At 48.2% G+C, this 124,004-nt stretch overlaps 5 protein-coding genes across 11 annotated transcripts; 3 read left to right on the top strand and 2 right to left on the bottom strand.

Annotated features, from left to right (window-relative positions):
- The first annotated feature begins 11,913 nt into the window (after positions 1-11,913).
- On the top strand, positions 11,914-37,263 carry GNL2 (G protein nucleolar 2). The gene is made up of 16 exons (XM_042951632.1): positions 11,914-12,107; positions 13,966-14,050; positions 15,038-15,132; positions 16,872-17,011; positions 19,368-19,552; positions 23,305-23,371; positions 24,233-24,391; positions 25,166-25,279; positions 29,200-29,328; positions 30,076-30,180; positions 30,967-31,125; positions 31,338-31,451; positions 34,588-35,036; positions 35,364-35,440; positions 36,259-36,344; positions 37,019-37,263. Exons 1-16 carry the CDS (start codon positions 12,044-12,046, stop codon positions 37,169-37,171), a joined length of 2,181 nt encoding a protein of 726 aa, XP_042807566.1. The 5' UTR covers positions 11,914-12,043; the 3' UTR covers positions 37,172-37,263.
- Positions 37,169-46,019, bottom strand: DNALI1 (dynein axonemal light intermediate chain 1). 2 transcript variants are annotated; one of them, XM_042951635.1, is made up of 7 exons: positions 45,840-46,019; positions 45,144-45,289; positions 42,667-42,836; positions 41,313-41,491; positions 40,813-40,977; positions 38,849-38,924; positions 37,169-37,941 (listed from the first exon to the last, which is right to left on the bottom strand). In XM_042951635.1, exons 1-6 carry the CDS (start codon positions 45,918-45,920, stop codon positions 38,889-38,891), a joined length of 777 nt encoding a protein of 258 aa, XP_042807569.1. In that variant the 5' UTR covers positions 45,921-46,019; the 3' UTR covers positions 37,169-37,941; positions 38,849-38,888. The 2 variants fall into 2 exon arrangements, with proteins under 2 accessions (XP_042807569.1, XP_042807568.1); XM_042951634.1 differs by lacking the exon at positions 37,169-37,941 and having other exon boundaries at positions 38,810-38,924.
- Positions 46,020-47,332: 1,313 nt separating this feature from the next.
- SNIP1 (Smad nuclear interacting protein 1) lies at positions 47,333-57,220 on the top strand. Its single transcript, XM_042952081.1, has 4 exons — positions 47,333-47,623; positions 48,885-48,987; positions 55,364-55,962; positions 56,885-57,220. Exons 1-4 carry the CDS (start codon positions 47,394-47,396, stop codon positions 57,147-57,149), a joined length of 1,197 nt encoding a protein of 398 aa, XP_042808015.1. The 5' UTR covers positions 47,333-47,393; the 3' UTR covers positions 57,150-57,220.
- Positions 57,221-64,375: 7,155 nt separating this feature from the next.
- MEAF6 (MYST/Esa1 associated factor 6) lies at positions 64,376-98,048 on the top strand. Of its 6 annotated transcripts, XR_006205913.1 has the most exons (8): positions 64,376-64,511; positions 65,721-65,836; positions 68,643-68,730; positions 68,880-68,925; positions 83,812-84,004; positions 88,737-88,794; positions 89,419-89,452; positions 90,035-90,734. XR_006205913.1 is itself a non-coding variant. In XM_042951473.1 (7 exons), the coding sequence occupies exons 1-7, from the start codon at positions 64,422-64,424 to the stop codon at positions 90,041-90,043; spliced, it is 576 nt and encodes a 191-aa protein (XP_042807407.1). In that variant the 5' UTR covers positions 64,376-64,421; the 3' UTR covers positions 90,044-90,920. The 6 variants fall into 6 exon arrangements, 5 of the variants coding, with proteins under 5 accessions (XP_042807407.1, XP_042807410.1, XP_042807406.1 ...); XM_042951473.1 differs by lacking the exon at positions 88,737-88,794 and having other exon boundaries at positions 90,035-90,920; XM_042951476.1 differs by lacking the exons at positions 88,737-88,794; positions 89,419-89,452; positions 90,035-90,734 and adding an exon at positions 97,722-98,048.
- Positions 98,049-99,071: 1,023 nt separating this feature from the next.
- ZC3H12A (zinc finger CCCH-type containing 12A) lies at positions 99,072-108,092 on the bottom strand. The gene is made up of 6 exons (XM_042951887.1): positions 107,960-108,092; positions 106,642-107,113; positions 102,088-102,227; positions 101,370-101,604; positions 100,819-100,925; positions 99,072-100,640 (listed from the first exon to the last, which is right to left on the bottom strand). The coding sequence occupies exons 2-6, from the start codon at positions 107,031-107,033 to the stop codon at positions 99,766-99,768; spliced, it is 1,749 nt and encodes a 582-aa protein (XP_042807821.1). The 5' UTR covers positions 107,034-107,113; positions 107,960-108,092; the 3' UTR covers positions 99,072-99,765.
- Positions 108,093-124,004: the final 15,912 nt, after the last annotated feature.

Here is a 124,004-nt window from a genome sequence, read left to right as displayed (position 1 = left end):
GGGTTTGGAAGAGGTCGAATAGAAAGAGAGCCGGGGGAGGAGCGCGCTCAGGACTCAGCTGTGTGGCCCTCACAAAGATCAGACAGTGGGGAATCAATCTTAGAGGACGCACAGCAGAAGCAGATGAGAAGGACCCAGGGAGCCAGCGAGCAGGAGAGAGATCACGGGGACCTAAAGTGCTCAGGGACCACGTAAAGGAGGACTGGAAATCAACCGTTGGACTTACAACACGTGTGCCAATAGTCACCTCAGCGAGAGCCATTTGGAGGGGTCATGGGGGCAGAAATCGGTAGAGACGGTTCCTCCAGGAAGTTTAGCCCAGAAAAGGGGAGAAGCAGGACAGGGGCTGGAAGGAGAGATGGGGATGGAGAGAGTCCTTTTTTTTTTTTTTTTTTTTTTTTTTTTTTTTTTTAAAGGTGGGAAAGACTTGAACATGTTTAAAACCCACTGGGAAGTGTCCAGTTGAGAAAGAGGTCGAATCCACAGGAGAGCAAAGGGGAAACGAGTAGTGGGAGACCCCTGGCGGAGAGCCAGCTCAACAGCCAGGAGAGGTGTGTGCAGGGGAGGGAAAGCTAGAGGTCTGGAAGGTGGGGGAATCTCAGGTGCGTGCACCTGACACCCTGCGGGATGGTCTCTCTGCCTCTGCCCCGCCCCTCCCTGTTTCTCTGACAGTCCTCCTCTCTCCCTCTTTTTGTCCCCCTATCTTTCTCTGTTCCCACCTCAGCCCCTGATTCTAGTTGTGCACGCCGTTGTTTCTCTCTGTTCTTCTGTCTCTCTTCTGGGCACCAACCCTCAGCCCCGCCACGTCTTGGCTGCCTCTGGCTCTGATTGGTCCTGATCTCCCAGATCCCCTGGGTCCCCAATATGCAAAGCGTAGCCATGGATCAGCAGCCTCGGAGCTTGTTAGAAACGCGGAATCTCACGCCCCTCCCACACCTAGAGACCCTGAATCTGCCTTAGAGCCCCGAGTAATTCACGTGCATGTTAACTCACGGGCGTGCGCGTTGCCTTCAGCGCACCTCTAAACACCCAAGCAAAAAATCAGAATCTTAGCAAGATGGAACGATCTGAATCCTCCTGCATCTCCTGTGTCACCTTGGTGTTACTCTGAGACCTTCAGCTTCTCCGCATCCACTCCTTAGGCTGCTCCTGAAGCTCTAGGCCAACGAGGAAAGGACCGTGACGCGGGCTCCAGTGGGGTCTGAGTTTCCACACCTGCAGAATTACGGGTGGGAGGGAATTCTCCTGATACGAATATGCCCGGTGCTTCTAGATATGACCTCTTCTTGAAAAGTTAGCCCTGCCTGGACCTACCCCTGTCTGTCTCACTCTATCCTTTAAAGACTAAGAATGTGGTTTTGAGCTGGTGGCGGGGTGTGGGTTCCACACGGTTGGGGAGGGGGCAGTGAGCTATGCATGGCCCTAGATGGAGCCCACCTGAGGCTGTGGACCATAAGGCTTGACCAAAAGGCACACCTGGTGATTTTCAGGCACACCGGAAAGAGGGAGTGTGGTTGAGATTCCTAACCCTACCCCCACCCCCACCCCCACCCCCGTTTAGGCAAACACAGCACATGATTTTTATGTGGCCATTATGTGCCCACATTGTCATTTGGGAAAGGTTAGTTTTTTCCTCCACAAGGTCGCAGATCTGCCCAGACTAATACATCTCTGTCACCTTACCCAGTGCCAGCGTGGGTATGTTTCAGACCAGGTCTCTAGAGAATGGATTTGTTTTCCACTTCAGGATGTTGAGTGATGGAGTTGTTTTCTGGATTTTTTAAAGTGGTTTTTCCCCCTCTCTGGTTGGTTTTGTTTGGTTTAGAAGGGCAGTGAGGGAATTTAGGAAAAGGGTCAATTTCCTGGGCCTTGATTCAAGCCCTTGACCCGGGCCCAGGCCTTTAGGTGCTTGATCTTGTTCTCTGGCTTCCCATAGCTGTAGTCCAGACCAGACTTAAATGGACGACAGGTGGAAACCCCAGCGAAAGGTGTCAAAGGAAGGAGAAAACAGCCAGCAAGGACAGCTTCCATTTTGGAGGATTAAAGAGATTCGTTGCGAGGGGGGTTGGAGTACAGTCTGGCTGGTGAAAGCCAGAACAAAAGCCTCGTTATAGGGGAGTAGGGAAGATCTGAAGGTGAGATGCCTCCAGGGTTGCTGAGGCCGAGCATACCAGAGCTGGGTGCACCTGCTTTGGTGTGGTGTGCCTCCTGGCTCTCCCAAGGGAAAGAACCGACACAGGGTGAAGAATAAACAGGTTTTGGCTGGAGGCTTGCTTGAGGCTCCTTCAGCATCGCATAGACCCCGGGTGAGCAGCCACTGAAGGGGATGGGGGCAGAGCTACAAAACTCTGGTGCCCCTGTTTCTCTGGCACCTCGAGCCTGCCAGGTTGGTGGTGAGGATAAGAGACCCAGGCCTGTGGCTAGAGAAGGTGGCTTGGGTCCTACCCTAGAGCCCTTCCAGAACTTAAGTAGGAAATTGCGAAACAGAGCTACATTTTGAAAGAGAAAGTATGTGAAATATGGTTCCTCCCTCGCCTGTTCGCTCTCCCGGAGCTTGGTGCAGGGAGGTGGGTGAAATGGATTCCTGGCTAGACGCAGCCGGCTGCGGGAAAGAGGGCACAGCCAAGCCCCCAAGGGCCCCTCAGGCCAGGCCACCCCAGCTGCCAGCCTTTGATTATTGATTATTGTGATTGGGATGTACTTTTGCCATCTGTTGAGCATCAGCCTGGCCCGTGGAGAAGGCCGGCTCCTTGCTCTGGCCGAAAAGGCTGGCTTCTGAGGGCTCCCTCTGCAACCCAATACGTACCATGGGCTGCTGATTAAATACTTGGAATGTCTTCAGGTTGAGCGAGGCCTATCCATAAAATGGGAGGCATTTTGGCAGTTCCAAGGCCCCTGGCACCCAGTCTTGGCACTAGCCCGGCTGTCTTCTTCAAGGAGCTGGGGTGGGCTTCCCGCCAGCATGCTTCCCTGGGAAACATCGAAGTGAGTTAAAGTCAACAATGAGTTCATCTCCAAAAGGAATAAGCCGGCAGCCTTCAGGGCAGGGGAGCAGGAGGAGGGGGGGGGACAGGGATTTGGGGGCAGCGGAGGGGGTTCCGTGATGCTGGAACAGCCAGACCAGATCCAAGCCTGTCAAACAAGCTGGCAGCTCAAGGAACAAAGAAAAGTGCTTTCCCAGGCCAGCCCTGGAAAGCTCACTTGGCAAAAGGTGGTCACAATAAGGGTGTCACGATCCCGGGGGCCAGGGGAAGCGTCCTCTCAAGGATTGGGAGCTGGAGCAAGACACTGGCGTGGAAAGAGGCTGGTGGCGGTGGGGTGAGCGGATCCGTGAGCTCTGGCTCTGCTGGCCCCGGGCCTGCCCTGTGGCCACATGAGGATGGACGCTTGAGCAGTTGAACTCCACTGTCTCGCCTTGCAGGATCCAAGCAGGAAGATGTAGGTGTCAAGGCCAAGCAAAGAGCAGGCTCAGATCGCAGAAGCCGGCCGCTTCATCTGGGCATCTCAATCACTACATTGATCTCTGAGGGCTTTGCATCGGGCCGGTGGTGCCTGATTTGAGCCAGTGTCTCCTTCTTACCTCCTTACCGCCGGGGGGCATGCTGAAACCGCACCCTCAATCCGGCTGCCCTGGACTCACTTGATCCAATGCGCTGTGGGACTGGGGAGCCAGCGGCAGAGTAAAGCCCGAAGTGAGCCGCACTCTGGGACTGGGCTGAGGCCGGAGCCACCTCCCTTTGGGCACTGAGTGGAGTTGCGGCCTCCCTGGCCACCTCAAGGGCTGGGCTCCCAAAAGCCTGATGACGGCCCAGCAGCTGCTTGCTGAGATACATAGAACCCATCTGGTTCAGACTCCAAATCCGCCCTGGGGGCTGGGAGACCAGCAACACCTGCCTCGAATATATACTTGGTCTTTCTCCCGGGGGCAGGACCATCGCCAACGATAGGCTGTGTTCGACATCTGCCCTCACATTTGTTCTACAAGGTACTTTATTGTACGAGGCATTTGCCTATCACGCATATTTATAATTCTTTTCCTGCCACCAAACCAACAGAATGTCCACAGACACTGCATCTCGATTTCTCACAAACACATTCTCATCAACATTCCCGTGGCTTGCCCTTCTCCTATTTCCTTCTTAAAAAACCCCAAAACCAAAAACCAACCTGTTTCATCCTTCTGGTCCTACTGATTCCTTTCCACGTTGGCCGATTTGGATATTTTGACTCTCCCAAGAGCTTTTTGGGCCCTTCCTACCTTTTCTTTCTTTCTTTCTTTCTTTTCTTTTTTTTTTTTTTTTTTTTTTTTGATATGCAGCCACAGTTTCTTCCCAGCCGTGGCTCGCCCGGTCTATATTTCCCCTGTATATTTGACCACTTGCATTTGTGTTTTGTTATGACAGCCTAGACGTTTGTTGAACGAATCCAAAAAAAGTGAATGAATGCGAAGGTCCCGCTTGAATGGGTTTGTTCTCACATTATTCCTGGAGATCATAATTATTGATAGTGACTACGCTCTTTTTTCCATCTGGGATGAAAAATGAGACCAGCATCAAAGTTCGTCAGGACACTGAACCAAAAGCAACCTGACCTTGATCTTTTTGTCATGTGGCCACGACTGGTTGGGACAACCCAGCTTTCCAGTCATCTCTGACCACTCCCATGCCCCCCTCCTGTCTACTCATCTACTCAGTGATGCCTGATAGAAACTATCTTTCCAGTTGGGGTGCCTTTGTGTGCCCGTTCTTTCCCCCTAAAATGCACTTCCCCCATGCTCTCATCTGTGGATCTTCTACTTACATTTCATGGTGAGACCAGATTATTGTGTGAAGAAGCTCCCCTTACTGCGAGTTATTCCCCTCTCCGTATGTCTACGCCTGTGCGCCTTTACCACACTGGTGTCTATGCCCCCAGCCATACACCAGCCCCTGAGAGCAGGGGGCTGCGGGATTCATTGTTGCAATTCCCTGTCCCCACCCACCTCCCACTAAGGTGTGGATGCTGCAGGAAGCATACTCATAATCACCGTGGCAAACATTTATGGAGTCCTGACACTACTCTCAGGCCTTTACTTGCATTGCCTCCCTTAATCCTCAACGCAGTCCTGGGAGGTGGACACTGTTATAATGCCCATCCTGCAGATGACGACACCGAGAGACAGGAATTGGGGAAGGTGTGTGACCCAAGGCACGCAGTTAATAAATGGTGGAGCCAGGATTGGAACTCAGGAAGTTTGGCTGCACTGCGGCCCCGCTGTGTGAAAACTCACATTTTTGCACGTGCTCTTCCTCACCTGTGGGCCAGGACTCCCAGCCTGTCCAGGTCTCATCTGTTTAGTAGGAAGAGGGATGGGATCCAGGGGCTAGATCACATGAGCTCCCACATAATGCCAGAGGGTCCTCACGGGCTCTCCACTCCAGCCCCTCACTGGTGTCTGTTGCTCATGAAGCTGCTCACAACTGCCTTATGACCGCATGGCTGCCACCAAGCGTGCCAGCGTCGGGTGCGGGGACTGCCTTGGGATGCTCTGCTCCTACAGCTGTGCACCCCGAGATCAGCTCCTGAAGATTCCAATGCACCAGGACCACTTTGGGCAAAGCTGAGAGTCACTTCTCTACCTGTGCTGTGCTTTGTCTCAAGGTCATCGAAGGTAGTCTCATAAAGACCCTGGGCAGAGGGGCTCTTTGGATTTCTGCCGGAAGCTTCATTCTCTTCAGGGCCCAGAAAAAACAAAAACAAAAACAAAAAATCCCAGGACTCTGCCAGGGGACTGACAGACCGGTGCTGCTCCCCTCAGATCTCCTTTCTCCTATCCAAGGCTCCCTCTGCTCCCTCGCCAGGAAGGTTAAACCTCTATAGAAGCTCCCTCCTAGTCCACTAAAGCATCAGCTATACTCAGGTGTGCATCTGACCCCCTCATTTGAATCCCCCAGGCAGAAAAAAACCAAATGTACCTCCATATTGGGACAGGCAACGTTCACTCTCAGAGGACAATGGCAACTGACAGCCAGTTGTAGTCAGTTACATGCTTATTCAACGCACAGAACACGCACCAGAACCCTAGGACGGGGTGTGGGCGAGCTCTCTCTATAAAGAACCATATAGCTACTCATCTCTGCCATTGCAGTGCAAAAGCAGACGTAGGGGCACCTGGGTGGCTCCGTCGGTGCGTCTGACTTCAGCTCAGGTCACGATCTCGCACCTCGTGAGTTCAAGCTCCGCATCGGGCTCGCTGCCATCAGCCTGTCAGCGCAGAGCCTGCTTCAGATCCTCTGTCCTCCTCTCTCTCTGCTCCTCCCCCACTTACACTCTCAAATAAATAAATAAATAAATAAATAAATAAATAAATAAATGCAGTTGTAGATCATGTGTAAGCCAAGGCCGGAGCTGAAATTTACATTTCATGTATTCCTCAGATGTCACAAAACATTATTCTTACTTTGATTTTTTCCCACCATTTAAAAATGCAAATTCCTAGCTCACGGGCCATAGAAAAACAGGCGGCTGGCAGGATTTGGTGGACAGGCTATAACAGTTTGCCTACCCCTGCCCTTGGAGATGAGCTGTTTGGGTTTGTTGCTGTTGTTTGTTTTATTTTATTTCATTCAAGAGAGAGAGAGGGCAGGAGCGGGGAGAGGGGCAGAGGGAGAGAGAGAGAGACTCTTAAGCAGGCTCCATGCTCAGCACGGAGCCCCACAGGAGGTTCCATCTCATGACCCGTGGGATCCCTTGACTGGGATCATGACCTGAGCCAAAATCAAGAGTGGGACACTCAACCGGCTGAACCACCCAGGTGTCCAGGGCGACTTGGTTTATGCCCGGTGCGCCAATGAGGTGGGACAGGATAGGGAGGGCACAGCAGAAACCTGAATCCCCAGGTCCTGGGCACAGGGTCCAGGCATCCTGGGGACTTGCCCAGCTCTGGCTGGAAGCCAAACACAACTCTAAAGTCTCTCAATGAGAGGAATTTAGAAGATTCCTCCAACCTGGTCGCACACTGAGTAGTCACAAGGATTGCTTTTCCCCTGAGATGAGGGGGTGGTAGACTTGTCATTTTTTCATCCAGACCCCTAAGTGACCCAAATCAAGATTTTGATCTGTTCTTCCTCTGCTACTTGAAACGGTATTCATCCTAACTTTCTTTTTTTTTTTTTTTAATTTTTTTTTTTAACGTTTATTTATTTTTGAGACAGAGAGAGACAGAGCATGAGCAGGGGAGGGTCAGAGAGAGAGGGAGACACAGAATCTGAAACAGGCTCCAGGCTCTGAGCTGTCAGCACAGAGCCCGACGCGGGGCTCAAATTCACGGACCGTGAGATCATGACCTGAGCCGAAGTCGGCCGCTTAACCGACTGAGCCACCCAGACGTCCCCATCCTAACTTTCTTCTACACCTCAGCCTGAGTCTCCATGTTGGGGGTCAGATTTTGTTTCCAGTCTAGACTAGACCAGACAAGGGGACAAGAGGGATGCAGGAGACCAAGGGAAACCTTAGTGTCTTGCTGGGCAGACGCTTGCCTCTGGGCAAGACTGACCTTCTGACAGAGAGAGGCCCGCCCCCCCCCCCCCCACACTGGTTTCAGGAGTTGACTTTTCGGATTCTTTAACGTGACATTGTTCTTCTGCAAACAATCCAAGGGACCCGGTTAACATTTCTAAAAACTGTTTTCCTAAGGAAAAGGGGGGAGGCCGGCAGGAGGAGAGGAGGTAAAGAATTACACAAAGATTTAGTCTAACGGCTTAAAAATCAAAAGGATCACTGGACAGATAAGACATCAAGTGTAATAGGAAACACACTGATCCTGGGGAGATGACTTAATACGGGCCCTTCAGTCTCTCTGGAGCTTAAACAATTATCTACGATTTGGAATTATGCTTTAAATTCCCACATCGGTGTGTGTTCTGGATGCATTTTTCGGGACGCAGCCAGCAATCTTGAGTTATCTAAACCAGGCTGAAAATTACAAGTCATTAATAGCCTTTCACGAAATTGCGTCTCAGATTTTTCCTAAGTGGGATACGCTGAGGGCCACAAGGATTCCGTGATAGGAAGGAGCAAACTGCTGCTAGTTATTTTTCTGAAGCCTAATCGAGGGATCTTTTTGAAGAGCTCCTTGTCTGGCAATAAGATGAATGCCAAGACCAATATAGACCATGTTTTTCCCACTTAGACGTGGTGATGAGATACATCATTCACGTGGAGAAATTTCTTGAGTTTCTCAGCCACTTTTCATAGCCATTCAGCCCACCGGCTTGCTATACCCTGGTCTCCAAACTTCCCACGCATCTTCGACTGAAAACCGAGGGCAATTTGGCCCATCAAACTCCCAGTTAATACACCTTAGTTTTCCACTATTCCCTTATAAACGGTTGAGCTTAGGTGACCAAGGACTCTCTCCTGTTGTTTCGTACAAAAGAAACAATACAACCAAAGTCTGAGCCTCTCTTCCGGGTGCTTCTCTGTTCTTCCAGGGTCCCAGAGCCTCTGCCTGGGGGTTAGTTAACTGTCTCACATCCGGCAGCCCCCACCCAGGGGCCCAACCCTTGGCCTCAGCGGGCGGGGGGGTCAATTCATCACCGCCTTGCCGGAGGAGAGACACAGGAGACTGAACGGAGAAGCCTCCTCTCTCAGTTCAACTGGGAAGGATAAACCAACAAGCTGGCACTAATTAAGAGCTAATGGCCTTACAGTGGAGCGTTGCCAAAGGATAACGACCCTCAGGCTACAGCATAAATATCAAGGCATTTGGGACAGAGCCAAGACATATATTTTCAGAGTACATTAGACACCGCTGCAGCCTTCCTTGCCCTGGCTCTGCAAGGAAAAAAAAAAAAGGGGGGGATTTAAGGTAGGTGGGAAAGGAGTGGGGTTGAACTGGAGCTGCCTTCTGGTCAGCTGGTCAGAAAGCTGGGGGGGGGGGAGCTTTTAGGAAAGAATTTGCTTTTTTGATCTCTAACTTTTGTGTGTACCACAATTACCAGCGGAGCTCGTTAAAATGTATATCCTGGGGGGGGGGGGGGGGGGGGTATCCCCACCCCCAGGGGGTTTGGTTGCCGTAGCTCCCAGGTGAAGCCCGGGAGGGAGGGGAGGGAGTCGGCATTTGTAATCAGTTTCCCCCATGGTGATCCTCCGACCACACTCTGAAAAATGCTACTTTAGAAGCTGCCGCTACTGGCTCATTAGATCCCAGAGAGAAGGTTTTCACAGAATGAAGAAAGGACGTGAGGTCGAGCAAGATTCTCGGCCTCCTGTGAAAACACCAAGCCAATCTTTCCTATCAGAACGTGGCACAAGATTGCTTCAGAGAGCTGGCGTGTCTCCAGCAGGTTCCTATGTAGGGATCTTCTTATTCAGACCAACCTGTGGTCACTGGGAGCAAGATTCCAGGGAGTGAGGATCTAACCATGGGTCTGGAGGAAAAGAGAAAGCACCCATCTGCATCTTCTGTACGATGTCTGCAATGCTTTCATACACTGTAATTCATATGCTCGTACTGTAACCTTTCAGAGTCGTTAAATAAATACATCTGCTTAAAAGCTGAGGAATGATAGGCCTGGAGGTGCATCTTGCCTCCTTTGGTCACCACGACACGAGGAAGGGGGGGTGAAAAATAGTCACTGTACTACAATTTGCAGTGAGCAGGGCGGGCAAACCAGACCAATAACTTTGGCTTGACCTTCCTAGATCAAACGTCTTATCAGCTGGTCGAACTGAGGTTGGTTGTTGGGACCGGCAAATACTTGTGAAAGGATTGATGGATCAGATTATAAAAATAGATGGAAAGTTCCGACGATAAACGCAGCTGACTATGGGAACAGGAGAGAAACAACCCACCATATCATCTGGGAAAATGAAACTCCTTGGCAAGACTTCACAACAGCCTGATTCAAAATTTCATAATGAAATTATGTCTCTGATCAAAGCCTGAATGAGCTCATGGGCTGATTTTTGCCATTCGTGTTTATTCTGGTTTGAACCAAATTGAGGCATCAGAAACACATTATGCTAGTCTGTACTCCAGGAGTGGGCTACTGCACCGGCGTTTGGGGGAACAAAGGGACAGTGTGAGGAGGAAGGGGACATCTTTGGGTCCTCACTGGGCGTGAAGTTGTTTCTGACTGGCTCTCAGAGACTCCTCCGGGACGCCATGTCCGGGTCAGGGTCTTTGTAGCAAAATTGTGTTTAATCTCATGATACATGTCCTTGGGGCAATAAAAGTGAATGTCAAGGAAGAGAAGGTATTTCCCCGCTGTAGTCCAGGACATACGCTGTTTTTGCTCTAGAACGAATGTTTTTTGTGGCTTGTTTGTTTCAGACTCAGAGAAATAAAGACTCAATCATCCTACCCAAAGACTATTCACTTAGTACCAAGTTGTTTTTACCAAGTAAGCTACACCGCAGGTGGGAATCCACCTTCCTCCTGCCTGGCCACCTCTTCTCTGGCTTCTCCTCAAGGCACAGTGAAAGATGGGCACTTCCTGACAACTTGAGGTGCCAAAAACAGAGGGAGGGCTTCTTGATTGAAACAAGGGCATCTACAGACGTTTCCATATTTTGGCGGTAGAAACAGCAACTGCTGGGTTTTCCTTACTCACCCTCAGGGCAAGAGGCATTCCCATCTGCTATTAACTAAATGTTTGTGTCCCCCTAAAATTCATCCATCATAGCTGTAATTTCCAACGTGATGGTGTTTGGAGGTGGGGCCCATGGGAGGTAATTAGCTGTCTGCAGGCTGGGGAGAGAGTTCTAGGAATATGACTCTGCTGACACTCTGACTTTGGACTTCCCAGCCTCCAGAACTGTGAGAAATGTTTGCTGTTTAAGGCACCCAGTCCATAGGTTTTTAGTTTTTGTTTTTGTTTTTGTTTTTGTTTTTGTTTTTGTTTTACAACAGGCTGAGCTAAAATACCATCTATCTATTCCCTCACTCAGTGAATACTTATTGACCCCTTACTGTGTATCAAGTGCTATTCAAAGTCTTGGAATTACAGTAGTGAACAAACCTACAAAGTCCCTGCTCTCAAGAAAATTACATTCTAGTTTTAGGGAAGCTCTGATAAACCTGTAAATATCATAATGTCAGCTAGTGATAAATGTCATGAAACAAGTAACACAGAATAACTGCAGAAGGGAGGGAGGCAGCTGATTTGGAAAGATCAGACAGGAAAGTTTTCTCTTAGTAGAAAGGATTGCCAGATAAAATCCCAGATGCCCAGTTAAATTAGAATTTCAGATAGACAATGAATTTTTTTTTTTTTTAGTAAAAGCATGTACCAAATATTGCATGGCACATACACTAGGAATTATTGTTTATCTGAAATCCTAATTTAACTGGGTATCCTGTATTTTTATGTGCGGAAATCTTGCAAGCTTACCAGTAGGTGACATCTGAGCTAAGAACGGAATGACCTGAAGGAACTAGCTGTTCAAAGTTTCAAGGAAAGAGTGATTCAGGCGGAGGGATCCAGAGTGAATGTCAGAATAACCACTGGGAGGGAGGTACAAGTGAGGCTAGATAAATAGGCGGGGGCCAGATCGTGCAGAATTCTGTAGGGATGGCAAGGAGTCTTGAATTTCTTTCTCTCTTTAAGTGTGATGCGCTATTGGAATTTTAAGAAGGGTGACAAGGTCTGACTGCTATTTGGCTGCTGTTTGGTCAGCCACCTTTGGAAGGGTTAGAGGGCAACCTCAGAAGATAATTGAACTTAAGCTTGTGCCATTGGCCTGGGAAGTGAGGGTACCTAGGAGGCCGCCAGGGAGAAGCAGCTTGGCGGTTGCTAGGGAGCGAGAGGGGCGGGGCTCTACGCACCGCGAAGGCTAAGCGGCCGGGACGGGGGCGGAGCCAGGAGAGCGGCGGCGCGCGCCGTGCGTTCGCAGGAAGTCGTGCCGGGAAAGCGAAGGGCGCGAGCGGAAGTGACGTCGCCCGCGCCCACGTGGTCCAGCGTGGTTCCCGCGGGTCGTTTCGGCCGGACCTGGAAAGTTACGAGCTCGTTTACTCGACAGAGGCCGGACCTAGCGCTCCGGTGCCCGTCCCGTCGGCAAGATGGTGAAGCCCAAGTACAAAGGACGGAGCACCATCAACCCCTCCAAGGCCAGCACAAACCCTGGTACGGGCGGCGAGGCTCGCGGAGGGTGGAGCTTGGAGGAAGCTTGGTAGGGAGGGCTCCGAGGGGATCGAGGGGGAGGAGGGATACCCGGGTGGCAAATAACTTGGAGTGGCCTCGAGCCGAGTGGCTATTGGGGACGAGAAGGCAGAAGGTGGTTTTTTCATTCGCAGGCACTGAGGAGGGCTGACATCTTGCACGCCTCTCAGGGCCAGGTGCCACGCACCAGTTCTAAAGTCGGGGAAAGTGAACCCTTGGGCCTGGCAGCCATGGGGCACCTCCAGTTGTGAAATGCAGAGACCGGGAAGCTCTGAGTTGGAAAGGGCAGTTATCTCGACCTCCTCTTGTGTTCCTAGGTGGATCAGCCTCTCTCCCAATATGTTTCAGACTTGTATGATTAGGAGTTAATTGGATAGTCAGATTAAAAGTGGTGTAGGCCGACCCAGCTGGCATTTTACACTTGACCACACTTGCCTGCCACTCTAGCTTTGACCATTTAAATGAGAAAGGGATTGTACATTTGGCTGTTGGAGTCATCCTACCTGGTAAAGCGCACGGAAACACTGCAGGTGGACGGATAATGATCATTTCAATAAAGATGTTTTTGGAGATGTTTGTGCGCTTTGCTGAGCTTCCACTTGCGGGATGAACAAGATAGTCTTTGGGGGAGTCCCTTCCATTGGAGAGAGACAGAGCATGAGCAGAGGAGAGGTAGAGAGAGAGAGGGAGACACAGAATCCAAGGCAGGCTCCAGGCTCCAGGCTCCAGGCTCCAGGCTCCAGGCTCCGAGCTGTCAACACAGAGCCAAACACGGGGCTCGAACTCACCAGCTGTGAGATCATGACCTGAGCCGAAGTCGGACACCCAACCGACTGAGCCACCCACGTGCCCGTAATAATCCTTTTTTTAAAATGTGGCTTAAAGTTTTTGATGACTTTAGTTGATGTTGAATGCTTTCCCTGGATTGCTGATAAATTATGCAATTTCTGTACCCTGGGATCTCAGAATGTCGGACCCAAAAGGCCCTTAGGGGTTACAATGTTGTAGGTGAGGAGCCAGGGCCAAAATTGGGGAAGTGGCTCATCACAGTTGGCAAAGTTGGTGAGTAGAGCCGTCAGCACTGGGATTTCAGCCTGTTTTCTACTGCATCGCTTCAGGAGTAGGCAGGTGACTTGAAGACATCCCCAACGGGAAGAGCTAGGCCAGTATTAACATGTTTATTTGTCCTTCTCTCTCTGAGATGTAAGGCAAGATTTGCCACCTATGTTGCTGTTGATGAAACTAAACTCAAACATTAGGAAATTAAGAAACTGGTACATAAGGAATACTTAGGTATCAAAATATGTAGTCTCCGTGGTGCCTTGCATACAGCAGGCACTCCGTATTGGTTCCACAGAGGTAGGTGTCTTAGTAAGAGCACAGACAGTGGTCTAATGCTTTTGTTTAAATTCTGGCTCTGCCGTTTAGTAGCTGTGTGATCTTCGGCAAGGCGTCTGGCCACCTGTGCCTCAGTTTCTCAGCTTGCAGAATGAGGATAACGTGTCTCTCCTGATAGGGTTATTGCATGGATTACATGAGATGATGCCTGTACTGTGGATCATACAGTGCCACGATTAATGCTCACAATTATTAACTCTTATCAAACACAGTCATATTGAGGGTCAGAGGTTAGGTCAGCTTTGTCATACCATGTAGCTTCCGGTGATCATAATTTTGTCGGGACGACGTAGGGGAGAGTAAATATTTTGCAGTGAGGCAGGGCAGCAGCTTGCCTACTTTGAGCTAGTTGGTATGTTTGAGGCAATGAGCATATTTAAACTTGGTTATCAAATAGCTTGCGGTCGACTTCTGTCTTCCCTAGATCGAGTACAGGGAGCAGGAGGCCAGAACATGAGGGACCGGGCCACAATCCGGCGCCTGAATATGTACAGGCAGAAGGAACGCAGGTGAGCATTGCACACTGCCATGCCCCCTCTCCCTTCGTGCCCCGGACTTGTAGCTGAGACCTCATAACCTATGACCTTCCCACACCCGCTTTTCCCAAATACCAGTAGTGTATTTTCAGATGTCATCTTATATGGGTGTTGTTATGATAAATTGTAAGGTTCCGGTTAAAGGCGTGGGTAGTGGGTGGTGAAACAGTGATTGTGTCACAAGACTGTAGGACAAATCGAGGTTTTATTCCTCACAGCCTCGCCCTCCACGAATGGCACATGAAATCTCAAGTTACATATCCCTCAGCTAGAAATCTGGTTTTCTTTCACAAAGCATATAGGACTGTAGTTATGAAAGCAGCCAGAAAACTTGTTTTTTAATGCGAAACTTTAGATCACAACATTGTGGCACTTGGAAACTCATCACAACTGGGAGTTCTGCTGAGGCAGCCTCTACCACAGGGACTTGCTGACCATGGCATTTTGCTAGCTGGTCTTAATTTGTTTGGTAATTAGATTCTTCATCCATTCTGAAAGATGTGTTTAAAGCACAAATGTCAATGAACTTAATCTTCCTTAGTCACCTACTCTGCTGTTTGTTTTAAAATTTTGAGTTCCAGCATAAATCACCCTCCACTTAAAACTCGTTTAAACCGGCCTTCAAATAATTACCGCAGAAACTCAAGTATGTGGCGTTTTTTTTTTTTTCCTTTTTAAAAAAAGCAAACAAACAGTAAACAGATTTTCAGACATCAGCGTTATTTGTTATTCATCCAGCAGAAATCATTACGTGCTCTGTTGCAAGAGGTTTAAATGGCTTTTGGACAATCTGTTTCAAATGTAGAAGTACTTTTTGTTTACTGAAATCTGTATTTCATGATCATTTAAAACCAGAAAAAGAAAAAAAGGTCCTTTTGATGGAAAGGGTATTCTGTAAACCAAGCTTTTCTGTTGCCTTTCTTCTGTCATCGACCAAAATCTGTTATTTCCTCAATTTAGGAACAGTCGTGGTAAAGTGATTAAGCCTCTGCAATATCAGTCAACCGTGGCTTCTGGCACGGTGGCAAGAGTGGAGCCAAATATTAAATGGTTTGGTGAGTACTGTCACTGTCCCCTGTCACTTTGTTCTACCGAATGTGCACTGTATGGAGAAAGGTAGGCCTAAAAGGGGTCTAAAAGGCAGAAGCTTTTGGGCGAGTAGTACTGTCAGGGGTTATAGGAGAAAGGGATGAGAAGTACCCGTAGTGGCAAAAGTGCTAAGAAAAGTAGTGGTGGCAGATTCCAGAAACAAGTTCTTCTTCTTTTTTTTCCTCTTTTTTTTTTTTTTTTTTTTTTGAGAGAGAGAAAGCGCCAGTGGGGGAGGGCCAGAGAGGGAGAGAGAATCCCAAGCAGGCTCCGCCCTGCTAGCACAGAGCCCACTGTGGGGCTTGAACCCACCAACCACGAGATCATGACCTGAGCTGAAGTCAGACGCTTCACCGGCCTAGCCACCCAGGCGGCCCCTCAACAAGTTCTTTGTGTAAAGAGCTCATTGTTCATTGTAAGTGAACCCTCTTAAACAGATAAGTCCGTCCTTGGTGACCTGCTTTCACAGAACCTGAGAGCTGTCATCTCGTCCTTTCCGGTGGCCTGGAGGGTGCCTTGCAGGTAACGCCTGTGCCTTTAACTCGAAGCACAAGTGCATTGGCTGGAAGCTCCTTTGAAACAGTTCTTCATGGGCACCTACACTGGCCGTGAAAGGGTCTCTTGTTGGCCTTTCCCAGGAGCGAAGAGAGCGGAGTCAGGGCTTCTTGCTTTGGAAAGTCGGCCTCCAGTTGAGGCCAGGCTTTCTCTCAGTCCCTGCTAGGTGCGTGGGCACGTCAGGTCACACCCCATGGTTTGCTTGGTGTTTGACCTCTGCGCGTGGAGGCACATGACAACTACCTTTGAGTGTCTCTCACATCTTTTGAGGGGATACCCTCTAGGAAGCGGCAACACGGGAAGGTGTGTGAGAAAACGTTTTAGAGAGGTGTTTTAGCCTCTCTGGAGACTGTGACTCTAGGTCCAGACCATCTGGGTATGAATCCTAATTCTGCCATTTCTGTGACCGTGGGCAAGTTATTAGGCTTCTCTGTTGGTTGACTTCCTTGTCTCTAAAACGGGGATAAAAATAGTCCCTATTTTCCTAGGGCTGCGGTGGGGATTAGGTGGGGGAAGACGTGGGCAGTGTAGCAGCCAGCGGCCCCTTAGCCCTCACCATCTTGAGTTCTGTATTTGTGCTGCCCATGCTGTTTCGTTGAATATGCGTTTCAGACTCCCTCACTTACAAGGAGTTCCCCAGCTAGTGTTATGTAGCTTTATTTTGTTCCCTTGCATGGATTTATTGGTGAACTCAATAGTCCCTTCAAACCCTCATAACCCTGAAGGCAGTAATTGTGACTCAGGTTCTGTGCTTCAAGATTCCCTTTGTATATGAGTACATCAGCTCTGATTGGCTCCAGATTGCTTTGCCAGATCTCGCAGGAAGTATAGGATAGTTGTCAAATCTCAGTTCCATTCAGTGATGTTGATTTTTCAGTTTCATCCAGTCAGGAAACTGGGCTTGGAAAACTCTTGAAACCCTTTGTGTGTGTGGTTGGTGGATTAGTTCATAGTGTATGAGTGCAGGAGAGGCAGTTTTTTTGTTTTATTCCCCCCCACCTTTTAAATTTGAAAATGGCTACATGGGACAGATGTATCGGATGTTTGGGCAAGCCAGGGTAACAGAGTCTTGCCTTTCCCTGTGTCTTTGGGAAGAAGGATGCAGAATCAAAAAGGAGTTGTTTATAAATGACAACATTCTTCCATAAAACAGGAAACACACGTGTGATTAAACAGTCGTCGTTACAAAAATTTCAAGAGGAAATGGGCACAGTTATGAAGGATCCGTACAAAGTTGTCATGAAGCAAAGCAAGCTACCCATGTCTCTTCTCCACGATCGGATCCAGCCTCACGTAAGTTAGAGGATGTCCCTGGCAGTGGAATTTCGTGGGCACACTCCACACCGATCCAGCTCTAACATGTTTGTCTTTTGTGTTTTTCCATAGGGAAGAGTGGCTTTAATGCAGTACTGATGAACTTTCTGAGACTTCTCCTTTCATCTGTGTTAGGGCCTTACCTAGTATGAATGGCGTTGTGTCAGGAGGGCGCATTACCTAGTGGATCAGAGCGCAGGCTTGGGAGTCAGGTCCCACTTAGCCTTTGCTCTCCCCCTTCCTAGAGCCTTAGGTATCTCCATGGGCTTTCACTTCCCGGCTATAAAGTCAAGAAAACCGACCTCCTTGGGTGACCAGATGACGCATTTGGCATACAGTGAGGTCATAGCCCACTGCCGTTAATTAGAGCTGACTAGATCATGGCTATTACTAATACTAGTTGTATTTTGGGTTTTTTTGGGTAGGCAAACTGGTTTAAGTGGTAACTGCTTCACACTTCGGGGAAATGTAGAGTTAGGACTGGGTTGGTAGGAGGGAGGCCTTTGGTGCTATGTACTTTGGGCTTCTGTGAGACCCTTGGAATTCTTTCTAGTGAAGGAAAGGGTGCTGGGCAGATTGGTTCTTAACCACTGTGGTTGAAGGACAGTGAGGACTGAATCCTGCTTGAGTGGAATGAGTTTCACACAGAACCAAAGAAATGGCCTCATGTTTGCACGCTTTTACTTGCATCGAATATTAATTCTCAGAAATGTAGCCAGTACATAAGCCTCAGTTCAAATGTACGGAGGGGAAGGAAACATTGACATGCATGCATGGATTAAACAGTTCAAAGCAAATTGTTTACTCGCAGAACAAAATAAAAACCAAGGCCTGGTTATTGCCTCAGGTTTTGTCAATTATGCTTTGTTTTATGACGGACTAGAAGAATGGCACCTATTAGTGGAATGACTGTTTTCTTTCAGGGAAACACATGAGTGTAATTCACGAACCACAGACAAGTTGCTCATTTCCCTTGTTCTCTTGGTCTGTTCTCCCTAAAGCCATCTTTTAACAAACTATTGAATCTTGTTTACGAGGAGAACAGAGAGGGCTTATTATGGATTTATTGCTTTGTTGCTCATTCCGGTTGTTCAGTGCTTCTAAAACTCAGTGCCAAGTATCTGATCTATAGAGTGAAGGATGGACAGCTGCACCAGTCAGCTGGTATTTTGATGCAGATAATACTCAAGAGTACGGGATGCCTTTACTGCTTTGGCCTTGAAAAACCTTCCCTGTTTTATTTTAGTGTGGTATCTACCGCTCCTTATAAAGTTTAATCCTAGGTCCCTGCACAGGGGAGTCCAATCAGATATGCTTTAACTTTTATACTGTCAGCTACATGTGCGTTATAATTACTATAATTCTGTAGCAGTCCAGCAAAAATACTGTCACTTATTTGTGTGCTTTGTTAAATACTGCTATAGCTGCATGATGCTCGTTAACGTACGGGCTCACACACACACACACACACACACACACACACACACATCTGTGTGTGTACTGTACTTGATAGGTTATTTATGAGCTTTTTTTTTTTTTTTTTGAGGCTATACTCTGCCGTCTGTTAACGTTCTGTTACGTGTTAGATCCTAACTCAAACTTTGACTTTTATCCTACTTCAAAAATTCCTATGCCCGTAACTCCTTTACAGGCACATCAAGTTCTAGTTAGTATCAGGTTCCTTTTATCACATCTAAACTATTACTTTGGACTTCTGCTAGATGTTTTTCATCTGAAGGCTTTCCATGTGCATTTAATAAAAACGTTACCTAAATTAGGAAAAATGTTATCTGAAACTAAAATGCATCTTACAAAACAAGCAATTCCTTTTGGCCACGAAAGAAGTGAACTTCCAAGAAAAAGTTGGCATTTACAGTTGGTTTAAAAAAGAACACAAATTTGAGTATAATTGTCCTTGACAAAATCTGTGAATTTGGCGAATTTTATGCACTTGTTTGAAAACTCAAAAAAGAAAAGAAAAGATAAGTTAATTTTAATCATTGTGGCCGTAATTACATATGACTCAAGTTTATGATAAATGAAATAAAGCAGAGTTTTTGGCAAGTCTTACACAACTATTCATATTTGCTTTGACTCTGTGTATTACTTTTGTATTTCTCTAAGGAGGCTTATAGAACTTTAGGATTGGGGAACAAGTGCTTTTGCTATTTAAGCATTTCAAATTTGAAACCAGGCTGCATCCCTGTTGTAGTTTTCGGTATGGGTTGAGCTTTGAAAAAACAAAAGCGGAAAGCCTTTCCTGGGTAGGTTTTAAACTTTCTGTTTTTGCTCAGTGCTTTCCTTAGCTTTACACGAAACTCTGTTTTCTCTTTAGAACTCCAAAGTGCACATTCTTGACACTGAAAGCTTTGAAACTACATTCGGCCCTAAGTCACAGAGGAAGCGACCAAACTTATTTGCGAGTGATATGCAGTCTCTTCTAGAAAATGCAGAAATGTCCAGCGAGAGCTATGACCAGGGCAAGGATCGTGACCTGGTCACCGAAGACCCTGGGGTGAGGTACGGTTTGGGTGTCATCTGCTCTCATCATTTGCTCTTCTGCAGCAAAACTTTTTTTTTGAGTTTATTTGGAGACAGAAGATGCGCCAGGGGAGGGGCAGAGAGAGAGAGGGAGGGAGAGAATCCCTAGCAGGCTCTGCATTGTCAGTGCAGAGGCGGACTGGGGTTCCAACTCACAAACTGAGATCTGGCCTGAGCCAAAATCAAGAGTTGGACACTCAACAGACCACTCAGGTGCCCTGCAACAAAATATTTTTGTACCTTTATTTTACCTATATGAAGCTTGGTGCTTACCTCCTAGATAGTGATTTTCTTCCCTTACACTAGAAAAATTTGTGACGTTGGGGCCAGATGGAAAATAATTTCTGAGGTGGCTTGTTTTCTCTGGGTCTCTTTTTTTCATGATTGTTTTTTTCTTCATAATAATAGCAGTAGATTCTGTCGTAGACAATTTAGAATATACAGTTAAATTAGAAATGCAACAAAAACTAAGAACTCCTAGTCCCACTGACCATGTTATTAAATTGTTAAAATCATCAATGTCAGGGCTTCCTTAATCAGAGACTCTGGACCACTGGGGGTTCATGGATGGCCTTTGAATTTCCTGTGACCTTCTGAAGATGATGTGGAAAATGTATGCACATGCATAGAGGTGGCAGTGTTTTGTCATTTTTATGTTTGCGGAGGGGGAGGAGAAGGATTGATACCTTTTGTCATATCATATTCTCATAGAGTTCATACCCAAAAAGTACCAAGAATTAGTCACTGTTAGATGTATCATTCTGGATCTTTTTTACACTCAGTTTTCATTTATAATACCTTAAGAGTGTTGTTGGGTTTTTTTAATTTTTAATGTTTATTTTTGGGGGGGAGACAGAGTGTGAGTGGGGGAGGGGCAGAGAGAGAGAGGAAGACACAGATCTGAAGCAGGCTCCAGGCTCAGAGCTGTCAACACAGAGCCCAACTTGGGGCTCGAACGCATGGACCGTGAGATCATGACCTGAGCTGACGTTGGACACTTAACCGACTGAGCCACCCAGGCACCCCCTTAAGAGTGTATTTTAACTTGCCCCCCCCCCCTTTTTTCCTTAATGTTTAAATGTTTTTTTTACTTCTGAGAGAGAGACAGAGTGCAAGCAGGGAGGGGCAGAGAGAGAGGGAGACACAGAATCTGAAGCAGGCTCCAGGCTCTGAGCTGTCAGCACAGGGCCCGACACGAGGCTTGAACTCACAAACGGTGGGATCATGATCCAAGCCAAAGTCAGATACTCAACTGACTGAGCCACCCAGGTGCCCTGAACTTACTTTTTATTTTAATATATTTTTATAAATTATTAAGAATAAATTTCCATTAAAAAAATAGATTTCCATGGTAGTACTCATCGACAGTTCCGCTGTGGAACATTTATGCTGTTTGTAGTTTTGCCCTGTGGTAAATAAGGCTAGGGTAAAGCATCCATGTGACTAAATCTTTCTCCTTAATTATTCCTCTAAGATACATTCTTATGGGGGAAATGGCTGTGTCAGAGAGCATGGGTGTTTTTGACAGGCAGCTGCCCGGTGCCCTCCAGAAAGCGTTGCCGTGTCCCCTCTTCACCGCGCGTGAGTGTCCCAGATGCCTCAGCAAAGAGGTGCTGTCGCTCACCTGCACCAGGGCTGCCCCAGTGCTGTCGGCGGCCTGTTTTCTAACTGTGCGTCTCCTGGAGAGCAAGTCAGGCCATCTGAGGCCAAGCAAAAGAGGTAGCGAGTTCATTTCTTCTTAGACGTATTTGGAGGGCGCCTAGGTGGCTCCTTAGGTTAAGCATCCAACTTCGGCTCAGGTCGTGATCTCACGGTTCGTGAGTTTGAGCCCCGCGTCGGGCTCTGTGCTGACAGCTCAGAGCCTGGAGCCTGCTTCAGATTCTTTGTCTCCCCCCTCTCCCTGCCCTCCCCCACTGGTGCTGTCTCTCTCTCAAAAATAAACAAACATTAAAATAAAAATAAGTATTTGGACTTTGTGTGCCTCTGCTGATGTGAATTTTTCCCCCTCCCAAAGGTGCAGTATATAATGGGGGGGGGGGGGAGAAAACTGGTTTTGTTTCCAAGACACTGGGTAAATATCTGTGAGGCTAGTGGATAAACAGATTCTCAGCCTTATCAGAAAAATTTCACTTCATATGAGAGTGTAGATTATGGTTCAGGTCTTGCCAAATCCTTTTCATAATCTTCTATGACATGTTGGCTAATTACAGTTGCTTTTTAAAATATTTGTTTTAATTTTTCCATATTTTTTATGTGTGATGTATGGTTTAAAATTTTTTAATTTTGTTTTTAATTGATATACCATTCTCTTTAAAAAATTTTTTTTAATGTTTATTTTTGAGAGAGCATGAGAGGGAGAGGGGCAGAGAGACAGGGAGACACAAAATCTGAAGCAGGCTCCAGGCTCGGAGCTGTCAGCACAGAGCGCCTGACGCGGGGCTCGAACTCATGAGTGGTGAGATCATGACCTGAGCTGAAATCAGATGCTCAACTGACTGAGCCCCATAAATTTTTAAATGTTTTAAATTTATTTATCATGGTAAGTGTACTCTTTAATCCCCTTCACCTATTTTTCCCATCCCCCGCCCCCCACCTCCCCTTTGGGTAACCATCGGTTCTCTTTAGTTAAAAGTCTGTTTCTTGGTTTGTTTCTCTCTTTTTTTTTTCTTTGTTAGTTTGTTTTGTTTCTTAAATTCCACATATGGGTGAGATCACATGGTATTTGTCTTTCTCTGACCGACTTATTTCACTTAGCGTTACACTCTCTAGCTCCATTTTTAATTTTTTGAAGAAACTCCATACTGTTTTTTTGGTTTTAGGTTTGAGAGCAAAGAGAGCGCAGTTATGGAAGGGCAGAGAGAGAGGGAAAGCGAGAGAATCCCAAGCAGACTCTGCACTGTTGGTACGGAGACCGACCAGGGCTCAGACTCACGAACCATGAGAACGTGACCTGGGCTGAAATCAGGAGTCAGATGTTTAACCGACTGAGCCACCCGGGCGCCCCCTCCATAGTGTTTTCCAAAGTGGCTGCACCAGTTTGCATTCCCTCCAGCAGTACGTGAAGGTTCCTTTTTATCCGCATCCCTGCCAACACCTGTTATTTCTTGAGTCACTTTATTTTAAATTTTACATTTTTTACTGTGGCAAACTGGACATACAATTTTATCTTTTCAGGCATTTTTAAGCCTGCAAGTCAGTGGCATTAAGTACGTTCACGTGGTTATGCAGCCGTCCCTGCTCCGGGTCTACTGCCAGAATCCTTTACATCATCCCAAACTGAAAGCCTTTACCCATTAAACAGTAACGTCCCCTCCCCTGCTGTCCCCGGTGCTTGGTGGCCACCATTCTACCTCTGTCTCTTAGGAGTCTGACTACCCTTGTGAGAGGTACTTGATAGTAAGTGCAGTCCTGCAGTGTGTGCCCTTTCGTGTCTGGCTTGGTTCATTACCAGAATGTCTCCAGGGTCATTCATGTTGTAGCCTGTGTTAGTACTTTATTCTTTTTCGTTCCTGAATAATACTCCATTATGTTTGCAACACATTTTTAAGTGCATTCATCCATCGATGGACATTTGGATTGGATATAATCACTTTTTAAATTAAATTTACTCTTGGTCCGTCTCCAAGTAGTTTTAGTGCCCTTTTCCCGTGGCACATGGCCGGCTCTTCCCTAAACATCCTCTTACCCTTTGTAGGGCTTCACTTGCTCACTTTGAGTGTTTTCTCATTTAGAAACGAAGCCCAAGAAGAGATCTATAAAAAGGGACAGTCCAAGAGAATATGGGGTGAGCTCTATAAGGTAAGACTTGCAGTTCTTTCTCGTTGAGCGTTCCCCCTTGGCTTTCGTGATTTTCTATGAGAGAACTAATCTTGATGTATCGAAGATCTGTCAAATAAAGCACAAACTCCGCTGCCCATTCTGTCCTCATTCCCTCACAAAAACGGGATAGGTGTGCCCACGTATGTACTGCCATTGTTCTCGATAACTGCATTCGATTTCTTTTTATTACTCACGTAATAGTAACAGCTGCCATACACAGACCTTACATTTATCGTATGTGGTGGAGCCGTGTGGGGATTTTTAAGTTTCGTAGTCCAGCCGGTCTCGTTTACAGGCAAGAACACAGGTCTAGAAAGATTGAATTCCTCACCCGGCTCACTCAGCTGGTTAGTGGGAGATTCTGTGTCCTGAGTCCTGGTCCAGCACTCTTCAGCTGGCTGAGTTTTATGTCCACATGCTAGAGATCAACCTTGGTGACAGAGGCTTTCAAGCACACTCCCATAATCCAACAGTAACATAACCGGAAAGCAGCACCCTGAAGGCAAACTAAATTTTTTAGGTTTTTGTACAATACACAAAAGCTGTGGCAGCAGAAACTTTTAGAAATCTAAGAAGTGAATGGTTCCATTCAATAATCGATAGTAATCACGAAGTAAGGTGGGTTTCACCTAAGTCAGTTTTCCTGTTTGAAATTCAGCAAGTTTCTTACACTCACAGGATGGAGAAAGTTTTGAATTCTGATCACTGGGCATCAGGTTTGGCTACTCCTGTTTTGAAGTCCTCACTATTGCTTTCTTTTCCCTGGGTTCCCTTAGATGTCATCCCTCTCCCATTTCTCATTTCACTAAAGCAAATCACTTTTGCGTCTTTGAATTGCAGGTGATAGATTCCTCAGATGTTGTAGTTCAAGTTCTTGATGCTAGAGATCCGATGGGTACCCGTTCCCCTCACATTGAGACTTACTTGAAGAAGGAAAAACCCTGGAAGCACCTTATTTTTGTTCTTAACAAATGTGACCTTGTTCCAACCTGGGCAACAGTAAGTACGGCTGCTTATCCACTGCCAGACTGCCAGGCCGCTCAGCTCCTCGTAGGCTGAGTTCTCTGTAAATGAGTCAGTTTCACGGTTTTTAGGATTTGAGACAGTAAAGTATCACACTTCTCGCATAGTAGCCACGGAAGTGTTTTCACTGAAAACAGAAGCAAAATGTGCTTCACTGACAGGGGGCAGAGTTATCTCTTATCCCCTGATGGTTGGTGAAGGCACAGTGGCCAGTATCCCCTGGACGGATGATGAGGCCCCTTTGCATGGAGACAGCTGCCACAGCTGCTGGCCTGTCCCATATTATGTCACATCAATTGCATTTAGTCGCAACGAAGGCATTTTTGTAATTGTTCTGTCCGTGTTCGTAGACAAAAGACAAAGTGTTAACTTTCATTTAAAAAAAACCCAAAAAACATTTGAGGCACCTGGGTGGCTCTGTCGGTTAAGCCTTCGATTTCGGCTCAGGTCATGATCTGGTGGTTCGTGAGTTCCAGCCCCGCATCGGGCTCTGTGCTGACAGCTCAGAGCCTGGAACCTGCTTCTGATTCCGTGTCTCCCTCTCTCGCTCAGCCCCTCCTCTGCTCACACTCTGTCTGTCTCTAATATAAACATTAAAAAAACACACACACACACATTTTAAAGAATTACAGCTACCATTTCCTGGGACAGCTGTGTATTTGAAATGCAGTCTGTTACTCAAGCTCCGACTCTTCCTGTATTGTGAATAAACAGGTTACAACTCACCAGCATCTTCTCTCCCCACTTTAGAAACGTTGGGTTGCTGTCCTCTCCCAGGATTATCCGACACTTGCCTTCCATGCAAGTCTTACCAACCCCTTCGGCAAAGGAGCATTCATTCAGCTTCTCCGGCAGTTTGGAAAGGTACTGGGACCTGACCCATCTCCAGGAACATGTAGCTGCGGGGCTGTTAAAGCATTTGTCTTGCCAGCATGTGGCAGAGGGGTACCCACCTCACCTCCCCCATCATGCCCATGAGAAGTGTGTGTTCCTAGACGTATGTGTTCCTAACGTGTGTGTTCCAACGTAAAAATTCCTAGAGCCTCGGGGTTATAAGGGATTTTGGAAAATGTTTTCTGGCTCAACCATCGCCCCTATCTTTGACCGGCATTGCCTCCCTTTCTGCCGTGTCCCTGGCACCTGACGGTCCGTCTTCTGCTTGAGAACAGACCCCCTCCCCATGCTGTGTTCCCCATCCTGGGTTTGTGAGCCTACCATGCCACTTCTGCCCTCAGGCCTGTGCAGTTTCTGTCCCCTCTGCCTGCGGGGCATCCTGCCCGTCCCTGCTCCCGTGTCGTTCTCTGGGAAGCCCCGCAGCCAGGTCGCCCTTGTAGGTATTCTCAAAGCTTCACGTTCTGTACCTTCAATTTGGTGTTCGTGTGTTTAGTTCATTCTACCTTGGGTTCTGACAAAGTACATGTGTCCTTTGTCCCACCCTTCCCCGCTTCCCAGGAATGAACATGTCCGACCCGTGGCTGTTAGTTACCTTTAGTATTTTCTTCCGTATTTTTTATACATGCTTATTGTGATTCTATTTCTCGTCTCCTCCTGCCCTTCCACCTGCCGTTTTAGATATTTATATGTTAAGTCTCTGCTGTGGAAAATGAGGACTAAGTTTCTTATGGCTGTTCTGTCCCCACACGTACTCCCCTCTCTCCATTCTCCCTGCATCGCTCTACATCATCTGGCCAGATTGTTCTTTCCTTCAGCGTTTACGTGGTCATGACTGTACGATATCAGTCGCCACTGATGCACACAGCACTCTGAATGTAATTCTTCTCTGATGGAACCTTCTGTTTTCTCTGGCGTTAATTAGTTCTGTGTCATTTGTCACTAATGTGTCACCAGATCCTCTGCTAGAGTGGGAACTTGGAGAGTGTTCGGCCCCTCCCTTCCCATCGGGACCGGCTACAGAGCCTTCTTCCTGGGGTTCCCTTTCACTGCCACCCTGAGCATTTCATTGGGATCAAGGGATCCCACACAGGATCTTCTTTCTTGGTTTTTCGTCTTTCCTGGTTTACTCTTTCCTTTAAATAGAACATATTTTCCAAAAGCTTCTGGAGAAGGAGTGCTTAGAAGGAACATTTTTTGAGACCTTGCATTTCAGAAATACCTTTATTCTGTCCTCACACTGTTTCTCCTCAGAATGCCGAGGGCACCAGCGCATCGTCTTCTGGTGGCTTCTGTTGTGCTGTTGAGTAATGGGACCATTCCAACTCTTGGTCCTTTGTGGCTGGGAGCTCTTAAAAAAGAAACTCCTGTTTTAAAATTGCACATTGATGTGTTTTAAGGTGGGTCTTTTACTGTTCAGTAAGTTAGGTGTTGGATGGGACTTTGCCTGATGTTGTCCGGTATTATTTCTTGGAAATTCTCCCGCCCTCTACCCCATCAGCTCTTCTCTGGTTCAGGAATTGGGTGTGCTCTCTTGGTTTAATTCTTGAATCTTCTTTTCTTTATTTCAGTGCCTGTGTGATGTTTTGCTCTATTTTATGGGAAGTTTCTTTGACTTGATGATCTAGCTGTTCTGTCGCAAAATTTATTTTGCCTCTCACTTTTAAGAATTGCCCTGCCCCATTTTTGTTTCACAGATGAACTATTTTCTGTTTCTGAGAATGGTAACGATGGTGGTATTTTGAAATTTTCCTCTCTCCCTATATTAACTCTGTTTCCTGCCAGTTTGTGTTTTTCTGTCTGTAGTACTAGAGTCACACTTCACATGTCTGGTTATTTTCGCCTGTCTTCATATCTAAGGGTGAACCACTGAAGAAAAGTCTCGTAGGGGTTCCTGGATGGTTCAGTTAGTTAGTATCTGACTCTTGATCTCGGCTCAAAGTCATGATCTCACGGTTCGTGCAGTCTAGCCCTGTGTTGGACTCTGTGCTGACAGCGCAGAGCCTGCTTGGGATTCTCTTCCTTTGCCTCTGCCCCTCCCCTGCTTGCTCGCCTGCTCTCTCTCTCAAAAAAAAACAAAACAAAAAAAAAACCAACCAACCAATAGAAGTTTTATGCGGGGGGTAGACTATTGAATACTGGACTTCCCTGTCAGGTGACTAGGTAAAAAGCCAGTATTTTGTCGGAGGGCACTCTAGATGTCAGTGTAAGTTTCCCCGTAAAGGAATCTTCCAGTCTCCAGCTCGGGGATGTATATAATCCCTTGGCTGCAGGGTTCGGGAGCTCAGTGGGAGTAGGGACCTGGGGGTCTCGTCAATATTTAGACTTTCATGGGGTGCCTTGGTGACTCAGTCAGTTGAGTGTTGACTTCAGCTCAATTTGTGATCTCTCAGTTTGTGGGTTTGAGCCCCAAGTTTGTGCTGTCAGCACAGAGCCTGCTTCAGTGCCTCTGTTTCCCCCTCTCTCTGTGCCCCTCCCTCGCTCGTGTTGTCTCTCCCAAAAATAAACATTAAAAACATATATGTATTTATTTAGACTTTCATTTAATCACATTGGGAACACTTGCCTTCAGCTACTGTTATCCACAAGTCAAGGTTCCCTTTTAGGTCTAAGAATGCAACATTTTCAGAGATGTAGGGTTTCCAAAAAATCAGTATCTGGTAAGGTTCTGGGGCAGAGAACCTAGGTGCCCCTGGCGGGGAAGGCCGGGATGGGGTGGTGTCACTGCTCTGCAGACTTCTCGCTAGTCTTGATTTCAGACCCCCTCAGTGGTAGCTGTCCTGCCCATTCCCCATTTTGTGATTCTTTGGCAATATTTTTGCTGGGTTGTAAATTTTCCTAACTTTGTCACTTAGCTTTCATCTTTGTAGTGAGTCAGGTTGGGTACTACTTAGCTGGTAGTGATTTATTAACATTGTAGGTTTTTATTTATTTACTTAGTTATTTTTTTATTTTTTTAACGTTTATTCATTTTTGAGAGATAGAGACAGAACATGAGTGGGGAAGGGGCAGAGAGAGGGAGACAGAATCTGAAGCAGGCTCCAGGCTCTGAGCTGTCAGCACAGAGCCTGATGAGGGGCTTGAACTCACGAACTGCGAGATCACGACCTGAGCCGAAGTCGGACGCTCAACTAACTGAGCCACCCGGGTGCCCCTGTAGGTTTGTTTTTATTGTCTCATCTCCAGCTCATTCTTTTGTTTTATATGCCTGGTTCTGTACGTTCGTATATGTGCTCATTCCCACTGCTGTCATCCTAGTGGAGGTTGTGGCAGGAGCAAGGCCAGTGTGGATGTTGGGTCCGCCATCTTGAATTAGAAGTCCTCAACTAGCCTTAGGCAGTTGTTGAGTTCTGTCTCCTTGAGACTTTCACCCAGTGGTCTAACTTCTGAGGTTGGTTTTTTTTTTTTTTTTTTTTAACTTCTGTCATTTATTTTTGGCAATGCAGATGCAAAATGTGCAGAGCAGAGGAGGGGTGGGTCATGGGATTGCCAGTTGGTGCCATCTGCCGAGGTTCTCTTCCCTTAAGACATTTTATCCGTGGATGATGTTCTAAATTGATGACTAACAAGTTCTTTCTTCCTTTGCTTCTCGACCTACATACTTTTAACCTTAAAACATTCAAGAACAATTGCACATGGACAACTTGAGGAAATGAGTCATGTCTGATTTATTAATAAGTGTATGTGTGCAGCCCACTCAGGCAATGTAGGTGGCGTGTGCCTAGGTTTTAGATCAAGTTCTAGTAACCCTTCTGCCTTATTTTCTTTATATTAGCAAAGTAACACAACCTGTTTTTCTCAAGGGATGTTCATGACCGTGTGTGTGTGTGTGTGTGTGTGTGTGTGTGTGTGTGTGTGTGTGTGTGTGTGGTGTGTATTCTCTTTTTGAACAGTTGCACACTGACAAGAAGCAGATCAGTGTCGGGTTCATTGGCTACCCAAATGTTGGCAAGAGCTCCGTGATAAACACATTGCGCTCCAAGAAAGTCTGCAGTGTGGCCCCCATTGCAGGCGAAACAAAGGTACGTCCGGCTTTAAGTGCCTTATTTACTTCTCCATATTGTATTTCCCTAGAAGGTGATTGTTTAGAGCATGGAGATTTCTACCTACTTCTCTTGAGTGAAGGCTACCATTGGGAGTTTGGTCTCCATATAATAGTTTGGAGTGTTACCAGAGTTGTCTCTGCCCATTTTGGTAAGACTGAGAGTAGTTTCTGGTTCGTATGGCACTGTGTGCCTTTGGCACGATGTGGGAAGTGCCGTTCACATTTAAGTCTCCTTTAAATGTTCACTCCAGCCTTTTTCTTTGATAAACAAAACTAACCCAAGAATATTTGGTGCAAGCTTTATGAAAGAAAACTCAGATGTTATGGTAGATTCTGGCAGTTTGGGGGACATACCCTGAGATGCAGAGTGAGGAGCAACGTGGTTCTCCCGAAAGGAGGAGGGGCCGGACAGTATTAGACTCCCAAGAGTACCTTGAAAAACCAGAGAAGGTTTACTGGATTATTATCACGCGATACCACACGGAGCTCCTGCCTCTGCCTTCATTTTAGACTCTTGGCTGGTGGAAGCTGTAGTCTGTACTTAGAGGAAGCACCTTGTGCGTGGCCCAAGTAGAGGAGACGCTTTATTGCTTCATCACTCAGCAGGTTGCTTCTCTTTGAGCCCTGACCCCACCCCTTTCTAGCTTGGTGAGCATCAGAGATTTGTGAAATCGGGCTCTTAAGTTTTGACCCAGGGAAGTCTCTGGCTTTTTACTGACTTCAGGTCTGGCAGTATATCACCTTGATGCGTCGGATATTCCTTATCGACTGTCCGGGTGTGGTTTATCCCTCCGAAGACTCAGAGACAGACATTGTGCTAAAAGGAGTGGTGAGTATTTTGGTCCTGACGGGCTCTTTGTTTGCCTTTTGGGGGAAGCATTCTGTGGGGAACACTGGATACCTTCGCGTTTCACTCGTTTGGAAGGCGGTTTGGGGTCAGCCTGTCTGACCAAACTTGAGGAACGTGATGCTCTGCAGGGCGGCCTCTCCGTTCCGCTAAAGCCTGTTTGAGGAGTCAGTGGAGCCACGGGCATATCTGGTCAATGTCATCCCACAAAAGAGTTTGTAGTTTACACACAGGATCCAAAGGGAAGCAGGGCCTGTTTATGTTTAGTGATAATTCATCTTCGAGGGTTTATGGGTTGAGTCATTTTGGAACTCGGGCAGGCATTTCCTCACTTGTTTCTGAATATGACCAAAAACTTTAAATGGTTCCACTTGACCTTAACCAGTGCTGCTGGCTATACGTCCTGCGCGCATTCCTCCCCTCTTTGCTTAAACTATCGAATTCTCTTTGTGTCCTGGGATTGGCAGGCTTTTAACCATTTCTGTACGCGACTAGCATGAAACAGTCCAACTTTGAGCTGCTTGCAGAAGGAACCACACAGTTAGTTTGTGGTGAGCTGGGATTACAGCTGAGTGCCGGGCTCCCTGGCTGGACGCTGTGTGGTGGTGTTCCTTTCCCCTGACCACTTCTGGCCACCTCGGAGACCGGCCCCTGCCAGGCTCCCCTTGCATCGTGGTGTTGAAATCTATTTTCAGATACTGTTACAGATGTGAACTTCACTGCTTCCATATAAAGCTCGTAAGCCAGAAATTTCCTCTGAACATCTAGGTTCAAGTTGAAAAAATTAAGACTCCCGAAGACCACATTGGTGCTGTACTTGAACGGGCAAAGCCAGAATATATCAGCAAGACATACAAGATTGATTCTTGGGAGAATGCTGAGGACTTTCTCGAGAAGCTAGCTTTCCGGACTGGGAAGTTACTGAAGGTGAGCGAGGGTTTGTGAGACTTGAGACCAGGGCAGGTCACACGGCAGACGTGTGTATGTGGCGAGGACCTTTTTTGTGGGTATGTGTGGTGGGAGCGGTCCGAAACTTGGCAGGCCGGTGGTGACGAGCACCTGGGGCGGCTGACGTGCCCCCACACTAGCAGGTGCTTTGGCCTGTGAATTTAATGGGGAGTCTTTCTGTGGCATTTCAGGGTGGAGAGCCAGACTTGCAGACTGTGGGTAAGATGGTTCTCAATGACTGGCAGAGGGGCCGGATTCCTTTCTTTGTCAAGCCGCCCAACGCAGAGCCCCCTGAAGCCTCCCAGGTAAGAACGGGGCAGACCTGCCTTTTGGAGAGCACGCTTCCTGCCCTAGGCATGGTGCCTTGATTGCCTCCCTTTGTGGAGCGCCTTTTTCCTGTGTGGTCTGTCCGTGCCAGTGTCTCCCCTTCCATAGAGCCGTGGCTATGACCTTGTAGGGGGTGGCGGTGGGGGTGAGGGTGGCATTTGGAGACCAGGAAGCAGATGTGTGGTGGAAGTCCGAGGTTAAATACCAGCCTTTGGGGCCTCGAACAAAGAGGGCTGTAACTATAAGTGCTTTTCCAATACTGGGTCTGTCCTTATGCTTGAGGAACAGGAACATTTCCAAGATTGACTCAACATTTGTGAGGCCCAACAATATGCCAGGCCCAGGGAATATAGGAATAAATAACTTTTTTGTCCTCAAGAAGCTGGTAATTAGGGGGAAAAGGAGAGTGGTACAGTTTATAGTCCGGGAAAGAAGTCTTAGATTTGGGGCCTCTGGGCTGAATTGAGAAGCTTCCTTCCTGTTGGATTTCCCTCCCCCTGGCAGTGGACCACCACAAGGCTCCAACCGTGGCCCTTTGCTTTTCTGTTTCTAGGCTCTTTTTCAGAGCTCTGCCAAGTCTTTTGAAGAGGGGGCTTTAAGTTTCACTTCCATGCTGATCTTTCGGGTTTGTGTAGCTTTGGTTCATTCCCTCTTACCTGAAATCCGTTCCGCGTTTCAGTTATTAGCTAGAAACTTCCAGTTGAATACTTTCTCCAGCATTTCAGCATCACCATACCTGAAACTGGTGTTAACTTTCTTCCTCTCCCCCTAAAGCCACCAAACAGCCAAAAATACCCAGTTCCTGGTTCACTCATTGATTGGTTCATTCAGCAAAAGCGTCCTGAGGATCTCCCGTGTGCTGGGCACTCTGCTGGGCACTGGCGGTATTGCAGTGAAACTAGAGGAGTCCCTGCCTATCGCACTTCTGTGTATACGGATGCCGGCAGAGGAGCTTGTGGTTTTTTCTGATACCAGATGCATTTCCTTTGTCCGCACCAATTCTGCAGTGCTCTGACACCCGCTGGGTGTCCAGTAATTCAGTTCTGGCACTATCTCCAAGAGTTAGCACAGGCCCACAGGTCTAGGGTCCGGCCCCACAGGATGGTCCCCGCTTCAGAGGTCAGCTGCGGATGGGCTTCCCCAGCCACCCACACTTCTGTCCAGCCAGCTACAAATTCAGGGGTTCTCAGGTTTGGTAATGTGCTGAAACAACTCACAGAACTCAGAAAAGGGTTTGCTTACGATAGCCAGTTTATTGTAGAGGACACAGCTCAGGAACAGGCAAATGGAGATGTATAGGGCCAGGAGTGGGGTTGTGGGTGGCCTGGAGTTCCCGTGGCCTTTCTGGGCATGGTGCCCTCCCAGCATATCAATCCATTCAGCCCAGAAGCTCCCCAGACCCCATCCTTCAGGGTGTTTTGTGGAGGTTCTATTACGTAGGTCTGATTTTTTTTTTCTTTTAAATGTTTTATTTTTGAGACAGAGCATGAGCAGGAGAGGGGCAGAGAGAGAGGGAGACACAGTATCCGAAGCAGGCTCCAGGCTCCGAGCTCTCAGCACAGAGCCCGACGTGGGGCTCGAACTCACAAGCCGTGAGATCGTGACCTGAGCCGATGTCGGACGCTCAACCGACCGAACCACCCTGGCACCCCTACGTAGGCCTGATTAACTAAAGTATTGGCCATCAGTGATCAAACTCCATCTCTAGTCCTTTCATCAAGTGCTTGGTCCGTCTGGTGACCAGCCCCCATTCTGAAGCAAGGCCCCACCATGAGCATCTCATCAGATAAACTCTGGGGTGGTGGAGAGGGACTCGTTATGAATAACAAAAGACACCCTTCTGTACCCAGGAGATGCAGAGGGTTTTACAGTTCTGGTGCAAAGACCAAACATACGTTATGCTACAGGGACGGATAGTAAAGAGGTAAATCCATTCCGTCGGGAGGTACTGGTGACTGTGATGAGGACAGGACCAGGGAAGTGGGTTTGGGAGATGGGAGAGTGTTCTTGTACGTGGGGTGGCTGGGGGTGGCCTCTGAGGAAGTGGCCTTTTGGTGGAGCCCTTAACGGTAGGAGGCAGGAGCCTTGCGGGTATCTTGAGGGGAGAGGGGTGCGGGCAGAGGCTGCCCCCCACCCGGAGCACCTGAGTGGGAGCAAATGTGCTGCGGTCGCGGAGTGGAGAGGTCGTGGGGCTGGACCCGGACCCGGACCCACGTGGGCGAGGGCAGGGCGACGTGGTGGGAAGCCGCTGGACGGTCGTGAGTTCACCAGCTGCTGGACGTGAGGGAGGAAGACGTCGGCAGGGTCTGCTCTGACCCTGTGTGCACACGGTGGGGCGATCTTGGACTCTTAGTGTCTGGTCGTTGAGTGTGTCAGATCATTAGTTCCCCCAGTCTGCAATTTTCTTCTTTTATTCTTCTTGGTAGTGGCTGACACTCCTTCAGAACGCAAACACTATACCCTTAGCTGAGGAAAAAGGTATAAAAACGTACCTGCGAATTTTGTATGCAACTTCCTGAATTTTCTGAATTCCTGACTTATTTAGCGCTTTGTGTAGCCACCCTTGCCTTCGGAAAAATCACTAAAGTTCCAGGAGTCTCCGTTGCAAGGTTAAAACGATACTACAAGCACGTAGCGCCGGGATAAAGCCTGGCACGAGCTTCTCCTTCACCTTTAATTACCTCAGACCTTTCCTCCCGGGGCCTGTCCCTGCACCCCGAGCAGCGCTCTGCTTTCGCTCTCGGGCGGTTGTGCGCCCCCCTCTTGTGCGTGCTTACCTCAGCACCCCCGTCCCTTGCCCTCCTCAGGTGGGGCGGAGGGAGTCGCACACTGTGGGGAATGGCTGATAGTGTGACTGGTTAAACACCCACAGTTGGCTCTTCCTTGGGCCCCGCAGCCGAGTCCCTCTGATCCTTTAGTGCCGGCTTCTGGGCTTGACGCACCGTGGCTCCCGGGGGATGAACGACACGACTCCAGTGTGGGGTTTTCAGTACTTTCCTTAGTCCCGGGGAGAGGACTCCCTCGTTTGAGAGCCAGGTGTGAGGCCAGAAACGGTTTGCATTTTCTGATCCCGTCTCTCTCCCCCACCTGCACCCCGTTGTTTGGCCTCAACAGCTCCCATCCTCCTCATCGTTGGAAGTCCCCACAGAAACAAGCCAGAAGAACCCAGAAGAGGAAATCACGGCAGCTGTAGGCGAAGCATCGGAGCCCGTCACTGAGAAGGAAAAAGAGAACAGTCGCTGTGACGCTGACTCGGAAATGCAGCAGATCCTGGCACGAGTTCGGCAGAACTTTGGCAAAATCAATGTCGTGCCTCAGTTTTCGGGGGATGACCTGGTCCCTTTGGAGATGTCGGATATTGACGAAGAGCTTGAGAGCTTTTCCGAAGGGGAGGAGGAGGCACAGGAGCTACCAGGAGACGAAGAGGAGGAGTCTTGCCCGGAGTCCCAGGAAGAACACACGGAGAATGACACCAAGGCGGTTATTAAAGCCTTGGATGAGAAGATCGCTAAATATCAGAGATTTTTAAACAAAGCCAAAGCTAAGAAGTTTTCAGCAGTCAGGTAGCAGCCTCATCTCACCAGTCGCGGTTTGCTCGTTCTTTTCTCAAACACTTGCCAGGCATACTGGAGCCACGACTCTATGGGGCGTGAAAGGGAGTTATTGCCATTTTTAAAAAGTGATCTGCAGGTTTTTAAGGTGCAGCTCCGTGAAGTGTGAGAAGCTTTAGTTCAGTCTTCGGCAGAGGCCCAGCGGCTTTGGGCGGGCTGGGGGTGGCAACCGTGCGCAGAAGGTGGTCCGCAAGGTGGTCACAGCCCCCGGGTGGGCACGTGATTTGGGCAGTCGAGGGGGCTGGCGGGCAGCTTTGTTACCTGGCTTTTCTGTTTCAGAATATCCAAGGGACTAAGTGAGAAGGTTTTTGCAAAATCTGAAGAGCAAGGAGCAGCTGAAGAAGTGGAAGATACAGGTAAAATAGTTCAACCACTGGCATGTGATTTGCGTCTTCAGAACTACGGGGAATCGAACTTTAATCTCTCTGTCCTCTCTCGTGCCGTCATCCACATAGATATTTATCGTAACTGGCACCATGTACTGTTTATGATACAGGTTGGATTATTCACATTTTATTCTGCACGTTTCTTGGGATTAATTCAGGAAGCTTCTTGTAAGAAGAGTATTTTAGTAACCTTATAATCTAGGGGTGGGTCAGCAGATTTTCTGGGGGGAAGGGGGGTGGATCAGGTATTTATTCTTTACTCCGTTGGGAGTCAGAGCTTCTTACATCAGGAGTGCGTTTCTATGACATAAATGCCCATCCTGCCATGGCCCACCAGGACCCTCCTAGCCTGGCACCCTCCCGGCCTCACCCCACTTTGTTCTTTTTGTGTTTTTTTCCAGAATAGTTTTTTTTTTTTTTTTTTTTTTTTTAATATTTATTTATTTTTGAGAGAGACAGAGACAGAATGCGAGTGGGTTAGGGGCAGAGAGAGAGAGAGGGAGAGATACAGAATCCAAAGCAGGCTCCAGGCTCTGAGCCGTCAGCACAGAGCCCAATGCGGGGCTCGAACTCATGGGCCTCGAGATCATGACCTGAGCAGAAGTCGGACGCTCAACTGACTGAACCACGCAGGCGCCCTGTCTCACCCCGCTTTGTGCTGTGCCCACCCACGCTCCATGCACACTGGTCTTCCAGCACGTCAAGCTCATTCCCACCCTAGGATTCATAGACACATTTTGAACAGAGAATTCCTGTTTGTTTTCTTTGTGCTCATGTATTGTTTCCAGTACCTACCAAAAAGGGAAGGAAGCGGAAGGCACAGAGGGAAGAGGACCGTTCAAATAAAACTCGCAGGATGCTTACATCTAAGGAAGTACGTGGTTTTGGTCTTGGTTTTGGTCTTAAACTTCACCCAGGTCTAGAAAGTAGAGAGGAGAAATCCATTTCCTAAGAGACGACGCTCTCTAAAAGTGATGGTCTGGAGCTGAATTCTAGGAACCCCAGTCCTAAGTGACCTAGTTGAGGTTAGACAGGATCAAGAGTTGGCCCACTGGATGAAGGTCCTTGAGTTCATGTCTTACGCTTTAGGAGTTCTCATCGCTGCCCTCAAACATGTAGACTGTCCTCTAGAAAGTCCTCTGGTTTTATGTGGCCCCTTGGTTTTCTGTGATGAGCAGAGCTGTTCAGGCCGACAGATCCCTGCCCTCTGTGAAGTTCAGTGTAGTAACTGGCTCTTCAGAGCTGGAGTGGGCCTTCTTGGGAAGGGAAGAGCTTGTTCCTGGAAGTGTTTACCCTTAGACCAGAGGGCCACTGGTCGGGAGCTCAGTAGGAAAGATTCCAGCATGGACGACCCGACGACAGTCTGTAGAGCTGTCGCGGGTTGCAGTGGGAGGGCACACTTGGGTCTGGGAGGGGAGCCCTCCCTTGTGAGCGCTGCTTCCACTGGTTGGGAGAGCAGCATAGGAATGGGGCACAGAGGAACAGAGGGGCCTGTTCTGTGACTTCCGCGATTGATCGGTTTGTCTTCTTTGCCTTTTTTTTTTACAGCGGAGGCGAGCAGCGCGGCAGCAGCAACCCAGGAAAGTTGGCGTCCGCTACTATGAGACACACAACGTGAAAAACAGGAACAGGAACAAAAAGAAGACCAATGACTCAGAGGGACAGAAACACAGACACAAAAAATTCAAACATAAGCAGTAACATTTTAAAAGTTTATTAAATTATACAGAAATAGGCAATTAGAAACTGTGTTCATTTTCTTCATGCCCGGTTGGCATTTCTAAGGCCATGATGCTTTTGTTCTGAGGTTTGACAGTTGAAACCATTCACCAGTGCTGGTGAAAACAGTCTGTCCACCCCCAGGGCTTTCCATGATGGGGTCCCCTGGCACTTCTTGGTTCCTCCAGAGCGTAGCCATGTCCCGCGCGTCTGACGGAAACAGATGAGGTCTACAGAATGGAGAGCGGCATTTCTCTTACACTGGCAATTAGCAGTTTGAAACAGAAGCGTAAAAACGAGAAAGTCTCAAGGATGTAATGTACACGGCCTAAGCTTTAAAATACGAACAAGTGACAGCATCTTCAGTTGTCTGTCGGCTGTGTCTGTTAGCTGGCCACAGGACGTAGGTGCTTGACGTCCAAGGAGTCCTGGAACCAGCACACCTCAGCAGAGTTCTGTCTCGCGACGGTGACAGCCCAGCCAGGCTCTTATGGTGGGGTCTTAGAGTCCCCTCAGGGCACCTGGAGGAGGGTGAAAGCTGTGACTTCAGATCTGAGATTAGAGCTGCGTGGGGCATGTTTGGGAACACAGCTCTTCCGGTAGGAATGCGATTCTTCCAGGGAGCCTTGGAGCCTTCACTGGGATGATGTCGGGTCAAAGCTCCACTAAGGAGAGTCCTTCTTGGCTCCTTGGGAATGCAGCTTGAGGCATTCCAACCGAGTGGACACGTCAGTGCCTCCTTAGGTGTGTTCCTTGTGAAATTTAAATGAATGATGGAGTCATCTTGCTGCACTGGCCCACCCGGATTGCCCTAAATTAAAGCTTTGTTTCGCTAACTTCCTCTTCTGGGTTTACGGGCCTCCAAACTTTGGATTTAACTTACAAGGAATAATACTAAAGTGCAGTCTACACGCCATAGCCTGACCATTAGTAATTAGAGCTGTATGTGAGGTCTGGGTACCTCTCCAGTTGTTAAACCCCAGCCAGTTAGGGGTGTAGGGTCAGGGGTTGGTTTTCTGCAGAATAAGATGAACAAACCAAATCGGCGGGCAGGGGCCGAGGTGCGGGCAGCTCACTGGGGACCTTGTGACTTGTATTTCTTCCCAGCAAACATTTACTTTCTCAGGGCAGGTTTGACTCCGCCTTTGGCACCTCCTCAACTGGGCAAACTGGGGAAGTGGGCGTGGCGGGCTAGGTGGGCAGGGATAAAACAACATCATATAAACCCAAATCTCCAAAACGAGCCACTAGAACTGCACTGGGGTAGGGATGGTGAAAGACGCCAAGTAAGGGAAAGACAGGCCCCAGAAGCCCAAAGTTCGGGTCTAAGATGAATCGTGGACCAGGACCAGGGCAGGGAGGCAGCTTCATTTGGCTAGATATAAGTGCCAGCGTGGAGCAGTGGCAGGAGGGCCGTTGCCTCGCCTGCGAGGGACGGGGCAGAAAGCCTGACTGCTCGGGTTGGCGAATCCCAAGGTTGGCCACGTACAGAGACTGTGCCACCTTCTGCTGCCCGGCCGAGAGCCTGGCTGCCAGACCTAGGTGTTCATGACACTGGGGCCACGTGTGACTTCTGACAAACGTGTGGGTGGTGATCAGGGGAGGGTATGGCTTGTTCACTCAGGAGACTAGCTTTTTTTTTTATTACAACGGGCTTACGATGGGGTAGCAGTGCTTGCTGAGGCCCATATGGAAATTATCACTTCTTTGGTGCAATAATGCCTTCCAGTTGGGCCTGAAAAACAAAAGCAAACTCCGTTAATTATTTGAAGTTTGCAGCCTAACAAATAGCTGAGAGGTGATAAAAGGCTCTGGGAAGAAGAATCCGACACGGCCCCTCCAAGTGTTTTTCCCTTCATTCCCAATTCCATGTTTTCTAGATTAGCTGGTGTCTGGCTTGGCACACGGTCTTGCTACATTAGGAGAAACCGGAGCTGTCCTGGTTTCCATACAATAATGGCTCAGTGTAGAACATAAAGCATTGAAAAGGAAATTGAATAAAAGTTGTTGAAATAGTGGTTTCTCGTGGCTCAGATTTCAGGCCTGAGATGCTAAGTTAAACATTTGGCTCTCAGTTTTGGGATCCTGGGAGCTCTTGTGCTGGGACAAGAGGTTTGGGAAACAGCAATTTTTCAGCCACCGAGACAACTTGACACCCAATTAGAGAGAATTGCTACCAGTAAGTAGGGAGCTGTCCATCTTGTATGTAAAGCTCAAGGCGCTTGGGAGTTATATACTCTGCTCCTCCAGCAGCCGGTAACATAATTTACTATCATGGTGTGTGGACAGATCTTTAAGTAGGTCTATCCTGGGGACTGCAAACACTGCTTTATTTGCAGTGCAGCTTGGAGCCAATAAAAATAACTCACTTCTAAAGAGTCCTTCACCCAGGGGATGACAAGGTTGCTTGTAAATGTTAGAAAGATGCCAAGATATTCTGCTCTGCTCTGCTCTGGCTGCGGGTACTGTAGGGGGAACTGAAGAACTCGGGCTGGTGATCAAGGAACGTGGCAGATAAGGCACGCGGCTTCAGAGGCTGCTAAGTCAACAGATTCGTGGCCGGCTGTGAAGTGTCTAGCTTTTCTTGGTGAAACTCAGCAACGAGAGAATCTGTCATCCTGCACTAGCGGTTAATACAAGCCCTCTTTATCTCAAATGCCTGTCCTTGGTGTAGCCCCAAGAGGCCTGCCAATCGCAAGAATGTAAGCTTTCCATGAGACTAGGGAGGGGAGGGAGATCCACCCAGGGGCCCCTGCGGCCAGGGCCGTGGGAGACGGCCACTCAACAACAGGTCCCCTATCTAGAACAGTGGTGCGCAAACTTAGGCAAGCACCAGAATCACCTGCAGACCTGGCTAGGTTGTTGGGCCCGAACCCCCAAGTTTCTCGTTCAGTAGATCCGGAAGGGGCCCAATAATTGGTATTTCTCCAAGTTGCCGGGTGATGCTGCCGCTGCTCTGGGGGCACAGCCTTTGAGAACCTTTAGATCCCATGGAGAGCCCGGAGTTTGGGAGGCCTGGCCCCCATCTCAGCTCAGCTGGATAAAAGTAAACCACCGGCAAAGGGGCTTGGAGGAAAAATACCTACAGTTGAGTTCCTCTGACCACACACCCGGGCAGGGTTTCTGACTTCAAATGGTTCTTCTCCTTCCCTGCCGGCCCCAAATGCTGTGCCTCAGAGGGGGCTGCAGGCGGGATGGCACCCCCACGAAAGCCTGCTGAAGACATCCCGCCCACTCTAGGAAGGCTCCAGAATGCCAGCCGTAAAAGGAGACAAGTTCCACTCTGCCATATCCACCTCTCCTGGACGCTGGGCAACTTTTCCAAGGGCAACAAAACCATCCACTTGGAGGGACTGAGGAGCCAGGCTGAGGGGTCGTGGAAATTCAGAGCCCCCCTCCAGAGACAGAAGGGTGGAGAATCTGTGTAATGACTCCTCACCCTGCATCCCCCCGCCCCCCCCCCCCCCCCCGGCCTCCTTTAGTCCTTGGCAGTACATGTGGACAAGTATTCGGAGTCCCCTGCAGGAAACGGAGCCGTGGGGCCGGGGTGGGGGGGGGGGTAGGGGGAGTTTGGGGGAGGGGGCGGGCAGGAGCCCCTCCACCCAGGCCTGCACGGGGCTCACCTTCAGCTGCTGATTCGTCCGCTTGAGGAACTGAATCTCCTCATTGTGCTTCTTCTCCTCCACCTGTCTCCTCTCGCTCTCCCGCTTCTCGGTGGCCTCGCATTTAGCCTTCTGCTCGTTCACTTGCCTCTCCAGATCTTTCTTTTCCGTTTCCAATTCTGCAATCTGAGGACAGAACCTCCCGTCATCCTGGGACGTTGCCAAGAGGATGGGGCGGTGTGAATGCCTGGGCCTCAAGAGGGGACCTGGGACACAGCTGTCCAACCTGAGACGTGGCCCGGGTCTGTACTGCCACCCAGTGGGAGGTCAGTGACTGGCACGGCACAGCCAAGAGGAGCCAGCTCTGCCAGGACCAGGCTGAACCCCGGGGGGCGGGGGGGTGTCCTCTGAGGGGATGGCACCCTCGGTTGTCAGAATGTCGTCTGGAACAACAAGCATGTGACCCTGAGGTTGACAGAAGAGTCACAGAGGGCTGAAGCTCCAGGGTCAACCCCACTCACTTTCCTCTCCATGTCTGACTTCCCCTGTTCGGCCTGTAGCGCCTTCCTCATGCCAAAGGCCACGCTGCTCTCGTACAAGGTCTGGTAGGCGGCGATGGTCATGCGGATCTCGTCCCGGACTCGTAGCAACAGCAGTCCCCTCTCCGCACAGTTGATGGTCACCTCCCGGATCAGCTCATCTTCCAAAGCACACACACACCGAGGTCAGGAGGGCAGGCAGGAGGAAGTGCACCACGTCTCCGGCTAACCACCCACCCTCCTGGGGAGGGTGCTAGCATGTGTCCTCCTCACCTGGAGACAGAGGCCCCAGGAGCCCTGCCATACAGCCACTGCTCTGAACTTGGCACTTGGGGGCCCGGGACAGAGGAGACAGGCGCCCCCAGGTTTGTTTGCGGCCGTGAGGCCCCTCTCTTCCACCCTCAGGCAAAACCTCCAGGGTACTAGTCATGGAAATTGGACTTTTCAGTTTGAAGGTGATGACTGCTTTATTTTTATTTTTTTTAATGTTTATTTTGGGAGAGGGACAGAGAGAGGCAGAGAGGATCCCACACTGACCGTGCGGAGCCTGCCATGGGGCTTGATCCCACGACCTGTGAGATCATGACCTCATGAGTTGGACCTCAAGACTCGGCACTCAAATGACTGAATGACCCAGGCGCCCCGTGACGTCTGCTTTAAAGCAGCAGGGAAATCCTGTGTGCCCTCTAGCTGGACGGGCTTGGGGCTGGAAACAGTAGGATTTAGAGCCTGCCCACCCATCTCTTCCATAAATGCCGACCTGGAGAGCAGACCCTAATCATACACTGAAGGGAGCCTGCCAGCCCCTGCAGCTGCCTCAGGGTTTGAAGGCAGTCTGAACGTCAGAGTCCACAGGGGCCAGTGAGTTTGGTTGGGGGACAGCCATTTGACACGATCACTTAAATCGTTCGTGACTGTCAGTTAACAGTAAGTTACCCTGAAATATTTCCCCGGCCCAAGGGCTGGAATATTGGTCGATGGATATGAATCTAGCACGTTAGTTGTTCCGATTTTAAAAAGTCAGCATATGCTTATTATAAAAATCTTTGAAAAGAAAAAGACTCAGAACGGAAGTTCTCATCTTACCTCCGAACATTTGCCGAGAGGTTAGGAACCGGGTTGTCAGGTCGGCGGGCAAAGAGCGGGAAGGAGGCGCGTTTGGCAGTTCCTGGGTGTGGGGCAGGTAGGGGGACACAAGACGACTCCGGGATGGGGTGGGCTTGCAGCTCAGGGACGCTCAGGGCTGGGGATTGTGCTCGAAGGGAGGGGAGGGGGCGGCAGATGTGAGTCGGATCCCCCCCACCCCGGCCTCCACCGCGCACGCCGCGCCACTCACCGAAGCACTGCGAGTACAGCTCCCTGCGCACGGGGCAGATGCCCGTCTCCCTGGCCTGTCGCTGCTGCAGCTTCCGGTCCAGCTGCTCCTGCAGGTGCACTACATCCATCCTGGTGCTGGGAGCGCTGGACACCTGCTGGATCCATAGCTGCGTGTCTTCCACCCACTCCCTGTGGCACAGACACGGCGAGGCTGAGCAGGCCCATCGACCACAGGGTCTTCGGGACACGAGCAGAGGTGGCCCTTTGAGCTCTCTGGCTGAGCGGGAGCGAGGGGGCAGCTCGGTCCCCAGCCCGCCGCAACCCTCTACCCCCCTCTCTTCCTTGAGGAGCGTATGGCTCCAGAGCCACACCCACTAAGCCACCTCCACGGGGCCCCTAGCTGTGGGCCAACTCTACCTTCCTACGTCTCCCCGTGAAAACATCACCTGTGTTCCAGATCTTAATCTAGCGGGTTGAGGACAGATTCATGGGCATTGTTGCTTGGTTGGAACAGAAGGCCCAGTGAGAATTCCCCCACTGACTTGTGGGGTGGGAGGCACAGGGCACCATGAACCTTGCCAGCCAGAATGGGGCAGATGTGTGCAGTGGGGAGGTGTGTGCCTGAAGGTGTGTGCCTATGTGGCCCCCGCCCCCAGCCCCCACTATAGTAGACCTCGTGTCAGAGGCATGGCCAGGTTCCAGAACCACGAGGAGGGAGCCTGAGGGTAGAATCACTGTGGGGGGAGGATTTCCATTTACTTATTTATTTAAAAAATGTTTTTAAATGTTTATTTTTGAGAGAGAGAGAGAGAGAGAGAGAGAGAGAGAGAGAGAGCGCGTGCGCACGGGGGAGGGGCAGAGAGAGAGAGAGACACAGAATCCAAAGCAGGCTCCAGGCTCTAAGCTGGCGGCACAGAGCCCGACGTGGGGCTCGAACTCATGAACCGTGAGACCATGACCCGGGCCGAAGTCGGACACTTAACCGACTGAGCCACCCAGGCACCCCGAGGATTTCCATTTTATTGATGGGAAAGAACCACCTGAAAAATCACCCCTCCCTTCTTTGACTTCCATCTCAGACGAGACTGCAGTCTCTCTTTACATCACAACCTTCAAAACCGAACTGTCAACTGATTCCATAAGAATCATCAACAAAGCATGTCAGATAGTGATCAATGCGGCTGCGGGAGGAAGAAGCAGGTTAAGGGGATGGTGAAGAAGGCAGAAGGTGGTCTTTTACAAGGATCCGCAAGGAAGGCCCCCTTGAGGAAATCACAATTGAGCAAGACCCGAGGAAAGAGACAAAGGGAATGAGGTGGACGTCAGGGGAAGAGTATCCTTAGCAGTAAGAACAGCAACCGTCAAGGCCCTGAGGGACGGTGTTTCAGAAGCAGTGAGCAGACACCCCTATGGCATTCGTACACTGAACAAGGAGAATAACAGGGGACGAGATCATGCCAGGGCTTCCGGGTCATTCTCAAGACTTTGGATTTTAGCCTGAGTCACATCGGAAACCAGTAAAGAGTTCCTGGTAGAAGACTGGCATGATCTGGCTTGTGATTTCGGGGCTGTTCAGAGGATACATCGTAGGGGCAAAGAGCGGAAGCAAGGTTTTCAGACAGGAGGCCACTGTAGGTGACAAACAGTGACTAGGAACAAGATGGTGGAAGCAGAGGCAGTGGGAAGTGGTTGGATTGGGGATGTCCGGTTTTTATTTATTTATTTATTTTTTTGTTTTTTTTTGTTTGTTTGTTTTTGATTCAGAGAGAGACAGAGCATGAACGGGGGAGGGTCAGAGAGAGAGGGAGACAGAATTGGAAGCAGGCTCCAGGCTCTGAGCTGTCAGCACAGAGCCCGACATGGGGCTCGAACTCATGGACCATGAGATCGTGACCTGAGCTGAAGTCAGACGCTCAACCGAGGGAGCCACCCAGGCGCCCCTGGGGGGGGGGGGGGAGGGGGATGTCCGTTTGAAGGTGGAGCCAAAACAAGTTGATGAAGGATAGGACGTGTGATGTGAGAGACCAAAAGGAATGCAAGGTGGCCTGAGCTACTAGTAGAAAGGAGAAGACTGGGGACGAGTAGGTGGGGAGAGGGACGCCTTGTGATTTCGTTTGGACATGCTGAAGGGTGAGATGTCTATGAGGCACCTTCATGAAGATAATGAGAAAGCAGTAGAACATATGGGTCTGGAGTTTCGAGGAAAGGACAGGGCTGGGGACAACACATTTGGGAGCCATCAGCATATAGATGGTATTTAAAGCCGCAGGCTTGGGTTAGAGCACTTGGGAAATGAGGATGGCAGAGAAGAGGTCCCCCCATCCTCCCAGGATCCAGCCATCTGCAAGCTCTAGGAGTTCTGGGATGCTGGGAGGAAATCCTGGCCAGGAACAGAGACAGGGTGCCTCTTCCTAAGTTGCGGAGCACTGGAATGCAAAACCTGGGCTTTCTGTCAGCCACCGCTCCCACTTTTTTTTTTTTTTTTTTTTTTTTTACCTTGGGGGCAGAATGGCATTCAAGATTTCTTCTGCCTGCTTCGTAGGATCTGGGACACAGGATGCTGAGGGAACCTTGGTCTTTGGTGGCTGTGGGACCGGACCCGAGGGTCCAGGCTGCTGGGGGCTGACTTTCAGCGGCCGTGCCTGAGAAGAGACAAGATAGGGCAGGAGGTCATTCAGGCACTGGAATCCACACATCCAAGCCCTCGGGGTTGCTCCAGGTCTACTCAACACCCCTCCCCTCTTCCCAGCTCACTTCCCCCATCTCTCCTCTGGTCAGAAGTTGTGTCTTAGCGGAAGGAAGCCATGAAGAGTCTTTGGTCCCACCCTGACCCAAGGCTTGTATCTCCTGGAACGACGTTTCTGGCAAGGGTGCTCAGCCCTCTGCTTTCACGCCTCTAGTGATGGAGCAGTCACCACCAGATCCGTTCTTGGACCAGGCTACTTATGAAAAAGGGTGAGCCCCATCCATCTCTTTGACTTCCTTTCTCATCCTAAATCTGCCCTCTGGGGTCCCCCATCTGGGTTTCTTGTTCCGCTCTCCCATCCTCCTTCCCCCATCCCAATTCCCTTCTCTTCCAGTTGCTGCAAACCTTATCCCTCGGGAGTCCCCCTCCTCAACGCCGGGACCTTTCTGTACCCGAGCTTCCAGGCTCCCCCGCCCCCTGAGACGCCCCCTGAAACCCCTCCTTACTTTGGGGCTCCGCTTCTCCGTGTTTCGGCTCACCAACACCGGGGTGTCATACTTGAGCAGAGAGTCCGCAGGGGGGATCATGGCGGCGACGGGGGTAGTAGTCCAGCGGCAGCCCCTCAAATATGCGCCTTGTTTGCCGTCTCCATGGAAACCTCCTCTCCCGGCCTCATGGCCTGGGCGGGGCCTCGGAGTGGGGCGGGGCCAGCAGCGCGCGAGTTTCCGAGCAGCCTTCCGGAAGAATTCTCCTTGTGCTTAGTTTGTCAGGCCTCCTGTTCAGCGAGTCGCCTTGATACTCTTGGAAGCAGGCAAAACAGGAGTTCAAGTTCCTGCGCTTCATCTTGCTCGCAAGTTGAATGAGGTGGCAGGTCACCCTCTCAGCCCCCCAATTTTGTCACCTGCAAAATGGGAGTCATGTGACTCCTGAGTGAAGGGTTCAGGAGATTTCCAGAGGAAGCCACCTAGTGGGCCCAAGTTTTATTTATTTATTTATTTATTTTTAAATATTTATTTCTGAGACAGAGAGAGAGCATGAGTGGGGAAGGGGCAGAGAGAGAGGGAGACACAGAATCAGAAGCAGGCTCCAGGCTCTGAGCTGTCAGCACAGAGCCCCACGCAGGGCTCGAACTCACAAACCGTGAGATCATGACCTGAGCCACCCAGGCGCCCCTAGTGGGGCCAAGTTTAAGAGACTCTTAAAAACAGAACAAACTGAGGGTTGATGGGGGTGGGTGATGAGTATTGAGGAGGGCATCTTTTGGGATGAGCTCTGGGTGTTGTATGGAAACCAATTTGACAATAAATTTCATATTAAAAAAACTAAAAAATAAAAATAAAAAAAATAAATAAATAAGTATTTCTTTTGCGGGGACCCCTGGATGGCTCAGTGAGTGGGGTGGAGCGTGTGACTTTTGATCGCGGGGTTGAGTTCGAGCCGCACCATTGGGTGTAGAGATTACTTGAAAAAAAATTTTTTTTTAAGTATTTGTTTTTAACGAAATGGAGAAATGACAACATAACAGAAAGTTCAAGAACAGAGGGGTAAATACTAATGATTTGCCCACTGGCTGCCAGCTGCGACTGCATTTCCGTCTCTTTTTAAGTTCGTGTTTCCAAAGATAAACGTAATCACAGTTTGCGCACTATTTTTTATCCCGTTTCATTCGTTGAACAAGTCAGGGATTCCTCTGTCACAGTGTGTAAATAGCATTAAGAATGGCGACAGACCACCGATCGGCTGGCTAAACAGTTTCCTCCTGGTGGGCATTCAGATTGCCTCTGTGTTTAGTAATTACTAATAATGCCGCCACAAACAGCTTCGAGAGTAGTTTTTCTCCAGAAGTTTGCTTTTGACACCTTAAAACTCCCGCCAACGGGACCGGGCCCGTACAGCCCCGCCCTCCGCCGAAGAGTCGCGATCACGTGCTTAGCTCTCCGCCGCGAGGGTTTCTGGGAGAACACGGACCCGGAAGCGGAAGTCCAGGGGTCACCCGTCATTTCCTTTAGTGAGAGGAGCGCAACGGCTCTCTTTTTCCTTTGCTCGGCTGATATCTCAGCATGAAGGAGGTAAAGAACGAGCGGGAGCGAGGGAGCCGACGGAGGCACCGCGACGGGGACATGGTGGCGGCGGCGGCGGTGGTGGTGAAGGTGAAGCAGGAGCGCCTCAGCCCGGAAGCCGTGCCTCCCGCCCACCGCCGCCCAGATTCCTCTGGCGGTAGCGCGTCCCCGCCGGCCGGCGAGCCGGGCCGCCCTGGTCACCGAGGGAACCGAGCCCGAGGAGGTAGCCGGTAAGTGGGAAGGCGCCCGGGACGGACTTGGGTCGGGCTCATTGAGAAAGGACAGGGCTAGCGTGAGAAACACACCTTGAATGCTGAGCGCAGCAGCTTGGATTTAATCCTAAGGTGGTGGAAGTGACCCGGTCGTGCTTGTGCTAAAGAATGTTTACTCCGGTACGTGTCACTTGCGTTAAGCGCCTGATGCCTAATGGGCAGGATCCCCGCCCCGTCCTTCATCCCTGTGCCCAGCACGTGCCCGAGTACGGCCCAGCAGATAGCATTGATCAAGTTGAAATAAAAGATTTGCCCCATCTGTCTACAAATGGAGTGCTGTCGTTGGCTTTCCACTGATCTGCCTCCAGATGTTTCCCGTCGAGAGCCTAAGTGACCTACCTGGTAGAGGTTTAGAAGAAAAATGGTCTCTTGATAGACCCGTTGATTTATTCTTTCAACATAGTTTTTACTGCCTGTTAAAGACTGTCCTGGGTACTGGGGCCTCAAAGGTGAAGGAGATGGGCGGTGTCTCCCCTCGCGAAATTGATGTGCTCTCAACTTGAGACAAAGTAACAGAAAATAGTGTCAGTTAGTAACCAGTGTTAGGAAGAGGTTAAAACAGGAATGGGATAGAGCTTGAAGGCAAGTGAGAGAAGGCCTCTCTGAAAAGGTGCCATTTGAGTTGAGACCCAAATAAGAATAATCTAGCCTTGTAAGGATCCAGGCTGAGGAGACCCTACGTGCCATGAACCTGAAGCAGAATGAACGTGATTGTTCTAGAAATAGAAAAAAGAGCACAAACCGTCTAGTGATCAAGGAGAGCGTGGTGGGAGTGAGGTGGGAGAGGGAGGAGATAGAGCCAGCGGACTTGGTGACGGGTGGAGGTGATTGTTGGGGGTGGGGGTGGGGTGGGTAGGGAGCCGCTGGTGGTGACAGAAAAGAGAGTCAAGGGTGTCTTCTGGGTTTTTGGCTTGAGCAGGGTGCATGGTGGTGCCAGTTACTGAGATGGCAGAGACCGAGGGAGGAAAGGGTGTCGAGGGGTTGGGACGCAAGGATTGTGCTCTGTGAGGACGTTCAGCAGGCAGCTGTGTATGTGGGTCTGGAACGCCAGGAAGACGTCAAGGCTTGGAGAGTGGAGCCCCTGCCTCCTTTAGTGTGAAAAGCAGAGGCGTTCACAGATGTGCTGTTTGTGTTAGTAGGTAAGCTTGATACTTGAAGTGAATTTATATGGGGGAAGGGAAATTGAGATAAAACCCTGTGTGTGCCATGCTCTGAAAAGGTCCCCAGCCAAAAAGAAAAACAAGTCCTCAGGGAGAAGAAGCAAGTCTCCACGAAGTAAGAGAAGCCGAAGCCCTCACCACTCAACAGTCAAAGTGAAGCAGGTAAGTGCGTTGAGATGTTTTGCTACTAGGTGCAAATCTAGAGCCTCTTCCCATCATAACTAAAGAGTGCTTTGTATGTGTTTTACCTGTACCTGTGATGGGCTTTTCTAGAAACTGGCTTTTTGTGCTTGTTTTCTGCTTGTTTATTAAGCTAAACTTTTTTGTTTTAAGATCCTTGTTGATTCACATTCAGTTGTAAAAAAGGAAACGCAGAGGTACTCTCTTTACCTTGTTACTCCCGCCGGCACCGGCACCGGCACCGTCTTACAGAATTCGGGGACAGTATCACAAGGAGAATGCTGACGTCGCTGTAGTCAAGACGCGAAACATTTCCGTCACCACAACGACCCATCCTGTTGTCCTTTTATAGTCCCGCCCACATCCCTCCCACCCTTAGCCCTCAAGTCCCGGCAACTTCTCATCTGTTCTCCAGTTCTATAGTGTTGTCACTTCAAGAGCGTTATGTAAATGGAGTCATACGCATCACCTTTAGGGCTTGGCTCTTTTCACTCAGCACGGTTCTTCGGAGATCCGTTCAGGTTGTTGTATCTGTCGGTAGTTCGTTCCTCTTTATTGCTGAGTGACGCTCAGTGGTGTGGGTTTAACCATTTGCCCACTAAAGAACATCGGGGTTGTTTGCAGTTTGGGGCTGTTACATAGAAGGTTGTGATGGCACATTTGTGTACGGGTTTTTGTGTGGACATGTCTTCATTTCTCTGGGATCAATGCCCACGAGTGCAGTCGTTAGATTGTAAGGTCGTTGCCAGACCGTGTTCCGGAGTGTCTGGCTGCATTAGTTTGCTAGGGCTCCCATAACAAAACACCGCAGACTGGATGCTTGAAGCAACAGAAGTGAATTTTCTCATAGCTCTGGAGGCTAAAAGTCCCAAGTTCAAGGTGTCAGCAGGTTTGCTTTCTCCGGAGGCCTCTTTCCTTGGCTTGCAAATGGCTGCCTTCTTGGCTGTGTCCTCACGTGGGCTTTCCGTCGTGGGCTCATCCCTGGTGTCTCTCTTCGTGTAAGCATAGCAGTCATATTGGATTAGGGCTTTGCTGGCATTTTAACTTAACCATGTCTTTAAAGACCTTATCTCAAAAAAAAGAGAGAGAGAGAGAGAGAGAAAGAAGAAAGAAAGAAAGAAAGAAAGAAAGAAAGAAAGAAAGAAAGAAAGAAAGAATGAATACAAGAAATTCCACAAAAATGGTTACATTCGGAGGATGGGGTTGGGACTTGACATGAATGCATCTTGGGGGTACACGATTCAGTCCATGACCGTGGCCGTGCTGCTTCACGTTCCCACCGGTACTGTGCGTGACCCACTTTCTCTGCATCCTCCCTGCTGCATTCTCAGCACGTGGTGTTGAGGTGTTTTTGTTTCAGCCATTCCAGCAGCCGTATAACGATATCTCATTGCGATTTTAATTTGCATTTCCTTGATGGCTAACGATGCTGAACGTCGTTTCATGTGTTCATTTGTCATCTGTATATCCTGTCTGGTGAAACGTCCCTTCGTGGCTTTTGCCTGTTTTCTAGTTGGTATATTTGCTTCCTTACTGGTGAGTTATAGACTTCTTTGTATATTCTAGATACTAGGCCTTTTTGGGTATGTGATTGGCAAATACTTCCCTTCAGTCTTGTATCTTGTCTTTTTCTTCACACAGCAGGGTTTTTCTCAGAGCAAAAATGTTAAATTGTCATGAAGTTCAGCTTGTCAGCTTTTACTTTTTATGTTTTATGGATCGTGCTTTTGGCGTCATGTCTAAGAACTTTATGCCTCGCTCTGGATCCCGAAGACGTGTTTTTTTCCCTACAAGTTTTACATTTAAGTTCATGATTTGAGTTTGTTTTGATATAAGGTGCAAGGCTTGGGTTGAGGTTCATTTTTTGTCTTGCCGTCCTTGAATTGCTTTTGTTCCTTAATCAGTTGGGGGTATGTGCATGGGTTTATTTCTGATTCTGTGTTCTGTTCCACTGATCTCTCTCATTCTGCCAATACCACACAGTCTTGATTATTGTCACTATATAGTAAGTTTTGAAATTGGGTAGATGGATTCATCTTTGTTTCTTCTTCTTAAAAATGGCTTAGCTTTACTAGTTTCTTTGTCTTTCTGTATAAATTTTAGAACAATCTTGTCTGTGTCTAAAAAAAAATCTTGCTAGGATTTGGATAGAAATCACATGAAGCTGTATTTTGGGAAAAATTGGCTTTTTACTAGATTGACTCTTCCAATCCATGAACACTGTACGTGTCATTTGTTTGGATCTTTTTTTTTTTTTTTAATTCTTTTAAAGTATGTATGTATGTATTTATTTTGAGAGAGAGCGCACGTATGCACGTGCACATGCACGAGTGGGGGTAGGGGAGAGAGGGTAGGGGAGAGAATCCCAAGCAGGCCCCACGCTCAGCACGGAGCCGGACTCAGGGCTCAATCTCACAAACTGAGATCGTGACCTAGGCCGAAACCAAGAGTCATGTGCTCAATGGACTGAGCCACCCAGGTGCCCCTATTTAGATCTTTGATTTATTTCTTCCGTGTTTATAATTTTCAGCATTCAAGTTCTACGTAAATTTTGTTAGATTACACAAAGTTTTTTCTTTGGTGGAGTGATGGTGAGTGATACTTTAAACTGCAGTCCACATGTTCTGTTCGTTGCTAATGTATAGAAATATAATGAGTTTTTGGGGTGCCTGTTTGGGATTCTCTCTCTCTGCCCCGCCCCCTGCTCACGTTGTGCTCTAGTGTTCTCTCTCTTTCTCAAAATAAATAAACTTGAAAAACATATATGTATAATTGATTTTTGTGTTTTTGTTATATCCTGTGACCTCATTGAACTCAACTTCTTTATTCCAGGAGGACTTTTTTGTAGATTCTTGGGGTTTTTTTTTTTATATAGACCATCATATCTTCATATAGAGGCAGTTTTATTTGTTCCTTTACAGTCTGTATGTGTTTTATTTCCTTGTCTTGCCTTATTGCATTAGCTAGGACTTCCAGCACTATGTCGAATAAGAGTAGTGAGAGCAGACACCCTTGCTTTGCCCTCAATCTTGAGAGACAAGCATTCAGTCTTTTTAAAGAAATTCTGTTGACAGCATGCAATAGGCATTAAGAAAATGTATTTTCGTGTTAATTTGACAGGCTGTGGGTCAGCTTTCTGTTACCTTAAAGATACAAGGCCAGGCAGCCTTGATGGTCTGCATATAAATTGATCAGGCCCTGCCCTAGCTGTCTCAGGATACAGCCACGAGAACCACACCACCCACACTAGGCCTGTCAAACCACTTGTACTTCTTCAGGTCTTTGTTTTTTTCAGTGCACAACTGGCAGCCCTTTACCTGTGGTTTCTAAATGAACATTTTACAATAAATCCTGAGACTTTTATTTATTTTTTATTGTTTTAATGTTTTTTATTTATTTTTGAGAGAAAGACAGAACGTGAGGGGGGAAGGGGTGGAGAGAGAGAGGGAGACAGAATCCGAAGCAGGCTCCAGGCTCTGAGCTGTCAGCACAGATCCTGACGTGGGGCTTGAACCCATGAACCGTGAGATCATGACCTGAGCCGAAGTAGGACACTCAACCGACTGAGCCACCCAGGTTCCCCAAATCCTGAGACTTTTAGAATGGAACTTTGCCGGGGCACCTGGGTGGCTCAGCCAGTTAAGCGTCCGACTTTGGCTCCTGTCACGATCTCAGAGCTCATGAGTTTGAGCCCGTGTTGGGCTCTGTGCTGACAGCTCAGAGCTGGAGCCTGCTTCTGATTCTGTGTCTCCATCTCTCTCTGCCCCTCCCCTGCTCATTCTCTTTCTCTCTCCCTCTCAAAAATACATAAAAACATTTAGAATGGAACTTTTCTGTGCTTATTGTTTTTGAAGTATCTTTATTTGCTTATCTGTGCTAACTTCCCTCCTGACCTTAAATTATCTCTTTAAAAGCTAATTTCTGTGTATTAATCAGCTGGAAACTTGGAAGTGACTTTCAAGCAAAAGGGCTTGACAGTTGAAACTCAGTGACTTTCACATGGGTTAATCCTAAGGAGGAAGGCACACAGCCTGTGACTTAGGCATGACTTGTGCTTGCAGGTATTCTTTTCTCCACCACTGAACGACCATTTAATAAATAAATTTATCGATTGCGTGCTCATTGTAAGAACACCCAAGTATGTAAAATGAAAGGTGAGAGTATGGCATATGTAATGTGTGGTTACTTCTCCTGTTATCCCCAATTGCAGCCCCCAACAGAAAAATCACCTGAGTCCCCAGAGGCAACCATTTTATTTCTTACTTATTTTATTTTCCTTTTTTAACTTTTTAAATGTTTATTTAGTTTTGAGAGAGAGAGAGAGAGAGAGAGGGACAGAGCGTGAGCTGGGGAAGGGCAGAGAGTGGGGGGGAGACACAGAATTGGAAGCAGATGCAAGGCTGTGAGCTGTTAGCACAGAGCCCATCATGGGGCTCAAACTCCCGAACTGTGAGATCATGACCTGAGCCAAAGTTGGATGCTTAACTGACTGAGCTACCCAGGTGCCCCAGAGGCAACCATTTTAATAGTTTGATATTTATTCTTCAAGACTCCATTACTTTTTTCCTTTATGTTTTAGTATGTGTCTTAACTTGCAGTTGTTTGGGGGAGGGGCAGAGGGAGGGGCATAGAGGATCCGAAGTGGGCTCTGTACAGACAGCAGAGAACCCGACATGGGGGCTTGAACTCATGAACCACGAGATCATGACTTAAGCTGAAGTCAGACACTCAGATGACTGAGTCACCCAGGTGCTCCCATACAGTTTTTTGTTTTAATGTTTATTTTTGAGAGAGAGAGAGAGAGAGAGAGAGAGAGTGTGTGTGTGTGTGTGTGTGTGTGTGTGTGTGTGTGTGTTTGAGTGGGAGAGGGGCAGAGAGAGAGGGAGACACAGAACCCGAAGCAGGCTCCAAGCTCTGAGCTCTCAGCGTAGAGCCCAGTGCGGGGCTCAAACCCATGGACTGCAAGTTCATGACCTGACCCGAAGTCGGACGAAGTTGGATCATGAACTGACTGAGCCACCCAGGCACCCCGCAGAATTTTTAATTAAAAAATGGAACCATATTATATATACCATACTGCTTATCAATAATTGAAATTTTAGTTATTTTGTATTATCTGGTTATGTAATTTGTCATATTTTTTTCTTTAGTTTTTGCTAATTTTGCTTGGTCTACACGTATTTGAAATGAAGACTGAGAATTAGTCATTGGAATAGTGCGTGTATACAGCCTTATGGGAATTAGAATTCACAGGAGGTGGGGGTGATGACCCAGAGTCTGTGGCTTGTTGTGACTCATTTAATCAGGGATAAAGGACATAATGAGATTAGTCCTGGCAAATGTACTCAAGGTAAGTGGTGGCGGCAAGCTTGTGAATATCTTAAGGTAGGAGGGATAGGCATTGGAAACCCCCTCTTGATGCTTGTCTTGGAGGCTAAAAAGTCTCAAAAACCAGAGTCCTGCTCGGAGTAAGCAGGCCCACTCTTGAGAGTGGGCGGCCAGGAGAAGGCCTTGGGAGCCCGGGAGGCGGTGAGAACTCAGTGCTCAGGTGTACCTTTTTACCCTTTCCGGGTGGGGTAGCCTTGTTTATAGTGTGCGGGGCTCTGTCTTGAACTCTGATGCTTTGGTTATTAGTAAGGATAAGCTTATTATATTCATGTGTTCATTAGATACTTAATTGTTATGAAAAGACATGTTAATATCTTTTGCCTATTTTTTTCTGTTGAATTATTTGTGTTACTGATTTATTTTTTTTAATGCTATATTAATAGATGTTATATGTTGCAAACATTTTATATCAGGCTGATTTTCAATACTGAGTCTTTTTCAAGAAACCGTGGTATGTTTCTTCATTTTTTCAGGTTTTTAAAAACCATCTATCAGTAAATTTTTATAGGTTTCTTTTTACATGCCTTGCATATTTCTTAAGTGTATTCCTGAGTATTGAATATTTTTTATTATTGTTGAAATGAGATCTTTTAAAATTATAATTACTTTTTTTTTCATTTTTGACACAAGAGGAAACTATCTTTCTTTCTTCACATGTTTATCTTGTACGTGACTACTTAACTGTCTCTGTTAGCTGTATTTTCTGTATGTGCTTCCTTACAAGTTTGCCAATAGCTCCATTTATTTCTAGGGCTCTGAACTTGGGCTTGCAGTGTTAGAGCTGTAGTTGGTGACAGCATGGAAATAGTCTGTGTAGCCTTGCAAGGGAACATAACCACCGCTGCCCACCTTATTTCTGTGGGACATTTTGCTCTGAGTGCCAAAGTCCAAATCACAAATGACTTTTTGAATGCAGCTTGTTCACAGGTTGCGGGCTGCCTTTAATTTACTGGATCTTTTTGAATTTCAGGAACGCGAGGATCATCCCCGGAGAGGACGGGAAGATCGGCAGCACAGGGAACCATCAGGCCAGGAACACAGGCGAGCTAGGAACAGTGACCGTGACAGACACAGGGGCCATTCCCACCAGAGGAGAAGCTCTAATGAGAGGCCTGGGAGTGGGCAGGCTCAGGGACGGGACCGAGACATTCAGAACCTCCAGGCTCAGGACGCAGAGCGGGAGTTTTACAATGCCCGACGACGGGAGAATCGCCAGAAGAACGAAGTTAGTGCCGGCGGTAATGAGCCTCAGGAGTTGGCTCCCCGACCTGGTGGCAACAGTAAGGACAAAGAGGCGCCCGCTAAAGAAAAGCCAAGCTTTGAACTTTCTGGGGCACTTCTTGAGGATACCAACACTTTCCGGGGTGTCGTCATTAAATACAGTGAGCCCCCAGAAGCACGGATCCCCAAAAAACGGTGGCGCCTCTACCCCTTTAAAAATGATGAGGTGCTTCCCGTCATGTACATCCATCGGCAGAGCGCCTACCTCCTGGGCCGGCACCGCCGCATAGCGGACATCCCAATCGATCATCCCTCCTGCTCAAAGCAGCACGCGGTCTTTCAGTATCGGTGAGTGTTTGTAGGAAGAACCAGGAGTGTGGGTAGACGCCGACAGTGTCAGGATTACTAACATTTGTGTACACATGCTTGTGGCAGAATGCCACACTCCTCGGATCTAATCTTTGTCTTAGATTATGTGTGTGGCATCTGTGTTAGCCGCGTTTTTTGTATTTGGCAGTTTGTGGAGTGCGTCTGTTACCGTTTGGTGCTCGTGACAATCCTGTGAGGAGGACAGGTCACACATCAATATCCCCATTTGACAGGTGTGAAGACTGAAGGTCAGCTTCGGAGTTAGCGCCCTTGACGCTGGAGTCAAAATGCACTGCTTTATTCCCGTTGGGACAGGAGATAAGACAGGTTGAAACATGGGTGAAAGAAGCATCGTGTTGATTATAAACAGCACAAAAGTGTTTCTTCTTTTTCTTTTCCTTTTTAAATTTTTTAACATTTATTTATTTTTGAGAGAGAGAGAGAAAACGAGCAGGGGAGGGGCAGAGAGGGAGACACAGAAACCGAAGCAGGCTCCAGGCTCTGAGCTATTGGCACAGAGCCTGACACAGGGCTCGAACCCATGGACCATGAGATCATGACCGGAGCCAAAGTCGGGTGCCCAACTGACTGAGCCACCCAGGCGCCCCTAAAAGTGTTTTTTATTAATCACAACAAGAGGTCTTGGATTCTGATGTTAAACTTTTGATCTGCTATGAATTTCCTGGTCCACTCCCTCAGCAACCAGTTCCCACCTTTTCTACTAAGTATATTTATTAACTTGCTCGTAATTTCAAAATCCAGGGCCATACCATTCCCTTGATTTCCTGGAGTTGACTCGAACTATGTTCAAGCCAGGTAATTGACATCCTGTGTTAGGAAAATACGGGAGGGCCTCGAGACGGGATTTTGCTCACAGGTTTCTCTCTTTTATCTCTGCTAGGCTTGTGGAATATACCCGTGCTGATGGTACAGTTGGCCGAAGGGTGAGGCCCTACATCATTGACCTTGGCTCAGGCAATGGAACATTCTTGAATAACAAGCGCATTGAGCCACAGAGATACTATGAACTAAAGGAAAAGGACGTACTTAAATTTGGGTTCAGCAGCAGAGAGTATGTCCTGCTTCACGAGTCCTCTGACACCTCCGAAGTAGACAGGAAAGAAGATGAGGATGACGAGGAGGAGGAGGAAGTATCTGACAGCTAGCAAACTAAGAACCAACCCAAACTCTGGAGAGACCTCTTCTTTCTTTGAAGGTTTTGGGATTTACTCAGAGAGTACAAGGGTGCTCTCTGTAATGCCTCTTATTGCCTTAAGTCTTTCCTCTGTTGCTGACCAGCCTATGTTCTAGTATAAGAAAACTGACCTATGTTCGGTTGAACTTTTTCCTGTGGCGCATCAGCCACTCGCCTATGGGCATTTGTTTTCAGAACAGTCTCACCAACACATCATGTTTCAGTAGAAGCATTGTGGCTTTAGTTGGTGCTTCCAGAACTGCTGCCTAGGAGACTATAAACCCTTGGATAAAGGGGAACTGTGGCTTGTTCTCTTTGTACAGTTACTTTATTTATATAGCTGTTAAGCTTCGTGGACTGGGTTTGTTTTTGTTTTGGGGGCAACCCCCTGAACAGAGAATCTTACTAAGCTTTGGTTGTCACCAAAACAGCCTCCAGTATATACCAAAGCTTTGACCTGGTTGAGCTCTTGAGTCACAGAAGTTGATTTTTGCACTTCATTTTGGGGGGGAGGGGTGGGAATGTACCACATGACCTCATTATTGATTATTGGACTTGAACAGATGCTTTATGGAACCTGCTTCAGCATGGACTGTATAGGAAGGTCCTGGCTTCTGCCAGTGGGTGCTGATGTAATGTCACAAGAAGCTGAACTGGAGCATAGATCTGTTTCTTGTGAAGACTTCTGATTTCTCCATAGAGCATGTACAGAACAATTTTGATCATCTGTTCAACTTTGCATTTTCATTCAAATGTTATCTCCTTCCTTCTTTGCAAAACAGTATCAGTTTCGTAGCAGGGTCCTTGCTTTATTCTAACAACATATGTATATGTCTAAAGGAGGTTGTGTAGTTTACACATTTCATCTTTTCAAAAACTGTTCAGAGAGGTTGTATTTATCTTCCCAAGGCCAGAAAGCAAGGGAATTGCCCTGTTTCCTAATTTTCCACCAGAGGAATATGTGTAAGTAGCAGAGTCCTAACTACTTGCATATATCGTGTGTTTGTGCGTATGTGTGTATATATAACATTGCGTGTGAAAGAGCTGCATATTGATTTTCATATGGGAATGTTTTGTGACGTAAATGTAATACTACATTATAGGCAAAGGCCTCCCTGCATTTGAAGAGCAGGTTTTCATTTATATGTATTTTTGGGATAAAAAAATAACAATAATAAAATTTGTAAATACAGCCCCATTTCAAAAGGTTATCCTTTCCTAGCATAGAGGGCCTTGTGTTTATAGGGCCATTTGCAGCTACGGGAATCTTAGTATTTGCGAGGTAAAAATAGCTAGTTGCAGGGGCTGACTTGGGAGGGGCAGGGGTGACACCAGGAAGAGTGAACTTGGGACCAGCAGCAGCTCTGCAAGCCAGACCCTCACATGTCAGCGAGTGAGTGCTAGTCCTGTTGAAGCAGCAGTGTTTTATGAATTAGCAGTGAAGGGGTTTTCCTTTCCAGAACAGTCCGTTGGGGCAGGTTATACATAGCAGGTCTTGCCCCAGTTGACCCCTGTCCCTGCTCTGTTGCCCTCAGGTGGTCACCTGGCGGGAGAAAGGAGCGGCAATGCAACTTGGTGCTGCCGTCTGCCTTCCTCTTTGAAAAGTATGATGTTGTTAGATTGTCTTCTTCACCATTGTTTTTCCGTTGAGGTCCCACCTACCCATGTGGACTTGGGGCTAAGTGCTGACTAGTGTGGAGGAGGGACAGCTGACTAACATTTATGCAAAAGAAAGGAGATGTTCCCTTTAAAGAGTGAATACGAAAGGAGGTCAGTTAGATGTAGGGAAGCTCTAACAACGAAAGAGCAGTTAGCATTCCCACCTGTGCCCGTCTCAAAGGTAAGTTTTGTTTTGATGGATCCAAACTGATGGCTTTCTCTTGCTGGGATTAGGCAATAACCTGGCCTCCAGGGCCTCCTGTTCAGTTTGTGCTCCTACTACTGCTTCTAGGTAGCCTTGGGCTTCGCTGGAAACACCATCGTGCTGGGCAACATGATAGATGACCACTTTGCCTATGTTCTTCAAGAAGGGGTCCCAATTGTGAAGTAAACTTGCTTTAGCAGAGGAATAACTTCCTGCATTCAGAGATTCTTGATGCCAAATATCTGGGCATCCTTTTGAATTTTAATTCCTTTAAGCCTGGGTGGCTTAGTTGGTTGTCTGACTCTTGATTTTGGCTCTGATCATGATCCCAGGGTCATGGGCTTGAGCCCCACGTCAGGCTCCACACTCAGCGTGGAGCCTGCCTGGGATTTTCTCTCTCTCTCAATCTCTCTCTCTCCCACTGCCCCTCTCTCTTTCTGTCTCTCTCGAGAGACCCGGCCCATCTCTAAAACCAGGTATCACCAGCGGACTTCTCATTTGAAGTTGACATAATCCTAAAGCTTTCCTCTTGCAACTTCTTTATTCTCCACCTGGGCTGCAAATCATCGCTGTCAAAATCAAGCCATCTGCAAAACAGCCCTTTGTTTCTGAGCCCCTCCCCTAAATCCTCTCTGATGATCTACAGTTCTGCTGTGGTATAGGACAGAATCTGCAGATTTTCCCCATCAAGCCTCTCCCTAGGCCCCTAGTTCCCTATTAGTACATGGACAAAGGACCCCTCGCTCGTTGAGTGCACCTGGTGATGTAGCTTTCAAATACTTTGATTGTAACCTGGTGATAAGTAAAAGAGTAATCAATTCAGATAACTGGAGTTGTATTCTTGTATGGAGTATGCCAGTATACAATAGAGCTTGATTTTAAAAGGCTTACAACTGAAATACAGATTTCAGGTTGATAATTATTTGATACGGTGCACAGATGGTTATATTTTTTAACATCCTCCCTTTGTGGAAATTAGGTGTGGTGTGGATGTGGGGAATGCGATGAGATGATGGCATGTTAGTGAAAGCCTAAGCGGGGCACACATACAGCACGCCAGCAGTGCCTGCTTGTGTGATGGCGTTCTGAGCCCACAACATTCCTGCGTTTGTGCGTTTGTACAGGTGAGAAGCCTGCTTGACTTAAATTAAAGCTTTGCAAGGTAAAGCTTCATCTGGTCTCTTGGGTAAAGTTTCCATTTATTGAATGGGAAACAGTTGAAAAAGACCGTTGATTTGCTCACATTTACTCCAAAGTTGAAGTGAGTTAATCCAACAAACAATTGCATAAGCATACTATGCTAACAGTTGGTTTACAATTGTGAGTTAGAAACGGCAGTCATTTGGAGGTGGGCTGTACCTTGTGTGAGACTTGGCATTTGAGGTGTGCCTTAGAGCACAGGTTGATTTGGAACCCAGTAGTAGAGGTTGGCATTGTTTCAGACTGAGCAGTCCAGGGGACAGCAGGACTGGAACGGAGTATGTAGAAGGAGTCCTGTAAAATGAACCTGTTTACCTGAAGTCCCACAGCCAGGCAGGGGTAGAGCTAGGATAAGAAATCACCTCCGTCCTGGTTCAGTGGTCATTTTCTCTAGACTGTTCCTCCTGCCTCCCTAACAGTGCTTAGTAGATGGATTTGGAAAAGACAACTGGTTTATTAGGCTGCTTGATTCGTAGTGGGTTCAAAGATACCACAATGAATGAGCCTTTCAGGGGTAGAGAGTGGCTCAGGAAAATCTTAACCTCACCACGTCAGAGCTGCTCGGAAATCATCATGTTCATTCATAAAAATATACAGACATTCAATAATCAGGTGCCTAACAAGTGCCATGAGCCAATACTTCAATAAGGAGCACTTTCTATGTACAAGGCACAATTTTAACCATTTTCATAAGCATTAACACATACACTGACATCCTATAACCCTGTGATGCAGGCTTGTGTTATCCTATTTTGCAGATGCAAAAACTGAAGCACAAAGAGGTTAAGGTCGCACTGGGATTCAAACCCAATCTGGTTCCAGGTGCCACACTCTTAGCCACTGTGATACACTGCCTTTTGAATAGTTGTGAAATGTATAAGGTCTGGCCATTGCAGAGCAACATAACCAGCAGCTACAGGCTACTAGATAGGAGAAGAATTGGGGATTGTGGAAGCATAGTGGAATGGGATTTAACAAAGCCCTGGGAGTCAGGGAGGTATGAGCAGTTAGCCAGAAGAGGTCAGTGGGGTTGAGGAGAGAAAGGAATATTTCTAGGCAGACAGACTGGCACTTAGAACTGCCTGAGGTGATAAACTAATGAGGTTTTGGAAGCATTCGAAGTTCAATAGGGGAAACAGATTTCTGGTGTCTGTTCATGATGAACTAACTTGTTTGTTTGTTTTTTAACTCTCCTGCTGCAAGAAGCCGAAACCTCTGGATAAAATATAAGCAAAAAAACTTCTGAAAGCATCCAAGAACGGACAAATTAGTAAAAATATTTTCAGGCCGCAAGTGAAGAAAAACAAGAATCCAGGGAAAAATGGAGCACAGGTGCCTGGAAACCACATTTGATCTAAAGGCAAACCACATTTGATTTCAGCAAATCAGACCTTACCCTAGGTTGAATGGGACAGAATCAAAATCCAGAGCCCACATACGATGGATAGATTGTTAGAAGATGTTTCCCCCAAAAAGCTGGCATGCCAAAGGGCTATCCTTGTCACAGTAAAAGAGGTGATCAGAAATCAAATCCTCCCAGGGACTTGCAGCCTGAGAGCTCAGAAAAATTCAAGCCTTGAACTTGGTTTAAGATGACCCTGTACTATTGATGCCTTCCGGTGTATGATAGAAGAAATGAAATTACTTTTTGGAGGAAGGGATTTTTTTCCTTATCTCCCCTCCCGTTCTTTCCACACTCTTTTCCTACGGAGATAGAATTACTTTTTTAAAGCATAAAAGAAAAGGTACTGTAGGTGAGAACCAACAGGAATAACAAACTGGTTCTCTGAAGAGTTTAGATACTTGATTGAAGATACTATAAAATGTTCATGGTTACTGTTTTCAAAGAAACAAATGGTAACTTGCAAATTCAGGGAATAAGAAATGGCAAAAAGTGAAGTGGAAAACTTTTGAAAGACCAACCAAAACTTTTAGAAATGAGAAATACAATCTGGAAACCCATCAGTGGATGGCTTTAACAGAAGCTTCAGGGAGAATTAGTGAACCGGAAGATAGAAATTATCCAGGCATATAAATTTAACAAATCACATGGGCCAATATCTCAAACACTGTAAATTACCAAAATTCACCTGATAGGAAATAGAGCATCTGAATAGTCCTATAACTATTTAAGAAACGGAATTTATAAAAAAAAAAAACAAAACGGAATTTATAATTTAAAAAGTTTCCAAAAAGAAAAATCCAGGCCTAGATGGTGATGGTTTCACTGAAGACATCTACCAAATTTGAAGAAGAATTAGGACCATTCTATACCATCTCTGCCAGAAATTAGCATATCAGGCAATACCTTCTTAACTCATTTAATGAGGACAGTATTACTTTGCTATTGAAGCCAGATAGGAGATACCAAAAAGGAAGAGAGAGAGGCAGAGAAAAAGAAAAAAACCCTACAGACTATTATCCCATAAATTTAGCCATAAAAATCCTGGATATTCTATTAGCAAATTGAATCCAGCATACATAAAAAGAACTATACAACATGGCCAAGTGAGGTTTATTCCACGTATGCAAGACGGCTTCAACCTACAGAAATAAATCTATATAATCCACTATCCCAAGAGGCTAGAGGAAAAAAATCATGATCATGTCAACTGGACGTAGAAAAAAGCATTTGACAAAATTCAATACCCGTTCGTGATAAAACTAACGGTAAACCAGGAGTAGAGGGGGAACTGTCTCAATTTAATAAACAGCTTCTACAAAAATCCTACAGCTAATGTACTTAATGGTGAAAGACTGAATACTTTCCTCCTAAAATAGGGAATGAGTCAAGGATGTCCACTATGACCACTCTTACAACTGGAAGTCCTACCTAGCAAAGTAAGACAAGAAAAAGAAAAAGCATACAAATTGGGAAGGGAAAAATAAAAGCCCTTATTTGCTGATGAAATGATTGTCTATGTAAAAAATCCTAAGGAATCTACAATAAAACCCCCCTAGAATTAATAGGGGAGTCTGGCAAGATTTCAGGTTACAAGATCAACACACAAAAGAAATTATGCATAATGCAGCAGAGAAAAAAGATGGGGAAAAACACAGTGGGTTAACAAAAATAAAGGATTATTAGGTTTAATCCGAGTTCCAGAAGGAGAGGAAAATGAGGCAGAGGAATATCTGAAGAAAACAAGCTGAGAATTTCCCAGAACTAGTGGAAGATACCAATCCACACAGACTGTAGAAACCCAAAGACTCCCCCCCACCCCCCCAAAATCCCATTCATGATAGTGAAATTGCAGAACCTTGAAAAATGGGGAGAGTGGAGGCTGGTGAAGTAAGCAAGGGCCAAAGGAAAACAAAGTTAACGATACAGGAATTAATGATAAAAACGAGTATTTGCATAATCGTTGTTACTTGCCGAGCCCCTACGTGAAGGGATTTACTTCTCCCGGCAAGGGTACTGGGTAGGTACTATTATTACCTCCATTTTACAGATGAGGGATTTTGACTAGCGAAATGTAGTTACTTGCCCCAAATGGCACAGCTATCAATGGTAGAGGCAGGATTCTGAACGAGGTAGTTCTGGCTTTGGCTTGTGATCTTAACCACTACCCAAACTGGTCTCTCTAAAGGGCAACGGGAAGCCATTGAAAGATTCTAACCAGGGGAGTGACACCACACCTGCTTTCCAAACACTGATCCCCTCCGCACCACTGTGGATAAGGATCAAAGAGAGCTAAGGGTGGAAACAGGAGGCTGCGGGGATAATGGGGCCAAACACAGGGCCTGGACGAAGGCGAGGTGGCAGACAAAGCAAGTGAGCTGCTGGCTCTTCCGGAGGCGAGTCCTCAGGACTCGGGGTTTTGCACGGGAGAGGACAGCGACGATGGTATTCACGTTTCCCACTTGGGCAGTTCGGCGGACAGTGAAAGTCGTTCACTGAGGTGACCTGCCAGGAGTCTGGTTTTGGACAAAGTGAATTTGTGGTGTCTGTGACGCCCCGCCGGCCACCGAGGGGGTCCAGAGCGGCTAGGACCCAGAGCAAGGCCCACCGCCGTCTCGTCCAGGCGGGGCGCGCGCGAACCCGAGGCCCCCGACGCGGCGCGCCGCGCGGCTCCGGAAACCGCGCGCGCAGGCGCAGTGCGGCGCGGGCGCCCCCTGGCGGGCGGCGGCGCGCAGGGACCGCCCCCCGCCTGGCGCCGCCGCCCGCCTCAGCCCAACATGGCGATGCACAACAAGGCGGCGCCGCCGCAGATCCCGGACACCCGGCGGGAGCTGGCGGAGCTCGTGAAGCGGAAGCAGGAGCTGGCGGTGAGAGAGCGACAGCGGGGGCGCTCGGTGGGGGCCCCGCGCCTGCCGCCGCCTCCAGGGCCCCGCCCGATCGCTCCAGGCCGTTACTCCCCGGGCGCAACGCGGCGCCCGGGAGCCCGGCGGCCTGAGGCCGGCTGCGCGTTCTGCGGCCCGCCGGTGCCTCGGCTTCTCTGCTGCGCGGCTCGAGAGTCGGGAGCTGGGGCCGGGGGGCGGGGCAAGGAGCAGAGAGGGGGAGGGGGCCGGGACAGGCGGGGGCGTGGAGGCGGGAAGGCACCTGAGGATGGGGGGCTTCAGTGTGGGAGCTCGAGAAAGGTGTCTGTGAGCTTTGGGGTTGGGAGCGGTTGTGTCCTTGGCCTTTGCGGGGTGGGTGAGGGCGGCAGGTCCGTGTTCTTTGAGGGCTGGGGTCGGGCGTGTCGGGGGGGGCCGTAGGAGACCGGTTCAGTCTTGCCAGTGGCTTGGAGGGGGTGGCGTAGAGGCGAGTGTGGGAGGGGGACACGGTCATCCAGTCTGGCCTTTGGAGGATGGAGGGGCGCATGTCCTTCTGAGGATTAGGAGATCCGTTGGATGGGGTTTTTGATGGGCATGGCTGTGATATTTTGGGGGAACATCCAGAAGCTGACAGGCGAGGGGAAGGGATTCAGCCCAGGGAATTGAGAACTGTGATATGCACCCCGGGTCCTATCCACCCTGGTGGCCACCCCCTCCCCCGTGTTTTGGCTTGGGCACGGGGGAGGGCCATCTCACCTGAAGCTGCCCTTCCAGGTTTCCATGGCAACTGACAGCCCAGGGCCGGCCTTCTTTCTGAGCCCGCGGGGAGGGGAGCGAGTTGGCGCTGGAAGGCTCCTCACCCTTTCCTCTCTTCAGTAGCAATACCTTTGCGCGTGGGGGTGGAGACTGCCCGCGTTCTGCCTGAGCGGGGGTTCTTGACAACTGGGTTTCCATGAACCCTCTGAAGAATCTGCAAAATTTTGTGCATTTTTCTGGAGACAGGCTGTATCCCTTCCCTTCTGTTCTCCAAGGGTTCCAACAAGACAGGTCTAGATTGTCTTAATCTAAAACAGCTTTCCTCTCCCCATGTCATGTCTTTCCACCAGGGCTTAGCGTAATGGAGCTTGAGTGTCTAAGGCTAGTGTCCGAGGATTTGATTCTGTCGGGGTTAATGTTTGCATTTAAAAGGCATTATCCGTTTCCTTGTTTTTCCTCTCCCAGGAAACACTGGCAAACTTGGAAAGACAGATCTATGCTTTTGAAGGAAGCTACCTGGAAGACACTCAGATGTATGGCAATATTATTCGTGGCTGGGATCGGTACCTGACCAACCAAAAGTGAGTGTCAGAAGCCTGTGGTGTTTGTATGGTGCTCTAGTAATATTTGCGTTTTGGGCTATATGTGTTCTTGGTAGCAACTTTGCAGGGAGGCAGTAGCAAAGTGCTGGTGTGGAAGGCAGTCTGGGGTTGAGCTTAGACTTTGGCTCACTGAGTAATTGTAGACAAATCCTACGTCTGGGAAATAGGGAAAACCTGCTAAGCTTTTTGAAAATTTTCAGATTTGAAATATTTCATTTTTTTTAATGCTTATTTTATTTATTTTTTTAACGTTTTTTTAATTTATTTTTGAGACAGAGACAGCATGAACGGGGGAGGGGCAGAGAGAGAGGGAGACACAGAATCGGAAGCAGGCTCCAGGCTCTGAGCCATCAGCCCAGAGCCCGACGCGGGGCTCGAACTCACGGACCGCGAGATCGTGACCTGAGCTGAAGTGGGACGCTCACCAACTGAGCCACCCAGGCGCCCCTAATGTTTATTTTTGAGACAGAGAGACAGATCGTGAGTGGGAGAAGGGCAGAGAGAGAGGGAGACACAGAATCGGAAGCAGGCTCCAGGCCCTGAGCTGTTAGCACAGAGCCCGACACGGGGCTTGAACTCAAAAACCATGAGATCGTGACCTGAGCCGAAGTCGGATGCTTAACTGACTGAGCCACCCGGGCGCCCCGATTTGAAATATTTCAAATTGAAATAGAACTGTGCACACTTGATATCCTTCACCTTCATTCATCACTTGTTAACATGTTGCCACCTTTGCCTCTCTCTCTCTTTTTTTTCTGATGCGTGTAAACATACACAAACCTATATATACTTAAAAGTTTTAAAAGTCTTGATATAATTACAGGCACATGGGAAGTTGCAGAAATATTAGAGAGGTCCGTGTACTCTTCACCCACTTTTCCCCAATGGTTGGGTTTTATGTAACTACAGCACAATAGCAAAACCAGGAGGAAATGGACATTGGTACAATGTGTATGTGTAATTCCGTCACTGTGTGTAGATTCCTGTAACCACCACTGCAGTTGAGATACAGAAGTATTTCATCGCTGGGAAGCTCTCCCTCCTGCTACCCCTTTATAGTTCTATCTTCCCTTTCCCCCATACTTTTTGTTGTTGTTAGCCATTCAAGCGGATATCATGACACTGTACCCCTAATTATGTCAGCAATTACCTCCTAAGAATATTTTTCTTACCTAACTACAGTTAACCACACATAGAAAATTAGCATTACATTAATAGTATCATCCCCTACAGCCTTTATTCACATTCTCCTAATTGTTCCCAGCATGCTTGGCTGCCCTTGTTTCGATCCAGGCAGTTTTCGTGTATTGTATTTGGCTGTTATGTCTCTTTAGTCTCTTGATAATAGGACAGTCTCCCACCCTTGTTAGTGGTGAAGTTGTTGTTGATGACACTGTCTTGCAGACTGTCCCAGTTCCAGATTTTTCTTTTCGTGACCTCATGAGGGAGCCTTTAGACGTTTCTGGCAAAAATGATTTGTGTGCCTCGTGTGTCATTTACCTCTGTTATATTGGGAGGCACATGATGTCAGATTGCCCCATTATTGGTACTGTTAAGTTTGAGCATCTGATTTCTCTGTTGTTAAAAATTCGTTTTTTCTTGGGGCGCCTGCGTGGCTCACTCAGTTGAGCGTCCGACTTCGGCTCAGGTCATGATCTCACAGCTTGTGGGTTTGAGCCCCGCGTCGGGCTCTGTGCTGACAGCTCGGAGCCTGGAGCCTGCTTCGGATTCTGTGTCTCCCTCTCTCTCTGCCCCTAACCCCTCACATTCTGTCTCTGTCTCTCAACAATAAATAAACATTAAAAAAAAATGTTTTTTTTTATTCATTTTTCTCTCTGTAATTCGTAAGTAGTTTGGAGGTTGTACTTGTACACGGTGTGAATATATTGCGATCCTCCACATTTTTATTCAGCAATGTCAGTATCTTTTGTTGATTTTTACTTGAATCACTTAACAGACTGCTGATTCTAATTTTATTCTTTGTGTACATGGCTTACTGGCATTTGGAAAGATGAATCTTCCCTTCTTATCTTCTCTCCCTTTCATTCTGTATCTCCAGGCCTCTCTCTTTAGTATCACTACAGACCCATGGATTAAAAAAAAAAAAAAAAATCAGCGTATTGGAATCTAGTACTGTCACTTTTGCATTGTAGAGTCTTTTTATTTTAGTATAAACTTATTGAAATATATACAGAGGATTGCACACATCATACATACACAGCTTAGTGACTTTTCACAAAGCAAACACACCCACCATTATCCTCTTTGATGCTTAGTTTGTCCCAAACGAGGCCAGCGGGAACCTCCTCCTGCTGATGCCTTTGTCCTTTCGACATGACCCTATCAGTCCTTGAGCATTTTGGTTCTTTTCTGTCCCAATGTGGTGTCTCAGACTCACCTTTTCCTTATCCCAGAACTGATACCAGCCCTTTCTTTAAGGAACCCTGGTCTGTTCTTCAGTTTTTAAAAATTAAGCTTATCTGACAGAAACATTTCATATCACTCGTCTGTGCCGGTTGTTTCGAGTAAGTATTAAAGTAAATACATATTAAAATGAAAATGGTCGTGAACCACTGGAGCCTGTCCCGCGTTGGAAGCCATTGCTGTCCCTTCGGGCATTCAGGATAACGGACGTTTTGGTCCATCCACCTGGTGTGGAGGCGTTCCGTCCAGAGGCTGTCTCTCTTCTGTCTAAGAGAGACAATGAGAGAGAGAGAGTTCTTACACCTTACATCCAGGGCCGTCCTCCGCTTGCTGCTTACGAAGCTTCTTGTGTGTGTTTTAGAAACTCCAATAGCAAAAACGATCGAAGGAACCGGAAGTTTAAGGAAGCTGAGCGGCTCTTCAGTAAATCCTCAGTTACTTCAGCAGCTGTAAGTGAGGTGGGGGGACTCTTTCTGTGGCCCATTGTTGAGGGAAACCTCAGTTAAATTCCTATGAGTTTTCCCTTTCCCTGCTGTCCGAGTGCTCTCCTGAGGGCTCTGATAATTTTTCTAGTAACGGGTGGTTTCTTGTCTTTTAGGCAGTGAGCGCGTTGGCAGGAGTTCAGGATCAGCTCATTGAAAAGAGTAAGTTTATTTATTTATTTTTTTACTGTTTTACTACTTTATTTTTAAGCTACAGGAGCCCTTGTATTTAACTCGTATCCAACTGTAGGTCTCAAGACTACATCTCTCATACTTTTGCCTCTCCTTTCTAGAAGATAAGCACCCTCTAGAGTCTCCTTAATCGTGTCCTTTTGTTTATTTGTTGGCCTGTTTGTTTTTTGAGGAAGAAACTATCATGTCCCTCCTGCCTCTTCTGTCATGCAGAGGGTGACTTCCCCTGCTCAAAGACACAAAGACAGGTCTTCCCCACTGCTAAGTGTTAGGGGAATTTTTTTTTTTTTTTTTAACTTAGAAAGAAAACCTTTTCTCATGGAAAATTTTGGGTATATCTGATAAATCTCCATGTTCGCAATTTAATAATTCTTAGGAAAATCTGGTCGTGGGAACAGAATGTACCTGAGTGTTCTTAAATATAAAACAGAGAGTAGATAGTATTTACTTTGTAAAGACATTGTATCATGCTCCAAACATAAGCCATACAGTCTAATTCTCTGCTGATGTCAAGTGATAGGATATAGATCTATACATTCATCTTTCCAAGTCAGACTCGGTGTAGCTGTGTTGAACACTCTTCCTGTGCACTGAATCACTCCAAAGCATAACCTGCTTTTTGTACTGTGGCTGTGTGCTTCTTTCAGATGATGTATCTTGTAGGATCTGGTTCTTGTGTCTGCACTGGGCCAGTGATTTGGAGGAGAAGGGATTTTGGTAGTTTGGGAATTAGAACTACACTGTGACTTTGATTATTACCTCTGGGTACAGATTTCTAAATATGTAGAAAATGCTAGAAAATGTCTGTGAGTCATTTCCACTCAGATTTTCAGGCTCAAACATTTTATCTAAGGTGGAACCGTTCTATTACCTTCAAAACTTGCCTGCCCAGTTTTTTTCTGTTATAGTACTTCCGTTCCCCCTCATTCAAAACTCTGTAGGGATCTTTGACTCCTTTCTGCCATCCTCAACAATTATAGCAAGTCCTTTTGATTTTTCTCTTGCTATGGCTCAAATACGTTAAATCCTATTTCTTTTCAGTTAATGCCACTTCTAGGACATAGAGCTAGTGTTATCTGCTCTCTGAAGTCACAAGACTGGTTAAGGAACAGCCTGGACCCCACCGCTGTGAGTGGAGATGGAATGATTACTGACTGCTCAGTTTTCACAAGAGCCTACAATCCTCCTCCTGGCTTAGTGCGTAGCTCAGCATCTGGCCCTGTACTTCACTAGCCACACAAGTACACACCTAGGTACTCGTGAAGGAATGACGCTCAATGCCACTGCTTGCAGAAGCTTGGCTGAGACCAGCACTTACGTATTAAAGATTTTCGGAAACAGGTGCAGGCCTCCATTCCCCTGAGATCTTCCCCCTGGACCTGGGCCACGCCCCTGGGATAGATCCTGTTGGTCTTCCTTGGTCTTCCCTCTAAAGCTGCATTTGATGAATTACATTTTGGTCCCGTTAAATGTGCCACTGCATTTATTGTAATACGATGTTGCAGATGTTTATTACCGTTACTAATTATTATGTCTTTTAGGACTAGTTGTTTTCCCCGAACAACTATTTGGTTTTTAGTGAAAATCTGATGATGGACTTGATTTGTGTAGGCGCTAAAATGTTTTATTTTTTAATTTTTTTTAGCGTTTATTTTTCAGAGAGGGAGACAGAGTGTAAGCAGGGGGAGGGGCAGAGAGAGAGAGAGAGAGAGACAGAGAGAGAGAGAGAGAGAGGGAGACACAGAATCGGAAGCAGGCTCCAGGCTCTGAGCTGTCAGCACAGAGCCCGATGCAGGGCTCGAACCCACAGACTGTGAGGTCATGACCTGAGCCAAAGTCAGACGTTTAACCGACTGAGCCACCCAGGCACCCCAGCTGCTAAAATGTTTAAAGCCAAATGTGTGGTTCTCCTCTAGAAAGCAAATCCAAACCTAGACCATGCATTCTGGGAATGAATCTTTACTACTGCATCCATGGACGTCTTCTGTCCTTCTGTGTTTAACTCGTCTCATTTTAAATTTATTGTATGTGGGGCGCCTGGGTGGCTCAGTCGGTTAAGCGGCCGACTTCGGCTCAGGTCATGATCTCGCGGTCTGTGAGTTTGAGCCCCGCATCGGGCTCTGTGCTGACAGCTCAGAGCCTGGAGCCTGTTTCAGATTCTGTGTCTCCCTCTCTCTGACCCTCCCCCGTTCATGCTCTGTCTCTCTGTCTCAAAAATAAATAAACGTTAAAAAAAAAAAATTAAAAATAAATAAATAAATAAATTTATTGTATGGATTTTATTATACGAATCTTGGTAAGCGGCTTTGGCTTCTTTTCGATAGGGAATTACATAAATACTGGAGTTCATCAATTCAAATGGTCAGAGCCCCTTTAAAGTAATTCTGCTGTGTTCCGTCTCACCACCTGTCATTACCATTTCCTCCTGCTATTTCTTTAAAAAAAAATTTTTTTTCATGTTTATTTTTTTTAAGAGAGAGAGAGAGACTGAGAGACAGAGCTCAAGTGGGGGAGGGGCGGGGAGAGAGGGAGACACAGAATCCGAAGCAGGCTCCAGGCTCCGAGCTGTCAGCACAGAGCCTGACGCGGGGCTCGAACTCACGAACCACGAGATCATGACCCGAGCCGAAGTTGGACACCTAACCGACTGAGCCACTGAGCACCCCTACTCCTGCTATTTCTTAAGAGTCTATTTCCATCTTGATTTTCTACAGTCAACTACCATGTGTCTAAGTATGAATTTCTTTTTAATTATCTGGCTTGGGTTTCGTTGAACTTCTTGTAGCTGTAGCTTGGTATTTTTCATCAGTTCTGGAAAATGCCCAGTATTCTTCAGATGATGCATTTGCTGCATGCTGTCTCCCCTCTCCTCTCCCACTCTACTTAACTGTATGTTAAACTTTCTCATTTTATCCTACATGGTCTTTTATTCGCTCCTCTGTGTCTTCTGTCTTTGTCTCTGGGCCGCCTGCCAGTTTACTAATTCTCCTTTCAGTTGAGTCTGACTTGCTGTTAAACCTTTCCTTGATTTTTTTTTTTTTTTTAACGTTTGTTATTTTTGAGACAATGCAAGAGACAGAGTGCAAGCAGCGAGGGGCAGACAGAGGGAGACGCAGAATCTGAAGCGGGCTCCAGGCTCCGAGCTGTCAGCCCAGAGCCCGACGCGGGGCTCGAACCCATGATCCGTGAGATCATGACCTGAGCCGAAGTCGGATGCTTAACTGACTGAGCCACTCAGGTGCCCCAACCTTTCCTTGATTTTTAAATCTTTTATTACATTTTTAATTTCCAAAATCCCACTTAATTATTTCTAAAATCTGCTATGTAATTTTTCAGTAGCTTTCCCTGCAATTATTTTTAAACTTGCCTTTTGTTTCTTTAAGCAGAGTAAGCCTGCTTGTTGTACAAGATTCTGTTTTTAATTCTGTACATTCTGTGTTTAATGTGTAATTCTGTGGGGGCGCCTGGGTGGCTCAGTCGGTTGAACGTTTGTTTGACTCTTGGTTTTGGCTCAGGTCATGATCCCAGGGTCGTGGGATCGAGCCCCACGTTGGGCTCTGCACTGAGTGTGGAGCATGCATAAGATTCTCTGTCTCTCCCCCTTCCGCCCCTGCCCCACTTGTGCGCGTGCATATTCTCTCCCAAAAATAAAACAATAATAACAATTTCAATCTGTGAAGTCTTTTTTAAAAATTTATTTTAATGTTTGTTTATTTTTGAGAGAGAGAGAGACAGTGCAAGCAGGGGAGGGGCAGAGAGACAGGGAGACACAGAATCTGAAGCAGGCTCCCAGCTCTCGGCTGTCAGCCCAGAGCCCAATGCGGGGCTCGAACTCACGGACCGTGAGATCATGCATGACCTGAGCCAAAGTCGGACTTTTAACCAGCTGAGTCACCCAGCCTCCCCAACCTGTGAAGTCTTTACAGACCTGTTTCTGTTGTAGTTTGCTTCCAAAGTCTAATTTCCCTGTGTGCTTATCTTTGACCGTGTACCGCTCACTGTAACTTAAACTATTTGTTGAGTAATTTGAGAGTGAGGATGAAGTTGTTATCTTCCAAAGATTTTATGTTTTCTTCTGATGGGTGGTTGGATCACTTTAAACCCAGTTGAAGGTCCCTGAAAGAGCCAGGTGATTCAAACCAAGCTTTCATTCCACGAGGGGAATGGTCTCCTTTGCCTTTTGCACTTCTTCCTTTGCATAGAAGCTCTCCAGTGTCTCCAGATTTCTGTGTAACAGATCTTGTGGAATGACTCCTGTGTTCTTGTTTTTTGATGGTGATGAACTGAACATTTTTTTCTGTCTTAGATTTTGAATTGCACATTCTTAGATCGCAAGGATTTTGGAGTTTTGTACTTTTGGCATTTTGTTTCCAAACCATTCTGAAAATTTTCTTTTAAAATGCATTACTTTTGGGCTTCCTGGGTGACTCGGTTGGTTAAGCATCTGACTCGTGATTTCTGCTTAGGTCACGATCTCACAGTTTGTGAGATCAATCCCTACACTGGGCTCTGCTCTGGCATCGAGGAGCCTGCTTGGGAATTTCTCTTTCTGCCCCTCCCCCTCTGTGTTCTCTCTCTCTCTCTCTCTCTCTCAAAATAAATAAACATCTTAAAAAAAATGCATTCCTGTGGGGCGCCTGGGTGGCTCAGTTGTTTAAGCATCTGACTTCGGTTCAGGTCATGATCTTGTGGTTTGTGAGTTCTAATCCCGTGTCAGGCTCTGTGCTGACAGCTCAGAGGCCTGGAGCCTGCTTCAGGTTCTGTGCCTTCTGCTTTCTCTGCCCCTACCCCACTTGCACTCTCTCTCAAAAAAAAAGAAAGAAAGAAACATTAAAAAAAAATAATAAAAATATGCATTGCTTTCTGCTTCCTTTGGCCTACCTACCCAAACTAGGATGATAGAGTGGATTAGCATGGTTCCCAAGGGGAATTTTAGGCAAATTAGCGAGGCGTTGTGTGTTTTTGTAAAAAGAATAAAGTAAAAGACAAGCAGGCAGATTTTATCCAGTTTCCTTTAAGGGATCAGCATAGTTGATACTGTTTTATCAGACTCTCCTGAAGCTTTCATCAAACCACATCTCCCCTGAGTGTTCTCATCATTCCAGTGGATAAGTAAAGGGCCGCATGAAGCATTATTTTGGGTATCTTTCTTGCCTCCTTTAAAGTTTTTGTGCTAAAAAGAAGTTAGTGCCTAGCACTATTTAGTAGTTGGTGGTGGTGTTGTTGTTTTAATAAGTAAAGTGTCTCATTTGTAGGCTTATTACACTTAATCAAAATCTGGCATTTGTTTTTTTTGTCTTTTTTTTTTTTTTGAGAGGGAGTGAGCAGGGGCAGAGAGAGAGAGAGAGAGAGAGAGAATCTCAAGCAGGGCTGCACGCTTAGCACAGAGCCTGAGGTGGGCCTCGATCCCACAACCCTGGGCTCATGACCTGAGCTGAAATCAAGAGTCATCTAGATGCTCAATCGACTGAGCCACCCAGGCACCCCCAAACCTGGCATTCTTTACTCTAAAAACGAGTTGCCTGGGGCGCCTGGGTGGCTCAGTCGGTTAAGCATCCGACTTCGGCTCAGGTCATGATCTCACGGTCCGTGAGTTTGAGCCCCACGTCGGGCTCTGTGCTGACAGCTCAGAGCCTGGAGCCTGTTTTGGATTCTGTGTCTCCCTCTCTCTCTCTGACCCTCCCCATTCATGCTCTGTCTCTCTCTGTCTCAAAAATAAATAAACATTAAAAAAAATTTTGAAAAAAAAAAAAAAACAAAAAAACCCGAGTTGCCTTCTTCTGTGTCGGGGAGAAACAAACAGGTGTCTTTTCCTGGTGACAGCGCCACAGGGTTGCCTGACTTCTGCTGTACTTCGGGGTGCTGTAACCCAGCCCTTTTGGCCTCACTCCTCCCCTGCTTCCGGGAGCCCAAAAAAGACCATGATTCTTACTCTGTGGTTGCACTTGGTGTTTTAGCAGTGTTTAATCTAGTCTCCCTGGCTACAGTCCCTATTATAAACCATTTGTAGCCTGATAATCCTAAAACATGGGTTTATACAGAGAACTCAGTAAACATTCACTGTTCAATGTCACTTCTCTGTTTAGAAATGGCTCGATGACTTCTCCTTATGTCCTGGTAACAACTATTTTATGCCAAATTGTCTACCGTGTTAGAATTTGACTTGCGTATTTATGGATCTCAAGGATATTGAGATTGGAACACTTATTGTGTTGCAGACACTATGCAAACCCTTGCATTATCTCATTTATTCTTTAAAGCTACTTCTTGGGGATAAGTACAGATTATAAACTCCTTGAAAGTAGGGAACATTGCTGGAGCTCCAGTGTCTGGTCCAATGCCTTGTCCATAAGAGATACTCAGTACAGAGAAGTGTCCTATTTTACAGATGGAGGAACAGGGTCTGAAAGATTCAGCAACAAGTCACATATCTTAACCATCACCTCATACTGTCTCCCTAGATCAGATCCCTAAATCTGACACTCATGGCTCTTTTTTTTTTCTTTTTTAAGTTTATTTACTTATTTTGAGAGAGAGAGAGAGAGGCAGAGACAGAACCCCAAGCAGGCTCTGTGCTGTCAGTGCAGAGCCCAGTGTGGGGCTTGAACTCATGAACCATGAAATCATTCATAACGTGAGCCAGAGCCGAGAGTTGGGTACTTAACCGACTGAGACACCCAGGCGCCCCCCAGTCACGGCCCTTCACCTGGCTTTCCATTTCTCCTCTCAATCCTCAAGGCGTCTGCTCAAGAGATACTTGATTCATTTGTCCAAAATGTACCTTATGTTTCCTCACCTCTGCACTTTTGCTTGTGCTATTTTTTGTACCTATTTTGGCTTCTCATTTTCCAAGGCCCAGTTTAAATTCCACCCCCTCAGTGAAGCTTTCCCTGAACAATCCGCTCTTTCTTCTCTGGCTCCCATGATACTTAATATCCAGATCAGTCCTTCGGGACATCTGTTACTCCCTGGGATGTTACCTCTTCAGAGAGGTAACACAGGTGGATTCTCCATTCATAGGGCTTTGATTTGATTTTCACTCTTTTGTATGTGTTTCCACACAGGTACTTATAGAATATGACCAACTGATCCATTTACCCAGTACTCCCGTAGCAACTGGTCCAAAATGAGTAAACAGTTGTTTTGCCCATTAATCTCCCTTTTTTTAGACAGTGCTTCACTTCTTTTTTGTCTTTTAAGTTTATTTTATTATTTATTTTGAGAGTGAAAGAGTTCAGGGGAGAGGCAGAGAGAGAGAGAGGAGAGAGAGACTCCCAAGCAGACTCTGCACTCACAGTGCAAAGCCCAGTGTGGGGCTCGAACCTACGAACCGTGAGATCATGACCTCAGCCATAAATAAGAGTCCGACGCTTAACTGACTGAGCCACCCAGGCGCCCCTATTAATGTCTTTTAATAGAATTGCAACATTGGCCAAATTTGCTCTAACTTGCCATTCTGTCTTGTCTCCCGCTTTTTGAGATAATCTTTCTCTCCCTGTGCCCAGCCCCTACTCAGTTAGTCCTGTGCTCCTTCTGTCATCCAGCTGTGAGCCAAAGCTTTTATGACCTCATGGCCCAGCAACCCATTCCTGCCCTGGCCAGTGCCTTCGCCATTTGCAGTTTGAGAGATGGCATTTTTTACCTACATAAAAATAGGACTGGCTTTGGGAGAAGAAGGCTGTCCTAATCATCCTTCCCCATTTTAAACTCATCTTTGTAGATTTCATTAGATTTTTTTTTTTTTTAATTAGAAAAGTAATTTTTTCAGATTGTACTAAGTCAAACTGTTTAGAGGTGAATGAATGAATGAAATGAATGAATGAATGAAACAGGTTAATTACCTCATGCTCTACTTCACCCCCAACTTTCTGAGGTAATCAACGTTAACAGCTTAACAGTATTCCTAACACATCTGGGACACACACACACACACACACACACATACAGATGCAGACTCACAGGGTTGGGGATTTTTTTTTTTAACTTGGAATTTTAACTATGTACATAAAGAGGATTTTTTTTTTTTTAAAGAAAAAATTGGCTCTCCCAGTGCATATTACCTGCTTTTTCCCTTAGCACATGCACCCCTGCAGGTTGAGTGTGCATAGAGTGAGACGGTAGAGTCGTGATGAAGAGCGTGGGCTTTGGAGCCAAACTGTCTTTGAGTGTGAATTCCGAATCTTCACCTTATGAGCTGTGTGACCTTGAGCAGCTTTCTTAACCTCTAGCCTCAATTTCCGTCTCTGTCAAATGGTCATCTTGGTTGTAGAGGTTTCTGTGAAGGTTGTAGATGTGATATATTTGAAGTGTGGAGGGAGTGCCTGGGTGGCTTGGTTAAGCGTCCCAGTTCTTGATGTCGGCTCAGGTCATGATCTCTCAGTCTGTGAGATCGACCCCCATGTCGGACTCTGTGCTGACTCTTGTGGAGCCTACTTGGGATTCTCTCTCTCCTCTCTCTGCCCCTCCCCACCCCCTGCTTGCCGTCTCTCTCAAAAATAAATAAATAAAGATTTAAAAAAAATTTTTTAAGTGTATAGAACAGTGCCTGGCTTATAGTAGGGACTGTGTTAGCTATTGTTATAATCTCACCATTCTTTTTATTTATTATTATTATTATTATTATTACTTTAATGTTTACTTATTTTGAAGGAGAGAGAGAGCATGAGCAGGGGAGGGGCAGAGAGAGAGGGAGACAGAGAATCTGAAGACAGAGAATCTAGACTGTCAGCACAGAGCCCAACGCGGGGCTCGAACTCACGAACCATGAGATCATGACCTGAGCTGAAACCAAGAGTCCGATACTTAATTGACTGAGCCACCCAGGCAACCCTCACATTCTTTTTAAAAGCTGAAAAATACCGGGTACCTCCTCTGTTGGTGAGAATTCACATTGTCTCCATTTTCCCCGCTAAACAAGGTTGCAGTAAACTTCCTTGTCCGCTTGCTTTTTTGTAATGGACTTTATTTCTACAGGATAGTGCCCCAAAAGTGGCACTACTGTGTCAAAGGGTGATTTTCATGATATAGCACAGTTACTTTCTGTGGTGTGATGGGAAATATATATTTGGTGTTTGTCCCCTGTTCTGGCACACAGCTCCTAAAACCCTTGGAATCTCCAGAGCGATAAGAATGACTAGCAGGTGGGGTGCCTGGGTGGCTCAATAGGTTGAACATCCGACTTTGAATTTTGGCTCAGGTCGTGATCTCTCAGTTCTTGGGATTGAGCCCCGAGTTGGACTCTGTGCTGACAGCAGAGTCAGCAGGGGATTCTCTGTCTCCTTCCCCTTCTGTTCCTCTCCCACTTGCACATGTGTGCGTGCATTCTCTCTCTCTCTCTCTCTCTCTCTCTCTCTCTCTCTCTGAAATAAATAAATTTTTAAAAAAAGAATGACTAGCATGCAAAAGAAATGTTTTTTAATGTTTATTTATTTATTTTTGAGAGAGAGAGAGACAGAGCAGGGGAGGGGCAGGGAGAGAAACAGAGGCTCTGAAGTGGGCTCTGCACTGTTAGTGGAGAGCCTGATGTGGGGCTTGAACTCACAAACCTGTGAGATCGTGACCTGAGTTGAAGTTGGACACTTAACCGACTGAGCCACCCAGGTGCCCCCAAGAGAAATTTCTGTATGGCAACAAAGATGACTGATGGCTGGGGGCCCCTAGAGAGCTCCAGGATGGGGGCTTAGAACTTTAAGCTCTACCCCCAAACCTCTGAGAGAGGGGAGAGGAGAGGGGCTAGAGACTGAGTGAATCACCAGTGGCCAGTGACTTAATTAATCACGACTGCATAATGAAATTTCCATTAAACCCCTAAACGGTAGAGCTTTTCTTGGTGAATGGCAGGGTGGTAGGCCCAGAGAAGGCGTGGGTACCTTGCCCCGTGCGTCTCTTCCATTGGGTACCTTGCCCCGTGCGTCTCTTCCATTTCGCTGCTCCGGAGCTGTACCCCGTATAATAGACAACGTTAACAGTAAGTAAATCACGTTCCTGAGTTTGTGTGGCTACTGTAGCAAATTATGGAAGCTGAGGGAAGGGGTTTAGGGTACCCCTGATTTATAGCCGGTTGGTCAGAAGTATGGGAAGCCTGGGAGTTGGGACTGGTGTTTGAAGTGGGGCACTCTTATGGGATTGAGCCCTTAAGCTGTGGGTCTGCCCTAACTCTGGTAGTTAGTGTCAGAATGGAATCCAGTTGGTGTCTGGAGAATCGGGGAATGGGATTTTGGTTTTGGAAAACACCCTAGACTTTCCAAAAAGAGTGTCACCATTTACATTCCTAAAGGCATAGCTTAGGAAGGCCTGTTGTAGATATTGTTGGGTAAACTACGTGGAAAAGTGAGTACTTTATTTTATTTTATTTTATTTTTTTTAAGTTACATCCAAGTTAGCATATAGTGCAACAATGATTTCAGGAGTAGAGTCCTTAATGCCTCTTACTCATTTAGCCCATCCCCCCTCCCACAACCCCTCCAGTAACCTCTGTTTGTTCTCCATATTTAAGAGTCTCTTCTGTTTTGCCCCCTCCCTGTTTTTGTATTATTTTTGCTTCCCTTCCCTTATGTTCATCTGTTCTGCGTCTTAAAGTCCTCATATGAGTGAAGTCATGATATTTGTCTTTCTCTGACTAATTTCGCTTAGCATAATACCCTCTAGTTCTATCCACGTAGTTGCAAATGACAAGATTTCATTCTTTTTCATGGCCGAGTAATACTCCATCGTATATGTGTGTGTGTGTGTGTGTGTGTGTGTGTGTGTGTGTGTGTGTGTGTATATATATATATATACACACCACATCTTCTTTATCCATTCATCCATCGATGGACATTTGGGCTCTTTCCATACTTTGGCTATTGTTGATAGTGCTGCTATAAATGTGGGGGTACATGTGTCCCTTCGAAACAGCACACCTGTATCCCATGGATAAATGCCTAGTAGTGCAATTGCTGTGTCATAGGATAGTTGTATTTTTAATTTTTTGAGGAACCTCCATACTGTTTCCAGAGTGGCTGCACCAGCTTGCATTGCCACCAACAATGCAAAAGAGATCCTCTTTCTCCGCATCCTTGCCCACATCTGTTGTTGCCCGAGTTGTTAATGTTAGCCATTCTGACAGGTGTGAGGGGGTATCTCATTGTGGTTTTGATTTGTATTTCCCTGATGATGAGTGATGTTGAGCATCTTTTCATGTGTCAGTTGGCCATCTAGATGTCTTAAAAGTGAGTACTTTTCAACTCTTTATCAAAGTGAATTTTTGAATCTAGACCGATAAAGACCGTAAAATGACAAATCCCTGCGTATCTAGCACATGGCCCCCAAATCATCAGAACACAGTCAGCGCCGTGTTCACACCCCCCGTACTCTCACTTCCACCCCCTGTGTTATACTGAAAATCCTAAACATCATACTATTTTTCTTGTATACATGTTTCATAGAGTTTTTTTTTTAATTGTTGTAAGAACACTAAAAATGGGTTCCACAGATTTTTTTTTTTTTTTTTTTTTTTTTAAGTAGGCTCAATGCCTAACTTGGGACTTGAACTCTAGACCTGAGAGTAAGAGTCACATGCTCTACCAGCTGAGCCACACAGATTTTTAAGTGCCCGATACAGTATTGTTAACTACTGTGTTCTACAGCAGATCTCTTAGAGATTCTTCGTGTTGTCTGGCTGAAACTTTCCGCTCGCCATTTCTCCTTCCCCCTGGAGGCTGCCAGCATCCCGCTCTCTGCTTCTGTGAGTCTATTTTAGACCCCTCACCAGAATCGAATCATGAGGTGTTTGCCCTCCTGGGACTGGTTTACTTCAGTTAGCACGACGTCCTCCTAATTCATCAGCCTTGCAGCATATGTCAGGGTTTCCTTCTTTGTCTTAAGGCCAAATAATATATTCTGCTATAGGTATATACCACATTTTCTTTATCCGTTCATCTGTTGATGGACCTGAAGGTTGTTTCCACACCTTGGGTAATGTGAATTAATGCTGCGGTCGACTTGGGAGTGCAGGTGTCTCTTCAAAATCCTGATTTCAGTTCTTTTGGTTAAGTGCCCAGAGGTAGGATTGCTGGATGATATGGTAGTTCTCTGTAAACGATAGGCTCTTAACACTGTAACCACACCAAAGAAAACAAACAAGCAAACCCAAAACAGAACGTGTATTAGTATTATGTTTCTTTTTAATGCTGAATAATATTGCATTGTATGGCTGTACCACATTTTATTTATGCGTTCGTCAGTTAATGGTCACTCGGCTGCTCTTGAGTAACACTGCCGTGAATATCCATGACAAGGTTTGTGTGAGCCTGTTTTCGTTCACACGGGACTTGTGGGACTGCCAAACTTTCCAATGTGGCTGCACCATTTTCTCTTCCCATCAGCAGTGTATGAGGGTTCCAGTTTCTCCACATCCTCACCAACACTCGTTATTGTTTATCTTCCTAGTCTCTCTGTGGTTTTCATTTACATTTTCCTAATGGCTCATGACGTTGAGCATCTTTCCACGTGTTATTGACCACTGTGTATCTTCTTCTGAGAACTGCGTGCAGATCCTTTGCCGATTTTTTAATTTGGCTTTTTCTCTTTTCATTAGTGGGTTCTAAGAGTTCTTATATATATTCTGGATATGAGGCCTCATCAGATTTGGTATATGTGCTTGGCTGAAGAGCCAACGGGGCGAAGCTACCAACTGCGGGATTGTGACTGAATGCCTCTAAATCCAGTGCGGAGAGCCTCTTGTCCTGGGAAACAGGGTGCAGCCAGAAAGGGGCTGCTCCCTCGCCCGTCACACGATATATGTTCATGGAGAGCCTAGAGCTAAGCCATTTGTAGACAGCCCATTTGTGGGTTGGGGTTTCCTTCCCGGCAGAGCACCTCCCTCGCTGCAATCTACTGAAAGTCAGCCCTCGGCATAAGGGTTTGTAAACAGAAGTAGAAACAAACAAAAAAAAAGGTCTTATCACATATATGAATCGCAAATATTTCTCCCTTTCTGTGAATTGTTTTTTTTTACTTTCTTGGAATATTGCTTGCAGCTCAAGAGTTTTATATAATAAAACAGTATAGTTCAATTTACATTTTTTTTTCCTTGTTATGCTTCCTTTTGTGGTCCTATCTGAGAAACCATTTGCCTAATCAAATGAGTTCTGAGAGTTTTAGTGTTTAGCCCTTACTTACATTTAGGCCTGTGATACATTTTGAGTTAATTTTCGTGTTTGGTGTGAGACAGGGCTCCAACTTCATTCTTTCCTTCGTGGACATCCACTTGTCCCAGCATTATTTATCAGAAAGACGACGCTTTCTTCGTTGAATTGTCTTGTCGCCCATGAAAATCATTGGACTGTAAATGTAAAAATGTTTGTAACTGGACTTTGAATTCTTTTGATCTGTAGGTCTCTTCTTAGGCCAGTGCCCCCACAGTCGTGGTTCCTGCAGTTTGAAGTTTGTTTGCTAATTTTTACGTGAAATGGGTTTTCCTGAACCTTAGAAGCACAGTTCAGCAGCACGCTTTCTCTGGCTTCCTGGTTGTAGGGCTCCCTCTTCTGTTGCTCTCATGAAGCGTTCAAAAGTAGGGTTTCATGATTTCTGAGATCTGGTTCCATTTCTCCCTTCTGCTCTTTTGGGACCATCCCTTTCTTTTCTTCTTATATCCATGGCCTACTCAATTTGAAATCCTTCCCAACAGTTTATAATACAAAGGTATAAAAAGAAGAAAACTGGGGTCTGGCTCTGCTGTCCACAAGACCCCTCTTGACAGTTTTTACAAACGGATAGTGTCCAAAAATTTTTTAAAAATTTAAAACAAGAAAACGTGTACATACTTAGGGTCCTTCAATAGCTGAGTAGAGTGAAAGTATTCTTCTATCCTCATCTATTAAGGTCTCAAGAAATTCCTTTCAGGAAAAACCTAGGTATACATTTGCCAGAGTATACACAATTATTCTTAAAAGTATTTATTTATGGGGCACCCGGGTGGCTCAGTTGGGTAAATGTCCGACTCTTGATTTTGACTCAGGTCCTGATCTCACAGTTTGTCAGTTCGAGCCCTATATTGGGCTCTGTGCTGACAGCATGGAGCCTGCTTGGGATTTCTCTCTCCCTCTCTCTCTGTCGCATGTGTGTGCGCGCAGTCTCTCTAAATAAATAAATAAATAAATAAATAAATAAATAAATAAATGTTTTAAAGAGTATTTGTTTATGCAGAATGTTTTTTAATTTTTTATTTGATATATAAAGGATGTTTTAAAATTGGGAATATGTGTCAACTGAAGAATATTACCACTTTATTTATTTATTTATTTATAAAGTTATTTATTTTGAGAGAGAGACATAGTTGGGGAGGGAGAGGGTGGGAGGGAGAAAGAATCCTCAGCAGGCTCCGCACTGTCAGCGCGGAGCCTGATACCAGAACCTGGTGAGATCATGACCTGAGCTGAAACCAAGAGTCGGAGGCCTAACCGACTGAGCCACCCAGGCATCCCAAGCCCCCTTTCTTGATAGACAGGATTTCTGTACAGTTTGGGGAAGGAACCCAGGCTTCTTGTATAATTATTAATCCCATTCGTGGGTTCTGTGTTTAAATAACTCCTGGTTGTATGGTCCCATCTCCCAGCAGTGCTTAGAAAGGCTGCTTTTGGTTACAGTGTCTCAGAAGACTTCTAGTTCAGGAATACCGGTAACTCTGATGCCTTGAGGGTACATACCTTCTCTGTCTGCAAGTATTTTCCTGTCAGGTAAAATGTCTGGTCCTTGAGGATAGGAAATAGTCTCTTTTTCTGTGTATTAGTGCTCCGAGACCTCTCTCCTGGCTGCCGGACAGACTGCCTGAGGAATGCTGACCTTGCTTCTGGGACCTGTGTTTATTCCCTCCAGGGGAGCCGGGAAGCGGGACGGAAAGTGATACTTCTCCAGACTTCCACAATCAGGAAAATGAGCCCAGCCAGGAGGACCCTGAGGATCTGGATGGATCTGTGCAGGGAGTGAAGCCTCAGAAGGCTGCTTCTTCTACTTCCTCAGGGAGTCATCACAGCAGCCATAAAAAACGAAAGAATAAAAACCGGCACAGGTCAGTGGCAGGGGCCTCCCCTCCCCGCCCGCCCCTGCCCCCCCTGCCCACCCCCACCCCCACCCCACCCCACCCCACCCCCTAGCCTCCGTGACCATTGCTGTTAAGGGTCTGTACCAGAGTGAGAATTCTTTGGGATTGGTGCCCTCTTTGTGTTGCAGATGGGGAGAGATTGCTTTGATCCAAGTGAAATAGAAGTTTTCTCCAGTGGAGGAATTGGTGGGCATTTAGAGTAACCATGAAGGAAGACATCCTTCCCACTGTTCTAGTGTAGAAGAATGGCATTCTATGAAAACTTTGTTTAATGCGGTGAATTTGGAATCCTTTAGAAGGGCGAAAGGGGAAGTAGAAATGGAATGTGTGTAATAGTCTTTGGAAAATGCCGCTAGTACATGTTGGGAAGCTGGAAAAGTGGAGAAAGTCTTCTGCTCTTAATCCTGGTCCCTGCCTACAGTTATTTGCTCGTGGATGGAGAGAGCTGATCTGACATGCCTTTTTTCTCTTTAAATACAAGTTTTTTGGTTGCTTGTGATTTGTTATATATCTCTCTAATATGCTGATTTCAGATATCAGAGAGGAGTAATATAAAGTCTGTAAGATAGGAGAGTGCCTTTCTAGCTAATGTATGTCCACTGTGTATGTGGGGTGGGGGTTGTCTTTTGGTTTCTTTTGTTTTTACAGTGTGTAATGAGATAGGTATGACATCAGTGGACAGAGAGGTCAGGTGTCATCCAGAGAAGATTTTAGCATTCACTCTGCCTGGGACTATTAACTCAGATAATTGGAAATTAAACAGCTGTACTCAGAGAGGGTAATGGCATAGTTTCTAGAAGAATCTTGCCCTGACCTCAAACCTTCTTCTGGGAGGCATGAAAACCAGGTATCCACAGGCTGGCTTTTGTCCTGCTCCTCTTGGGAGCCTGCATATATGTGTGTGTGTGTATAGATAGATGGATAGATGTGTGTGTGTGTGTGTGTGTATATATATATATATATATATACACACACACACACACATATATACACACATATATACATATATATGTGTGTGTGTGTGTATATATATATTTAATGTTTTTATTTATTTTTGAGAGAGACAGAGTACGAGTAGGGGAAGGGCAGAGAGAGAGGGAGACACAGAATCTGAAGCAGCTCCAGGCTCTGAGCTGTCAGCACAGAGCCCGACGCGGGGCTGGAACTCATGGGATCATGACCTGAAGGGAAGTGGACCGCTTAACTGGCTGAACCACCCAGGCGCCCCAGGAGGCTGCACATTGAGAGGAAAGGGGAAGGGCAAGGAAGGGACGGAGCTCCCTGTCCTCCAGTGTGCTTCTGGGCTGGCTTGTTCCACAGACGTGTAGGATGTTCCTTCACACGCACCCAAGGCATTCACGTTGTTAGCTTCGTGGTTATGGCACATGGGGATAATGTAGAATGAACTTAAACTGGTTTAAGCCTCCTAGGCATCAATAGATTCTTTAATTCTTCTAAAAATTTTTCTTGTCAATGGTGGTGGTGGTTTTTAGACTGCAGAAATAGTATTTCCTCCAAATGGTGACTCAAGACTGCTGCTCAGCACTTTCCTGCAAACCAAAAATCACTATGCCAATCTCGTAACTGCAGTAACAAATAGCAAAAATTGCTTATCTTTTTTTGTGTGTAGGTTATAGGCTATATAATCACTGTGGTAGGACTAATGCTAACTGATCACAAACAGTAGCAGGGAACCATAATCTTTTTTTTTTAGAGAGCACGTGAGTGGGGGAGGGGTGGAACAAGGGGCAGGGGGAGAGAGAGTGAGAATCTTAAGCAGGCTCCACGCTCAGTGCAGAGCCTGATGCGGGGTGTGATCCCATGTCCCTGGGATCATGACCTGAGCAGAAATCAAGAGCTCAACCTCAGCTCAACCAACTGAGCCACCCGGGCCGCCCCCCACCCCCCGAGGGAACCATACTCAAAATATTTTTTTAAATTGTCAAGATAATTGTCATGCTCTGTGTTGCTTTTATTAAATTTATTCCAGTGTCATTTTAAAGTAATTACTCTTTTCCTATTTCACAGTGTCCTGAGTAGGGGGAACATTCCTTGAAAGTTTCTGGATGTTTCTTCCATTTGTGGTACAGTAGATAGCTACTGTTTATTATAGGTAATCCTTCCCTTTGAAAAAAAAATTTTTTTTAATGTTTTATTTATTTTTGAGACAGAGAGAGACAGAGCATGAGCAGGGGAGGGGCAGAGAGAGAGGGAGACCCAGAATCGGAAGCAGGCTCCAGGCTCCGAGCTGTCAGCACAGAGCCTGATGTGGGGCTTGAACTCATGAACCGTGAGATCATGACCTGAGCCGAAGTCGGACGCTTTACCGACTGGTGCCCCAATCCTTCCCTTTTTTTAATGCCATGATCAGCTGACCGATAAATGGAATTAAGCATGAACTTAACTTTCCTCCTGCAGGCTTCTAGTACTAGTAGATTTCCATAGAAAAAGCATTTCTTCCTGCCATTTTTATAAATACTAGGATTTATAAAGATCTTCGATGTTAGTTATTGCTTTCACAAATGACATTTTCTGTCTGGAAAGCTGGAGCCTTTTGTCACCCGCCTGGTGTGGTATCTGGCCGGCCTCCTCCCTTTGGCTGTAGGCGCTTACCTGCCCCAAGGGAGCAGAGTGGAGCTGATTTGCCTTCTTTCTGTGTAAACAGGTTCAGTGCACTGGAGTGGCATCTCAGTGGCCAGTTAAAGTTCTCAGATTCCTGCCATCTTTGGTCAGGAAGTGTCCAGACCCCTTGCCCCCTGACTGATGTCTCTCCTAGTGGGCATGGGGCTGGGGCTGGAGTGCTGTATTTGTACACATTTGAACGTTTGCACCCCGAACGGTATCTGTATCTCCCCCGCAATGTGCCACAACCCTCCCCCCCACCTATTTAGATGAAGTCAGTTGTAAATTATTTCAGCAAATGTCTGAGTACCCACTGTGTGCCAGGCCCTATTTAATATATATATTTTTTAACGTTTATTTATTTTTGAGACAGAGAGAGACAAAGCATGAACGGGGGAGGGTCAGAGAGAGGGAAACACAGAATCTGAAACAGGCTCCAGGCTCTGAGCTGTCAGCACAGAGCCCGACGCGGGGCTCGAACTCACGGACCACGAGATCATGACCTGGGCCGAAGTCGGCCGCTTAACCGACCGAGCCACCCAGGCGCCCCTGGCCAGGCCCTATTTAGTGCTGAGTAAACCAAAGTGGAAATAAATATGAAACTTGAGCAAAAAGGAATAACTTTTGGATTTGTCCTCCTTAGGAATATGAACATTTATCAAATAATGTTTAGCATTCACAAATGATCACCCTGTTCTGAATTCTTATATTTTACATGGTATCTGAACAATAAGTCCCAGCGGCTGTAAGGAAGAAAGTTGCAATAATAACTTACAGCTGTTCTTACAGGTCTTTACTAATATACAAAACCCTAGAATTCTTCCAGGTAGTTTGCGAAGTTTTCTTTAGGTGGGTACAGTCTACTTTAATTTGCAAACAAAATTAAGTTAGGCCGAGAGTTATGTTGTTGATAGTTCCTGGTTGGTACACTGTGTGCCCTTTCCCAGATGCCGTAAGTGACACGGTTGCATAAGGGATACCGAAGTTATGCTTTCTTCCAGCTTCATTCTTGCAAACATGGGCTAGGAGGAGAATACAGCATTTTGCATATTGTTCCAGCACCTACCTACCTACGGTGTAAAAGGTGTTACAACAGCCAAGGAGCCGGTGTCATGCTCAGGGTTCATGTTTGCCTTGGAAGTCTGCCCGGACCGTGGTCTGTTAGCAGCGATGGCCGACACAGCCTCCTCCCCTTCACCGTTCCCTTGCAGATCCCCGAGGCTTGGGGGCTTGGGGAGATCTGCTCTCCTTTGTTTTAGTAGGGGGGGGGCCGTCGGTTTGGGTGTTCGAAGTCCTGGCCCTGACGGGAACAGTTAGCTGTCATCGCCAGTTCAGGGGCAAAGTGACTTGCCTCTGCAGTTTCTGGAGCAGGCCTAGCACTGAGGTGATTCGTTTGACCCTGGGCCTCTAGGATGAATGCTGTAGAAAGAGGACCGTGTTCCCCAGACATGCCTCCAACATAGAACTTGAGTTCAAAGTTGCAAAATGCTTTCTTTTTAAAAAAATGTGTGATGTTTTTATCTCTTATGTTGGTCAAAGTATATTGTGCTGAATTGTTAGTACTGTCTTCGAAGCACCTTTCATTATATGACTAAACCCTTCATTCTCTATTTCTTCTAATGCCCTATTTATATTCTTCATGACAATTAAATATTTTACAAGTTCTAACTCTGAGTCTGGCAGCTAATAGAGGGCCTGCAGTTACCTCGTTTCCTAATGAAATAACTTTTCCTTTCATAGTCTGCTCTGATACAAAATCCAGGAGGGAAGGGACTCTCCCAACCACAAAATCTTGGGTGCTTTGATGTTTGAAACTTTATCGCTTAAGATTCTGAAAGCTGATTTTGTTTCTACAAATCTTGCTAGGGTGGCTAATCGACTAATTTATTCAATTAGTATATTAATTTCTATTGCTTTCTTCCTTTCAAATGCTGCCCCTCAGCCCGTCTGGCATGTTTGATTATGACTTTGAGTAAGTTTGATTTGAATTAGTATTTGTGCTGTGTTGTTTAGTGTGTAGAGACCGATATGCCTTTTTGAGACCTTTCTAACCCATAGTTTATCTGTTTAATTGTAGGTATGTATATTAGGTTAGGCTGGGAAGTTTTTTTTAAAAACAGAAAAACGTGATGGAGGTAACATTTTATTTAATAACTTAAGCAAAATTAAGTAAACTTCACTCTTATGCATTTTAATTTCTTTAAAAGTAGATAACCTTTACTTTTAATTCACATTTAAATTGATTTTCTGGCTTTGCTTCGTAAGGAGATTAATAGTTTAAGATCTTGATATTTTGCTTCGGAAAGACCTAAAAATTGAAATTTGTTTAATTTCTTTTGTGTTTCCTGTCCAGAAATACAAACTCCTAGTCTCTTTCCTGTTCTTAATCATTATGTGTCTCAGTGATTATCAGTGATAGAGTTACAGAGCTAACACATTAACTGTAGAGCATGCCCTCTTAATCCAATCTCTTTAACGCCTAGTTTTGAATAGTTTTAAAATGATACGGCTTTCGTAACTGCTGTATATTTCTTTTTGTCATCTAAGTCTGCCTTGCGGCAAGAGTATCTGCTTATGTTTTTAAATACTTGCTCAATAATATCTGGGTAAACAACTAAATGTGACATAGTCTAATGAAGAATGTGGATTTTACTTAACCAAATAGTCTTTGTTATAGCTTGTGCCCTATGCAGTAGCTGATTCCTGGCCCCTTTTTCTGTAAATTAAAATGCAAATATCTTTTATCTTTTCTATCACAGGATTGATCTGAAGTTAAACAAAAAACCACGAGCTGTAAGTATCAGCCAGACCATTTCAGAGAGACTGGTGATTTTGTAGATGATTAGAACCATGTGTTTGTCCTCAGAGCCCGAGTGCTCCTGCATGAGCGCGCGCTCTCTCTCTCTCTCTCTCTCTCTCTCTCTCTCTCTCTCTCTCTCTCGTCTCTCTTGTCTCTCTCGGGTTGCAGCTCTCATTTTGAAGGCCAGGGTGTCCATTTGGGCACACTTCAACTTGTAGGTGTTACTTTCTTTTGTATTTTGGGTAGAGAAAGGGGTCACACATTTTTCCTGAAGAAAAAGTCCTTTTGATTAAAGAATGAATTACTACTAGGATTTTTTTTTTTTTCTTTCTTTCTCTGATTGGTGAGCTCAGGGGGCCTGATAAGGGCAGCATTGATGTTTCGGTCCCTCTCTGGACTTGGAAGACAGGGCATTTTCAGATGTGAAGTGTTGTCTGTTACATTTGAAGTAGAATATTTGGCTACAGAGCAACCCCCTAGCAGGGTTCTTTATGGGTGAGGTTTTTTTTTTTCCCCCTAGGTTCAAACTGATGTTCTACTGAGAGTAAGTTGGGACTTTGTTTTTCTCTCTTTAGGACTATTAGAAGACTCATTAGTGCAGAAGCTTCCAGGCTATAGAGCCCTGCTTCCCTCCTCCGACCTCACAAAGATAAATATCCCTCACCTGAGTGTGCGGCCACCCACCTCTGCTTTCCCAGACCCAGTGCCTGTGACTCTGAATAGTTTGTTCTGAACCGTGGTGACAAGTCATTTCTGTAAGACCACATTGGATCATTTACTTTGTGTCATTTTTGGTAACAGAACAGCAAGAAGACCAAGACGTGGTTACAATTCCAGCAAGTTGCTAACTGTGCGTTTTTCCCTTCTTGGAATGAGTGTCTCCCCCCCTCCACCGCCCCCCCCCCCCCAAACTGGCTGGCACCAGCTTCGTCTGTGATACCCATCGAGACTTGTTCTCCGGTTTTGTTTTATGCTGAAAGTAGAACATAGGTCACATTTCAGAGGGAGGCTGTAAATATCTGGCATTTTCCTATTTTGTTTGTGTTTTATTATTTTTCTATTGTTTTTACCATCTTCTTTTCTTTTGGGACTTTTTGTAATGCCATTGTACAGCTCATACCTTCCTGCTGGCATATCTGATCGTCCGCTTCGCGCAGTTGCCACTATTTTTAACAGAGAATGATCTGGTTTACCATAAATAAGATGGGAAACGCGGCTCTGTGTTTTTTTTTTTTTTTGCAGGGGAAAGGTAAAGAGTGTTTATTTAATAATTACCTATCTTAAATCTTTCTGCGTTGGAAGCAGTTTCATGTTCAAGGAACAGGAAAAGCTGAAAGACCTAAGTTTAAATCAATCCTTTTAAAATATTTTTATTCTTTTATATAAATAAAATTTCACAGGTGTTGACTTCTCATGCTTTACTTTTAAACCTGAGATTGTTTTTTCACTTATTTTATTTATTCATATCATGCCTGATGGAAATTTCATTCATTCTCCATTTTTCTCTCTTTGCTGGTATCTGCCTGATTAAACATTGCTCTAAAAATCATTAAGGCATATGGAAAGGCTCTCAGTTGCACCCAAAGCCAGTAACGTATGGAGTTCTTGAGCAGAGTGAAAGATAGGATCCGCGAGAGCCAGCGATGCCCGGCAGACCCCCTTCCTCACCGGGCCGGCCGAGCTGAGGATCTTGCCGATTTGTTGAACTGTCACCTGCCTCTTGAGTGGTGCTCTACCTCGGCTGCTCACTGGAATCACCTGGAGAGCTTAAAGACCTACCGATGCCTGGGCCCTCCCCCCACCAGAGACTCTGACTGGGGTGCAGTCTAGTTTTGGGGATTTCCTTCCAAAGAGTTCCTGGGATTCTGATAAGAAGCCAGGTTGCGAACCACTGCATTAGGAGTGTTTGATTGAAATCCTATGTTGCGAATCAGTCTGTGGGATAAGATTTGGGGCCCCACCTTTCCTTTGATGCTGTTTAGTCATAGTCCTTGATTTATGCCCATATCTTTGTTAGAAAAAATATGTTCCATTGTGATAATATTGGTAGAGCTGAATACGGATGGCATCTGTTATCAGAATGAGTCTACCTTGTCGGATGTGCAAACGCTTTCAGTCTTGTTCTCTAATAAACTTTTTTTTTTTTTTTGACTCTGTGGCTAATTAGATGTCTTTGGCTATGTCTTTGGTAAGAGGAGTCCGGTGTCTGCATTTTTAAGAAAATAGTTTCTTATATTTAGATTGTTCCTTAAAAAAAGAAACAACTGTAAAACTGAAAACAATGGGAACCAGAAGCTTTCTCTGTCCTTCTTTGTCAGTTTCTCCCTTTCCCGGAAGAGAGGAGTGGGGGTTCCTACAGTTTCCATGATCCCAAGGAAAAGCACACAGCAAACCTGAAAATATTTCTGACTCTCTGACATTTGCTGGAGGTCTAGTCGGATTGCAATTAAAAAGATGTATTATTTAAAAACATACTTGGGGCGCCTGGGTGGCCCAGTCGGTTAGGCCTCTGGCTTCGGCTCAGGTCATGATCTCACAGTTTGTGGGTTCGAGCCCCGCATCAGGCTCTGTGCTGACAGCTCAGAGCCTGGAGCCTGCTTCGGATTCTGTGCCTCCCTCTCTCTCTCTTCCCCTCCACTCGCCCTCTCTCTCTTTCTCTCAAAAATAAATCAACAGTTAAAATTAAAAAAAAAAAAAAAGTAAATAAATAAAAGCATACCCCTGTATGTGAATACACGTGTATGTATAATCATGGTTAGAAGTAGGCTGCTTGCTTTATACTTCTTTTCTCTATAAAGTTTTAATCATTGATTAGGGGACCTGCCAGTTGTCCTGAAAGCTGGCCACAGACCGAAGATATTTACGTCCTGAGAGACTGCTTGTGTCTTTAGATTGGGGAGGTTTAGGAAAGAAACCCAAGAGATCCTGCTTACCGTGCTTGTGATGTTTGTAACTTTGCTTATTAACTAAGTTTGTCCACAAACATCCACTGGGCCGATGACCTCGGAACCGGAACAGCTGCCAGGAGCCCTGAGAGGGGCTTGTAACTTTGCTTATTAACTAAGTTTGTTCACAAACATCCACTGGGCCGATGACCTCGGAACCGGAACAGCTGCCAGGAGCCCTGAGAGGGGCTTCCTTCCGGACAGGTCTTCACCAGGTTACTTGGGTTTGGAATGGTATTTTGCTTTAGGCCTTTAGGCTTCTCATGTCCACATCGGGAAGAGATTGTCCTTCGCTCCTTTTGGTAGTTATGAGACATTTTAAAATACCCAGGCACTTGGTAGTTGTATTTTGTGTCTTCTCCTGGAAGGGAGGTGTCTGTACAGAGCTCCCTAGGGAGTCTCAAGTATGCTCTTCCAGGGGCTGAGGAAATACTTTGTTGAAACTCAAAATGTTCTCGGGGCGCCTGGGTGGCTCAGTCGGTTGAGCGTCGGACTTCAGCTCAGGTCATGATCTCACAGTTCGTGAGTTCGAGCCCCATGTCAGGCTCTGTGCTGACAGCTTGGAGCTTGGATCCTGCTTCAGATTCTGTGCCTCCCTCTCTCTCTGCCCCAACCCACTCGCATTCTGTCTCTTTCTCTCTCAAAAACAAATAAACATTAAAAAAAATTTAAAAAAAAAACAACTCAAAATGTTCTCAATAGCATCTGACCCTACAAAGTTGAAGATGGAGAGCAGGGACAACCCACCAAGTGAAAGATCTCGGAAGCTCTTCTGGGGGAGGGGCCGAGGGAAGCGCCGTAAGTTCGGATCCAGCCCGTACAAGCTGAGCGTAGGTTTTTCAGAGCTGCTGTATGTGTCTCGGGTGCCTTTCCAGTGCTTGCACAAATTGAGCCTTGGGGTGCTCTAGAATACTCTGTTCAGTAGTCTATAGAGAGTATTGTCGATATCTCAACCTGTGCGGTGAATAAGGGCATTGGAATAAATATTAAAATGGCCAAACTTTGAAAGGAGTAAATACGCTGTTTTGAAACACGCTGTGACCTAGTTGTTCTGCTTTTATTCTTGACTGCTCTGCCCCTCAGCCTCACTCCAAATGACTGAGGCATTAATTACTACATGTAGAAGTTCACCTCTGAAGCCCGACTCCAGGGCCACTGCCCTGGCGCAGTGTGGAGAGAGACAGAGCGGCTTTGTGCTTCTTTGTACACAGTGACTTCTCCCAGATTGGTGTCCTCCTCAGTGCCTGGGGAAGATGCTGTGCGTGGAAGATGCGGAGAGAGTCGGAAGGAATTGGGATTCTCATTCCTGTGTTAATGTCAATGTGCTCGTGTCTGAATTTCTAAATGGGAAGCTTCATGATTTGAAACCGTTTTCACTTGGCTTCAAAAACTGCTTCTGCAGGGGCGCCTGGGTCGGCTCAGTCGGTTGGGCAGCTGACTTCAGCTCAGGTCGTGATCTTGGGGTTCGTCGGTTCGAGCCGCACATCGGGCTCTGTGCTGACAGCTGGGAGCCTGGAGCCTGCTTCAGATCCTGTGTCTCCCTCTCTCTCCCTCCTCCCCCACTTGCACTCTTCTCCCTCTCTCAAAAATAAATAAAACGTTGAAAAAAGTTAAGAAAAAAGAAACTGCTTCTGCAGAGTAAAGGTTCTCACTGCTAAGACAGCCGGTGGTATGGATTCTGATCCCCACTTCAGCTCAGGGTGGTGGTCCCCAGGAAGGAGGGTTTGGAGGATGGCTCATGGCAGGTGGGAAGAGCATATCGGGCCTTCGATTTGTATCCATTTTCTGGCTCAGCCTGTTTTGGTTCTCTGAATGTGTTGTGATACAGTCTCCGTAAATACTCATTAGTACATGTAGATAATTCATAAATGTTCAGTTGAACCGCAAGCAGTCGCTGACATTCAACCGTTTTGATCTTCAGAATGGGCAGTTGTCATGTTTTAACAACATGCACATGTTGTGCTCTAAGTGTTGACTGTTCGTGTACTAGAATAAACTTTAGAGGACCCCCCCCCCGCCCCGCCCAGGCCAAAATAACCCTCTTCAGATCCCCACCCCCACCCCCATAACTTACTTCTGTACCTTCCTCAGGCTTTAAAATATTTCATTTGAATAAGTAACACATGCAAACGACATACATTCAAATAGGGCTGGAGTAGGGTCAAGGAAAAAAGTCAGCCCACCTGTCCCTCAGCGACTAGTTGTCCTTCCCAGAGGCAGTTCATTGCGTGTCCTCCCAAAGGAGTTTATTCGCACACACGCATGTGGCTTTTACAAAAAATGGTGGCATACGTTTTTGATCTAGTAATCCAGCTTGGAAAGTGTTCTGTAAATGCAGCCGCCTCACTTCTGTCGGCTACTTCACATTCCTTTATATGCTTACACCAAAATTTATGTAACCGGTCTTCTGATGGCATGAATGCTCTTTTCCTTCTTTTGCCATTTCGGGCAGTATCATGGCGCCTTCGGCTTTGCAAACAGGATTCTTAGCAGTGGGATTGCTGAGCTGTAGAGAATGTACCAAGGGGTTAAAACACGGATCTCACTGTGATTTTTATCGCCCCAATCACTTTTGAAATGTGAATGCTTTGTTTTTCTCCCTTTCCTTATTCCTCCAGTTCCTGAGGATTTTTCTTGGGTTATTTGTTACCCATAGGAGTTGGAATTTTCTGGAGCTTCCCGTTTTGTAGGAGGCGTGACCGTGACGTCTGGTGCCGCTTTGCCAGGTGGAGCTGCAGACGCCATTAAGAATTCCCATTTTGGGGGCACCTGGCTGGCTTAGTTGGTAGAACTGACTTTCGATCTCAGGGTCATGAGTTCAAGCCCCGCATTGGGCATAGAGCTTACATTAAAAAAAAAAAAAAAAAAAAAAGGGCACCTGGGTGGCTCAGTCAGTTGAGCGTCTAACTTCAGGTCATGATCTCACGGTTCGTGAGTTCGAGCCTCACATCTGGCTCACTGCTGTCTGTCAGCGCAGAGCCCGCTTAGGATCCTCTGTCCCCCTCTCTCTGCCCCTCCCCCACTTGCGTTCTCCCAAAAATAAGTGTTACCAAAAAAAAAAAAAAAAGTATTAAAAAAAAAAGAATTCCCATTTTTGCCTTAGCACTCTCCATATTATTCTCTTTAAATTCTTGTTTTCAGATCCTATTGGAGATGCTTGTCTCTTGGCATTTCGTTCAGGCCAGTGCTGGTGGCTGTGAGGGCTGAGCCGCCCCCTGCTGCACAGACAGTCATACCAGGAGGTGCCAGCAGGTGGCAGGCAGAGCACCATAAGCACCCCTGGCCTTCAGTGGGGCTCTTCTCTGGACAGCAGCCAGAATCTGAGCCGCTGGACCCTTCCCAGACCCAGCAACATGTCGGAGTCAGTGTGGGTTGCTATGGGTTGCCTGATCCTTTTCTTCCACCTTTGCAGCCATTTCTTACATGGGCAGACAACTTGAGATGGCCAGCAGCTGCCTTGAGAAGGGCTCCAGGAAGCCACATCCTAGGAGGACAGCCTGAGGCCTCCTCCCCATCCAGGAACTAGCTGGAAGGATTTACATATCCTGGCCTGGGATGGCTTGAGTTTCCTTAATTGCAGGGCTTTCCTTCCTGTCTTTTTCAGCCAAATCTCCCACACCCTTCCCTTGAACAAGGAGGTCCCCTGAACAGGCACTTACTCACTGCTCTTAACTCCACCCACTCTGCTCTGGTCTAGGGGGAAGAAAATGAGCCAGAGATTTGAGAAGCCCCAGAGAAAGAGTGCTAGGATCCTGAGACCGCCTTGTTTGGGGGCAGGAGCCCCCAGGGGACCAGGAGCCCCCAGGGGACCAGCCGGGCCTGGGCTTTGGGCTGGTGGCTCCACCACCCTCCCCACACCCACCTCCTAGATTTGTGTTTCACTGGGTCCCAGTTTCTCTGATGGAGGCCTGCCCACCCCCTCCTTCTGGGCCGGGGGCCCTGCCCTTCTCTGTAGGGGAGGGGACATGAGAGAAGGAAGTGGCAACTGCATGGTCAGCAGTGGCCTCTTCTCAGCCACTGCCCCACGCCACCCTGAGGGAGACCAACAATGTTCGAGGTGCTAGCAGTCTCGGGGTGGGTGGCCTGGGAGAACCAGCTACTCCCCTGGAGCCTCAGAGCCCTCCTGCTCCTGGCTGAAGTTCCCCAGCTCTTCGGAGACCACTGGGTGTTCCTCAGGCTAACAAAGTGGGATGGGGACAGAGTGGGCAGGGACTCTCATCCGTTGGGGGCCAGGTCATTCTCTGCCAGGGAGGCCAAGGTTTCTGGAGTCACCCTGTGCCCCCAGCAGGATTAACCCGCATTGAGACAGCTGGCAAGGAGACTCAGGGCCTGGCCCCAGCTGGTAAGAGCCCCAGGGTCAGGTGGGGGATGTGTGGGAGGGGGTTCGGGAAGGGCTGGCAGGAGGCCATGCACCGGGAGCTCCCCAGGATCATTTCCCAACAGGGCAAGGATTTGCATACTCACTGGTTTCCCCACCAGCTTCTCAACTTCTAGAACCAGGAAGGCAGAGGAGGAAAGGGCATGCGGGCAGCCACCTGAGTCTGATCCTCTCCACGCCTCGGTGGCTTGAACTTCTGTCTCAGGATCAGTTCCTGCCCTGGCACCCTCTCCTTCCCACGAGCCTGTGGGAACCTTACAACTCTTTTGTGAGGCAAGCCAGGGAGCTGAGGGAAGTGAGCGGCCCAGGGCCACACGGCCAGGACTTTTCCCTCTCAGGCTGGCACCACACCAACTGAGGTATCCTCTTGTCAGTCTAGAGAGATGCAGGGATCCTTGTGTCCCTTTTACAGGTGGGAACACTGAGGCCTTGTGAGGAAAGGTGCCTCAGCGGGCAGGGCAGGAGGTGGTGCGGAGCTTTGCAGTGACAGCCCAAGTCATGGGAAAGATACATCCTGGGCATCGGGCCTGGCTGCCAGATTGAGAAAGAGGCCCTGGACAGAGCAGCTCCAAGCCCCGGATGGCTGGCACAGCCAAGCTGGGTGCAGGTGCAGGCCGTCAGGACCCTGGACTGACTCAACCCTCGCCGGAGCCCAGACTCGGCTGGCACCTGCCTCATGGGCTCTGCTGTCCTTGTTGGTGCCGGTCAACGAACCAGCAGGGCCAGGCACAGCCTCTAGACATTAGCCACCCCCGGTCTAGCCCCGTTGCCTGCTGCCGCTGGCCTGTAGGACCCTTCCCCCATCCCTCAAAACACAAGCAGCAGCTTCCTGTTCCATACAAAGCAACAGAGGCCCATAAAAAAGCCTTTTATCTGGAATACAGTCCTTGATGGGAAGAAAGTATTTTATAAATAAGGCAATGACATTTCTTTGTGCAGATAAAACCTTCGAAGGAGGCTGGAAGCAATGGGCACGGGGCGCCTTGAAGAGCAGGTGTGGAGGCTTCGAGATAATGTTTGCTGAGTTCCTTCCCACCTTGCGCCTGGGTTCCTGCCCAGTGCAGGCTTCTAAAGAATGTTCAGGGTGAAGAACGAAGCGGGGGCCTAATGTGCAGGGAGATCGCCAGTGTGGCATTTTCCTCAACTTGCCGCACAGCTGTTCTGTGCTAGAACAGTTTCTAAAAAAAATACAGATACTATAAAAGCTTCATAAACAATAAGTACAAATTAGGTGAGATGTTCAAATATAGAATTATTAAAACTGTATTTTTCCATTTTGCCCTGTTGATGGTGTTTGGGGATCATTTGACAGCCCCACTTTTCACTTAAATATTTAACATTCCGGGCGCCTGGGTGGTTCAGTCGGTTAAGCGTCCAACTTCAGCTCAGGTCGTGATGTCACGGCCTGTGGGTTCCAGCCCACATCGGGGCTCTCTGCTGACAGCTCAGAGCCCAGAGCCTGTTTCAGATTCTGTGTCTCTTTCTCTGCCCCTCCTCCGCTGGCGCTCTCACTCTCTCAAAAATAAACATTAAAAATTTTTTAAAAACATAAAATATTTAACATTTATATCTCATTTATCCATCTGGGGGAAAAAAAAAAGAAAAAATTCATATATTCCTGGCTGACTTCCTTCTCGGGGCAGATAAGAAGGTTGAAATGGTGAGGTGAACACAGCCCACAGAGAACGACGCCAGAGGCTCTTTAATGAGCACTTACTATGTGCCAGGCGTTGGGTCACGCACTCAACAAGCATGCTCTTGTGTACCCCCTACAATCCTGTAAGGTGGGTACATTATCACCACTTCGCAGATGAGGAAATGGGAGACCCAGAGTGGGGTGGTCACTTGCCCCAGGTGACATAATTGGGGTGGCAGAGCCAGTTCTTGAGTTTAGGACCAGGACCCCTAACCTCCCGCTTGGAGGTTAGCCTGGCACCGCCTCTCCAGGCTGCCCCCTAGGCGCCCCCTGCTCCGCTGTGCAGCTCGGCCCCTAGAACACCACAGTGTCTGGGAAGATGGTGCCTGAGCCGAGCACCCAAGGGCTTCCCCACCCCCTTCTCTCCCAAACTCTCCTGGAAGCCCTATTCTCAGCCAGATAGTTTTCTGCCCTCGGCTCCGGTCCCAGGACGGAAAAGGGGAACAGCCCGATCCTGCCTGTGTCGCCCCACCGCCTTCTCTCAGTAAAGGAAGCCTCCGCCCCCGGGGGCTGAGCACTTTGGTGCCCACCTGCCGACCTCTCCTTGCCCAAAGGCCGGCTCAACCCCCGGGTACGACAAAGACCAGCATCTCTTAAAGGGGCTCACATTGTACTTTATTGACGTGTTAAGGGAGCGCAAGGACTTCCACTTAAAGTAGTTAACATGACACCTGTACAACACCAATACGTGTCCCCACCCTCGGGGAAGGGTGAGAGGACTCAGTATAGAAGGAAGGGAAGAGGGGGTAGGGACAGAGGGCCCTTGGCCCGCTCCCCCCACCCCACCCCCCGCGGGGGCAAGGGCGCTGCGAACAGAGTGGGTCAGAAGGTGGGTTATTAAGAAGCATCTTGCTTACTAACATGAGGCCCGGTGCCCTGCGAGAGCACTGATGAGGCCTCATTGGCGTACAGGAGGGGCCCTTGGAGGGCAGGCACACAGTGCCTAACTAGCCAGCCGAGGCCGGCATCCCAGGGGTGGGGCGGAGGTGGGGGGTCGTGCGCAGGGCCCCCAGCCCAGGCCTCTGCTCCCCACCACCTCCCTCCCCGCCCTCTGAGAGAAAGGAGGGTTTGGGCTTCAGCCACGGACTGACGCCTTTAAGGCGGCGTCTCCTTAAACTACAGATACAATGTGCATCAACAGGGTGATCGTTCCTGCCCCACTCGGCAGCCGGCTCCAGGTGCCAGGTGGGCCAGGACCAATCCTACAGTATCTTTGGTTTGTGGGTTCCCTTCCCTACTTTACTCCTCCCTCTGTCAAGCCTTAGGGCTGGCAGCCGCACGGCTGGGTCACTCGCTGGGGTGCCCGGGCTGGTAAGAAAGGATCTCAGCAGCCAGCCGCTGGGGGTCCAGGAGCTGAGGGAAGCGCCCCATCACGGCCTCCACCAGGTGCGGGGGAAACACCCCGCACAGCTTGATGTACACACTGGCTCGCTCCTTGGCTAGGCTCCCGGCCCCGGCCCACGGGCCCCGGTCGGCCCCTGGGCCTGGCACCTGCCGCTCCGGCAGGACTGGGGTGGGTGGGGGCAGCTGGTACGGCTCAGACCAATACTCTCGGGGTGGAAAGGCAGCTGGCGGCGGGGCATAGTCAGCAGGGACACTGAAGTGGCCGGCACCCACGGCCCGTCCAAAGGTAGGGAAGGCTGGAGTGGCCGGGAGCTCGGCCCCGTAGGGGCCGTAGCCAGCATAAGGGCCCCGAGGCGGGCCGGGTTCTCCAGGGCCTCCTCCTCGGACCCCCCACAGTTCTGACATCTGGCTCTCCAGGGAGCCGATGCCTGAGTCCAGGCACTCTTGGGAGTTGTATGGGAGAGAATCCAGCGTCTGTGGGAACCAGTCTGCGGGCCCAAAGCTGCTGCCGCTGCGCCCGCTAGGTGGGAGGCTCCTGCCCGCTGGGGCGAAGGTCTGTGTCAGACCCTCTCGGTGCGGCCCTGGCGATGCCCGGGCTCCCAGCTTCTTCCCATCTAGGCTGCCCTGCTCATGCTCTGCCGGCAGAGAGCCGGGCTGGGATGAAGGTGAAGGCCGCCGGCCACTCTTCTCCTTGCTCGGGGCCCTAGGGAGTGAGAGGAGGGCACTGGCACGGAGCTCATCAGCCACAGAGCGCTGGGGGCGGCTGGGCCGCTCTGGGTGGAAGAACCGGCATTTGATCCCATAGGTGCATTTCCTCCCTGGAAGAAAATGAGGGGGTGTCTAAGCAAGGGGTTCCAGAACCAGGGCTGGGAGGGGGAAAGGTGGGGCACAAGAAACGTGGGGCTGGGTGGGCTCGGAGAGGAAGCACTCGGGGGCCCAGGCTGCCTTGGATGAGAGAGGAAGGGGAAGGAGTGAGGGGGCAGCTGGGTCTCTTACCATAGGGACACGGCTGCTTCCGGTGCTCGGCTGTGAGTGGCTTCTTCCGCAGGAAGTTGTCCAGGCTTGGCCCGTGACGGCCCAAGGGGTCATCGGGGGGCATGAACCTGCAGGGTAGGTGGGAGAGCAGCTCCGGAAACTGCTGTTCGTCCTGCAGGACACCTCTGGGCCCAGGGCGGGAATGCCCCAAGGGAGGAGAGGAGGACCCCGCCAGGGCAGTTCTCTTGCTGGGCACTCCCTGAGGGCATGGGGAGGCCAGCAACCTGAAAATCTGAAACTAAGGCTGCATCCATCCGCCAGCCTCTGGCCAGAGAGCGAGTGCTGGGAACCACTGACCAGATCCTATCACAGAAGCTTCGGCAACTCCACATTCAGATCCCCTGGCCTAGCCTGGCCCCTTTTACCTGGTGGTGAGTCCCCTGCACTCACTCCCAAAGCTGCCTGGATACAAGGCCGCAGCCCCAGCAGAGCTCCCCGCAGCAAAGCCCCGTGCCAGAGGACACGTCTGGCTTCTCCCCCGGGACCCCGGGGCCCGGGAGCCAGGAACGTACTTGTCGTTGACGAAGGAGTACATGAGCAACCGCTCCTCGATGAAGCGCTTCCACTCCTGCCGCTCGCCCTGGAGGTCCCGGTACGTGTCATTGGAGACCACGATGCCGTCGGACTCAAAAGCCAGCTTCACGATGAAGCGGTCGTCATAGCACACCACGCGCTTGCCGCCCACCCGGCGCGACGGGGTGAACACCAGGATCTTCTTCTTCTCCAGTTCCCGCAGGATGTGCTGGTCTGGGAGGCAGTGGCAGCACAGGTCAGAGCCCCATCTGGACCCAGAGCCTCTGGGTGGCCAGGCACAGGAGCTCCGAACTCCAGGTACACCAAGGCAGGCAGGGGCAGAGGACAGCAGAAGCCAGGAAAACAAATGCTGGTCCTTGGGGCGTCTGGGTGGCTCAGTCGGTTAAGCACCCGAGTTTGGTTCGGTCACGATCTCACAGTTGGTGAGTTCGAGCCCTGCGTTGGGCTCTCTGCTGTCAGTGCAGAGCCCGGAACCCGCTTGGGATCCTCTGTCCCTGATCTCAGTGCCCCTCCCCGCCCCCCTCACTCATGCTCGCTTCCTCTCTCAAAAGTAAACAAACAGTAAAAACAAAAGCAAAAACAAACCAAGCTGGTCCCTGCTTGAGGCCCAGAAGTGGTCAGTCACACCCAAACCGTCTCCCTGGGGAAAAAGCCCGGCTGGGGCAGTGCACCCCCCCACCCAGAGATGCCACTCACCTGTGATGGGCACGTCAGGTCGAGGCTGCTCCTTCCTCCAGGATGGTACAAATACCGTAATGTCTGTGTGGCCCCGCTCCAGAAACCAGTTCACCGCCAGGAGGATGCCCCGGCAGGAGAACACCTCCTTATTCCCGTGGCTGGGAAGAAGAAGGGGCACAGGGTCAGCCCTGGAGGATGGCTGGCCTGCCATCCCGAGCTGCAGGCAGGAGGGCGTGGCTCTGCGGGCCCCTGCCCTGGGCTCAGCTCACTGCCCTCTGGCCCAAGGCCTGCATTCCCTGCTGGTTCCCACAGCGTCCGGGATGGCCAGACCGGGGACTTTCCCTGAAGTTCCATCTCCCGACAGTGAGGAGACGCCCAGGAATCTGGCGGCACCCGCTTCCCATGTGGGGGAGGGTCAGGCCGCTTGCAACACACCTGGGGGTGGGGGAAAGGCTCTGGCAGCCTTCTGGTTCCCGCCCCACCCGGGGGTGCTGGGACCACGGGGACGTAGATGCACACAGGCACACTGAGTCACCACCCCTCCCTCGGCCGCTGGGCGGTGCTGCGGGTGGGGGTGGGAAGGGACGAGCCCCAGCTAACTGAAGAGAAACCAGATTGTTCTGGATTAAACGTGGATTAAAGTTCAGTCCTACACAAGCCCCAGGGGCTGGGACTCAGGAGGGCGAAGGGGAAGGAGCCAGGATCCATTGTCCAACACAGGCCGGCAGTGACAGAGTGGGAGAGGCCACTGAGGAGCCTTTCAGTCTGAAAGTGAAAGGGCATTGCTTTTCCTCCCAAGACTACCAATTCCCCCAAACGCCCAGACCCAGACCGCCCTGTCCTTTCCTCACCCTTCTGGGGAGGGCATGACCTGAGGCAGAAAGACAGTCAGGAAGACACCAGGGGACTCTCTCTGTTAGCAGGGGAGCTGGAGATGGGACACTCCCTGCTGTGGTCTGATGACTGGATTTCACCCCGTCCAAATGTGGCTGGATCCAGAAGCCAGCCCCGAGGGGCTGCTAGCTTGCTCTGGCTCAGTTTCCGTATCTGTAAAATGGGCCTGGTAGCCTGCAGCCTCTGTAAGAAGGGCCCATGTCAGCAGCATAACTTTCCTGTTTGCTTGAGGCCAGAGACAGTCCAGCAAAGTGGAGGCTTCCTGGGAGGATAAGAGGAGGCCAGGGGACCCCCCCAGGGAACCCTGGGTGTTGTAGAAGGGCTCTAGGCCCAGGCTGGGGGCGCTGGACGGGACCAGCTGCAGCTCCCTCCTCAACAGCCCCTGCCCCTCATTCACCCCTCCGTGAACAGCTCTCAGTCTCTTACGCTTGGTGAAATTAAACAGAATAAACGTTACACAAAGGAGGCAAGGCCACAGCCAACCACATCCTGTGGGTAGTTTTGGGGTGGGTGATAGCCCCACGAGAAGATAGAGAGGCAGGTGGGGCAGCTGCAGGGCACGGAGGCTGTCTGGAGGATAGGCTGGGGCTCCCGGGTCTGAAGGTCTCCATAAATCGTAGGGGGGCAAAGTCCAGCTGAAGGCAGCGCTCATCCCTGCCAGGTGGCGGGGCCTCCCCACTGTCCACCAGGCTTCTTTACAATAAAAAGTTCACATTTACTGAGGGCTGTGAGCCAGGCTCTAACCAAAGTGCTTAACACTGAATTGTCAGCAAGCCTCTGAGGAGGGTGCTATCATCAAAGGCCCCTTTCCCCTTCATTCAGATGAGAAGACTGGTCTACAGAGCACAGAAGTTGTGGCAATGGTGAAACAGAGACGCGAGCCCCAGGCCTGTGCTCATAACCACCACGGGTGCTGATGCTCAGACAGGTACAAAGTACCAGCCCTGGCCTTGGGGCAGATGGCGGTCAGCGGGCACCAAGCTCCCATTGGGGGCCAGATGAGCCCCGCACCTTCTGTCTTCATCCTTAACAAAGCCACAATGAAGGAAAGCCAGGCTCTGCGACTCACCCAAGGTTCCCTAGCTGGTGGTAGGAGACAGAACTTGAACCCACATCTGGGGCTACTGGCTTGCTGTTCTAGTCCCTTAACAGCAAGACCTGAAGTTTATCTAGCAGAAGGAAAAGCCCTCAAATTTGAGTCTGAACAAAGCGCTAAGAGGTAGGGGCAGGCTGGGAACAAGAGACAAGAGTGCAGCAGGCAAACTCCTGCTCTTTGGGACCCGTGTGAAACGGCACTGCCTCGGAGAAGCCTCCCTGACCTTCCAGTATGGCTCAGGTCCCTGGTTTGTCTTCATGATGCCCCTCCCTGGGCCTTCTGCTGTCTCCGCATTGGGAACGTGATCATCCCCTGGCTCGGCTCCCTGGCTCAGGTAAGCAGTCAGCACATGCACCCACTGACCTGCTTCTGTACACACGTATGTACGTGCATATGGCCCATCCGAGGCCAGCATCTGCCAGCCCTAGGACTTCATGCGATGCCATAGCTTTCAAGGACAGAGTACTGCCTCTGGGCATCAAAAGCCTGAGCTGGGGACAAGTCTGCCTGCAGCTGTCCTAGCCCCGAAAGCACTCCTGAGGCAGGTAGGGAGAGCCTTGCTCTTGGCAGGAGTAGAGCCCATGATGTAGTCCCTCAAGTCAAGCCAGGCCAGGAGTGCCTCCCTAGAGCTAACTTTAGTCCCTCTTGTTGCAATGGAGGAAGCTGTGCTGGCACAGGAAAACCAGACATCCTCCCTCCCCCACCGCAGTCCCATTCGCCCAGAAGGTGAGGGAACTGGCTAAGATGTGTGAGGATGTAGGGACTCCGGCTCAGCTGCTCCCACCCTAGGATAGAGGGCAGGGCTAGGCCAGGCTACCCAGGTAAAGAGATCTGCCCGGGCTGGGCCCAGCTACAAGAGAAAAATTCCCTTAGAAGGAAACAGAGGTGAATTTCCCCACGATTTGCATACGGTGGGGGCTGGTCTGTCTGCCCTTGGGGGCGAGGGCGGCAGGGCAGGAACCCAGCAGCAGCTGAGACAGGAAGTTTGAGGCAGGAATTCCCCTCCTGCTACAGCCCCAGCTCAGAAACCCCCAAGGCGGTGCCTCTCCAGCCCAGCTCCCCTCGGGGCCACCCCCCTCCTCCCGCCCAGGCCCCTCCTCCTCCTGCCTGGATACAAACACACACAGCACATGGCTGCCCCTGGGGAGGGAGGGGGTGGGAAGACAGTCCTTGGCAGGCAGCCTTAGCTTGGTGCAGCCCACCCAAGCCTCCAGGGGAAGAAGTCACAGACCTATATGCAGCTCCTCGCCCAGCCACAGGCTGCTGGAGCCTGAGAAGGGACCCCTAATGCTCAAAGCACAGACTGTAGCCAGCTGCCGCTAGCCGTGTGGCAGCCAGCTCTACCCAACCTCCCACCTAGGCTCAGCCCATTTCCCAGACGGGAAGACTGATCCAAAGGTGGCTAGAACAGGCCACCTGCATCCGTACTGAGCTGGGCCAGGACCAGCCCTACAGCTGACTTGGCCCAGCTGGGCCGGGAGTGGGAGGGGCTCTGGGTACTGAAGCCTTAGGCAGCCCACCTGGGAGACCCCTCTGGCACCAAAGAGCCCTCTCCAGGCCCCACCCTGAGTCTGGGGTCTCCCTCTCCACGCCCATTGGAACTTTTCCTGGTGAACGATCCACCCAGCCCTGACTCAGCAACCACTTTGGAAGGACCGGGAGAAAGCAGGGCCAGAGGGAGCAGCCTGGATTGAAAGCAGGCTTGTGCTCCGTGGGGTCAGTGACAGCCGTGGCCCCTGGCTTCACCTGCCCCCATTCCCTGTGACAGTCTTCGTGGAGAGGGGACTGTTACTGGGATGGAGTCCTGGCTTTGGCCCTGGGGCCCAGGTGCCTCATTTGCAGCAGAGGCAACCCAAGTCACAGCTGACCTGCCCACACCCCCCATGTAAGCCAGATCCTTGAGGTCACTCTTGGTCACAGCGACAAAGGCCTCAGTACCTGGGCCTGCTTCCTTGGGGGTCCAGGTCTGGGACAACAAGGCCTCAGAGGCCCCAGACCCTAAGTAACAGCAGTAAGAACAACTACAGCTTACTGAGCTTCCGTCTCTCTCCAGGCTCTGTGCCGCCCCTCCTCACAAATGTCACCTGAGCAGGGGTTGGCTGGGTCTTACTACTGAGCAGAGAAAGCTCACGGACATCAAGTGACTGGCTCCTACACGGAGGAGCTGGCCCCACACTCTACTCTCCTTACACCAAGCTGCCTGATGTCACAAGAGAGGAACTGAGATTGAGTGCTGGCCTTCAGGGAGAGACGTAGTGCATAAGGTGGACTCCAGAGACAGAAGGGCTTAAGTTCGAATCCTTGCTCTACCACTTACCAATACTGAGCCCATGAGCACGTCTTTGAGCCTCTGTTCTCATCCCTAAAACATTCCTAACAGACCCACTTCCAAGACGCCATAAGGATTAAGGGAGTCTCTTGGCACATCGTAGAGCCTCAATAAAAGGCCTTCCCTTCCTCTAGATGGGTCTGTGAAAACAGGTCACACTCCTTCCTGAAGGCCTCTTTACCACAGGTGTAGAGACACATGGCCACCATTCCCAGCCACAGGCCCTGGTCTTAGCCCCAGAAATGACACGTACCTCATGGCCACATTGCTCCCATCAATGACCACAGGCCTCAGGTCACTGCCCTCCTTGTTCTCCTCTGGGGGCGAGGGCTCCAGGGTGGGAGCCTTGGGGGTGCCCCCACCCCGGGGGACCAGGGGGAGCTGAGCAGAGGGGTCCGGGGAAGCCTGGCGCTCCCGCTCGGCTGCTGACCCATGTTTGACCAGCTCGCCCAGCACCGTGTTGGTGTCGGCCTGTACCCCCAGTTTCTGCAGGACACTGTGGATCTCAGCAGATGAGTAGCCTAGCTTCCGAAAGAAATCAACCTTCATCTGTAGTTCCACAGCCGATGCCTCCTCAGTGCTGGGCTCCTGATCCGGCCTGGGAGTACCTTGGCAGCTACGACTGTCAAGTTCCCACAGACTCATGGTGGGGCTGGCTTCCTGAGTGGACCTCTTTCCACCTGCCACTCACAGCTCACACCGATGGAAAGCACCTGTCACAGCTCCTGTAGGACAACCACAAGAATTAAAGTTAGGAGTGGCTCTCTCTCCTACCCCTCTCCAGCCCCTACCCCACCCAACAGGTTGAGACCACACTGACTGGTGGCAACGGGCAAAGCCGGCCGCACGTGTCACCTCTCCTACCCTCTCGAAAGCTGTCCCAGCTAGAAGTCATCATTCCCAGTATATACAGGATGAAGCTGAGCCACAGACTTCAAGAACTTGCTTAAGGTCATCCAGCTGTTAGCTGGTGGCGCAAGGACTTGAACTTACGCTGTCTGACTCCACTTCCTACCCCGCCCCTAGTCCCGTGGCAACCCTGGGGAGCCAGAAGTCCTGGGAGGCCTCGGAGGACGTCGCCGCGCCCCCACAGCTGCGGGGCGGGGCTCTCTGATGGAAACCCGGGGTTGGAAGGCGCTGGCGGGGGGGAGGGGGTACCGGGGGCTTCCCCGCTGAGGTCAGCGCCTCCGCCCGCCCCGCGCTCGGAGCCCAGGCCGAGGAGGCGCAGGGCCCGCGGCCGGACTCCCCGGCCGGGGGGGGGGGGGGGGGGGGAAGTTTCCGAGGCGACCCACTGGCGAGAAAAGTTGCTGGGAAACTCTGGTTGGCCGCCGGGCGCGGGTGACGCGGAGGCTGTCGCGGCCCCGAGCTCCGCGGCCCCTCGGCCTCCCTCCGGACCTCAGCCCCCCTCCCCGAGGCTCCCCCCAACTTGGGCTAAGTTAGAGGGGTTCCCGGGGACCGGCGAAATCGGAGAGACCCGCCCCACGTCCCTCCCGTCCGGACCGGCCGGAGCCCTCCCCGCGCCGCCCACCCTCCCCCGGGGTCCGCGCCCCCCGCCCCGCCACGCGCCTCACCCCGCCGAGCGCCAGCCGCGACCCGCGGCGTCTCCATGGGGCCGAGTCCTGGGGGCGAGGCCGGTGGCGCCTTTATACGGAGAAGGCAGGTGGCGTTCGGCACCGTGACGCGGAAGCCGGGCAGGGGAGGCGGCTGCCGGCCCGGGCGGCAGGGGGCGGAGCGGCCACCGCCCCTTCCTGCTCCGCCCCCGCGGCGCCCCGCCCCGGCCTCCGGCCCCGCCCCCGCAGCCGGTGCGCGCCAGCCGGCCCGGCCCGAAGGGGGGCGGGGACGCGGGACGCCGCACGCAGGACGCGGCACGGGGCCCCCGCGGCGCCGACGTCCGCGGGACCGGAGCGCACAGCCCGCCGGCGTCCGGGAGGCGTGGGCCGAGCCAGGTGCGCGCGGACTCACCGGAGTGCGCACAGCGATGCGAGGGCCGGTACAGGTACAGCCACGCACGTTCAGACCTAGGAGCGCCCGACAAGTCCGCCCCGACCGACCACGGGACAGTCACGGTCGCGCTGAGTGAATCAGGTACACAGAGGTTGGTGTACACAGCGTTGGAGGTAGGTCCATAATTGCAAAGACAGGCACCTTTCAGACTGAGACAGGGACAGTCAACAGGCACACCGTGACTGGAGCAGGTACACAGCGGTGGGGTCGTGGTGAGGACACTTAGCAGGATAGAAAAGTACAACCAGGAAGTACACAGTGACCGAGGCGGAAAACCAGGCAAAGAGGTACGTTTACACCAATCACCATGTGAGCGGTCACAGAATAGTCTCTCACGGCTCACGGATGCCACCCACCCCCACCGTGAGAACGCTTTTAGGTTCCCAGGTCAACCAGTCAGGGTCTCTTACTGGAGCACTTTCCACTATTAACCCATGGGCTTAGAGGAGGAAAACAGATTGCTATGCCTATTTTACCTTGGAGAAGTTCAGAAAAGGCCTAATTGCCCCATTTGGAAAGGATTGGAACTAGGGCTAGGAGCTCCCATTCCAGGGCCCCGGGCGTCATCTTTGCCCTTTGCCACTTTCGAAATTACCAGTGACATAGGGCAGTGGGGAGACTGGAGAGAGGATGGGACCTGACACCTGCCCTGCAGTGTGTGTGTGTGTGTGTGTGTGTGTGTGTGTGTGTGTGAACAAAGGGAACACAGAACCCACAAGCTGGAGGACAAAGCCTCAGCAGTGCCACCAGCTTACTTTGAAGATGGGGAAACTGAGGCTTAGGGAGCCAAAGCACTCAAAACTGAGAGCTTACTGTGCCAATACTTTACTCACATTTTCTCTGCCCTATCAGAGAGGCCTGCATTCTAGAAGGTAGGTATTAGTGTTATATACAGAAAATTTTATTGTAAAAGACACCATGTGCAGTTTAACGGCTAATAATAATTACAATCAAGCATCCATGTGTTTGCTAGCTAATTTAAAAACTAGACCCCCCCCCAAATAAATAAATAAAATAAAATAAAATAAAAACTAGACCCACACCAGTACCTTTGAGACCTTCCACATGCGTCCGGTGCAGCCTCCCTCCCATCCTGAAGGACCACTTTCCCGATTTTTTTTTTTTAATGTTTATTTATTTTTGAGACAGAGGGAGACAGAGCATGAGTGGGGGAGGGGCAGAGAGAGAGGGAGACACAGAATCTGAAACAGGCTCCAGGCTCTGAGCTGTCAGCACAGAGCCCGATGCGGGGCCCGAACCCACAAACCGTGAGATCATGACCTGAGCCGAAGTCGGATGCTTAACCGACTGAGCCACCCAGGCTCCCCTCCCGAATTTTGCTTTAATTGTGCTAATTGTTTCCTTGGTTTTCTCTTAGTTCTGCCACCTTTGTATAAATCCCTAAATAATATATTGAGTTTTCCTTTTTTGTGTACAAATGGAATCATTCTGTGATTATGTGATTCCCCTCTTTCACACAGCATTGAAGTTGGTTTTTATGTAAGATTTTATTTTTTTAAGTAATCTCTATACCCAACATGGGGCTGGAATCCACACCCTTGAGATCAAGAGTGTCATGCTCTACCCACTGAACCAGCCAGACACTCACAACATAGCATTTTTTTTTAACTGTTTGGAAAGAGAGTGCAAGTGGGGGAGAGGGGCAGAAGGGGAGAGAGAGAGAGAGAGAGAGAGAGAGAGAGAGAGAGAGAGAATCTCAAGCAGGCTCAGTGTGGAGCCCAAGGCAGGACTCCATCCATCCCACCACTCTGGGATCATGACCTGAGCTGAAATCAAGAGTCGGACACACAACCAACTGAGCCACCCAGGCACCCAGAGCATTGTTTTTTAAATTTTTTTTTTTAACGTTTATTTATTTTTGAGACACAGAGAGACAGAGCATGAATGGGGGAGGGACAGAGAGAGAGGGAGACACAGAATCGGAGGCAGGCTCCAGGCTCTGAGCCATCAGCCCAGAGCCGGATGCGGGGCTGGAACTCACGGACCACGAGATCGTGACCTGAGCTGAAGGCGGACGCTTAACCGACTGAGCCACCCAAGCGCCCCTAGCATTGTTTTTTAAAATACATTTCTGTTGGAGCTCCTGGGTGGCTCAGTCGGTTAAGTGTCCGGTTAAGCGTCCGACTTCGGTTCAGGTCATGATCTCACTGCTTGTGAGTTCAAGCCCTGCGTCAGGCTCTGTGCTGTCAGGACTCTGTGCTGACGGCTTGGAGCCTGGACAGCTTGGAGCCTGGAGCCTGCTTCAGATTCGGTGTCTCTGTCTTTCTCTGCCCCCTCCCCCCCCCAAATAAATAAACATTAAAAAAAAATACATTTCTATTGCCTATATACCTATGACTTATTTATTTTACGATTGAATAATATTCCATTTTAGGAATATACCACTAGTCGTTAATCCATTCTGTTTTTGGATGTTATTTCTAGGATTCGTTATTTATTTGTTTATATAGCTGTTGCAGGGAGTGGGCTTTGGACATTGCTGTGCATGGCTTTAATGCACTTGCAGAGCTGAGGAAACAAAAAACTCAGAGATTCAGAAAAGACACGTCACTTGCCCAGGGTCACACAGCTCTCTTTGAGGCAGCGAGCCTCCAGTGCCTGCTGGTTTTAGGAGGCCACAGAAGACTCAGGGCCCAGGTGGAGGGAGCGTGCATTTGTACCCGGTCCCTGAAGCTGTTCCCCTGGGCTTGCCTGACCTTGCCTACCCAAGTCCCTGTTTTGTTGCCCATCAACTTTAAAGATCCCAAAGTGTTCCCTCCTATGCCCCCCATGCACAACCCCAGGGGCTGGCCACCAGCCAAGGAGAGAGGGAAAACGAGGCCACTGGGGCCCACAGCTGGTCTCAGCTGTTCCACTGAGCGTTGTGTATGCTGTGGCCGTAATCTTAATTTTTTAAATTAAAAACATTTTTTAATGTTTTATTATGTTTTCTTTTTTATATACATTTTTTAATGCTTATTTATTTTTTTTTAATTTTTTTTTTCAACGTTTTTTATTATTTATTTTTGGGACAGAGAGAGACAGAGCATGAACGGGGGAGGGGCAGAGAGAGAGGGAGACACAGAATCGGAAACAGGCTCCAGGCTCCGAGCCATCAGCCCGGAGCCTGACGCGGGGCTCGAACTCACGGACCGCGAGATCGTGACCTGGCTGAAGTCGGACGCTTAACCGACTGCGCCACCCAGGCGCCCCAATGCTTATTTATTTTTGAGAGAGAGAGAGAGAGAGAGAGAGAGAGAGACAGAATCCGAAGCAGGCTCCAGGCCTCTGAGCTGTCAGCACAGAGCCCGATATGGAGCTCGAACTCGTGAACCATGAAATCATGCCCTGAGCCATAGTCAGATCCTCAACCGACTGAGCCACCCAGGTGCCCCTGTACCCCTAATCTTCACAGCAGCCCTTTTATAGGTAAGAAAAACTCAGTGACATTCAGCGTTTATTCATTGTAGTAAGTACCTGTAAGATAGTAAAAATATTAAGAAACAAGTCCAGGTTAACAACCGTCATGATGATAAGTCAACCACAACAATAATGCCTCACATTTATGGACTACTCTCTAGGCCACGGGCCCTGTGCCAGCCCTTTACATCTGCCTCTTCCTTGGCTGGGAGTGCCCTCCCCTCCTTCCCTCCGGACTGCTGCCTGGCCAATTCCATTCATCTTTTTGATGATGTCACCTCCTCTGTGAGGCCTGCCTGAGACTCTTCAAATGCTACTTTCCTTTCTCCCCAGGGCTCCCCCAGCACTGGGCCTGTGTCCCTACGTGCGGTATTGATTGCCTGCCTGGGACCTCCTCTGGGAGGTCCAGCGCTGGGCCAGTTGTAGCCGGCAGGACCGGGTGATGAGTCACGCAGCTAGCTATGTCCCCTCCCAAAGCGAGCCGTGAGCTGAAGTCTCGCCCTCTTCCGGCTCATGAAAGCTGCTCTTTCCTGAGAAGCTGACTCTTCTGCAGAACCCAGGGCTGCTCCGGGGAACCCCTGCTCCACTTACGGCTGGATTTTGCAAACCTTGGCCCTAATTCCCAGGAACACTCTGGATGTAATGGTGCCCTGCCCACATTTGTCTGTCTTGGTGGCTGGGCTTGCCAGCTTCCTTCCTGGAGCCTGCCTGCACCTGGCCAGCCTGGGTGAGGTCTGCAGAGGTCCAGGACTGCTTATCCCCTTGGCGGGGGATGGGGGACCTGGAGAGAGAAAGGATCCAGGAATTACCTTGGCCTTTGATAGCTCCTCTGGGCAGCTCAGACTGGGGAGGACCCAGGAGCTAGGTCACCTGTGTAGGAAGGGTGACCCAAGCTTTAGCAGAACACAGAGGTTAAATTCATCAAGGACTCCTGGAGATGGAGGGAAGATGACAGGTCCCTCCCCTGTTTCTATGCTCCTAGTATACTTTTTTAAGTTATTTATGTACATATGTATGTATGAGAAAGAGCAGAGGAGGGGCAGAGAGAGGGAGGGAGAGAATCCCAAGCGAGCTCTATGCTGTCAGTGCAGAGCCGGACTCTGAGGCAGGGCTTGATCCCATGAACCGTGAGATCATGACCTGAGCTGATATCAAGAGTTGGATGCTGAACTACTGAGCCACCCAGGTGGCCCAAGTTATTCACATATTTATTTTAAGTAGTCTCTACATGGGGCTTGAACTCACGACTCTGAGATCAAGAGTCACATGCTCCTCTGACTGAGCCAGCCAGGCACCCCATCTCCTAGTATATTGTAAAAAGACATCACAGTAGGGCTGCAAAAAAAATTAAGGTGTGTTTTAAGCAGTAATTGAACAAGATAACTTTTTTTGCATCATGTATTCAAATGCAGTGCGATGTATTTGGACCACTGACAAGATAATAATTGCAGAATTAGTTTAAAAAATTTTTTTTAATGTTTTTATTTTGCTTTTGAGAGAGAGACAGAGCGAGAGCAGGGGAGGGGCAGAGAGAGAGGGAGACACAGAATCTGAAGCAGGCTCCAGGCTCTGAACTATCAGTGCAGAGCCCGACGTGGGGCTTGAACTCACAGGCTGCGAGATCGTCACCTGAGCCGAAGTTGGACGCCCAACCGACTGAGCCACCCAGGTGCCCCCCAATTTTTTTTAATGTTTATTTATTTTTGAGAGGGACAGCACAAGCAAGGGAGGAGCAGAGAGAGAGAATCTCAAGCGGGCTCCACACTGTCGGCCTAGAGCTCGACGGGGCTCGAACTCACAACTGTGAGATCATGACCTGAGATGAGGTCGGACACTTCACTGACTGAACCACCCAGGCGCCCCATGGAGGATTCGTTTTAAAAATATACTATTTCTTTGGAGCAATGGCTGATTGTTGGGCTGGGAGAGGGAAAAGGTGAGCCTGGAACATCTGGAGGCACCAGAATTGGAAAGTACTCAAAACACAAAAGAATGAGTTGTGTCAGAGGGACCCAGGAGCCCAATCACTCCAGTGGCCCAAATTGCAAATATTAGAGCAATAAAAGAAATAACAGAGAGAGTATTGGATTATTACCCAAAAGTATAGAATACACATCCATGAGTCCACACTGGTAGAAATAAATTATTGAATAGATAGCTAACTGGGAAAGAAGAAATACATTTTCCTTCCCAAAGAATTCCAACTAATCTATGTAGATTCTCCCCTCCAGGAGATGGAACCTAGTTACCCCTCCCCTTCCCTTGACCGTGCACTGGACATTCGACTAGCTTCTCAACTACAGAGCGGAAAATGGGAAAATAGTAACTTTGCAATGGAGAATGCTGGCCAACACCACCTTGGCCAAGTGATCAAGGTTAACGTCACCAGCAGTGAGTGGACTGGATGTCGTGTACTCCTGATATCATGTGATGAGAAGGGCATGTCACTTCTGTGGTTTTCTTCCCCCGAACCCATGACTCTGGAGAACACCTCTGACGGACGCCAGTTGAAGGACATTTTATAAAACACTTGACCAGGACTCCTCAAAACAGGGTTATAAAAAGCATGGAAAGACAGAAACAGTCACAGACCAGAGAACGCTAGGAAATGTGCTGACTGGATAAAATATAGTTGCCTGGGTAGGTTCCTGGATCAGACAGAGTGTTAATGGAAAAGCTGGTTAAGTCCAAATAAGGTCTGGACTTGAGCAACAGAGATGTACCAGAATTGTTTTGTTTTAAGGTTTTGTTTTGTTTTTTTTAAGTTTATTTATTTTTTGAGAGAGAGAGAGAGAGCACGTGAGCAGGGGAGAGCCAGAGAGAAGGAATCCCAAGCAGGCTCAGCACCATCAGCAGGGAGCCCAAAGTGGGGCTCAAACTCACAAACTCCATGAGATCCTGACCTGAGCCAAACTCAAGAGCTGGGTGCTCCACCGACTGAGCTACCCAGGTGCCCCTGTAATATTTTTTAAAAAATATTTTTAACTAATCTCTACGCCCAACGTGGGGCTCGAACTCACAACCCCGAGATCAAGTGTTCCATGCTCTACCGACTGAACCAGCCAGGCACCCCAATGTTGTTTTGTTTTAGCTTTCACAAACATGCCACTGAGGTGTGAGACGATAATATTAGGAAAACTGACACTGGGTAAGGGGTATATGGGAACTCTACACTCTTTGCAGCTCTTCTGTAAATCTCACATTAATTACAAAAATAAAAAGTTTATTTTAAAAAATCCCTGTATATATAACTTCATGGGCCTTATAGGTGGTGTATTTTGGCAAGGAGGCTGATGTCTTTTTTTATTTCTTTTTGTTTGTTTATTTTTGAGAGAGAGAGAGAGAGAGAGCGCGCGCGCAAGTTGGGGAGGGGCAGAGAGAGGGGGACAGAGGATCCAAAGCAGGAAGTAGGCTCCATGCTGACAGCAGCAAGCAGCCCCATGAAGGGCTTGAATTCACAAACCGAGTCAAGAGATCATGGCCTGAGCTGAAGCCCCACGCTCAACTGACTGAGCCACCCTCGCGCCCCTGTGTTTGTTCGTTTCTGTGGGTTTGTATGTATACTGTGCCTGAGTGTAATTCCGTTTGGAGATAGCATCCCAAGTCCACACTTGGGGCCTTTGGTCTATGGGGCCCTGGCCAGATGGCCCTCCTGCCTCTCCTCCTCCCTAGACCGCCCCCCGCTCGGTTACCCCTGTTCCCTCTTTTCTGAACCGTGAATGCTCACATTCTGCATGGTTAGAGCTGGAAAGCCCCAGAGAGACTTACTAGCCTGGAGCCCTTGTTTTATGGATGAGGAGATTGACAGGGAAAGGGACTTGCCCCCAGCCGCACAGCAAGTTAATTTGGGCAAAGCTGAGAAGGGGACTGGCCAGGCTTTCTCCATCCCAGGCACCCCTGGCCTCATTTGCCACAGACCCACATGAGTGCTCGGAAGTACCGGTGACTCACTTAGGGACTAGGTCCGGGGAGTGCCTAACACCAAGGAATGGTTGAATCTCAAGTGTCTGTTAAAGGGGGTGGGTGCGGCGGAAGTTTTCCCCACCGTGCACCCCCTTAACCAGCGAACCCCACCTGGTTTTGAAGATCCAAGAAGACATGGGGTCTGAAGGTGGGCAGAAGGCTGAGTCGGCCTGCCCCTGCCCCAGAGCTGCACTGAAGGCGACAGAAAGAATTCTGTAAAGCCCTATGGGGTCAGGTCCCCAGTTTCGGGTTGAACACTCCTATTCTGTACTGGGGGAAAGGCGTCTGGATGGATCAGTCAGTTAAGCCCTTGACTTCGGCTCAAGTCTGTGGGTTCAAGCCCTATGTCGAGCTCTGTGCTGACAGCTCGGAGCATGGAGCCTGCTTCAGATTTTGTGTCTGGCTCTCTGCCCCTCCTCCACTCACACTCTGTTTCTCTCTCTGTCTCAAAGAAAGAAAGAAACATTAAAAAAATTTTTCTATAGTGGCAGACACAACTTTGCTGATCTCGGAGCTGCCAGAGAGGCCCCTGGGCTTCCCTAGGATCTGGAGGGCAGGGGCTGGGCCAAGGCGACCTTGCTGCTGAGAGTGTGCTGGGGTGGATGCTCACATCTCTGTCCTGGGAAGGGAAGGGGTCTGTCCCTGTCCCTGGGCCCCCACTGCCCCCCACACTGTGTTCCCACACTTAATTGTAATGGTCTGGGGCGTCACTGTCTCCCCACCTGACTGTGGCTCCCTGGGACACGATTTGGCCCAGATGTTGGTAAATGCATGGTGAGTCAATGGACGAGTGAGCCCCAGTGGTTCCAGGGATGTTTGGCCGTGGGCATCTCTGTCGTACCCCGTTTGCCCAGTGCAGCTCATCGGTGTTACCTTGTGTCTGAACAGGGCAGTCGTAGGCCTGGGGATGGGAGAGCTGGAGGTTCACCTGGGGTCCCCAACTGAGCCATTTGTGAAGGCTCAGATGGGGACGGAGAACTGGAAGCTGGACACGGGTGAACTTGCATCTAGGCCAGGTCTAACCACAGAGTAGGGAGCTTGCTGCTAGCTGGGCTGACGTCAGCTCACATGGTTAGGTGGCCGCCCACAGACGGGGTTGCCATCTCGACCCAACTCACAAGATCCCAGAGGTCACTAGTGAGTAGCTCACATGCCACTCGGAAGTGGCGATGGGCCGTCTGAGGTCTCACTGACTGCTAAACATTTAGCAGGAAGCCTGCTCGTAGGCTCCACAGCACCCTTGCCTGATTCCCCTGCTAACAGTACTGGGAATTTCCCAGCCATGTGATATGGCCGGAAATGACCCCATTCCAAGGGCGGGGCCTAACTGGCTTAAGCAAGTCAGAATAATCTCATCCTCCAGGCTATAGCAATTGGTCAGGAAAAGGCACATGACCCAAATCAGGCCAATCAGGGTAAACTGAGTCTCAATTCTGGGTCTTGTCTTTGAGCTAACTGGGAAGCAAGCTGTCTGATTTTTGCCAATCACAAATGAGTAAAGCAGGTAGTGCCGGGAGCTTCTGGAAGCCACCCTGTGACACATCATAGGAGGCAGAGCCAAGAGACTGGAAGAACGTAGGTCCTTGGTAACAGCTGCTGGATCAAGCCTTGCCTGAAGCCATTACCAGTTCTAGGCCTTTCGGCTATATAAGCACATAATTCTTCCAACTGAAAATATCCTTTATTATGGTGGCAACAATCACTTAATAATTATTAAGCTTGTCATAACTACCTAAATATAGCTTAGGGGATAAAATCTTATACAATATGAGGTCTGTGGGGGATGTCTGGAAATAATAAAACAGACTCTTAGTGGTGAAAAGGCCAGCAAGCTGCTGATCTAGTTCAAAGTCTGCTGTTTGGCACCTGGTAAGACCCAGAGAAGTCATAAGATTTGCTTGAGGTTTTATAGCTGCTCAGTAGGGCCTCCTGGCGCTCAGTCCACTAATTCTTGATGTTTAATGACGATAATTGGGGTGCTTGAATTTCTCTGCATTTTCTGTGAAATCATCACTACCTGTTTTTCTCTCTTGTCGGTTTTTCCACGAGGCAGAGAAAGAACGGCAATAGGGCCTCTTCATTTTGCAAATAGGGAGGCAGAGGCCCAGAGACGCTTAAAGATTTGCTAAGATCACACAGAAAAGTCTGGAGGCCAAATGACCTGCATGTCACTTAAAGTTCAGCTCCCTCCACCTCTGCCTCCATTAGGGTAGCAGTAAAGATTAGGGGCATGGCGGGGGTGGGGGGGCCTTCTTCTGGCCTTTCTTCTTAGTTGCCAAGTGATTACAGAGGACTTTGAGTTGTACAAGCCAAGGAAGTGATTGCAGGCCCTGGCAGATGGTCCTTCCCCACAGCCTTAGGAAGACCAAAGGTATGAGGCTTAGAGAAAACTTAGGCCAGCGCCTCCAAAAGGGAGGAGGTCAACCTAGAGAGAGAGGAAGCTGTATGTATGAGAGTCTGGCCTCACAATCCATGTGGCCCCAGCTCTCACACCTAGCCTCCCCTACCCAAAAGGCTTTCTGCCTCCGCAACGTTTTCAGTAGTCATGGGATTGATATGCACAGCTGCACAGGTGGTGCACTGCACAATTTGGCTTATAATCCGAATGGTGCTCCCTGGAGTTGTGCATTTCACAGCATGCACAACCATACACGGTGAGCCTAGGTTTCGATTCTCAACATGTTTGAACCCTTGAACTGGTTTCATAGCAATAAATGACCTTGAAAACACTTTTTTGAATAAAAAATTCATTTCATCTTTTTCACAAGATAGAGAAGATATTTGGAGAAAATTCATTTTATTTTACATTAGTCTGATCCCAAAGACTGTATTAAAAAGGTCATAGAGGGGCACCTGGGGGGCTTAGTTGGTTAAGCATCCGGTTGTGGTCATGATCTTGAAGTTCATGGGTTCGAGCCCTGTATCAGGCTCTGTGCTGACAGCTTGGAGCCTGGAGCCTGCTTCAGATTTTGTGTCTCCCTCTCTCTCTGCCCCTCCCCAGCTCAGGCTCTGTCTCTCTCTCAAAAATAAATATTTTTTAAAAGTTCATATCAATTAAGATTTCTTTTTTAAAAAAAATTTTTAATGTGTATTTATTTTTAAAGGAGAAAGAGCATGAGCGGGGGGAGAGACAGAGAGAAGGAGACAAAGAATCCAAAGAACACTCCAGGCTCTGAGCTATCAGAGGGCCCAGGCGCCCCCAATTATGATTTCTTATTGCGTTAAAGTGACTTTTGACCCTTTTCTATTTAGTAAGTAATGCCCACTGTTAAAAGAATTTAAATTAATTTTATGAAGAAAAGTAAGACTTATAGACAAATGAATTAAACATATTTTGTCACACTTGGTTTGAGGACTGAATATATGCTGAAATTATCCTCATAGACAGAAATTTACATGCTGAATTAAAAAAATAGATATACTCTGCTTTCACTACATGTGCGTTTAGAATTCTTGCATTCTGTGCCTCATTTCTGTGATTTATTTAGTTATTTTAAAAACAAATTTTGTGCTTTGATTCTAAAAGAAGAGATAAGAGAAGAGATATGATCTCCTCAAATAACCCATTTCAGGGACGAATAGCTGTTATTTCCAAAAGATGAAAAGCTAAAATGGCTATATTTTCTCTTCTTAGTGTGTTTTTTTTGAAGTACTAAAGCCATTTTGACATTACACATAAGATTTTTTTTTTTCCCCGAACAGGTAATACATAATGTAAAAGGTTCAAAAGGTACAGGTGTGTTTATAGTAGAGCCAAAGCCTCCTTTTCTTGGTCCTTAAAGTGATTTGGTTCTCTAAGAACAACAGAAGTTAGCAGCTTCTTATATATCTTCATAGACAGCATCAATGCATCTACAAGCAAATATTTGTGCATATACCGTATATCCTGCTAGCTTTCTCGGTATTTTTACAGAAACGAGGCCCCCTCTACAACCAACAGCACCTTGCTTTTGCTCACTTCATAATAAACCTTTGAGATAATTCCAACATGTTATGCTGCCTCATTACTGAAAAACATTCAGCTGAAAACTATTACGTTTGTAGGGGTGTCTCATAATTTGTTAGGCAGTTTTTGGCAGACATCTAGGCTTTCCTAATCGTTAGCGATTACAAATACTGCAGTGTGGACCCCCGTCTGCTCAGCACTTTGCTTCTGTGCAAGTATATAGCGGGATAAATTCATCTTGTTGCAGGGCGCCTGGGTGGCTCAGTCGGTCAAGCGTCCGACTTCAGCTCAGGTCATGATCTCACGGTTTGTGGGCTTGAGCCCTGCATCAGGCTCTGTGCTGACGCTCTGTCTCTGTCTTTCAAAAATAAATAAACATTAAAAAAATTTTTTTAAATTATCTTGTTGTGTCAAAAGGTGTCTTAGTTTTTGCAAAGTCCTACACGCTGGATGTCTACACAATAGAAATGCCTTACTTCACACCTCAGGAGGTTGGGAAGTCTGAGATCAAGGTGTGGGGCCGGGGGCTGTGAGGGTAAATCTGGCTTCTGGCAGTCTGCTGGCAATTTTTAGTGTTTCTTAGCTTATAGAAGCATCACCTCATCTCCTCGTCGATGTTTGCACGGCAGTCTCTCTGTGCGTGTCTGTGTCCAAATCCCCTCTTTTTTTCTTTTTAATGTTTTTTTAAATTTATTTTTGAGGGAGAGACAGATTGAGCAGGGGAGGGGCAGAGACAGAGAGGGAGACACAGCATCTGAAGCAGGCTCCGGGCTCTGAGCTGTCAGCACAGAGCCCAAAGCGGGGCTCGAACTCGTGAACCGCGGGATCATGACCATGAGTCATAACCGACTGAGCCACCCAGGCGCCCCTGAATTTCCTCTTTTAATAAGGATACCAGTCATACTGGATCAGGGCCCCACCCCACTGCAGTATGACCCCATTTTAACCTATTACATCTGGAATGACCCTATTTCCAAATAAAGTTACATTCTGGGGTACTGAGGGTTAGGACTTCGACATTGGAGTTTGGGTGGGGAAGGCAAACACGCTTCAACCCGTAACAAAGGGGATGTGAGCATTTACCTTTAAATGTGTTGCTCAATTGCACTTCATAGGAATTGTACATTACCTTCCTTCCCCCCAGCAATGATGAAAATGGTCTGTGTCACATTTCTTCGCCAGCAGAGTGAGGCATCAGACATTTTAGTCTCTGCCAGTCCAGTAGATGAAAAGTGGCATCTCATTTTAGTCCCACTTGCATTTTGCTTAGTGTAAGTGAGGATAAGGGTTCTTTCTTCTTACATTTAAGACAGATTTGCATTATTTTGGTGACCAGTTGTTTACATCCTTTGCGTGTTTTCCTACTAGATTATTTTGGTCTTTTATCCTTATTGATTTGTAGGAGCTCTTTAAAGACAAGGGAAATTAACTCTTTGTGATGTATTTCACATGTCTTCTTTTCCTCTTAAGTTGTTATTTGGCTTTGTGCATAAGGGTTGTTTTATTTTTCTTTTCTTTTTTCTTTACCAGGAAAAAAATTTTCAATTTAATGCAAACAGATCATTTTCTTTTATGGTTTTGGGGATTTCTGTGATACTTAGGAAGGCCTTCTCTAAGATAATGACACAAATGCTCCCATTTTTTCCCCTAACACATGGTTTAATTTTTTTATGTATAGTTTTTTTTTAATCCCTTGGAACGTAATTTCGGCATAGGTGTAAGGTCAGGACCCGATCTAGTCATCCTGGTGGGTCCTTGGTGGTCCCAACAGCATTTATCAATAACGTGTGAAAACGGTAAGCAGATATAAGCGGTGTGTAGATAGGCGGAATTTACAGAAATATTTTCATTAAAAAGTTGTCCTATCTGGGGCACCTGGCTGGCTCAGTTGGTGGAGCATGTGACTCTTGATCTGAGGATTGTGGGTTCGAGCCCCATCTTGGGTGTATAGATTTCTCAAAGATAAAATCTTAAAAAAAAAAAAAAGTCCCAATTGTATTTCGGCATTATTTTTATCAAAAAGAAGTTTTGTCTTTAACCAATGGTCCATTATGGGTGTAGACTAAGACTTTGTTATTATAATAAAAGTCATTCAGAACAGTTTTATAGGCAAAGCTACCCCAGAGGCCAGCAGTATTCAGCCATGATAAAAAGACTGAAGAACCCTGAATGCTCACTTGGTAAGCAGTCAAATAGGGGCCCCTGGGTGACTCAGTTGGTTAAGCAGCTGACTTCAGCTCAAATCATGATCTCACGGTTCGTGAGTTTGAACCCAGCATCAGGCTCTGTGCTAACAGTGAGGAGCCTGCTTTGGACCCTCTGCCTTCCCCTCTCTCTGCCCCTCCCCAGCTCTCTCTCTCTCTCAAAAATAAATATTTAAAAAATTAATAAATAAGTATTAATTGATTGCAGTGTAGAAATAGAGGCAGATGCTGGTAGTGCCTTTACTTATTATTTAAAAATTAAAAAAATTTTTTTAATGTTTATTTACTTTTGAGAGAGACAGAGACAGAATGTGAGGGGGTTAGGGGCAGAGAGAGAGGGAGACACAGATCTGAAGCAGGATCCAGGCTCCGAGCTGTCAGCACAGAGCCCGACGCGGGGCTCGAACTCACAAGCTGTGAGATCATGACCTGAGCTGAAGTCGGCTGCTTAACCAACCGAGCCACCCAGGCCCCCTTAAAGTTTTTAATCTGCCTTGCTCTGAAGAAAAATCAGGCCTGAGGGGAGGGAAGGGGTCCATTTTTCTGGGGCCATTATTTGTCTCTGATCATCTGTTTGCACACACATGCACACGCATGTCATGGTTGAGGCACCTGGCGTTCTTTCTGAAGCCCCTGTAAACCTTCCTCTCTCCACGGCTTCTGACCCGTGCGTGGGACTTGGGGGTCTTTGCGGGGTGCCCAAGGAACGCTGTTTAGCAGCTTGTAAGAAGACTGCTCTTAGAGGGCCCGATTCTAGGCCATACTGAAGATACTGCTCTCTGAGGGGGACAGTGAACCATTGTGGCTAAAAGCACAGATTGGGTGCCAGGCAGAACTGGGTTCGAATCCTGAAAGTCCCTGTTTTCCTCGTGTACAGAATGAGGAGGATGATAATTCCTCCCTCAGAGAACTGATGTAAGGAATTAAATGTCATGATGTTTGCACAGTGTCTGCACGAGCTCTATTCATAGAGCCAATCACTTATCACTTTTGTTCGTTACCAGATAGGGAAACTGAGGTCTCACAGAGACTGTGGCCAGCTGGGTCAAGATCACCACGCAACATATTTACCTGGAGTGAAGGAACAGAAGGCTTGCTTATGCATTTTGCAGAAGGACCTAAAGCTAGATGCAGTGGCTGGTATTTTAAGTGACCAAAGCAGGGTTCAAAAGCACCTGAAGCAGATGAAATGATAGACTAACTCCCCCTAAAGTAAAATGGAACAGGCATGGACGGAAAGCGAAAAGATTTTTCATGCAAAAGATTTTGGCTGAAGGTTCAGTATAATCCCACGATAAACGGCTGCCCCAAACTAATGGGATCTCAGGCTGCATCTATAGAGGTATAGGCTTGTGGATAAGGGAGGTGATAGCTAGAGGGTTGTGTTCAATTCTGGTCGCCATACTTCTGAGGGGAGAAGGAGAGACTATAGAGTCCAGTCTGTGGAGGGCAAAGGATAGAGAACTGGGGACACTGATCTTGGAGACAAGATCTAGGAGCAGAAGCAGAAGTATAGCCCTGCCTGTCTCCAGGGCAGAATGAGAATCAACTCTGTGATGGGGTCAGGAGCGGGTGTGCAAGTCAAGTGAGGGAAGGGTTCCTGCTTTGAGCTCTCGGATAGTTTCAAGCAAAAACACTGGGCCTTCCTCCTTGGCTCCATATACACATTGTAGGGCCAAGAAATGTGTAATCCATTTTTCCCCTATTTTAAGGTGTCTTTCAAAAGATTAAAAAAAAATTTTTCTTTAATGTTTATTTATTTTTGAGACAGAGACAGAGCATGAGCAGGGGAGGGGCCGAGCAAGAGAGGGAGACACAGAATCCCAAGCAGGCTCCAGGCTCCGAGCTGTCAGCACAGAGCCCAACACAGAGCTCGAACTCACGGACCGTGAGATCATGACCTGAGCCCAAGTGGGACGCTTAACTGGCTGAGCCACCCAGGCGCCCCTTAAGGAATCTTTAAAAATAAATCTTACTGAAGTTGGGACTGTCTTACAATCCATATGTATATTTAATGCGTCCTTCTTTCCCGAGAAGTTGTTATTCGAGCATTTTTGAATCGGCACAGTGTACCATTGG

The sequence above is a fragment of the Panthera leo genome, chromosome C1 (genome assembly GCF_018350215.1).
Source record: "Panthera leo isolate Ple1 chromosome C1, P.leo_Ple1_pat1.1, whole genome shotgun sequence".
Lineage (NCBI taxonomy): Eukaryota > Metazoa > Chordata > Mammalia > Carnivora > Felidae > Panthera > Panthera leo.
The sequence above is the reverse complement of the archived record's forward strand: the minus strand, read 5'-3'. Positions and strand labels throughout refer to the sequence as shown.

Coding starts and splice junctions, on each gene's coding strand:
- GNL2 (XM_042951632.1), top strand. CDS start 12,044: ATGGTGAAGCCCAAGTACAAAGGACGGAGCACCATCAACCCCTCCAAG. Junction 14,051..15,037: donor TACAGGCAGAAGGAACGCAG/GTGAGCATTGCA, acceptor TCCTCAATTTAG/GAACAGTCGTGGTAAAGTGA. Junction 35,037..35,363: donor AAGAAGTTTTCAGCAGTCAG/GTAGCAGCCTCA, acceptor TTTCTGTTTCAG/AATATCCAAGGGACTAAGTG.
- DNALI1 (XM_042951635.1), bottom strand. CDS start 45,920: ATGATCCCCCCTGCGGACTCTCTGCTCAAGTATGACACCCCGGTGTTG. Junction 41,492..42,666: donor GCTGTACTCGCAGTGCTTCG/GTGAGTGGCGCG, acceptor GTGCTTTGGAAG/ATGAGCTGATCCGGGAGGTG. Junction 38,925..40,812: donor GGACGAATCAGCAGCTGAAG/GTGAGCCCCGTG, acceptor TTTGTTTTTCAG/GCCCAACTGGAAGGCATTAT.
- SNIP1 (XM_042952081.1), top strand. CDS start 47,394: ATGAAGGAGGTAAAGAACGAGCGGGAGCGAGGGAGCCGACGGAGGCAC. Junction 47,624..48,884: donor CGAGCCCGAGGAGGTAGCCG/GTAAGTGGGAAG, acceptor TGCTCTGAAAAG/GTCCCCAGCCAAAAAGAAAA. Junction 48,988..55,363: donor CAACAGTCAAAGTGAAGCAG/GTAAGTGCGTTG, acceptor TTTGAATTTCAG/GAACGCGAGGATCATCCCCG.
- MEAF6 (XM_042951472.1), top strand. CDS start 64,422: ATGGCGATGCACAACAAGGCGGCGCCGCCGCAGATCCCGGACACCCGG. Junction 64,512..65,720: donor AGCGGAAGCAGGAGCTGGCG/GTGAGAGAGCGA, acceptor TTCCTCTCCCAG/GAAACACTGGCAAACTTGGA. Junction 84,005..95,545: donor AAGAATAAAAACCGGCACAG/GTCAGTGGCAGG, acceptor TCTTGTTTTCAG/ATCCTATTGGAGATGCTTGT.
- ZC3H12A (XM_042951887.1), bottom strand. CDS start 107,033: ATGAGTCTGTGGGAACTTGACAGTCGTAGCTGCCAAGGTACTCCCAGG. Junction 101,605..102,087: donor ACCTGACGTGCCCATCACAG/GTGAGTGGCATC, acceptor ACTGCCTCCCAG/ACCAGCACATCCTGCGGGAA. Junction 100,926..101,369: donor TACTCCTTCGTCAACGACAA/GTACGTTCCTGG, acceptor CCTACCCTGCAG/GTTCATGCCCCCCGATGACC.